Genomic DNA, 144179 nt, shown 5'->3' with positions numbered 1-144179 from the left:
TCTACACAAATTTCGCTCCAAATAAGTTTTATATATACAAAATTCATGTCACCAAATTTTGTAAGGATCGGTCCATAATTAGTCATAGCTCCCATATAGACCCGCTTCCGAAAATCACTTTAACGTGCATAAATCGCTTAAAAATGTTGGTATACACACAAAATTCAACATAATTAACTTTAATATAGACATAAATCACACGACCTAATTTTATGGCGATCGGTTCATAATTGGTCATAGCCCCCATATAAGGCCCACTTCCGAAAATCACTCAAAAATATAAATTATTGAAATTTTAACAGAAAAATGTTTTTGCGTTTTTACTTAGTGTAGGGTATTATATGGTCGGGCTTGACCGACCATACTTTCTTACTTGTTTTTGTATTTAAAGTTCAACCCAGGGCACACTTAGAAAGGTGACTGCGATGAAACAGCTGATTATTTTTTTTATTTAGTTTGAATTGTCAATTCACTTGTGGTTGTTGTGGCGAAAAATACAACAAACCCAAAAGCAAAAACAACAACAGGCAACTTTGACAGTTCACCTACTTTTTAACAAAAACAAAGTACCTGTTGTTTTTGTATTGTTGTAGTGATGCAGTCACCTTTCTAAGTGTGCCCTGGTTCAACCAATAATGAAAATTGTATATTCAATATTGTCAAATTCAAAACTCAAAATTCAATAGAAAATATCATAAAATTTTGTTTTTGAGCAAATGAATACTTGATTCAATTATGAAATAATTGGAACCAGTTCAATATGTGATAAATATTTGAATTGAAACGGTTTAAGAAATAGTTTTTTCTGTGTTATGTAGAATCCATTTAAGCATAAGCCAGGCCGAGAATTTTCAAATCTATTCTGCTAAGTCTTACAGTCCAGTCAGTCTCTACTCGTTTTTCCTGAAAGCAACATGCTGGGAAATGAACGGGTGATTGTTTGGCTAACAGGGCGAACAGTCATGCGACTTTCATGGGACCTTATATATGGGTCCATTAATTTGAGTAGATGAGAATCCCCAAAAGTTGATATCGTTGAAACAGGATGTTTTTCTTCATATGAAGCCTGAAAATATTCTGCTGAAGTTTAGGGCTACGCAAAAAACCTTTGAGTAATCTCACTGATAATAATAGTAGGCATTGTAATTATTTCATCCTAACAATTCCTCTAATTCTACTACAGCCATTAATTAATTTTGATACCGTGCTATAAGCCAATATTTCCCAGGATTTGCTCTCTTAATACATCTCTAATAAATATATCTGGTGTTTGATTGTCTAACCCAAGAACACCTTAATAATTACCATGCTACTAAAGACCAGGGAATAAAGATGAACAAATTTGTGAAAAGAATTGTGGAAATTAGTCTTAAGTTGTGTTACCAGCACTCCATCGCACTGTGGTTCCAAATCAAATATAGAATTGGTATCTCCGATTCCAAAAAAAATCCTTAAAAGATCAATATAAACTTTTTTCAAGTTGCAGTAGGGTCTAGATATAAATATAAAAAATATTAATAAAAAATTAAAAAAAATACGTTTTCATGTCTTTCTGAAACTAAATTTTTAAAAAGATCTGTATTTACTATATTTCAAGTTACAGTAGGGTCTAGATATATAAAAATCAATAATAAATAATGAAATATTTCTAAAAATTCCATTCCGTAAAAATTAAAAAAAAGTATTTCGGCGGGTGCTGGCGGCTACAATTTTTTTACAAATACATTCCCCAGAAGTTTCTTTAAATGATGTATATAGTCATTGGAGGGCTTCGATGGTCTTTTTTTTGGCATGCTATATAACATTCTTAGAAAAAAAAATATCAGTATATTTGAGAACCAAGTTTAAAGGACTATAACAGGAGAATGGAGAGGCCCATAAATATAAGATATACAATTAATAAAAGCCTATATCAATGTTTATCTATGTTTTGAAGTATGAATTTCTATATGGTAAAACCATTGAGATATATCTAATTTAGTAAAGCAGTAAAATATTAAAAAAAAATTAACGAAAATATGATTCAAAATTTGTTGAACTTCTGGAGCTTCTATCGAGAAAACGAAATGTCCAATTGAAAAACCCATTCGTATTGGAGGAGAGCAGATTGTCAGCTTCCGAAAAAACTTAGTTTTTTCAAATTCTGAAGATACAGATTTTCATAATTTTGTCCACCTAGATTTTGATTTGGAACCACAGTGCATTGTGACCTGATATTATTCACTATTGATTTACAGTCTAAAACTGCATTCATTCCGAAAATAATTGTAGGAATTATTCATTAAAATGAAGTTAGAAATAAACGTAAGAAACAATATGTTTCTGTAGCTCTTCGTAAAGGAAAACAATTAAAATTTCCAATTATATTTAAACCTTAAAAGCATATGACATTTAGATTCCCTTTATCATATATTTAATACATTTTTTTTATCAAGCGTTCATCAGTGTGCGTTTTAATAGGCTTCACTAATTTATTAAAATGTTATTACCAGAAAAATTAATATTTCTTTCATTACCCTTTTCAAACATAATTCAATTAACAGCACACACTTATAAAATAATATTTTCAATAACTTCCCTTAAAATTCGAATACCAAGGTGTCCTATACAGGACACACCAGCTTAAATAATGATTGCATGCAATGACAGCATTAAATACTCTGCTGCTCTTCATTTGCCAATACTTCAGCAACTTTGAAAAAGCATAAATGTTAAACATGAAGAGAGTGAATAAATTGATATTAAATAAAAATTAAATGAAAAGAAATTACGTCCGCACAAAAAAGGACAAGAAAAGTAAAGGTACCAATAATAACAATTTCCAAATACTCGTAAAACAAAAGCAAAGAAAAACATAAAACAGAAAATAATAAAACAAATTTAAGGCGTGTAATTTATTTTAAGGAAGTTAATAAAACATTAACATGACTAATCAACCAAAGAAACAACAACAACTGTCTTAACAACCAGCCAGCCAGCCAGCTAGTCTATGAGCTAACGTGCAAAGGAACTTGAAAAGGGTGTAACTACAAATGACCATTACAAATTTTACTGCCTTCCTTCGCACTCAGAATACAAACTCCTTGGAAGACGTTACTTAGTTAGTTAGTTAAAACCCGTGGCAAAGCAAAGAAATGAACAAAAATTATTGCCTTAAAAAAACACATTTTGGCAATAAAAATTCAACAACTTAATAGTCTTAAACAGGAATCTAAATGTTCCAAAAACCAAAATTGGAATGAAAAGAACCCAACCAGCAGCAACAACAATAAAAAAACTTTAACTCTATTTGGGTTTGGCACACAGCCCATTACAATAAATAACAATGCAAGTATAAAGGAGAAGACGAGGAGGCAAAAGATGCTGTAGATGAAGACAAATACAAAGACGAGGAGAAGACTAGAAGGAGACACACAGCTCACAGAAGTTTAATGAAAGAAAAGCTACAGGAAGTCAAAATGCAACTTGATCTCTCCACACAACTCAATTCTAGTCAACTCCAATTTTTGTTTCATCTTTTATTTTTTGGATTTTTGTTTTCAAAACATTTTGAATACTCTGTTAAGAAGTGAAGCGTTTCCTAGAGAGAGCGTTCTGAATCGATAGAAACAAATAGTGGTCGGACTGGGCAAAACTTCCCAACAACTTCATTCAAAATAGTTTTTAACAGGTATTGCAACATGTGACCAAGCGTTGTCATGTTGGAATATTACGGTTTCATGTATGTTCGTTTTTCATCCAATGTACTGTAGTTCCAAATCAAAATCTAAGTGGACAAAATTATTTGGCGCTGTTAGAAAAAAAATGTTTAAAAGATCAATAAAAAACTTTTTTTCAAGTTACAGTAGGGTATTTACTATATTTCAAGTTACAGTATATAATAATCAATAATAAATAAAGAAATATTTCTAAAAATTCCATTCCGTAAAAATTAAAAAAAAAGTATTTCGGCGGGTGTTGGCTGCTACAGTTTTTTTGCAAAGACATTCACCAGAAGTTTCTTTAAATGATGTAGTCATTGGAGGGGCTTCGGCGGTCTTTTTTTTAGGCATGCTATATAACATTCTTAGAAAAAAAATATATCAGTATATTTGAGACCCAAGTTTAAAGGACTATAACAGGAAAATGGAGAGACCCATAAATATAAAATAAACACTTAATAAATGCTTATATCAATGTTTATCTATGTTTTGAAGTATGAATTTCTATATGGTAAAACAATTGAGATATTTCTAATTTAGTAAAGCAGTAAAATATTACAAAAAAAATAACAAAAATATGATTCAAAATTTGTTGAACTTCCGGTGCTTCTGTCGAGAAAACGAAATGTCCAATTGAAAAACCTTACTTTTTCCAAATTCTGAAGATACCGATTTTCATAATTTTGTCCACCTAGATTTTGATTGGGTACCACAGTGCAATGTTCGTTTCAAACGAATCAGTTGCGTTTGGCAGAGTTTCCATGTGATGCTCATAATAGATATGACCCTTTTGTTCTGACGAAATACAGAGTATTACCTTAGTGCCATGGATATTTGGCTTAGGTGTCGATTCGGCTGGTTGGCCGGGCTTCACATATGATCTCTAACGCTTCGGGTATAACGTAATGGATCCATTTACCATCGCAAGTAAAGATTCGGTGCAAAAACGATTTGCTTTTATAGCGTTCAAGCTTCATTTCGGACATGCAAGGTCTCTCGGCTTCAATTCGCATGGTACCCAATTTCCGTGCTGCTGTCAAACATTTTGAAATTGCTGTTTGAGTAGCTCCCAATGATTTTGCAAGCTCTTGTTGAGTTTTACAACAATCTTCATGAAGTAATGGTCTTCAAAATTTTTTTGGCTGGCTTGTCTGCCATATCAAAATCAGCAGTTCTGAACCGCACAAACTATTTCTCTCACGTTGAAACCGATGTAACACATTCACCATAAGCTTTGGTAAGCAATCGGTGTGCTTCAGCGGCACTATTCATCAAAATAAAGAAGTAAAGCAAAACTTCCCGCATATGACGCTTTGTTGGCAGAGAATTCGACATGGCAAATTTTGGTTTTCTAGGTCTCCTCGTATTTTTGTTGATTTAAACGTCAGATGAACATTTTATTCTAAAATTTGTTTGATTGGATCGATTTTGCTCATTTTTAAACCCAAGTATTTCTGGTCAACAATTAATATTTTTGGGAAGATTCATCCCCTAGACCATCCCTCTAGGCCCTATAGTTATAATGTTATTATCGGAAATGGATCTTATGTGGGAGTTATGGACAGTTCATTTTATCTTCTAAGACCAGCACTCAGGCGATGACCCCTCTTCATGCAAAGCATTGTGTTGGAACTAGGAAAATAGGTTATGTGAGGGAGGAAAGAGTAAGTAATGCTCGTGGTCATTCGATTTGAACTTTCCTACATTGAAAATTGCAGGAAACACTTCAGCTTGAAGTTTGTTCCACATACGTACAGTACGGCTAAAGAATGAATTTTCCCTGTAGTGTGTTGTATGGTACTGACCAATCAACAACAAAGGGATGTGTTCTTGATGAAAAACGAGTTCCCTAATTTCATCAGAACACATTCAATGAGGAAATAGCGATAGAACAGTGAAACGCAGCACACATTGCGACGGTGTTCCAGTGAATCAATAAATATAGATACTCTACTGTAACCAATAGTCACCTTCGCGCTCTCTATTACGCGGTCGAAATGCTCCAAAATAGACTTTGAAGCACCGGCCAATACATGGGAGTTGTATTCTATTTTCGGTCGGATATAGGTGGTGTTAATAGGGAGGAGATCAGATGGAGTGAAGTAATTTCTTCTCAGTTTTACAAATCCGAGACACTTGAATGCTTTTTTCGACACTTGAAAAATATGTTTTGACCAGCGAACATCACATTTTATTCTCATTCCCATAACTTCAAGAGCGTCTGAGTCCACAATATTTACATCATCCTGATGTGTCGTTCGCTTCTGTGTCAACATGCAACACTGAGTCTTGCGAGCGTTAAAAGCGACCCTATTCGCATGAGTTCAGAGTTCGTCAGAAGGTCCCCCGATTAAGGAAATCATTCATGTGTTGCCTCATTGCCCCAATCTCCGAAAGGCTTGGTCTGTAATTGAATGAATATGAATGGCAAACATTGCAGTCACCTGCAAAAGAATAGATAAGTGTGGAAGTTTAACGTAGAAGGTCGTTTAGAAAAATAAGGAATATATTAGGAGAAAGAACAGAGCCTTGCGGTACATCTGAATTTATCTTGAACTAATTCGATGAGATCCCATCAATAACAACTCGTATGGTGCGATCTCTGAGAAAGCTCGATATAAATCGAGAGAAGTTAATACATACCACACTCTATCGAACGCCTTGGAAATATCTAGAGCCACCAAAGCGGTGAATGTAGCGACACAATTTTTCTGATAGGAAGGCTAGCAAGTCTTCTGTAGAGCGTGGTCGTTAAGTAAATTGTTGGACTCCAAATATTTAACCGGAAAGAAGTTTAACACACTTTCCATAACTATTGCTATTGAACGGTAATTTTCCTTTTAATTAATTGGTGTGACATTAGCAATCTGCCAACATTAGAGTGTCCCTTAGAATTAAATTTTTTGAAATGTTGTAATGGTACCCGCTGAAAACTTTCGTAATGACCTAAAATACCACCAAGTCTAGTATTTACAATAACAGCACAATAATAGTAAGGAAATTGGGCTCATTCGCCAAAAAATGGCCAAAAAATTAATTTTGACATACTTTTTTCACATTTCTATTCCCTATTGTGTTATAAATAAATCCCCATATGATCAAAAAATTCTGAAATTTGTTTAATAAAATTTTTAAAAATTTGAAATTGGAGTTTTGAAACTACGATTAAAAAAAATATTTTTTTTTGTTATACCTGTGAATAAGTTAACTGTATCCTATGAAGATAAAAACTCATATACAAGTAAATATGGATATATTTGAAGTAAGAATAAACTTCTGTTTTAATATTTCTCAAAATATGTTAATTTTGTTCCTATATTTCTTGTATATATAGTGGCCTGAGATACGTTAATGGCCTGGCGATTTTTTAATAACTTTAACATTTTTTAACCAACTTTTGTCTTTTATATCTCATTGGAACGACAATTACGTATACATTTCGATTATTTTAAATTAAATTGCAAAAGTAATTACTCAATAGCATAATTTAAAAAAATACTGAAAAAAATGCATTTTTTCCCCTTCAAAATTAAATCGAAAGTTGCCCATCTTAGAACAAGCCAAAAATGTTTTTTGGTGGTATTTTAGGTCATTACGAAAGTTTTCAGCGGGTACCGCACAGTGCTTAGTTTTCATATTGGCAATGGACAAAAATAGAAGGAGTTATTGCTGACGAATAAAAATTAGTAGAATATTACCTTTTGGTAAGATTAAGAAAAAATATAATTCTTGAAAAAATCCGTGCAAGGACACGGGTACCTCCCATATATCCTGAACATATAATTTTGAATAAAATTCACAGTTAAACTCCTAACATTTTAAAATTTGGTTATAATCATTTTAATAAAGTTATTGTTGATTGTGAAAATTTTTATTACAATCGCAGCAAGGATTCGGGTGGCTGCCTACATCCTTTTCCTTAAAAAACCTATAAACCTGAATAAAATTATTAATTTTCAGAAATTATTGTTCTCTTATAATATTAGATGCAAAATTATGAAAATTTCATCGGAAGGATATTCATAATTCCAAGACATCAAGATTTCAATATCCTGTATAATATCTAATTTTTTTTAAAAAATTCGTAAAAATCGTTTTTTATTTTGGTACCAAGAATTAATTAAGTTATTAACATTTCAATTCAAGCAAGGATTTACATAACTTCCATATATCCTTTTTTTAAAAAAATAGTGAAATATTGTATATATTTTCTAAATTTGGAAGGACGGATGGACGGACATTTGCAAATGTTGATAGCCTTATGGTTCAGCTGTAATATTAGAAACTGGATGTTGGATTATACTTTAAGTGTTCATAATATCAGCAGAAGCTCATATTACTATCTCAACCTAAGGATATTTGGGTTATATTCAATTATTGAGTTACTTACATTTACGGTAAAAATGTATTATTTATGGGTGCCATCAAAAACAATTTTTTTTAACGTTCTAGACAAAACGGACAAATAATGATTTCACATTATAATAAATAAGAGATAGGCATTAGATAAAATTAAAGAAAAATTAAAATTGATTAACATGTTTTTTTTTAAATTAAATCAAACTTTGTCATTTTTTTTTTGATTTCAGCAAAAAAACATACAACATCAAGAACCAAATAAAGACTTATTAATACACTTCATTCCATTAAACTACTTTTGTTAAATAACGCAATATTTCTTAATTATTCAAAAGAAAAAAACGGTATTATTTTGTAAAAAACCAAAAATCTGGAGCTATTTCCCCAACCCATCAAATTGAAAATTTACGAAATGGTAATTTATACATTTAAACAAAAACAAAATTTTAATAGTTTTCATACGAAAGGACAACTAATGATTACATTTTCTTATAGATAATACTTAAGGCTATTCTATAGTAAAACATAATCAAAATAGATTAACATATATTTTACTAATATTCCAACAAAGTTTTAGAATTTCAGGATTACAAAAAAAAACAATTAAGAAAGTATGGTCGGTCAAGCCCGACCATATAATACCCTACACCAAGTAAATGAGTAAAAATATTTTTCTTTTAAAATATCAATAATTTATATTCATGAGTGATTTTCGGAAGTGGGCCTTATATGGGAGCTATGAACAATTATGGACCGATCACCTTGAAATTAGGTCGTGTGATTTATGTCTATGTTGAATTTTGTGTGTATACCAACATTTTTAAGCGATTTATGCACGTTAAAGTGATTTTCGGAAGCGGGTCTATATGGGAGCTATGACTAATTATGGACCGATCGTAACAAAATTTGGTGACATGAATTTTGTATATATAAAACTAATTTGTAGCGAAATTTGTGTAGATACATGGATAAATTAAACATTTATGATCGATAAAGTCCAATTTCGAGGGGACTTTGTATGGGGGCAAGGTGAAATAATGGACCGATTTCAGCCAGTTTCAATAGGCTTGGTCCTTGGGCCGAAAAAAGTAATATGTACCAAATTTGATCGAAATATCTTCAAAATTGCGACCTGTACTCTGCGCACAAGGTTTACATGGACAGCCAGCCAGCCAACCAGACGGACGGACGGACATCGTTTAATCGACTCAGAAAGTGATTCTAAGTCGATCGGTATACTTTAAGGTGGGTGTTAGACTAATATTTTTGGGCGTTATAAACATCTGCACAAACGCATAATACCCTCCCCACTATGGTGGTGTAGGGTATAAAAATGTTAATTATTAAACCTTTTACTGTTAAACCTTTTTTGACAAAAACTGTAATTTTCCATAATTCCACATTCATATTCTTTCATTTGCAGCCAATCGCGAGTTTATATCTATTAAAACGAACTTTTAACAATTATTTTAGTTAACCATAAAAAAAATATATTTTTCTCCATAAAATTTATGTTGAAAATGTACTAACTTTAGTGACGACAAAAAGAGATATTTTTAAAAAAAGTATTTTCATTAACATCAAAGAAATGATCTTGTTTTTGATTTTTGTCCATTGAACAAAGGCACTGTGTACCGTTTCAACATTTCAAAAAATTTAATTCTAAGGGACACTCTAACAAACATACAGGAAATACGCCAGCATTGGTATGAAATTCTGAAAAGTTTAGCTAATGGAATAGCTAACGTCGAAGAGCACTGCTTCAAGACCAGCGCTGCTATGCCATCTGGCCCAGGAGACTTATTTTATATGGGAGCTATGAGCAATTATGGACCCCTCGTCATGAAATTAGGTCAGGATTTATTGTCTATATGAAACTTATTTCTGTTGCTCGTTAAAGTGATTTTCGGAAGTATGTCTTATATGGGAACTATAAGTATTATGGACGGATTTCAGCGAGTTTCAATAGGCTTCGTCCTTGGGCTAACGCAAAAGATTGGCAAGGATATCCAGCTAGACGGACGGAATGACATCGTCTAAGAAAGTAATTCTGAGTCGATCGGCAAACTTTAAGGTGGGTGTTAGACTAATACCACTAATACCTTTCTACAGGCCACGGTACATTTACCCAAAACTCGGTAGTAGCTAAATTTGTTCAACAAATTGTTTCCGTTTCCGTATAACTTGGAATTTTAAATGGCCTGGATTCTAATTCAAATAGTTCTTTCTTTGATTACATCATCTTCATGAACGTGCAGGCTAGTATTCGCGTTGCGATATGTTGAACTGTATAATCAAAGTCATTTATATAGGACTGGTGCAAATTTCAGATACCTAGCGTTTTTTTGGTTCAACTGTCTACAAAGTGAAATATTTGGATTCTGCCCTTACTGAAATATTTCACTGGTATGCATCATGATCTTGTTGATGTCACATTCGACAATAAATAAAGTAATTCGGAAAGTATCACCGCTAGCGACGAAAGTTTAACTGTTCCGTAAAGTTTCGTTTCAAAACTATCCAATTCTAACACTTTAAATTCTCACAGTGTTCATATTCATCATGTATACATGAATTTATCTCCAAGTATCTGTAAGTGTGTTGGCACATGTATTCGAAAGAAAATGAAAAGATTTAAAATAAAATGAATGACTACACAGTGACTACTAAATGAAATGAATGCAATAATAAAAAAAATACTGAATGCATTTGCTAAAGCCACAATACTACTTTCAGAAAAAAACAAAGAAAAACGAATATTATGTTCCTCACAGATGAATCTCTATGCAGGAATAGAAAACAAAAAGAAATAAATGTTGATGAAAAAAAAAACAAAAAAAGAAATAGAAATCTAAAAACAAAATCACAAAATGCATTTATATTTCTAAAACACATACAAATAGTTAGATGGTAACACAAACAAATAAATTCTAGCAACTAAGTATGGAATAGCAATAGGAATAGGAAAAGAAGTAGAAGTAGAAGTGTAGTATGTAATGAAGAAGATATAAAACTGGAACATTTGCCACATCCCCAAGACACTTGCAGATGCATTGCACTGCATCTGCAATGCGCAGTATAATTTATGTTACAAATATTTACCGAGATTTATGACAGGATTTTCTTACTTCATTCATTCATTCTTCTTCATCTTCTCCGTTCATTTATTGTTCTACTTCACATCTTCTGGTAGGAAAAAACGGAAGCAAGAACAAAATGCAAAAGTAAGTATTCTAGCACAGGATGTTAGAATATTTGTTTTATAAACTACTAACTCCAAATGTGCTTCATATATTTTTGGTACGCTACAGTAAGTCTTTTGGAGTAATAAGCTACACAATAATTAACTAATGGATCATAGCTCCCCCTAATTGTTCATAGCTGTTTTAAAAGTTCCTTACTTTTTACCTTCCAGCGTTTCCTTCAGTGTAGCCATATATTAATAACATAAACCCGATTAAATCATGCAACTTAATTATTCTCTTTAGTTTATTTTAAGTTTAAATATTAGGATGCCTCTTGTTTGTCACTTTTTGGAGTTTCGATGTTCCCAAAAATCAAATACTGAAAATATATAACCTTTATACATACATATACATTTCTTTACAAATTTCGAGATTTGCATTATTTTCAAAAAAAATTTAACAATTAAATTTTGACAAAACAAAAATTTCAATTAAAAACAGGTTTTATATTCCATTTATATATAGAGAAATATACATAGAGCGGAAACTAGAAAAAAACTCAAGAAAAAAATTACTCAAAAAATCATTCACATAGCTTTTGATACTAATACATGCTCAACTGAGTTAGGTTTTTGAGAGTTTAAAATGCGGGATTTTTTAAAATGTTTAGATTTTATTGTGAAACATTTGTACAATATAAATTTATTCAAAATATTGGCCATTGTTAGCTATGACCTTTTCAGCTGCTCATAATAGATCGGATACTATTGCTCCCATCAAATACAGACAATTACCTAAGAGCATAGTCTCGCAAAAAGAGGCATTAAATTTGTGTACATGTATGGGTAAAAGCAACTGATTGAAATATTTGTATTTTTACTCTCTTTTGTTTACAATCGGGTTGTGTACGTCTAAATTTACGAAAATTTTCGTATTCTGGAGAATACTAGCGAGGAACACTGCCTTAGAGCTACGGATATTTGGCTTTGGTCTCGATTCGGCTGGTTGGCCGGCCTTGGGTCTATTTGTCATCGCAAGTAATGATTCGGTGCATTTATGTAGTTTTTCCAAAAAAAAATTTTTCTTTAAGCTTTGGAGGAGTTTTTTTCGTATCTTAGTCTGATTTGAATGAAATTTAACAAGGGCAAAAAAGAAGTGTTTTCGAGTTTAAATGTTGAATTTGGAGCGCATGGGTCCACCAGGGGTGCGGCCAGGGTTTCCCAAAGTAGGACACCTCGGGTATGTTCAATTTTTAAAACGATCCTATTTCTTTGTCTGTGTTCCGTTTCAAATGTAGTATCTCCTTATCGAATACTATAGTCTACTTTTCAAAAATGTATGTAGTATATAACTTTTGACAAGGTATATAACTATTGACAAAAAATGCATGGAATACTTTTTTGAAAAATATGACAAAAAATGTTTTTAATTGAATTTTTGCATAGATACAAATTTTTCAAATAAAAATACATTTTTGATTTATTAATAGTTTTTAATGAAATTTCACAGTTATGTACATATAATTTTCTGTTTAAAATAGAAAAAAAAAATTGAAATTTATTATCAGCAATCCCGCAGTTACCAAAAAAGTGTTGAAAAATCCCAAAAATGTGAATTTTAGGGTTCCTTCGACATGTAAAATTTTTAAACACGTGCAATTTTTTTGTTTCCTATCCTATTTCAAAGGCGTTATAGGCATTTTAAAATTAAAATTTTAAAATTTTGCCTTGGTCCGCTTTTTTTAAAATATAGCTCGGACTTTTGAACCGAATGAACCCGAATTTGTTTGTTGCTTAGACAACTACATACAAAAGATTTCAGAGCAATATCAATTTCGGATCCAAAAATAAACGATTTTCAATTTAAATATTCAAGAAATAGTTGATTTTTGCTGTTTCTTGGGCGAAAAGGTGACTTAACTCTTTTTTAATTAAAAAAAGCTTTCTTTAAGAAGATATAACAATTTTATGTTTATCTGAAAGATATCTTTAAGGAGAATATTTTGATGTAAAAAACATGTCCTATTCTTCCAATATGTCTTTGGGCCACAGGTTCCAAAATCCCAAAGCTGGGATCAGAAAATAAAAAGCAGCTTTGGAAACCCTGATGTGTTCCCTATTTATCGACAAAGTATTTTCCTAGCCCCGAAGAAAATGTGGACCCTATAGGCAAAATTGTAAAAAATACCATTTTTGGGATTTTTGCTCCAATTTTTAGGAATTGCGGCATTCCCTTTGACCTTTTGACTAGACTTGCCAACCGTCCAGTTTTCGTCGGGACAGACCAGTTTTAGAGTCGAATGTCCCGTATCCCGGCGATACTCTGAACGGGACGCAATTTGTCCCGTTAAAACAACATAACATTTTCATCAATTACCACAAAAAAATATGAAAAAAATCGAAAATTTAAAATCGTATAGTAAAGGAGAAGAAAATGTTTCCAAAATAATTGATAAATTTGTTGCCTGTGATCAAGATTCGGAAGTACAGAAAGACGAGCAAATCAAATTTTGTTGCATAATAAAAAGTAATATTTATTCATCAGGAGCTCCACAAACCTTCCTCCCTTTTTACATACTCCATGCTAAATGTGTTTTGGAATAAATGTAAAAAATATGGCCATTTACATGTTCCAACTTTGGAGACGTGTAGCTTTTTATAGGGAAGATATAACTGTTAGCAAGTTGGTTTTATAGTATTCGAAATTTTATCGTAAATAATGATGATATTTAAAAAAAAAATCGAACCATCGCACTGTGGGAGAAATCAACAATTTAGTGGCGCAAAATAAAAAAAAAACTTTCGCATATTTGATTTATTGTTATGTAGTTTCAATCTATAGTTGTTGCTGTACTTAAAAATATTTAAGATTTATTAATAACTTCAGTGGTTTGGTATTGACAACTATTTAAATGTAAAAATTTTTTTTTTTGAAATTTTTTTGATGAAGAATTGGTTTCAAAGTTGTTATTAAACTGGATAGTACAAGGTTTTCTTTAAGTTGTATTTTTACTTTTTTTTATGTAGATGGAATATGAGGCTTGGTAAATCAGAAAAATAAAAATATATTTCCCGCTATTTGTGATAATCAATGGCCATATTCTTATAGAATTTTATTTTTTTTACTTTTTGAATTTTCGGAAGGTTGCCAGTTACTAATGCAGTCCTAATTTTTCTACCAATATCAAGGCCATATTACAGACTACATATGGTAAAAAATTTAGCTGCAAAAAAGTGCGAGGTGAATTTATATAATTTTTTTAAGAAATTATTATCGTTGGGACGATGTAAAATCTCGTACTAAATTTGTTCCTTATTTTTTTTAAGATTGTATATAAGAAGTGTTATTGGTAATTACCAGGGAAACCGGAAATATGCTCTAAAAAAAGCGTTTTAGGCGCTTTAAATATGCAGTAAAAACTTTAAAATATGCTCTTAAAATTTAAAAAATATGCTGTTAAAAAAACAAACTTTTACATAATTTTTAACCAAAAAAAATTTACTTAAATTTTCAAATAAAAATCGTTGTCTATTGGATCTGAAAACATTTTTAAATATAGAAAATGTTCTTTCGACATCAACTGATGTTACAGGAGCAAATTTAAAAGACAATATTTCTTTAACACTTAGAACGGTTAAGTTTGAATTAGAACTAAAATTTGATATTTAGATGGAGCTATTATTAAAATAGTGCTTATTTTATATTAAAACAAGTAAGAGAGCTATATTCGGCTGTGCTGAATCTTATATACCCTTCACCTAATTATACTTCAAAATAAAAAAATTTAAATATTTTTAGGTGAACAAAAATTTTTTTTCAGTTTTTTCATTTTTTGGATAAAAAAATTTTTCAAATTGTTATTTTAAATTTAAAAAAAAAAATTTCTGTTTTTTAAATTTTTTTTTGGGGAAAAGCCATCTATTTTTCAATTTTGAATTTTAAACAAAGGAAGTAAAAACCTGCAACACAACAGCGAAAAATAAGTAAGACAAAATTTGTTTTTGATAAACTCAGAATATGCTATTAAACAGTAAAATATGCTCTAAAAACGCAAAATATGACATAAATATGCTCTTAAAACAAATATATGCAAAAATATGTATTTAAGGGTAAAATATGCAAAAATATGCACTAACAAATCGATGCCAAAATTCTTAAATAGTTCTGAAACGTGTAAATATCTTATCCATGTGCACATTAGACTCACCAGAAAAAACATGCATTTGCATATTTTGGTTTCCCTGGTAATTACATTATATAAAAATGAAATTTATGTAATTCTAACTACTTACAAGTTGCTAAAAACAAATGCCCATATACCAAATTTGACTTAAAATTATGAGTCCTTTTAAATATGGTAGTGCTTTATTTAGATTAAAAATATAACATTTGCGTATTTCGCCTTTTATCCAATTAAAAAATACTGAAATATCATTGGATAAAAGACGAAATGCGCAAAATAGGACTTGATTTTAGACCTATCGTTTCTTGTTTTTTTTTTCGTCAAAAAAATCGACCCACCGTAATGTATATACTTTATTGTTATTTGTTCTTATATAATGTACTCATGCAAGTATTTTAAGCTTTTTGGTGTCTAATAAAAATTAATTGCTAAATAAAAAATTTTCTTTCAATTGTAAAGACATAATTATGTATGTACGTTTCTTTCTTATAATTTTCGGGATTTTAGATTTCCCGAACCCCGGGATTTTCAAAAATCAGTCCCGATTAGCATCTCTAGTTTCATCTGCAAGCTATAAAAAAGTGGAATCGTTATCGAAAGATGTTAGGCAACTTTTGTTGGATCCATTACTTCCTAGTGATTCATCAGACTCTGAAGTCGACTAATTTAAATAAATTTTAAAAATCTCATAATAAAAATTCACAAAATTGTAAGAAATGTTAGCTAGCTTATTTACTCTTTATTTCATTGTTTAATTATAACTAAATTATTTATAATAATGAAATAAAATCATTTCATAACTAATAATTGTTATTCGTTTTTAAAAATAAACTTATTAAAAAACTAAAAAAAGTTTAATTTTATATGAATATTTCGACCTATGCCGGCAATAGGGTAAATGTCCAAAATCTATAGATTTAAATAGTTACTTGCTATAAATAAAATTACTTATATAATTTAAATTTTTTGAAAGATATATTAAAATAATTTCTTACAATTGAAAATAGTATAGAATTTCTTCCGAGGTAGTGTAGTTTAGCAGCCTCTCCCGCTCATTCTACTGAAGTAGCAGTACCCATTTTGCATTACTTTATTAGCTTACCTCCTTGGCTGCAATATATAAAAATGAAATTAATTTGGCCAAGCGTTTAGAAGATACGAATTTAGTTCCACTAAATTAGGGTTTTCTCCCACTGTGCATCGTAGGTCCAACATACCTAAAAAACTAAAAAAAAGATTGAGCAAAATTAAAAAAGATAAACCTAAATAACTCTTGACATAAAAGTGATAACCTATACGTGTATGAATGTTTTTGCTCATTCGAATCATAAAGACTTAATATTTTTTTTTACAACCGAATCTATTATTCAACTCAATCTCCAACAAACCGAAACATTCAAATTTTAATCGATGAATAAGTTTTAGGATTTTCATTATCTTTAAAAAAATCAAATATTTTTTATTGTATACTCACTTTTGGTGCTCACGGTATCTCCACAAATTTCGATCCAAATAAGTTTTATAATATAGAATTTTTTCTATATTTGTCGGACGGTGTTTTCGGTCGTGTGATTTATGTCTATATGAAAGTTATTTATGTTGAATTTTGTGTGTATACCAAAATTTAACTCACTATTTTTAAAAAAAAAAATTATTGGAAATCTAAAAGGATAAAAATTTTAAAGGACATTTTTTACATCTTTTGATCCTTACAGGATAAAATAAAAACGAAATATTTTACAACTCTTCTTGATCATTTGACACCAAATTTGACATAGTAGGATGATCAGAAGTATTTTAAAACATTTTCAAAATGTACACCTCTGAAAATTTTAAGTCCTTTTAACCCTCCGTTAGTCGCAACTGATCTGGTTGATACAGGCAAAAAAAAATAATTGTAAATTTTTTTAAACACCATACATTTTAAGCTATTTTTTGATAAGAATATATTTTTACTGCAATTTTTCTTTTATCACTCTTTTAAAAACCTTGAATTTAATATTGTTTTTACGTTTTCGAAATATAAAGTGAAGAGATTATTTTCAAACGCTCCTTTTTTTATTGATATCAATTTGATACATTGCGACTAGTCTCGATTGAAAATGATTGCGACTAACGGAGGGTTAAAAGGAAACTGGATCATGAAATGAAAAACTGAAAACGCAGTTTTTCTCCATTTAATTTATTGTTTCAGACGTATATCATCCGGTTCGTGTCTAATATTGAGTGTCGTACGGTGAAATACTTAGATATGAATAAATTTGCTATAATTTTCAGCATGTGGTTAGATAGAAGTTAGCTGAGAACAATTTTATACCTTGGGAGTATCAAAAGTCAAAAAAGTGGAAAATAATGGTCACCCTATTAAACATAAACTATTCCTGTCTAAGCGACATTTATCTTTCATTGCCTAACACAGAGACTTTGCCGATTCTATACTTCTATCTTTTTTTAAATTTTTCTGTCTACTAACTTTTTTTATGTATTTCATTTATGCAACAAAATCTATTCGTTTGTTTGTAATCAACAAAACATTTTAACAATAAGTTTTTAGTTTTTTTTTATTCTATAGGTTTTGCAATTCCATTATTTAAATAATAAAAGTCGGTAGAAAATGATTTGCATTCTTGTTCCTGCAGCAAAAAGGAAAAAAGAAAAGAAAGATTGTTTATAAAATAAAACACAGATAGATAGAAGTTTAAATGAATTTATTTGCATTTTGTATTTGTTTTTACGTGCTCGGTTTTATGCTGGTTCTGTGTTGATTAAATGCCTGCCTGCCTGCTTGACTGTCTGGCCGTATAATTGGGAGCGGGTTAAAAAACTAGCTAGAAGGAGTAAGAAATGCGTTGGCGGGATATAAAATGGTTTATAATTAATTTCAAAAGAATGTTTGATGTCAATTCTTGAATATTTAAGTACTATGTAGGTATATTCCTCAATGTAGGAGTAGAAAAGCAGTTTATATGTTTTAGAGATTCAACAGGAGCTGCCTTGTACAGTAACTACACCATTTCCAATTGTATTGCAGACATTTCTAACTGAATTTCAAAATATTCAAATTATATTTCAGAAATTTCCACTTGAATTTCAAAATTTTTCATATGTATTGAAAAATTTTGAAATCAAAATTTAAATTTCTGAAATATAATTGGAATATTATGAAATTCTGAAATATAATTGGAATATTTTGATTTGAAAATGGTATAGTTGAAGCTTTATTAATTGTTAGCTTTAGTTTTTAAACTTAATTAAAGGCTTTCGATGAAATATTTAATTACTACTACTAAAATTCGAATAAATTAAGGACTTCCAGGTATTTTTTGTAAAAAACAACATGCATACAAACCAGTATTTTTTATAGACAAAAATACTGTAAAACCCCAGCAATATATTGAAATAATATTAATCCCATTTTAATATCTTTCATTTAATTACTGTGAAGTCAAACTATCTAAAAATTCACATTTCCTTGAATTATGAAAATGAAGCTGCTTAAAGTTGGCATTCTTTTAACGATTCGGAAATTAAATTTTATTAATCTCTTATTGAAAGCATATTTTCTTAACCAAGAACTTCATTACTTTTTCTTTATTTTACAGTTGCAGTATGGGCACAACTTCACAGCGCTACCAACACCAGCAGCACCACCACAACCTTTGCCAGTATCAGCAGCAATTCACAAATATCCCACAACAACAGCAATCGACAACGACGTAGCACAGGAAGCAGTAGCTCCAACAATATTGCATCGGTTAGTGAGAACAACAGTGTGTTGTATTTAACACCATCCCAGCCATCTATACCACATTTTGTGAACGCTTCTTTTATAATCTTTTGCAATACGAAACAAAGAACGATTGCAACAACAGCACCATCACCATCATCAGAATCGGCAGATACAATTGCAACCTCATCATCGTCTTCGTCGTCTTCATCATCAAATACAGTACAAAAAGATATTGAGACTAAATGGAAAGATCCCAGTGGTGCAGTGCGTGAGAACACCAAAGGCCGGGTGCATGTGGAGAAAAGAGGTGGTAAGTTTAATTGTTTTTGGTTTCTTAGTGTATTGATCTCTTTAAAACAAATTATTCGAAGTAAATGTCATGAATAATTGCTAAGATTTGTGCTAGATATTTTAAAACTTACTTTAAATGTTTATTTATAACGAATACCAATTTAATCGTTTAACACTGCATCGAATAATCGCTGAAAACATTTTTGTTTATTTATTAATATATTTTTTTTAAATCCTATGAAAATTAATTCATTGAAAATTTTAAGTTTTTGCAACGAATAAAAAATAATCGATTAAATATTATTCATTTATATTTAATCGATTATTTTTTATTCGCTAGAAGTGTAGCCTAAAAATCATAAAATTTACTGTAACTATGAGAAATATTAAAAAGTCTGCAAAATATAATATTTTTGAAACGAATAAAAATTAATAAAATTCTGTAAATGAATAAAATATGAATCGGTTTTAATATTCCATATTTTTTATTTAAAAATAGGAAATAATTGCTCAAATTCCTATCAAATATTGCAGTGAAAAAATAGGATATTTTACCCAACTTAGATAAAGTTTGTACTTAATGTTTTTCGTAACGAATAAAAACTAAGTCGAATAATTGATAACGAATAATCGATTAAAATTAGCTCCAAAATAACTAAAGCAGCTTCAAGTCATTAAAATAATAAAAAATATTAAAAAAAAGATTTTTGTAACGAATAAAATTTTATTCGAATAATTAAAAACGAATAATCGGTGAAATACAATAAACAAATTGCCAAAAAATGAAGTATAAAACTTGCAATAATGCCAATTTTTTGTAATGAATAATATTTTAAAATTTTTTTTTAAAATACTTATGAAATTTTTTTAACGGATAAAATTTTATTCGAATAATAAGTTAACGTAAAGTATCTAAATTTATTTTATATCGAATAATCGGTAATATAAAATTTGTAAAGTTTATCCTAAAAATCATTATACTTACTTTAAGTTATAAAAATAATGAAATTTCTTTAAAAAAATGTGTAACGAATAATAAAATATTTCTATATTTGTTAAGGAATAATTTCAGAATTTTTAAAATAAACTGAAATTCATGTAAATAAAAATATCAAACAACAGAATGTTATTTTTTAAACGAATAAACATAGTCGATTAATTAGTTAACGAATGATCGAAAAATTCAGGCTTTTAAAACTATTTAGTACATAATTGTAAAAACTCAGATCTAAAATGATTTTCTTTTTTTATACAAATAAAAAATTATTCGTTTTGAAATAACAAAAACAGTTTTAATAATTAAAATAATGAAAAATATAAAATTAAACAAGATTTTTGTAGCGAATAAAATATTATTCGAATAACTAAAACGAAGAATCGGCTAAATATTTTAAAGTTATCTTAAAAATCATAAAACTTACTTTAAATGAAAGAAATGAAATCTGAATTTTTAACGAATAATTAGTGGAATAAGTAGGATTTGAGGTTTTTAAAACTATTTAATATTTGTATAAACACAATAAATTAGCAATTCAGATCGAAAAAGAAAAAATTCTATATGATTAAAAAATTATTCGAATAATTTAGAACGATTAATCGGTGATATTTATGATTTAAAACTACAGAAACTGCATAAAGTTACAAAAATAATGAAAAAGTGTAATTAAAAACTAATTTTGTAGAGAAAAAAAATAAAAGTTTGTATTTAAAACTAGTAATTATTCAAATAAAAGGAAAGGAATCTTCACAAATTTTAATTTAAAATATAAAAAAATTGCCGTTTATTTGAACGAATAGAAATTTATTCGAATATTTATTAACGAATTATTGCGAATATTTTTATGGAATTTTTTAAAATTAATTGCAGGTCTTTTAAATAAAACTATCTGATTTTTTTAAGGAATAAACAATTATTCGAATTATTTATTAAATTTAATATTTTTATATAAGGAGTGTGTGCGAAAGGAATGGTGCTTACGTTTATCGTAATAAAATCTAAGCTAATAAGTGAATTGTTTTAAATTTATTAAGTTATTAACAACAGCTATAATACGAGTAATTAACAAATTTCTAAGGTTTAATTTGTTGTTTTTATAAATTTTTGTAAATCAGTAGCTTTCTTTTATAGTTTTTTTACTTTGTCCTAATGGCCTTAGAATTTTTATATTCTTTATATTTATCTTCTGTCTCAGTATCTTGATAATTTGTCAGGATATTCTCTGGAAGTTGTATTTCCTAATCCCAGAGATCTATTTATTTTTGTAAAAAATTGATAACCAATTCTTCAGCCTTTTTACCTTTTCAAGATATACTTTCCTCCTTTTATATTTGTCAACTCAAAATACAATATATCTGGACACACCCTTGATTGTCTAGTAATTTTCATAAAATCGGAAATCATTTTTGTACTTTTTACCAATTTTCCATTTTTGGAAAAAAGTATGCAATTCTGCAAAATGGTAGGAGTGACAAATGTAAAATCTTAATCTGTACCAATTTCGGTTGTTTGTAAACAAAGTAAGAAACATAAACGCACTCATACATTTTTTTTCGTGTACATTCCTCACTTTGAATAAGCACATCAGATATTACCTATTCCTATTCCCCTACGATTAACAAAATATACGAATAATTGAGAACGAAAAAGTCATAAATAAACCCTGTTCCTAATTACAAGAATTATGAAAACTGTGCAATAACGTAAAATTTTTACAACGAATAAAAAAATATTCGAATACTTGCAACATTTTTTATGAAAAACAGAGATAATTAGATAAAATTAATTTGGAATACAAATATTTTAAATAAATATCTGATATTTTTGAACGAATATAAATTTATTCGAATAATTTGTTAACAAATAATCGCCAAATTTATTTGAAATTATTTAATAAGCAAATTAGATAAAACATTCAATTTGCTACTACGAATAAAAAATTATTCGAATCATTGAGAACGAATAATCGCTGACATTTATGAATAAAAACTTCAAAAATAAAAAAATAAAACCAGATTTTGGAAGCGAATAAAATTTTATTCGAATAATTTCAAAACGCATAATTGTAATTCACCAATTATGCGTTTTGAAATTATTGTTATAAAAATATATAAATTATAGTGTAAAAATATATAAAATATTAGAATTATAAAGAAAAATATTATAAAGAAAAAAACAATTTTCTATAAAACTACAAATTATATGAATAAAAAGTATGAAATCGCTAGAATTTTTATATAAAATTAAAAAAATCTAGTTTTAATGGCTGAATAACATGATATAGAATATTTGCATTTCCTTTTAATTGCCAATACTTTTATCAAACTTTTCAAAAGAAAATCAATGAAAATCGACCATCTTTTGTAACGAATAAGAAATAATCTAGTGAATGTAATCGATTATTCGCTAAAATTGTATACTAAAAATCATAAAACTGGCTCCAAACTGAAGAATAAATAATATGCAAAATTTCGCAAATTTTTTCGAGCGAATAAAAAATTATTCGATTAATTACGAATCCAATAACCAACAAATTTAGTTTTTAAAACTATTAAATATATCTATTTCAAAAAGAAACTAAGATCAAAATTATAATTTTTTTCAGCGAATAAAAAAATTATCGAGTATAAAATCATAAAATAAAAAATTATTCGAATAATCATCAAATTTAATTTGTGTACATATAAACTTTCAAAAACCAACCAGACACAAATGAAAATTTTTTGTAGCGAATACAAAAAAAAATATTCGAATAATTGAGAACGAATATTCAATCGGTAATGTTTTAGGTACCTTAGTCAGCAACTCAGAATATTTATTAACGAATTTATTTACTAAAAAGAAAATTAGATCGACAATTTTATTTAAAGCTGAGAATTAAAAATGATTCGAATAATTGAGAGCGAATAATTGGTATAGTTTCAGCTTCTAAAATACAAAATCTAATCTAAAAAAAATTATTCGAATAATTTCATGTATAATCGATTAAAAAAAATAATTGTGTTTAAAATAAATTAAATCTTGTTGTCAAGTCATTGCGGTTTGTTCCAATCGTTTTTATTTAAATTTTCGTTACAATCTTTTTAAGAATATATAGTTTTTAGATCGAACTACAATTAAACATTGTTGTCTTTCTAAAATATTTAAAATTATTTATATTGAACGTAAAGTGCTTTAGTACCTGATGAAATAAATCTGAAATGACGTAAGCATCAAATACATTATTCCTTCCATTCATCTTCAGACATTTTAATTTATTTCTTTTGTAAATAGTTTTAAAATCTTGCAGAAAATACATTTTGTTGGATTTATTCTTCTTTTATAGAAATGTCACAATACAAATTAATATTTCAAAATGCTTTTATTTCTTGTGCATTTGCAGGATCGTTGGCATTATTCTTTGAACACATTGCACTGGAGGACAAGGGCAATTGGACATGTGAAGTTAATTCGAAGGATATAAAAGAACGAATATCCTTTGAGTTATTAGTGTATCGTATGTATTTCAACTATACTATATACATATGTATACAATTTCAACTGTGTAGACAATTTCTCACAGAATTTGTAGATTTTATTTTGATTTTTTCTTTTTTTCTTTTACATTTTAGTTCATGTTGTTTTTTATTGTTTTTTCTGGTCAAATTCAGCTCATTTTTCTTTTGAAACTATAATGAAATCGTATGATGTTTCCAAGTTTTATGTTGTTGTTGTTGTTTTGGTTTATTATTTCTGGTCAAAATCCTAATCCTGTTGTCAATTTACGCTTGGCTTTTTGTTGCTCCACTGGTTGTTGTTATGTAATAGAGAGAGAGACACACAATCCTTTTATTTATCCAGCCAACCAACCGACCAAACAACCAGTCAGCCAACCAACCAAGCAACCATCCATCCAAACTAGTCATCCATTATTTTTCTAAAAGATACAAGTTCTGTTGCAACTTTCACCCAAACACTCACAGTATGTTTTATTTTTATTTGTATTTTTTTTTAATTTTCTCTTTCGTTTTGTTCTAAATTCTTGTTTATTTCTATTGTCCGTTTGACTGCTGTCCTGTCACATTGTGTAAATATATTTCCGCATCCTTTTGTAGAGAAAATATCCTTTGACAAAACGGAACTGGTGCAGTCAGCTAGAGAAGGTCGTGATGCCACTGTTTATTGTTTGGTGAAAGGTGATCCACCACCTGCCATTTCATGGCTCTTCAATGGAGAGTCCATAACAAGTAAGTGTCATAGTTTTTGCTGTTGTTTGTTTTTGTTATTGTGTTATCACTTTTTGTTTTGTTGTTATTGCTGTTGTTTCAGCTGTTGTTAAGAAAACAATATGGTTTGGTTTGTCTATTGTTTAGAAGCTGTTAAGTGATTACCGTAGTTGATTTTGGCACACATGATACATTATTAAATTAGATATAGAAAAATATGTTGTACTTATCTTGGTGTTTAATTTAGTTTAATGGGTGAAGGAGCCAATGTGAAGGGTCTTCAAATAGGGACTTCCGAACTTTGACAGTTGATATCGGCCATATTGTTGAAGCTACATCTGTCGAACTGGCTGTCATTTTTATTCAGTGACGGATATAGTATTCAACAACACGTGGAAAAGATCTCATTTCTGGATGAATGTCAACAAACAAAATTGTCGAATTTGGGACGATACCAATGTGATCAAAAAGAGTCCAAAGCATACCAAAAAATCCAATGGATTTTGTGCTGGCGGCGTTATCGGTCCATATGTTTTTGAGAACGTATTGGCCAGGCCATCACCGTCAACGGCGAGGGCTATAAGTCGAGAATACCAACTTATTTTTTCCTGATTTAGATGATATGGACACCAACGACATGTGTTTTCAAAAGGACGATGATACATGGTACACAGTTCATGTCACATTAGAAATTTTGCAAGAGCGATATGAGGGCATGTTCACCTCACGTGAAGGTGATGTGATCGTGCTATTTGACATCATTAGACATTTTCTTGTGGGGTTTTCTTAAGTCGTAGGTCTATGCGAATAAAATTGGACATTGTTTTTCCAATTTGGTTATCCCATCCAAAAAATAAGATTTGTCAAGGTCATTAAAATAGGCATTTGATGACCGATTCACCCAGAAAAAAAACACTATTTTGACAGCTGTTTGGTCTCTAGTGTGTTGTTGTGGATCCACGTTTCGTCTACGGTTACGAAACGGCACAAATACCCGTCCATACTGTGATTAAACAAACCCTAACACGCCTGCCAAGTTGTTACAAGATTGCACTAATGCAATCGATTGTGATCAAACGAGGCACCCCACTTGAGGAAAACTTTCTCATATCCAAGTATGTATTGGGTATAGAGACCTAAACTGGGCGTCCAGAACGTTCGGCATCTTACGTAATTGTACGGCACCGAAATTCAGTAACCCACTTTTTACCATTGAAATTGATAGTGCAGAGTTCTCATAGTATTCATCAAGCTTAGCCTTGGTTTGAGTGATGGTTACTCCCACAAAAAATAATGCTTAATGAGCAGACGAAATTCACTTTTTCCATTTTCTCTTCAAGTCACAAGGTAATCTGCTATCAATGGCTGTCGAAAACAAACTTAATGACGCAACTTGTTCAAAATTTATCTCGGCTTCGTAAAGCCAATTAAGGTTCACTCATCACGTCCACAGATGAATAGTATGCAACTGCATCTCCAACAACACTGAGCTAAATATCAATATTACTATTTCAGTAATGTCTTATATTATTACCAATAAAATCGCTCAAGAACAACCAAAGTCCAGGTAGAGACAATATATTTCCAGAGCTTTTAAAGGCAGGTCCCAAAATGAGCGCACAACTTATTTTTCTAAGACATCTGGATGTCAAGGAGCATCTCTGACGAGCTTAAAAAAGGTATTATTGTAAAGATACCCAAGAAAGGCCATTTAAAAATTTTAACAACTGGAGGGGAAACACATTATGCTGAACAAATACATAGTACATGTTCTAAACAAGAGTATATCGGACGCATAAATGTCGGGACTAAGAAAACAAGAGGCTGGATTTTGCCTTAACAAGTCATATGTTGATCAAATTAACTCGCTAAGAGTACCTGTGTACTTTATATTTATAAACTTTGGGAAGTCATTTAATAGCTTGTTTATTGGAACGCCCTTGAATGGTAAGGCGTTTCAGCTTGACAAGCTTTTGCACGTACTAGAAAAAATTGTCAAGTCGCCATCATCTAATTTCTCCTTCTTCTTCAAGTTGCCGAATTTTACACGATGACATGCTTAGACGTAATATTGAGGTTGACACTGGCATTCCTCACAGATGTGTGATATTTTCACTGATATTCAATGTCGTGCTAGATGTAGTGACGCGTCATGAAATGTCGAGGGAACCGAGGAATGGGCTGGTTATTGCACGAAAGGTTAGAGGACATTGAATGCGCAGATGACATATGCCTGCTCTCTCATAGAAATACTGGTATGACGGATATGACCGAGAAATTAAAGCGACTTACGTATCAGAAAATGCTGGACCGAAAATCAATATAAATATAACGAAGGTTATGAGAATTAATTCAGAAAATTTAAATGTCTTTTTAATAATCAATGTAATATTAGAATAAGTTAAAACTTTCTGTCATCTTGGAGTTACAATAAATGATTGATCTATTGCAGACGGTCTGCATAACGTCTTCAACATCACTCCTCAGGGGAGTAGTAGGAGAGGTCGACCAGCTTACACATGGCGAAGAAAAATTTACAGCGAGCTAAAGAAGATGCGTAAATGCTGGAATGAAGTAAAATGTATAGTGATGGACAAATCTGAATGAATGAAGTTTATTGAGGCCCAATCCTCCTTATATGATCGTAGGGAATATATATCAATTTCCGTTAGTTATTTGAAGGCTTTCGAAAGTCGAAATTAACAGGCAGACGTATACATCTAGCTATATTAATTAATCTATCTATAATGACCCATAATACATGTATATATTGAACTCCACCAAAGAACTCAGAAAAAATACAAGATTTTGATCTTGGTTCTTCCGATTTTTACAATATTCGGTAAACATGAATTCTTTGGAGTCCTTAGGACATTTCCAATTTTATTTATTTTAATTTCAAAAACCTATCTATTTTATTCACGATCCAGAGGGAGTGAAATAGGAATTGCCCACCCCAAAACCGAAAAGTTTTTATATAAAAAAGGAAAAAAAAGAAAAATGTAGATTTCAGTGAGAGAAGTTAAGTTTAAAATATTAAAATACATATATTTTAATTTACAATATTTAGTAAAGTTTCAAACATACTATTGAACCAAAATGTTTAATTTCAACTGAATTTATTAACCATCATGTGGAATATTACTGCATCTAATTCATGTGAATTTATTGCATAACTCGTAGCAATACGATTAAAGAAAAAAATCGAATTTCTTTAAACATTTATTTTCTAATATGTCATTTATATTTTTATCCCTAATACAAATCCCCTACTTATTGTAATATTTATGTATAGTACATACAATAAGTATATTTTTCATATATTTTTTTCTAATATTTTATATATTTTTTTGATTGATTTACAGTTTCTAACAACACAAAATATCGACCCATGTCAAATGGTCTTTATATCAAGAATGTAACGCAAGCAGATGCTGGTGAATACACATGTCGTGCAATGCGTATCACATCGACTTTTGCTGATTCTGATCAGATAACGATACTACTGAGAATACAACGTAAGTAGAAATATAAACAAAGTGCATACTTTGTAATATAAATATATACAGTTGTTAACAAAAGTAAAATCAACAAAAATTAAAAATGTTTAACTTGTATGTAGTTTAGATTAATTATGTTATAAGAATTTGCGAAATACTTACGCAGATAAAACAGATTCAATGTGGCAACCGATTTTTTTGTGCTAATACAATGATTCAATTGTACGAGTATATATCGATATTTGTCGGTTGTTGCAACAGAATATCTGTTGATAGAGAAGAAACAATAACGTTTATCATCAAAAACATTGCAGACACAACCACAAAATTCGGTCATTAAGACTAAATCATTCTATCGTTAACAAATTTATGATTGAATCAGCACCGAGTCAAGGTATCATATGATCTAAAATCTGTATTCTCTCTTATTAAATAAAAATCGTAAAACTGCCTAAATCTGATTGTGAGTTATAGCTATTAAGTGTTTGTCAACTTTTACCATTGAGTATACTTTGCATCTGCAGCCATTGACAAAAGACAATAGCTGCAACAAAAACAACATCTGAAGTTCTGTTCAGTAAATAAAGCACACGTCTATTAGAATGGCTCAAACAAATTTAATTTTAGATGTTCCCAACCATAGTGTATATTGAAACAGAATTTCTAAATACATATTGTTGCTTTTTTACCTTTTAAAAATGGTGGTTTATTTAATTTAAATAAACCGTATTCATTTAATTGCATATAAAAGCGGCCAGTGGTATACAAATTTGTAACAAATCTTTATTTAGTCAAATCTATACAGTTTAAACAGTCACTCACAATAATACAGTTGCTGTTAACTTTAACAGCGCCTACTGTTAGAGACACTGACTCCTCAGCAACTCACTGTAACTATTTATATACACAGTGCTATATTCTAGTAGTTTCATGAATTATCTTCAACAATGATATCCTAAAGCTTTTAAAGCTGCTTTACAGTTGATGTTGTCATACTTATAAACAATGTTAATAACAATATGTTGTCAACATTGTTTATAAGTAGAAGCTCATGGAAATATAAGCTTTTACTTAAGTTTCTCACATTTTGAAGTTTTTTGAAACACGCAAAGACATCGTTTTTTTGAGTAAATGAAATTGAAGCCATCCTAATGTATATATGCGTTGATGGCACATGCATTTATTGGCGTATATGTGAGTTACACAAAGTGTATATCCATAAGGGTGCAACTTATTTTGCACTTTTTTGATTTTGTTTCCATTATTCTCTCATTATTTGTGTCGCACAGACCCGAAAAGCTGGCCAAAAATATTTAAAGTGTTTTTGAATTAAAAGTTTGAGTTTTTTATAGTTTTAGGTTTTATTCAATGATTTCGCCTAGCCCCTATACAAATTTTCCCTCGAAATTGTACTTATATACTCATAAAAATGTTAATTATCATGATTGCTACATGATAAAATTTATCAATTAATCAGTTTTGTTGAAATAGGACCACATTTGACCATAGATCCCATATAAGGACCCTTTCAGAAAATCACTTTTATGTTTATAATCCATAATTGACCCTACCCCCGGAATAAAAACTCTTTTTAATTTTTGAAGAAATTGTTTCATTGTTTTGAGTTAGAAGTGAAGTGATTGATAAAATAGAATAAAAAAGTATTCTAAAAAAATCACTAAAAATAATGGCACAAACTTGCACAATTCTTTTTTCTTGCTTCTAAAAATAGACATCACATTTTGTGTGGTTATAAGAGGGAGGATCAAAAAGACACAAAAAAATTAGATTTGTAGAGGTCATCAAAAAATATACTTTTTGTGAGATTATTTCATCTTTGGAGTCAATTCTCTTAACGGCGAGATATTTCTTCAGGTTTGGGAAAGACATAGTTACTCACGCCTAAATCCGTGGAATAGGGTGGAAGCGGGAGTATTTCATAGCCTAATTCATGGATTTTTGCCAAGAAAACTGCACATGTATGCGTCCGATTGTGAGCAAACGTAGCAGCCTTCTTAAGGGAAGCTTTATCATGCCCATGTGATAATTAACTTATTGAGGTTGGGTGGTCACTTTACTAACCACATTTTCTATAGTCTTTAAAATACAGTTTATTGTCATCTATTGCCATTTTGCTAAATAACTCATTCGTATAAAAAAGACTTTTTTATAAATATCTCTTTTTGTCGTAACTAGAGGTCGCTAAAGTTAGTACATTTCAACATAAATTGTATAGAGAAAAATATATTTTTTTATGGTTAACTTAAATCATTGTTAAAAGTTCGTTTTAAAAGATATAAACTCGCGATTGGCTGCAAATGAAAGAATATGAATGTGGAATTATGGAAAATTTCTTTTTTTTTGTCAAAAAAGGTTTAACAGTTTAATCTGCGCAGTTTTTAATAATTAAAATTTTTTTTTGTTGTAAGCCTGAAATTCTAAAATTTTGTTGGAATATTAGTAAAATATATGTTAATCTATTTTGATTGTGTTTTACTATAAAATAGCCTTAAGTATTATCTATAAGAAAATGTAATCATTAGTTGCCCTTTCGTATGAAAACTATTAAAATTTTGTTTTTGTTTAAATGTATAAATTATCATTTCGTAAATTTTCAATTTGATGGTTTGGGGAAATAGATCCAGATTTTTGATTTTCTATAAAATAATACCGTTTTTTCTTTTAAATAAATAAGAAATATTGCGTTATTTAACAAAAGTAGTTTAATGGAATAAAGTGTATTAATAGGTCTTTATTTGGTTCTTGATGTTGTATATTTTTTTGCTGAAATCAAAAAAAATTCGAAAGTTTAATTTAATTTTGAAAAAAAAACATGTTAATCAATTTTAATTTTTCTTCAATTTTATCTAATGCCTATCTCTTATTTATTATAATGTGAAATCATTATTTGTCCGTTTTGACTAGAACTTAAAAAAAAAATTGTTTTTGATGGCACCCATAAATTATAAATTTTTACCGTAAATGTAAGTAACTCAATAATTGAATATAACCTACATATCCTTAGGTTGAGATAGTAATATGAGCTTCTGCAGATATTAGGAACACTTAAAGTATAATCCAACATCCAGTTTCTAATATTACAGCTGAACCATAAGGCTATCAACATTTGAAAATGTCCGTCCGTCCTTCCGAATTTAGAAAATATATACAATATTTCAGTATTTTTTTTTTAAAAAAAGGATATATGGCAGTTATGTAAATCCTTGTTAGAATTGAAATGTTAATAACTAAATTAATCTAATATTATAAGAGAACAATATTTTCTGAAAATTAATAATTTTATTCAGGTTTATAGTTCTAAATGACAGTAGCAGTTCAGTTCAAAAAGTCGCGGACTTATGGACCCACCATCGTAACAATATTTGTACAACACTTTTACTACAGAAAATAGCTGTTGATTAAGTCTTTCAGATGAAAAAAATCCAATAAAAAAAGGTTATCCGTTTTTCGTTAAATGTTCAGCATTTGGTTTTTAGATGACGACGAAAATTTTAGTCCAGGGAAAATCAAAGAAGGTTTAAAATAACGACCACCCTAATACACATACATGGAAAATGTGTGTTTATGTTAGAGCTTTAACTTATACAAGGATTTCCTTCAAACACACATTCAATCACACTGTTACAACGAAGAGTGTTTGATGTTTGAGTGGCCTCTTCTTTTGTTTTGTTGAATGTGTGGAAAACTTGTTGTTGTCGTTATTTTCTAATCCAATGCATCGTGTAACCAATATAGATTTATTTACAGTCTATGTTTTGGATATAGGAACAGTAGCGACATTACTGATATATTCTTCTTATAACCAAGTTATGAAGAAGATATTAGCTCAGGAGTTTATTTAATAATCGGCATTCATTAACACCAGGTGCTGAACGCGATCGGATATTTCGATGTCCAGAACTCGGTAGTTAGAGAAACTCAAAATTGTGAATAAAAGGGACCACATTTTTAATTAGTATTATTCTTTCAATGCAAACATATATATTTAAATCTATTTTGTAATGGATTTGAATACAAGAAAAATTGTATTGATTTAATAAGGAATTAATTATATAAAGAATGAATTCACAAAGGAATTAATTCAATATATTTGATGTACAGAGGAATTAACCTTATAATGAATTCAGTAACGAAATTTATAACTTTATAATATTTGCAACAAATACTGTACCTACTTAAACATCTAACAAAACTTACACACTGTGCACTTGTGTATCTTGTTAGTCAACGTTACTTCTAGTCTATTTAACATTCAACAGAAGGGGATTTTATCTATGTTACGAGTGTACAAAACGACTGAAGACAATTGACAATAAATAGAGCAAAGTAAGGTAATTGAAAAGTCTGTTAAATTATCTAATAATCTATGTGGGGAGATATTAAATAATGAGAAATTATTATTTCTGCGAATATTTAATAGTCTTTAACCATAAGCAGAAGCAATGTTGGAAATATAACAAAACAATGTTCTTCGAAATAACTGGAAAAATAATTGCAATCAAAGGTATAGTAGTTAATTAAGGTCAAAATGAGATTGATCTATATAATGTTTATATTTCTCTCAATGTCCAGCAGGCTACCGACTATAGTTTTTACTAAGTTCCCAACTAAATTTACGAAAACTTTGAACTGTGGAATTCTAACCTTGGGAAATATAGCAGAGTATTAAAGTAGTTCAAACTGAATTATGTAATTCTGAATGTCTTTATAAATTTGTCAACCAGAAAGTCAGAAATAAGACACAACTAAAGCTTAGGGTTAATTTCGTTTTTATTAAGAATTTGGATAGGAAGTCTTCATTAATTACATTTATTTAGCTCTAGGCATATTTCATTACCATACGCATATTTCAACTATAAGCGTTCTTCAGTGGGTGCGCATGTTAAATTTTTGGGGTACTTTAAAATAAAATTCTTAATAAATGCGAAATTAACTCTAAGCTCTTTTTTTGTTGTGTCTTATTTCTGACTTTCTGGTTGAATTTTCCGTTTTGGTGTATTCAGGGACTTATAGTAAAATTTCACGGACAATATTTTTGCGGAACATTTTAACCCCTTAAATCCCTGTTTTAATGGAGTTTGTTACTCTTTTTTAAAATAAGGACAAAAAAGACCCTGAGGAGTTAGAGGTTTAACATACTCTACAAAAATGTTCTCCGTAACATTTTGCATACATTTGCTGAATACATTTTATACCTAAAATGTTCTTTAAAATAAAATTCTTAATAAATGCGAAATTAACCCTCGGCTCTCTTTTTTGTTATGTCTTATTTCTGACTTTCTGGTTGAATTTTCCGTTTTGGTGTATTTACGGACTTATAGTCAAATTTTACGGATAATATTTTTGCGGAACATTTTAACCCCTTAAATTCCTGTTGTAATGGTGTTTTTTGCTCATTTTTAAAAGAAGGATAAAAAAGACCCATGCCTTGAGGATTTAGAGGGTTAACATATTCTACAAAAATATTCTCCGTAACATTTTACATAACTTTGCTGAACACATTTTATACCTAAAATGTAAGGATCACATGGTTTCTTATGACGATTAACAATAAGAATGTGCCAGAGTTGGGAAACTTTAACCCCCCCTCAAATGAAATTCAGATGTATACTTTTTTTATCTCCTCTATCAAAATTTATTGGTCGGACCTCGTAATTTTTTTGGTGTTGTATAGTGTAATTAATCCGAAACAATTTTTAAATGGTATCTGAGATTTTTTTATATTTCAACTCATATTGGTTCAATGTTCCTTTTTATTCGCTAATGTGAAAATCTAGCATGATTTACTTAAATGAATCATTGCTTGAATTACTTCTTTCTAATGTAGTTTTTGGCTAGGTCAATAAGTCCGTGACTTATTCTTAAAGGAATAGACCAAAAAAATCAATAATTGTATGTCTTGAGTTACAAAACATTTTTTTGATATCCCTTTTGATACTAACCGACTAAAAAGCTATTCAAGGAAATGACATAAGCTTTCTTTTGAGAAAAAAGGACCCATTTTTTTACACATTTTTTTTCGAAAGATTGAGGAAATAGCTATCTAAACCTGTTTGGCCAAAATGTCAAATTTTGAGAGAGTTCTTGAACGATCTTGATGAAAAATTGTGTCTGAATTACTATCCAATTGGACTAACCTTGGTGCAAATTTCATCCCAATCGGAAGACATCGATTTAAAAACTTGGTTCACTTGACAAGAAATCCCCCATATATATACATAAATTGAAACCTAATTTTATAACGAAAATCAAACATTGATATCAATATAAAATTTAACTCAAATAAATGTTATATAGTTACACAGAAATCATGCTTCAAAATTTGTTGATGGTCGGTCTATAAATAGTCATAAGTAGCTCCTAAATAGCGCCCACTTCAAAAAAACACTTAAAAAGAAATAAATCTTTTCGCGTTTATAATTATGATACAACATTTTGTAGAGATGAGTTTAATCCTCTAACCGGCCAATTTTATTTCGAGGTAAAATAATATACCAGGTTATTGTTTGAAAAAAAAAGAAATACGTTGGAATAAAAACAAACAAAAGACAAGTGCACGTTCTTGTTTATCACAATAAGTAAATGGTTTGTCTCTTTACTCATATGTACCGTTATAACGGGAAAAATAACCAAATAATGCAGCATTACATACATTTAACATACCCGCCTAAAGGCAGCCTTGCCGGTTAGAGGGTTAATGAAATCTAAAATCGTACTAGAATATTTTAAGGAAACCGATATATATCAAAATTATAATTGGACATAGATTCCACTTGAGCATACACTTCCCACTTTAAACTGTTACGATTGATCGATAACAAAGGAAAGAATTATTGCTAAAATATTTTCAAACAATCGCCTGTCTGAAACTAATTTTATTTTCTATAAATATTTTTATAGATTCTATTAATGTTTTTGTTTGATTTTTATTTTAATACAACACTTCGGATAAGACAACAACACAAGCAAATAAATAGATGTGTTTGTTGTTATCATGTGCATCTTACTCACATTTGGTAAGTTCGTTTGCATGCGTGTTTTTAACATGAGTTGATATAATTCTCATTTGGTTAAAAATATTTTTAAATAAGTAGTTTTGTTTTTGTCAAAGACTTTACAAGAATTGTATGATGTATGATAAACATCTAAAAACATTAAATACTGTTTTAGATGTTTATTTATTATTGTTTTCTTTTCTTAGCTTTTCCTTCTTAATTTTCTTATTTGTAATTTTTTTTCTTTATTTTCCTATTTCTATTTTCTTTTTTTTCTGATATTATTATTTAAAAAAAAAAATTGTATTGATTCTATACCAATTTAGCTTAAAAATAATTTTTTGGACCAGACAAATATATATATAAAAACTATTTTTAATTTGAATTTTTTTTAACACTTAACTTTTTAAATTTCTTGGAAAATATAGCTACTTTGATACAAAACTTCAAATATAATGTGCAACCACTAAATGTTATCCAATTTTGATAAAATTTTAAGGATTTGGATGTTTGATGACAGAGAACTACAAAATGGGCCACCCTACTAAACACTTGAATACGCACATTATTAATTAATCAAAATAATTCTACTCTTGAAATTTTTATAATTTATTTATAATTACACTGTCCAACAAATTGAGACTTTTTGATTGGAACAGAATAGCGACGCTATAATTCTGAAAGTGTATGTTGAGTAGATTATTTTTGTAGAATAAACTTATAGTCCAGCGGGTCTGAATTTTTTTTTACAGTGGGTCAGAATTTTAACTTTTTGATCGAAGGGAGCATTATACTAACTGAAAAAAATGTTGTAAGTTAATCTCTGAGAGAATTCTTATTGTCAGAGTTATATTGTGGAATTTTATGAGGATTATTTTTGTTGAAGTTCCTAACCCTCTAGCTCCTCTCTTTAGGGGTCAATTTGGCCCTTTTTTTGAGATAATCAAAAAAAGTCCTTTCAAAAAGAACATTTAAGGATTAAAATATTTTACAAACATTTTTGCCGGAAAATTTCAGTTGGTTTACCAAAGAATAAGTTTATTCTACAAAAATTATCTACTCAACACGCCCTTTCAGAATTAAAGGGTTGCTGTTCTGTTCCAATCAAAATGTCTCAATTTGTTGGACAGTGTTATTATAGTTTATTTATTGAATTTATTATGATATGTAAAGGGTATTTTTTTAAACCCGATAGAACTTACAAAAGGTTTAACTGTCATACTGCTGTCACTTTTTGACATTTGACATACTCCAGCAAATTATCATGAATAGATTAACGCTTGAACAACGGTACCAAATTATCCAAATTTACAACATTGTTCATGTTATTCGTGACATACAGCCAGCAATGATCGAAAAGGTGGCTTAAAATTGGACGTTAAGAATGCGCTTCGTCAAGAACAGTAGCGGTAGCTATATGCCAGAAATCATTTTCAAATTTTTATTAAAATTAACTTTTTTGTGTTATTTTTTAAATAGGGCTTAAAAATATATTAAATAATTTCAATGGAATTATACTAAGAGTACTTATATGTACCACACATTCAATTTGCAATATATTGAAAGTCTTAATCCTTAATAGGCGATCTACTGTATTTATATACATTTACAAACATATTATGAAATTTAAATACAAGTATTATTATTATTAAATATCTCTATCCAACCTGCTCAGTATTAGTTAGTTTGTAACATTTACCCAATACATGCAGTTGCAACAGATATTTCATTCATTCATTTATATATGGATGGATGTATGTGCTACAAGCTTTATCAATCACTTAAAGCTTTTCAGATTTTATTTCAAAATGATTTTATTTATTTATTTGTGCTGGTACGATTTGTAGAGCCACTCGAGTTGTAGCAATTGCAACTATAAATTGTCTGCATGTTTGAATTTATTTTAGGATTTTTTTATTTTCAATTTTATGAAATACTTTTTTTTCGAGTACGTTGTAAATTTAAGCTGTAACAAGATTTAAATTGAAATTATTTCAAAATACACACAGAGCTATAGTTGGATAGGTAGCAGCTTTAACAGATACCTTAAAATTGAAAAAAAAGTTAATTAAAATTTCAGTAAGTTGAAAATACAGTGCAATACAATATGAATTTTTGTGTTTTGGGCAATAACAAGTTTAATGTTGTGTCATCTGCATTTTATCGTTTTAATTGTATTTAAATACAACCAGTGATTCATTTAATTGCATTTCCGTTTCATATCAATTCCCCCACCTTGCCTTTGTTCTTCGGTCTTTTCCATAATAACTTTATCTTTCAACTTTATGAAACAACAATTGTTTGGATACTTTTGTTTTTTTACCTCTGCGGCATTAAGCGAGTTGCCAGAATAATATTGGACTTTGTAACTAAAAAAATTAAATATTGACAAAATTCCAATTTTAACAAGTAAGAAAGTATAGTTAGTCATATAATTCCAAATAATATCCAACACAGAGTAAATGGGAAAAAATATTTTTCTTTTAAAATTTCAATAACAAATTTTCTTGGGGGATTTTCGGAAATGGGAAATGTCTTCTTTATAAGTTTTTACTTATATTTTCGGCTTACTTAGATTTAATTCAAGCGAATTTTTTAACTTAAAATTAAAAGCAAATTTACTCAGTTTCTCTTGTTATAAAGCATTATTAATTCCTAACTTAAAAATGCGGAATTTTTTAAAAAAAAATTTTTTTGAAACATTTATACAATTTAAATTCATTCAACGTATTGGTCATTATTAGATATGACCTTTTCCCATCTTCCTATCTATCTGACAACATATAGATTCCGAGGCAAAAGAACAGCTCATCTTTTGAGGCCAAGAACGAATCAAGCCAAACTCTGTTCAAAGTGATGAGAACCAAAGAGATAGCGTTCTGCATCGATCGAAACAAATATTAGTCGGACGGGACAAGGCCAGGACTATAAGCCGGGTGAGACAAAACAAAACCACTACATTCTAAATAGATTTTAATAGCTATTGCAATATGTGGTCGAGCATTGTCGTGATGGAATATTAAGGTTTGATGTCTGACCGCATATTTTGGGCGTCTTTCGGACAATGCTGGCTTCAAACGAATCAGTTGCGTTCGGTGCAGATTCCCTGTGATGATCTGGTTAAATTTCAGCAGCTCATGAAAGATAGGACACTTTTGTTCCCACCAAATACAAAGCATTACTTTAGCGCCATGGATATTTGCCTTTGGTGACAATTCGTCTAGTTGGCCTGGCTTCACATACAATCTCTTACACAGAGAAAACAGATTCGTGATAGCAATCGAATTTGTTGCCAATCGAATGATTCTACCTTAGTGGCAGAATTTTATAATTTTGTCTACAAAATTTTAGAACGAGTAACAAAAATTCGGTTGCTTCAACCGAAATTCTTCTTTATCAACTGGCTTTCTGTGATAGAATCGAAAAATTCTATGCGTGCAACAAATTCGGTTGCTACTACGAATCTGTTTTCTTCGGGTTATCGTAATGTATCCATTTTTCATCGCAAATAATGATTCGGTTTTTCTTTTATAGCGTTCAAGCATCATTTCGCATATACAAAATTGTCTTTCAAGGTCTGCACAGTGGGGCAGAACTAAAATTTTTTGGAAATAAATCTGGCATTTCTAAACGGCTACTTCGATCGAGATAAAATTTGACGTTAGCGTAGCCAAGGAATATTTGAGTTTAAGCTATTAAAATGGGCCTTACAAATGCTCCAGGGGCGGCGCTATAGAGGCTCAAAGTAGGGTACCTCCGACATGTAAAATTTTTAATCGATTTTACTATTTTTTTACACTAAAACAAAGAATTTTTGTTAAAATAGTATGATCAAGACCACAGTTGTATGATGTGTTGTATTATTTACTCTGCTGAGGTGTTCGGAATGGGGATTAGTCGTGGACCCTCACAGTATCACATCTGTAGGTTATCTCTTTTAGTTCAAGAGATATTTAGGTTTAATTCTTTTTTTAAATTTAGCTCGATCTTTTTTTTTGTATTTTATATATGATGGGCGTATATTTGCGATAAAATTCTAAAAAAAACAAACCCGATAACAATTAACTCTTCCGTATAAAAAGTTACACGCATCCAAAGTTGTCTCCATATTTTTTCTTTTATAGAAAACTAAGTTTATTCGGGACTATATACATTTTTTTATGACCTGGAAAGAGAACTTAATGCAAATATATATAAAGTAAAATTTGACTCAGTTAAGCGCACATTGTCTCCCCCAGACCTATCCAAACTTGGCCAATTTTGAAACAAAATTTTAGGTTTGAGTAAAAGACTTTTCATATTTGTATAGCTCTATGTTGTTTATATACATACAAAACGTTTTTACTTTCACGCTGTAAATAACGTCAAAGTGGGCACTTCTCTAAAAAAATCAGTTTTTGAAACACATTTTCCCCGTTTTAGGAATTTTGGTGTTTGAAAACATACATATCAACAATATTGATGCCATTGACTGAAGAACATTTATTTCTATATTACTTCCAATTTTTATTGTGATATCTGTATCCGTTAAAATTTTACATTAATTCAAATTTTATATTTTTCTTGATGAAAAGTCACCATATTAAAATCTCTTTAGTTTTTAAGGTAAATGACGTCCGAAAAAACAAAAAATTAATTCATTTCACTAAAATGTCAATCTTCAAGTCATAAAGTTTCCACCGATATCAAAAACTTTTATAAAAAGTTTATATTTACTCTTCACAAGCTCCACAAACCTTGCCCACTTTCAAAATTTGTTTCATATCTTGCATCAAGCCGGTCTTTCGTGATCAAGATTGGGTAACATGATGGGCCCGGATCATACTAATAATTATTTGCCAATTCTACGTTATTGCAGTGCAATACAGATCTATACACTCGAAACTTACTTTTTTAACAAAAAATCTTTGTTTTAGCGTCAATAAAAATTAACATTTTTAAGGTGCAAATTGATTTTTGTGAGTTATTTAGAGTGCCTAGATGTGTTCGGATTGCATAGATATGTTCACAAGAGTTATTCAGATTTACCGTAGTTACAACTTTGCCAAATAATGTTAGTGAAAAATTAGGAGTCCCTGGAAATTATTCTAAAAACTGTGAAAAAAAAATTTTCTTCTTATATTTTTTCAAAAAAAGTGCACGAAAAAGCTATTTTTGGGGAAAAAGTTTTAAAAAGATTTGTCTTGTGGTCTCTTAGCTATATTATTGCAATATAAAGTTAAGCGGTATCACCAAGTCTAAATAAGCTGTTGGCCAAAATCTGATGACACCATTTTTTGAAAAAAAATTGGTCACCAAAATGCACAAACGGTGTATAGGGTTTTACTACCCTTTAGTAGTAGAATCGAACCTATACTGTCATGATCGTGTGTTTTTCCAAAAGTCTTCATTTGTTGCATAGTGTTATGGATCCAAAAATAAATGATTTTCAATTTATTCAAAAAATAGTGGAAATCTGGTGTTTTTTGGGTAAATTTTTTTTGGAATTTGACACATTTTTTTTTTTATCAAAATTTCAAATTTGAGCAATATGTTAATAAATTTCAAAGCAGGGATCAGAAAACTGAAAACGGATTTGGAAACCTTGATGTGTTCTTTATTTATCTTCAAAGTATTTTCCAAGCTCCGAAGGAAATGTGGACCCTATGGTCGAAATTGTAAAAAATACCACTTTCGGGATTTTCGCTCCAATTTTTAGGAATTGCGTTATTCCGTTTGAAATTTTTACAAGTTTTTTTCACTTTATTATTTAGAATGACAAATTAAAAAAAAAACATATTTGCTTTTTCCCTTTTTTAAGACTTAAATCATAAATTCCATAAAAGAACACAGGGAAAACACTCGTTTCTGACCTTGGGTATTCCGATTTTGAGCATACTCCTTGGAAAGCTTTGGAAATTTAAATTTTTATTGTTGTAAATTTAAAATAATCGCGATATTATTCAACAAATTTAAATCGCGAATTAACTCGAGAGTTTTTTGAAATTAAAAAAAAAATAAATAAAACTAATTTTCACAAAAATGGAAATGTCCAAATAACTCTAAAGAATATGTGTGTACAGAATATCATACAAATCGAAAGGTCCAGATTCAACTTTTTATGATGATATATAGTAATATTGTCTAAAGATTCGATATTACAAGACTTTTTCTCCCACATCTGGCCACACTCTATGCAACATACAAAAATTTACATTTTGCCAGTATCTTCACCAAACAAAGATTATCTGTCGGCATATTTAATGCACATACAAAAACATACTTACTTGCTTACTTCCCTGTTTAAAAACTTTCGTTCGACCCTTCTAAATGTCCAACAAAGTAAATTGCTTTAGCCAAAAACTCAAAATAAAACAAAACCCCATATTTTTTTCGGCACTAGATGTATGTACTTGTGAAACTTGAAGAAGATACATAAATTATGCATGCCGAAAACTAAATGAATACAAAATTACTGTCATTTTAAAAGAAACAACAAAAAAATCTGTAAGAAAACTTAAACCAAATTGTTTTAAAATGCCCACAAGGAAAGAACTTCATTAAAATGCACTTTGTAAATTAAACACAACAATAGAGACAGAGTGAGAGCAGGAGAGAGTGAAAGAGAATTACTAAACATGCAAATAAAATAAAAACTAAAGACTAAAAGAAAATGAAGCAGATGACATGAACAAAGATGATGAGAATGAAGGAGTAAATATTTAAAAATGGTGGTGGCAGTAGTAACAATATCTCACATAATAAATGAAAAAAAAAACAAAGTTAAATAACTTTATAAACCCAGTGACACAGTAAAATGAAATACTGAGCAACAAAAGAAAAATTGAAATGAAAAAAAACAGAATGAAAAACTCTATACAATAAGAATTACATAAACGGACGGACAGACAGACACCCCTACATTTTAAAAGAAATAAAACGGAAAAACAAAAGTGAGTCTATGTGAATGTGTGTTTATGTAAATTTTAAAAATGTTCTATATATGACAACGGATGGATGGATGGATGGATGGATGGATGGATGGAAGGACGGATAGGCAACCAGACATACGGAAATAACTGCAGCCAGACAAACATACTGGCTGAATGACAGCAGTACAACAGTATACATTGTTGTTGCATGCAACAACTGCTTGCAAGTTGCAACAATGGAATGTAAAACAAGTGAAGTGAAATTAAAATCCAGTAAATGTAAATTTTATAAAGTCATTGCAATTGTAATAATATTTACACCATTTCTAAAACGTTTAGTAAAGAGTCATTTACTCATTTGTATTCACAATCACTTTTATGTCAGCTTTAGAGATTTGAAATAGGAAAAAAATAACTGTAAGGCATCATAATCTTACAGCAGTATTAGATTTTGATTTGACATATTCTAGCTCTTAATTAATATTGCTGAATTTTTATACTAATATGAATTGAAAACACCAAATTTCATTCAAAATTCACTGTTAAACATTTGTGAAGTAATCTTTATTGAAATATGAAAAATCTTAAATACCCTTTTCTTATGATAAATATTTATTATTATTAAAATGTTAAATAAAAATTAATGTTAAATGTTAATAAAAATTAAACTACTAAACCTACAGTTTTATTTTTTTTTTATTTAATTAAAAAATATTATTTTTATAGTTCTAATAAATAGTGATGAACTTATGAACCTTTTCCGGAAACCCTTAAATTAAGGTTTTTATAGTGCTTTCTGTCACTTTGTTCAAACAGTTAGTCCATCTCCGTTTAAAATCTGCCACAATTTTAGATACCTATTTTGTGCTCTTCAATTATCTTTTAACAAGAGCCCAAAATCTCTCCACTGGCCTCAGCTCCAGGCAGTTTGGAGGAATTGCCCTTCTTATTATTCATTATTGTTCTTGTACCACTCTTGCAAATGGCCCGCAAGAAGGCTAGAGAATCGTACATAGAAAGCGAATTGATTTATGCCTACGCCAGAACTGGCCGTTTAGCCGACTTGGAGGAGTTTATTTCCGGACCCAACCATGCTGACATACAAAAGATTGGCGATAGATGTTTCAACGATGGCATGTATGATGCCGCCAAATTGCTGTACAACAATGTCAGTAACTTTGCCCGCTTAGCCATTACTTTGGTGTATCTCAAGGAATTCCAAGGAGCTGTAGACTCTGCCCGCAAGGCCAATTCCACACGCACCTGGAAGGAGGTGTGCTTCGCCTGTGTAGATGCTGAGGAATTCCGTTTGGCTCAAATGTGCGGCCTACAGGATGTCAAATCAGGCCAAAAATAAATGGACACATTAATAAATCTTATGAATGGAAGCATCCTCTTTTGTAAACATTCCTTAATGTTAGTTTCGGTATTTATAGGGCCTTTTGTAACAAATGTTTGGCTTTTTTGCCGCAACAGCATATTGCTTGCCATATTAAGAATTTTTTGGGAAAATTTTCTGCTTTTGGGTCCTAAACTTTTCTACAACATTCCCTCGAGTATCAACAACTTCAAAAAATGTTTCATAACATACGTTTTTCATTGTGCAGCAGGTATAATTTGTTCTTATAAAATTTGACTTCAATTTCTGTGCTGTATCTTTGGCTTCTACATTTTTAGCAGAGGCTTTAACTTTTCGTATCAAATAGTCCGAGTACTGACTGAGCTAATCGGACTGCTTTCCTAAAGGATTTGTTGGGAGCTCGTTTGAAAATGCTTTCATTTATTGGCTTTAGAAACATCATGTGGGCCATTCCTTCCACCTGAACCAGGGTTTCTTCCGATACTGTTTAATAACATTGGAATCAGTTTGATTACAGATCTTTGATTGGTTGGCCAACTTTTTGTAGGATCAAGTTCTGTGACACAGTGTAATTGATCAGATATTATTTCTACCAAAATTGCCTTATTTGTAAATAATTAGGAATAGCTGTACTGGTTATTATTTGTACAAAATGTTCAGCATGATCTTGTACTTGCTATAAAACACAAATTATATTAAAATTTTACATTTTGCTAAAAATATTGTCCATTTACACCGCGCTAAATCTTGTGGTACTTTGTTCTTTAAACACTTCACCATAAGTAGTAAGTTCTATATAAGTTTGTAAGTTATACAATTTTAATTTTTTCATATACATTCTGGATCCTTATAGATAAATAAATCTGTTCCTATGTTGGCTGACATCAACGTTCATAAGTCTACATATATTTTAAATACTGCGGACCTGGATCAATGTATTAGATATATGTTCGAAAATAATTCTTTTGAAATCAGCAAAATCGGAGGGTATATAATATTCTGTGCTGCCGAATACAGCACTCCCACTTGTTTAAAGTAATTTGCTGTTATTTTGGTGTTAATAACATTACAATTTTTTGGTAATCCATGCGTATGATTAATATGTGATACATATAACAAGTATACTAGAGTGTCCCTTAGAATTACATTTTTTGAAATGTTGAAACGGTACCCGCTGAAATCTTTCGTAATGACCTAAAATACCACCAAACAAATTTTTAGCTTGTTCTAAGAAGGGCAACCCGTGCCGACTTTCGATTTAGTTTTGAGGTGCATTTACAAGGGGAAAAATGCATTTTTTCAGTTTTTTGTAAAATGTTTGCCATTAAATAATTACTTTTGCAATTTAATTTAAAATAATCGAAATGTGTACGTAATTGTCGTTCTAATAAGATATAAATGACAAAAATTCGATAAAAAATGTTAAAGTTATTAAAAAATCGCCAGGCCATTAACGTGTCTCATGCCACTAGAACAAGAAATGTAGGAACAAAATTAACATATTTTGAGAAATATAAAAACAAAAGTTTATTCTTACTTAAAATATATCCATATTTACTTTTATATGAGTTTTTATCTTCATAGAATACACTACAACATAATAGGAAATAAAAATGTGAAAAAGTATGTCAATACCTCCTATAGTTTTTCCATACCTGCGATATAAATTTTACGATTTTCGAGAAAAATGTTATATATTATTGGGCTGATTTTGATGAAACTTAAGAAAAATATAAATGAAGTCTAGGATTTGCAATAACAGCACAAAAATGGAAATTAAGAGCACTAGGGGTCAAAATTTTCGTGATTTTAAAAGTTCTGGGTCATTTTGACCCCAAGTGTTCTTTCCATTTTTGTGCTGTTTTCAGGGGGTACCGTTTCAACATTTCAAAAAATTTAATTCTAAAGGACACGCTAAAGTACACTTTTATACTCATACGATATGCTCAAGTTGAGAAAAGAAAACCGAAATCTTATATATAAATATGCCACACGTTTTTTTGTGGTACTCTTTTAAGTATGTTATTGTCCACCAATATTCATGAAACATATATGTTTCAAAGATTATTTACTGTAGATATGTACAATATAAAAAATTCGTTAAACAAATTTTCAATAAAAGTGGTAAAAAGCGTTTCAAAAGTGGTCGAGCGTCGACCACCAGGCGATTCTAGTTTAAATAACAAAGTACGTTTTAACCTTTTCAAAACGTTGGTTTATTTCCTTTAAATAAACCGGATACTTTTGATTGCAAATAAAAACCGTTTAGTGGTTTAAAAATTGTAACAACTCTTTATTTATTTAAAATGTAAAACAACCACAGAATTAAATAGTCACTCAATGTTCGCATTTATAAATTCGCAGAAATACAGACACACTTTATAATGTACACGAATTCACTTTAAAAATACAGTACACTTTAAGGCACTCAGTTGATGTCTATGACGACTGCAACCTCTGCCACTATTTATAACACTGCCATCTGCCCAGTATGCAAAATGATTCGAAGTTATATCGAAAATGAATCATTTTTTCGTAAAATTTTATCGATATCGACTTCGATATAATGTCGAGAATGTCCGTGTTTTCCTAAGTAGAGTGCAGAGCGATAAAGAGTCGAAAATCGTTTATTATTCTGATTCTAATTTTTAACGATATACTATACCACTATCGGTATTAAAAATGTTCTAAAATGATTCGATTTCGATTAAATATATGAACAATTTCGTATACTTTATACCATCGAGCAATTTCTTCTTGAAATAATGCATATTCAATACCTTTATTATTATCCAATAATGTTGCGTTAGATGTGTTTTCATTTTCAAATGCAATAAACTCTGCATATATTTCTGATGTTTGCTGATTTTGAAGATTCGAATTATCAAAAACAACATCAATAATTGGCTGCGCTTTTCTTTTAAGACGTCTTCGATTCATTTTTCGTGTTAAACTATATTTTTATGAATATGTTATTGATAGGATAAGAAATAAAATTTTATTTTCTCACAAATTGACAAAAGAATAATATGTATGTATATGAATTTGTCAATTTGTGAAAAAATAAAATTTGACATTAAAAAAAAAATCGAACATTATTCGCCATTTCTATAAAATATTAAAATACGATATTCTAAAAAATGTAGATTGGATAGAGCATCATAATAAATTCATATTTTCGACTTTAATTCGAAATAAGTTCGATAAAAAGAACTGAGTCGAAATGTTGCATACTGGGTGCACTCTAGATTACTCTTTAACTGTCAAAGCTCGTATATTCTAGAGCTTTCTAATACATACGCCATTTGTGGTGTACTTTCTACAATGTTCTTTAACTGAATATTCGAATTCGCATATACGGTCGAAGCAAACAGCGTTGCCATACTTAAGATCAATGGTCAACTGAAAGCTTTTATTCAATGTTAATAATGCCCACAGATAAGTTACTGTTTAGGCACTGCTATTTGAAAGCATTACGCAACTTTTAAATCAGCCGTTAAAATCGTTATATTTGAATTCAAGTACATTTTCGTAACAGTATTTATAAAAATAACTTTGTAATATAACGTGGTCTCACACATTTATAAAAAGACTTATATGTTAATTTTTAACTGTGTGCTACATTTACATTATTGTATGTTACTTTATTTTGCATTTTAGATGGCGTTACAGAGTGGGGGAACTGTAAAAAAGTGGAAATAAATCTGTAACTTCTTAACGAATATCCCGATTTTAATAAAATTTCCTATGGCTATAGAGGAGGTATTGATAAGTTTTTAAGCCACAATGTCCACAATGCATTTGAAAAATAAAATTTAATTTTTCTTACCTACCTTAGTCTGCTTTTTTGCTAATACGGGATCCAATTCTTTCCTGGTTTTCTTGAAATATAATTTTTGAATTACTTAATAACAAATTTACTAATAATCGTAATAATGAACTGTTTAAAAATCTTTACTGAGTCAAAAGTTATATACATTCAAACTTAAAAAAAATTATTTATTTATTTGATATTAAAAAATATAAACATAAAATTAATCTTATATATAAATAGGCCACACGTTTATATTAAATATTTTTGCGTATACTCAAAGTAACTGTATAATTTTGACCACCAGGCGATCCTAGTATATATAAATAGCACTGGCTGCCAAGGCTATCGGCTAGTTAAAAAAATAAAAAAAATCGTTTTTTCGCCATTTTTTTTTTCTTCGAAAAAAGTACTTACATTAATTTTAAATTATACAGAAAATCACAAAAACATAAATAATGTGTTTATAACAAAAAAAATCATTTTTAACCATTTATAGTGATGAATTTATAAAATGGTTATAACTAACCATTTTTATAAGATATATTTTATTTTGGTTATCGTAACCAATTAAATTAAGAAATATTTTTTTTTGGTTATAAGTAACCATTATATCAACCAAAAATATTTTTTAGTTTCAAATAACCATTATAACAAACAAAAAGTTTTTTTGGTTAGAAATAACCATTACAACAAATTTATTATTTGTTTTTGGTTATCATCCCAGCGGGAAAAAGATGCAGTAAAGCGGCCTTCCTAAAGGCCTTCTTTTGCAGACACAAGGACTTCTAGCCGCATTGCAAAATCATTTCAGTTTTACACGGCGTGTCATTGCGAGCCAAGGCCTTGCACACTCGCTGCTGTTAGAGGGCTGAGAGAAGGCCTACTTAGGAAGGGCTACTAGAAGGCCTACTTTGCAAGGGCTTCTAGAAGGCCTAATTGGGAAGAGCTATTAGAAGGTCTACTTTGGAAGGGCTATTCGCAGGGTTGCTATATGGTCTTATGCCTGTACAAAAACCTGTTATTACTGATATAATGAAAGGCCTGTAGGGGAATTCCTAGAATGGTAGGACTACTGCAAAGCCTGCAAAGTCTTATGGAAGGACTACATGAGAGGCCTAATAAAGTGCCTAAAAGAGAAAAACAGCATTAGAATAAGGCATCAAAGGACGGCCTATGCATTTTCAAGTTTTATAGAACGTCTACAATGGAAGAACTATTTAAAGTCTTATTAGAAGATCTAAAATAAAAATAAGAATTAAAATGAAGTTGTTTGTTTAATTTTTTGAAGCATGATAATTTCTGATTACATACTTAAAAACAACAAAAATAAATAAGAAGCCACATCAAGCAATTTATTGTTGTAAATTTTGTAAAGAGAGTTAATCAAAGAGATGCAGAGTATTTTATTTTTTGATGTAGACTATTTTTATTTAACCACTTGTTATTAGAAGCCCAGTATGCAAAATGATTCGAAGTTGTATCGAAAGTGAATCATTTTTTCGTAAAATTTTATCGATATCGACTTCGATATAATGTCGATAATGTGCGTGTTTTCCTAAGTAGAGTGCAGAGCGATAAAGAGTCGAAAATCGTTTATTATTCTGATTCTAATTTTTATCGATATACTATACCTTTTTCGGTATTAGAAATGTTCTAAAATGATTCGATTTCGATTAAATATATGAACAATTTCGTATACTTTATACCATCGAGCAATTTCTTCTTGAAATAATGCATATGCAATACCTTTATTATTATCCAATAATGTTGCGTTAGATGTGTTTTCATATTCAAATGCAATAAACTCTGCACATATTTCTGATGTTTGCTGATTTTGAAGATTCGAATTGTCAAAAACAACATCAATAATTGGCTGCGCTTTTCTTTTAAGACGTCTTCGATCCATTTTTCGTGTTAAACTATATTTTTATGAATATGTTATTGATAGGATAATAAATAAAATTTTATTTTCTCACAAATTGACAAAAGAATAATATGTATGTATATAAATTTGTGAAAAAATAAAATTTGACATTAAAAAAAAACTCGAACATTATTCACCATTTCTAAAAAATATTAAAATACGATATTCTAAAAAATGAAGATTGGATAGAGCATCATAATAAATTCATATTTTCGATTTTAATTCGAAATAAGTTCGATAAAAAGAACTGACTCGAAATGTTGCATACTGGGAGGTGATTCATAGGCCTTCTTGAACACTTTCTAAGAGCAGGCAGTGTGGAATGAGTATCGGATTTTTTAGAATGTGTAAGTATGCCTTTTAGAAGGCCTACAATCTGAAGTCCTATCATTTTTTCCCGCTGGGATGTATGAAATCTATATATGGGGCATTTCATGTCAAGTGAACCAACTTTTGAAATCGATGTCTTCCGATCGGGATGAAATTTGCACCAAGGTTAGCTCTATTGGATAGTAACTCAGACACAATTTTTCAACAACATCGGTCGAGAACTCTCTGAGTTATAGGGGGTAAAATTTTGACAATTTGGTCAAACAGGGGTTTTTTCTTATCCATGTAACTTATTACCTATTGTTCTTAGCAAAATGTGTCCCAAATAGTATAGATAGCTATTTCTTCGATCTTTCGAAAAAAAATATTTAAAAAAAAAAATAAAAAATTTTTAATATTTTTTTTCCGAAATCAAAAACTTTTTTGACTTTTTTTTAAAATGCGTCCTTTTTTTTTTTTTTTTTTTTTTTCTTAAAATAAAGTTTAGATATTTTCCTTGAACACCTACTTGGTCGCTTAGTGGGATGCGAGTGGGATATCTATCAAAATAAATATTTTGTAACTCAAAACATAAAATTTTTGACTTTTTTTGCAAAATCAAAAACTTTGTTGACTTTTTTTTTTCAAAATGGACCCTTTTTTAATATTTTTTTTTAGGTCAAACAAAAGCTTAGATATTATCCTTGAAGACCCTTTTGGTCGCTTAGTGGGATGCGAGTGGGATATCTATCAAAATAAATATTTTTTAACTCAAGACTTACAATTTTTGACTTTTTTTTTTAATTTTTAAAAAAATGGGCCCTATATATATATAAAAATGGATGTTTGTATGTATGTGGGTATGTTCCGAATGAACTCAACAACGACTGGACAGATTTTGATGAAATTTTCAGGGTATCTTCAGAAAATCCCAGCGGTTAACACTATAAGGTCAGATTTTTGGTATTCGGTCTGTGGGCGGAGGGGTGTGTAAAAATCAAATTTTTACATTATACCGTTAATATATATAAAAATTGATGTTTGTATGTATGTTAGAGTGTCTCAAAAATTTTTTTTTTGAAATTTCGGAACGCATACCCTCTAATTTTTTTATATATATAAAACTATAGTTAAATATGAAATTTTTTTTTTTTTTCTTGGACCAGCACTCAGGGGATGACCCCTACTCATGCAAAGCATTGTGTTGGAACTAGGAAAATAGGTTATGGGTGGGAGGATAGAGGGAGTAGTGTTTGTGGACTTTAGATTTGAATTTTCCTATATTGAAAGTGACAGGAAAGACTTCAGGAGGAAGATTATTCCACATACGGACAGTACGGCTAAAGAACGAATTTTCTCTGTAATGTGTTGTGCGATCCACTGTCCAGTCGACAACGAATTGGTGAGCCCTTGCCGAAGAACGTGTGTTGCGTAAAAAACTACGGGTTTCGGGAACAAGTTCCCTAATTTCTGCAGAGCCCATACCATTGTAGTATCGGTAGAACAGTGAAACACAACCCACATTGCGACGATGTTCCAGTGAGTCAATAGAGCTGGATACCCTACTGTCACCGGTAAGCACAACAACTGCTGAACCGATTTGTATTACGTTAAAACTAAAAATTCAAGAAAATATCTCTCCACAAATGTATAATAATAAATAAAACAATCGACAATATATTAAAAACAATTATTTGACTCATACTACAATAATTAAGCAGTGGTGTAGTCAGCACAACAGTTGACTAGCAGCCGGAAGGTTGTTAGTTCAAACTGCAGCCACGAACTTCCATTTTTTGTAAATATGTACATAATTCTAAACAAATAACTCTTTAAAAGAATATATGTAGATGATTACTTTTGGGACTTCTCGAACAAAAACAAGTACTTTATTTAATTGTCAAATTCCCCTTATTTTTCGGCTTATTCAATATTTATGAATTAATTTTTTATTATTATAACCAAAAAAAATATTTTTTTTTGTAATGGTTATTTCTAACCAAACAATTTTTTTGGTTGATATAATGGTTACTTATAACCAAAAAAAAATATTTCTTACTTTAATTGGTTACGATAACCAAAATAATATATATGCAATGATAATCGTTAAAAATTCCCAATATTAAATAAAAGGAATTTCCTCGTAACCTTTTTATCTGAAATAAAAAAATAACAGTTATATTCCGTCCCTGGTTTATATTTTTCTGAAAAATAATATTTCAGGAAATATTATGAAAGTAAAATAATGTCAAAATTCGTATTATTGCGTGGTCCAGAGCCTTCCGAAGTAGACCTATTTTTTATGTAAATTTAAAATTATACAATATTTACTCTAACTGCATAGTTGCTTTCAAAAAATTAAGTCATGTTATGTATGTCCCGATATGTTCCTCAATATCGTGCAATGGATGCCTTCAATATATCCAAAAATCTAAAAATCCCAATTTTGGGAGTTTTGAAAAGTTTTTGGGGAATTGTGAAATTAATAATTTACAAATATGTATGTTTTTCACTTTTAGATTTACATCGAAAGTTTCTATATAAGTATAAAATTTCATTAAAAACGATTAATAAACAAAACATTTATTTCATTTTAAAAATTTAATTTTTCCAAAAAATCATTTTTAATTCCAATATTTTTGAAAAAACTCTGCTTTAATTTTTTGAATTCTTAAAAACGTTGTACATTCTTTAAAAGAAGACATATTCTCCTACAAGTTGATATATAATATGTACCTATATCATTTCTTTTCCGCTTTTTTGTGCGCTATGTGTTTAAAATTTGCAAAATATATTTTTGTTCAAACAAGATTTTGAAATAAAGAAATTTCTAGATCAGATCTATTTCAATAATACCAAGTTGTGTTCTATATTGTAAAAATTTAAGCCATTATTTAAAAAATTAAATTGGAAACATACGCTTTTAGCAGCATTAGTTTAAATGTGTACAGAATGTATAAATGTATGTACAATAAAAAAGCAACTTGTTACCAGAAATAGTGTTATAGAAATGAAGTCTATTACTTTTAATTGTTTAGTCACAGAACAATGCAAACAATAAGAAGTAAAAGGAATTGCACTTGTTCATCTCTTCCCCAAAGCTGAAATAATACAAAAATAAAGTACATTTAAACTCCGATAATTTCTTTACGAAAATAATGCTTTATTTTTCTATTTCAACTCATCACATCTTTTTGCATTTCTTTCTCATTCCAGATAAGCCGCATTGGTTTGATAACGATACGTCATTGATACAATATGCCTACATTGGTGGCAGTGTCAACATCTCTTGCGATGCCATGGGTGAGCCACCACCATCGTTTACTTGGTTGCACGACAGTCGTGCAATAACGGGAAAGAACTATCGTTTATTTTATGCCGATTACGGTTCGACTCTACAAATACACGTATTGAATTCCTCGCATCTGGGTGATTACAAGTGTAAAGTGGCCAATCCATTGGGCATGTTGGAACGTGTTATTAAACTAAAGAAGGGCCAGAAACCAGCAGGAATTTCATACTTTCAAGTGAGACGCGTATTTACGGATGGCTTTGATTTGGACATACGTTCGGTGAAACCGTCTAACATTGATGACAACATGCATACGCTGGGCTATCGTGTCGAGTACATGAGCGAACAGGAATTCAAATACAGTGCTGGTAATTGGAGTTATGCTAAGCGAAAAGATTTCCTATTTCATAGAGGTAAATATCTACATACATACATGCAGACATACATATGTATGAGCAATTCAACTTGAAATTTGAAAAGGGATATAGAGTTTTGAGGGAAAGAAAATTGTATTAGTTTGTGAGTGCGTGTGTAAAATATTGAGAAATATTTATGCACTTGGTCAAGTGCGTGGAAATTGAAAAGGAAAGCCAGTTGAGATTTGTGGGCAAACAATTAGTGGGAAAATAACTAAGCTCACAAATAGGAAATAACCAAGATACTGGCATTTGTGTGCAACCAATAAGAATGTAGTTTAAGGGCTTGACATGGTTTTTTTTTCTTTGAAATATTGCTGATTTATTGAAATGAGATTAAGGTTTGGAATAAAACTAGCAGGTTTAACTATTTTAAGGTGGTGGGTCACATATGAAATATAATAAATTAATTTTCTTTAATTTTCTAGGAAAATTTAATTACTAAAATAAAATATCCCATGAGTCTCTTTAGTAGACTCCAAACTAATCCATAATTTTATTATCCCCCTAATTAAATATTTTATTATACTCATAATTTTGTATCTTTTCTCTTTCCCCCCCCCCCTACAGATGGTCGCCGTTTTGTGGTTACAAATCTAAAATCCAACACAACTTACTTGATGCATGCTGCTACACGCAACTTGGCCGGCTTAAGTGATTGGAGTTCAGTGAAAATATTCCACACGCTCGTAAATTATGCCAGTCATACGGTTACACTGCTGACACATCATGTCTTAATTATAATCACTTTAGGTTTTATAGTCAACTCATCCTTGAAGCATTTCTAATTTTCATTTCCGTTGCTTTCAAAGTAAATAAAATTTTCGTTTAATATTTAATTTATTTATTTATGTGGTTGTTGCCTTTTTATGTTTAACAAATTTTAGTACGAAACAAATAGAGAGATAAATAAATAAAAAAAACAATGAATTATATAAAGATGAGAAATATTTAAAGCTTAGCTTTTTATTAAACAAAAATTATACAAATTCAAAATATACGTATAAAGTGTTTTTTTCATTTAAATATTAGAAAAATGTTTGCATTTACTTGGTTAAAATATATATGTATGTTGTTTAATTTGTTGAGTTTATTTTAGCTAATTAGTTTATTTATGTATTATGTATTAATTTCAAAGTACCTGCTTTAGATATGATTTTAAAAAGGACATAAGAAATGATTAATATATTATTCTTGATTTACAGTGAAAATACACTTGAAGTACACACAAATTTCTAAAACACCCAAAAATAAACAGTTTTCTGCACTAATGTCTGCAACAAATATTGGAAATCAATGTTATATTTTATTTGGTCAATCGTTTGTTATTTTGGAAACTAACATTTAAAATTTAAAGTCAAAATAAAAAACTAATGCATTTTTTAAAGCCTTTGTCTTTAATAAACAATGATGAAATTAACATTCAACTTTTCAAGGATATTGAAGAGCCCCTTTTAAATACTTGTTATGTACTGTGACGACAAAAGTCGTAGACTCGTTTTTGCCACCATTAAATATTATTTTATATATATTTTATTTTATGTTTAGTTTTAATCTGATTATTTTATTTGTTTTATGTATTTAAATTTAACGGTTTCATTTATATGAGTACGCCATCTGTTGGTAAATAATAGAGTCAATTTAATATCACTACCCCAAAATACAGCCATGCAGAATGTAATAAAAGTACCATAGTACGATCGTTACCAACGATGGTTGTAGTCACTTAGTTGTCCGACACGGGTATAAAAGAAGGCACACTGTGAAATTGAAGTCAGTCTGCCAGCAGGAGGCCAAGCGGTAAGAACCACTCGACGTTAGCGACGAGTAGTACTAACTAATTGGTTAGCTTTAAAAGGCAACTAGTGGGAAACCAGTGGTACATCCAGAGGTTATACCTCTACCTTGTAACACTCTTGTCCGACACTTACGACGTTAGCGACGTGGTGTAAACAAGTCCCAATAGAGGCATTTTAAGACTAATTGGCTATTCTAATAGGCACTAGTGGGAAACCAGTGGTACATCCAGAGGTTATACCTCTACTTTGTAACACTCTTGTCCGACACCTACGACGTTAGCGACGTGGTGTAGGCAAGTCCCAATAGTAGCTTATTGATCTAGCTCACCAGGGTACAACTAATTGGCTATTCTAAGAGGCACTAGTGGGAAACCAGTGGTACATCCAGAGGTTATACCTCTATCTTGTGACACTCTTGTCCGACACCTACGACGTTAGCGACGTGGTGTAAGCAAGTCCCAATAGTCGCTTGTTACTTTAGCCCAACAGCGTCGTCGCCAGCAGATTTTATCTCAGCACGACTGACTAGTTGCTACCTTGCTTCCCGTGGCTCCACTCAGACAGTTGGCGTTACTCTAGATTGAGTTTTTGTGTTATTTGTAAAATTAAAATAAAGTGATACGTATTATAACGTTTAAGAGAACTACGTCTTTTATTCTCTTTACTGAGACGACATAGGAGAACTTTGTGGTTTCTCTTCAATCAAGACAACAATACGACCCTGGACTCCGCTGAGACTACCCCGGCAACCAGCGGAAAAACGTGTCGTTACAGTACCTAACATAGTATGAATACTTTTTACCGGGATATGGGAAAATCCAAAAACCATGGGTGAAGCGCTCAATATAGGGGTATTAAATTAATATCTCGTCAGTTTCTTATCCGATCGGCAGCATACATTCAGAGCTTAGCTCGGGTTTTATGTCTACTTTTCTTTTTTTAACTTTATCGGAACAACGAATCTGCTACTTCTTAATGGGCAACATGTATGAAATATGAATGACTGACTCAAAACGAATCCACGAGAGAAGAGTGTATAAACAATACTGGGAAAAATGTTCATTTACTTTAATGACATTCAGATCGTTCATCAAAATCCGTGTGGCTTTACAAAATCCGCTCGTTTGTGATGATGTTTCCACAATAGTACTATTGTAAATACTTTTCCATCTATCATTCTCATGTAGATCTTTCAACCTCGGTATGGATGTTTCCTTCTGACAAATAATTCTTATTAGTCCGAATTGCACTTGCAATGGCACAATGCAAACCGTAAACATACGATCATCGATCATATTCTTATCAGGATCACTATATCTTTGTCGGTTGGTGCCATCGCATCCTCATTATAACTACTTTTTCAAGATTTCTATTGGTACTGACATTTTGAAATAAGCTCTGAAATGCCACTTCAGCAGACAAATCAGTCACCAATAATACACAATAGCACCTTTGCTTAGATAGTCTCAAAACGTCATAGCTTGGAAAAATCTTGGCACTTCGAGTTTTGGCCTGCATTAATATGTATGAGTGTTTAGTGTAACCTCCATCAATATAAAGAGCCAAGGATTCTTTTGGAGGCTCTCAGATTAAATACTTTTTTATTTTTTGCTGCTATGACTTCATTTGAATCCAACATTGAAATAACCTTGGATGTAGTTATTTTTCCAGTCTTGTAAAGACTAGAACGAGTTAGCTCGCTACGCGATAATTCCTTTATTCTCGAAGAAACTTTATGGACCTGACTTTTTACAGTACTGGAAACTCCTTTACCTATCGTCCAACTTGTGTATTAGTTGTTGGAGCAATTAACTCAAGGACTTCTTCTAACCATTTGAGCCTCATTATACCATAAAAAAAGAAGTCACTTTACATTCACAAGAAATAGTACAAACAAAATAAATAAGTTAAGATTTGAACCGGACAGTTTTGGACAATAAAAGATCTGCTCTACAAAATTTCACTAAAGGATATTGAACGGAAGACACATCGAAAGCTATATTGTTATTTTCGTTTTTACAAGCGAATTGGTTTTGGCAATCGAATTGAATTTGGTTAGTTCAATGAACTATTTCATAATCCCAAGTAATTTTCATCTATTTCGTTCAATGACACCAAACCAAAAAGAAAATTAATTCATATAGTAGAACTGTAAATATCACTGAAACCAACCGGAACTTTTAAAAAATCTTAATACCGATGATTTTTTCTCTTCGCTAATAATTAGGGTATTCAATCGATTAAACGATTAATTTTGGTCGGTTAACTGTTCGAATAATTCTAAATTAACGATTTTTAAATAACAAATAAACCGATTAATTTGTGTCGATTAACCGATTAACGGTTAATTTCTTATTTTTTTCACTTTAACATATTTTTTTGTAATTCAAATACAAATGTCCAAGTAAAATTACATATTTTTCGAACATTCATGAAACAAGTTTAGTGAGTATAACAACTGACATTTAATTTACATGTATTTGTCGGAGGAGGACATGATAATAGCCCAGACTGGAGACATTACTGAAACGAGTATTTTATCAGAACTTATCGAAATTATTAAAAGTATTCAAAACCTAAAAAAAGTCCAAGAAAGGTTTCCAATGGTATTATGGAGGATTTTATATGCTTAGAAAAAACTAAAAAAGATCGGAGATATTGGATATTCTTTATCACGCCTTATTTTCGATTTCTCCAACATCTACCATCAGCGAGAGAGTTTTTTCCAAGTCTAGTTTTATTAAAACTAAAGACAAATTATTTATTTTTTGGTTGAATTGTTATGTTTTGTTTTTTGTTTATGTTTTTGTTCTTTTAATTAATAAAATACTTAAACAAGTACACAAAATTCGTGGTTTTATTTTCAGTTAAAAATTAAAATATAAAATATTCGGTTAATCGAATAATTAAAAATTAACGGATTATTAACCGATTAAATCTAAACCACGATTAATTATTTGCTCGATTAGCCGATTATACCAGAAACCCGATTAATTGAATACCCTACTAATAATATAATTTACTAATTCAGTTATGTAGATTTGAGACGCTGAAAAGTACTCCAGAGACTTCAACTTCATCGTTTCGTTTTGAATTTCCATAAGTAAATTCAATGTTTCTGTCCTACTTTCAGTAAAATTAACATCTTGTTTCGTTAGGAATCTACTTGTTCCGGAATATATAAATAGTACTTTCCGTATACGTGATGATTTCGCTGTACTTTATTAATCTCCTCAGAAATGCCTTTATCCCTACTAGTTTCGTTCGAAAAGGTTTTTCAAGAGCTTCACTAAAAAGTTTATTTTTTAACTTCTTAATCTTGGATTCCACCATGGTTACTGGAACTTCCCAACGCGAAGCTTACAAAGCGTACCTTAATGACTTAAATAGAAAATCTTTCTATTCATCTCCGGTGCTGGTATGTTCTCCTAGGATTTCAAGTGTAAGCTGTAACGTAAAAACCATTATCGCAGAACGAGCATTCGAGTGATTTTCCTACCAGCGTAATATCAATGATCTTTTCCCTGATCTTAGTTAAAAATGTTGGTCTATGAGATCGTCATCGTAAAGTCACCTACCACGGTTGATCAGGCAAATATTGATATCTTTTCTGAACAAAATTCAGCTTCTATCTTTACCTTCGTGAGTTGAAGAAAGAAGCATACTTGGATTAAGGCTATGTTGCTTATTCGGAGTGGTTCAGATTAATCTCAGTCCGCTTGGATTCTTCACTGAAAGATGTCACCTTGTTAGGAACGTAGGATACGAAGGGATTCTGAACCAATTTTGATCCACAGATCTTTGCTTTCTACTTTGTCCTCGTTCGATATCCCAGTCCTCTATCCCAAGACTCTTATTTTGACGCTTTATACGTATACATACATTCTTTTGTACGAAAAGGAACATTACCCAGAAGAACGAGTTTTATACTCGCATTGGTCCAGAATTCGGTCACTTATTGGAAGCGGATTTTATGAAAGCATATGGCTTTCTTGTTAACGCATTCGATAATATTGTTGCTCCTTAACCATTTGAGGACATCGAATACCATATAGGAATCAACTGCCCTCACAGTTGATTCCTATTCCTCTATGGTTCGTCAACTAACAGCAGAGAATTTTTTACTCCAAAACCAAAAACTCTGTCTGTAATTATTTTACCCTCAGGTTGGCTATGACATATGATGACCACTTGTAGCTCAGAGTATAATGCTTGTTGACGGTTTCAGTCGATCGACAACTGCATTTTACCTCACCTTTGCGTTTAATTCTGGATGTGTTTGCTGGACCTTTGATAACTGTTGTAGACAGACATCTTATGTGTTATTTTGCCAGTCATTGTCATTTCATATTGTTCATCATCCTTCTTTGGTTCTTATATAGCCCCCTTGGATGCAGATGGACGTACATCAAGAGCCTACGATTTGTTGATCGTGTTCGGCCCAGTTCTGGGGGTCAATTCAGGTTCTGTGAAACGGAGAAATTAAAAAAACTTTTCATTTTCATAAGAACTTTTCATATTATCATTTCACAATTACACAAATTGCGATTCCCGTTCTTCAATTTGTTTTCTTCAACTTTTTCTTTTCATATGAAAACATTTGAATTTATTTATCATTTTCTCACTAAACGAGAATCAGAAACTCTATGAAAATATGAAAAAAACTTTTCATTTCTCCGCTTCATAGAACCAGAATCGACCCCCTGGTATAATTGTGTTCACATGACTGCTTGCTTAAATAATTTTGTTATAGATATCAAGGACTCCGCACCTTCATCGTTAAACAGGAAAGAGCGCTAGACCTGCCAGCCTTTTCCGCTCGTCCTGTGTTTTTGTGTCCGCGTTCACCATAAGCAGGTCATTTACCACAGGGAACAGGTAATAGAGGGTGCGGTTATGTTAAATAGGAGACCGACATAAATGTATAGGCAAAGGCTGAGTAGCTACGATTAAAATAGGGAGCTACTGATTTATGGATGTGATCACTGCGAGGTAAACGAAATAGAGGGTCTTTTAATTCACAACCACTTTTAACATGGAGAACAGACGCTATGGGGTATTGAATGAATGGTTGTTAGTTTACATCTTTAGGATGTGTAAAGATGCTGACATGACAAATATTATTCGTTTTCAAAAACAATGGAATAAATATCACTTTTTTATGAATTGTCATTTTAAAAGAATTTGAAACAATTCTTATGAACAAATTTAAATAATTTTAATTTTACCTGCTTTAGTGTTCTTATATTTTATGTATAAAATATTGTAGAACAAATTTCTGATAAAAATTTACCAGTAGTTAAAACTCATAAATTAAAATCGCATAAAAAAAATCATAAAATTTATTTAAATATTTTTTTTTCTATTTTGTACCACTGTACATATATCTATTTGTTCTCACCACTCGCGACAAATATGATGCAAATCAACATATGTTAGTAACTAGTTACTTCTTAAGCATTTGTAGTTCGCGCCTGTTTTTATTAAGCAATTTGACTAATGCTTTTGCTAAAAATATATAAGAACCGTATTAGCTTGAACACGTTCTTTATTACAAGTCTTAATTAGATTACGCTAATAGCTTAAAATAAAAGTACAGACAGCGTGTTTTTACAAAATTTCACAAATCACAGAATTATTACAATTTCAAAATAAAATCAAAGTTGCTAATCCAAATAAATTTGGTTTATATCCTATAAACATACATAAATATTTTTCAATATAATCCTTGGTGCCACATCCCTACGGGTAAATTCTTTTATACATTAAATTTAATATTTAGCTAATACAATACAGATTTGGCACCAAATTTAGAATTTGAGTATTGTCTATTGGACTCTTTATAACCTCCAGATCAACTATTTTTAAACCTGCCAGATAAAGTTTATTGTTCTAATCTATGGCCTAATCTATTTTGGAACAATCTCAATATTCTTTAACATCAAGTTCATCAACGGTCCATAAGAAAATCCGAACATCGCTCTGAAATTGGCTAACACAGTATCTGAAGACATTTTCCAGTCACCATACCACAAATCCAATAAAAATATTCAATACAACACGAAGATAGTTTAAAATTTAAGGATGTACAACTAGTCTTCATCTAATTTGCTCTCAATTATTATTTAACGAAACTACACAAACTACAGCATCAGATTGAGTAATTTTTCTTAACCTCGTTTAATTAATTTGAAGGAGGATTAGTAAAAGCAGTAAAAAAGGGATTCCTACAGGGGACATTACCAAATGTTGCTAACACCCTTTGAAACATGTTGCTAAAATCTTTTTGATAAATTTGTTTTTTTTGTTTAAGTAATGCAGAATATGTAAAAGAAGAATTACAAAAATTGCGATTCAATCACAACAACAATCAAATTTATAATTGTCTCCCTTCAACGTATTATCTAGGCATTGCTGAATGGCCATTCAACGATGGATTCATTACGACAAATGTAAGTGTCATCTCATTAATTTATATATTTTGTAGTTAGTTAATTATCACTACCAACTTTGTGAGCATATCAAAAATTAATAGAAACAAATATTTTTAATAAATTAATGTTAACAATGATAAAAATAAATAATTATAAAATGTGCTAAAGTGAAAATTTATATTTTAAATAATAATACCTACCAATAGTTATGAATTTGGAATGTATAAAATAAAATAGATCAATTATAAATTTGTGTTTGAAGTGAAGTGAAGAAGAAGAAAAAAATAAGAAAAATAATAATATAAAAAAAAAGAAAATTATCAAAAAATTTATGAAAAAGCAACAAAGAGAAAAATAATAATTAAAATTTATTAATATTTATAAATATAGTTTTTAAAGTGAGTTTTTTTAAAGTCAATATTTATGGAATATAATTGCCTAATAGCTGCGTTTTATAAAGTTCAGTGAGTTTCTTAAATTTCAATTATTAAATTAATCTAACCCCTTCACATATTTACTTCTTAAATTTCCACGCCTCTGTTCTTTTTTATTTCTTTTATTCTCAATAACTGACCTACATTAAATTGACCTAATTTTGATTCTGCTTTCCTCACATTCGTTCTTTCAATACAGGGTAAAAAGATCAATTTGATAATGTATATAATTTTTTTCTTAACAATATTCTTTTTAATTTCTAATTAAAAATATATATATATTTAAAAACAAAACTAAATTTATTTAAATTTAATTTAAACTTCAATCTATATTGTTGTTATTTTTTTTATACCTATATACGAGTAAACCTAAAATAAAATCACACCAATGAATTATAAATGTAATTTACTAAGTAAAAATTATTTGAAGATTGTTATTATTAATAGATAAACTGTAAAAATTAAAATCTTTCTTTAATGAAATGGTTCCAATTGATTTTCATAATAAACTTAATATCATGAATTGCTAAAATTTCAAGTTTTTGATTCTTTCGGCAAAACCAGCTAAGTAGCGATACCACTATGTTAGGGATCATCAGCAAAACTTATTTTGGTATAGTAGTAGATGATCAAGGTAGGGATGGGCATATTGTTGCATTTACCAGCTATTGGCAACAGGAATTTTAGATGCTATAATACCTCAATTTCATTTCAAATTTCGTGTTTCTCAAAAATTTAATTTAATATTGCTAACTACGTATAATTTTGTTTAAAGACTGTTCATTTTTTTGTTTAATTCGCATGCATTAAAATAGTTATTATTATGTGGGTTTTTTTTCATCTTGCGTTAAGTTCATGGACCCTACCCGATAGCGACGAGCCAGAGCCGGAAAAGAAAAGCATGCGAGAACTTAACCAACTAATTTTTGAAAAGAATACATTTCTTTTGGTTATATGCTACATAGATAATAATATTTTTGGCGCCCAACGTGGGGCCCACACTGAGCAAATCATTTTTTTTATTAACACCTAACTTTTAGCGACAGTGGGTCTCCAAAAAAAAAAAATCTGGTATTAAAATAGCCCAAACAAATCTCTCAAAATCTTTAAAGGTTAATTTTAAATACATACATATAATTTGGAAATCATTTATTTGAAATACATTTTTTGAATAATGACCAATATTTAAATTAATTTTCCTTTTTTCTTCTGTGTATCTATTCGGGGTTTTCAATCTTTTGATTGGAAGCTTAAGGCTGAAGTAGTTTGGCCTTATGCCATCAAAAGAAAACCATCATTATTCTTCTTTACTTTGAATTGGAACTTTGATTTCGTTACCTCAAAATGAATCAAAGCCATTAGATAAATTTTTAAATTTACTTCTGTACTAATCTTATTCACGTCTCGAGAGATTTTCAATTTCAAAACTGATATATTTTTAATTTTAGCATCTAAATCTAATTTATCGCTACTTAGTTCGAATTTAATTGCCGGTAAGAATCAAAACACATCATTACATTTCGTATTTATACATTTATATATATAAATTCATTTAAATTATATCATTCAAATCAAAAAAAAAAATCGTAAATATAGCACGTAAACGTTTTTCTAAAAAGAATTTCATGTTAGTTTTAGAAAATAAAGCTTTTATTTTTTTTATTTCAAGAAAATTAAATTTTCTATGTCGACAATTTTAATTTAACCTACGTTTTCCCATACATTTTCTATTTGATTTGTTTAAAACCTTGAAGTACGTTCATCCGAGTTGTATTTCTTTTGTCTTACGTGATTTTTATTGAATAATTATACTTTGTCATTAAAATTGGTGAAAGGAAAATGTCGGTAAGACGAAGTACGGAACATTTGGCTGTAACGCCTTCGCCAGCTTCACCAAATGTTCCACCTCAAGCACCTCCTCCAGACAATTTAGATATTTGTGGAATTTGCAAAAATTATATATCGTCAAAAGTAAATTCCACAAAAACGATTTGCAATCACGTTTTTCACAAAACATGTTTTTCTAAATCGACCAAACTAAAGTCAACGTGCCCAACATGTAATACTCAAATTAAATTGCCCAAATTTTCAAAGCCTGGGACAGCTTCAACAGCCACTATGATAACAAGAAATCAATCTAGTCACCAGAATGTTGACATAAATAAATCAGCAAATGATTCAGTCTCTAGAAACGTACATACAACCCTTAATACTACGCAATCCTCAGATTCGTCACCTGACGGTCAAAGGCATATGATACGTAACTTGGTTACCGCTGCAGTAGGGGCCCAGCAGGCCGAAATGTTAGTGTCGTTAAATGATCAGCTGACTCAGTTGGTACAAAACAGCATAGAAGCTGGATTTCGTAGACTCAGCATAGGAAATAATAACCAAACTAACACTCCAGCCGTGGCAACAACACATAATCATATGGAATATCCAGAAGATATTCATTGTCAAGCACAAACTTTAGATCAACTATTGGGGCTTCCACCCTCTGTTTCTGCTAACAATAACAATGAAGGTGAAGTAAGGTTTCAGACAAACCCTACTTCCAATTTGTCAAGGGTGAACTCTGGTTTTTCAACTGATCTGGCAATTCGTCCTGACAAAATTAGCCAGATAATAAGTAACTGGCGTTTGAAATTTGCTGGAAATTCGTCAAGCCTTTCTGTTGAATCATTTCTGTATAGAATTGAAGCTCTTACAAATCAGACCTTGGGAGGTAACTTTGAGTTATTATGCCGGAATGCTTCTGTGCTATTTGATGGTAAAGCCAGTGACTGGTTCTGGCGTTACCATAAGTCGGTACACGAGATTAGATGGCCAGACCTTTGTTTATCACTTCGCCGACAGTTTAAGGACACTAGGACTGATATGGATTATAGGGAACTCATACGCGATAGAAAACAAAAACCCGGTGAGAGTTTTGATGCTTTCTATGATTCCATATTGGAACTAGTTGACCATCTTGAACAACCAATAGCTGAGTTGTCTATGATTGAGATTTTAAGGCGAAACCTTTTGCCTGAAATCCAACATGAAATATTGAATTTACAGATATTTTCCGTCGCGCACTTGAGAGATGTTTGTAGGAAAAGAGAATTTTTCCTACACGATATTAGGAAGAGAAATTCTGCTCAAAGGCCTTTAGTTTTTCCGAAGAAAGTGTCAGAATTATATGATGGAGACTATGAGGAAGTTGATACTAGGGACGATATGGATATTTCTGAATTAGGACTGAATTGTTGGAACTGCAGGAAAATAGGGCATAGATATCAGGAGTGTCTGTCTGAAAGAAATATTTTTTGTTATGGATGCGGTACAGCAAACGTATATAAACCCACATGTCCAAAGTGTAACCCTTCAAAAAACTCCTCATCGAGTGCACAACCAAGTGCACGCAGACAGATACTAGTGAAGAAAACAGACCGTTCCACAAGCACCGACTAAATTATGCGTCTTACGATGCATATTCTAACGATAACAACCACAATTTTAAAAATAATAATGAACGCAAACTTAAACCAATTATCCCATTTCATATACGCATGACTAATTATAAAAAGATCCGTTCAAGAATATTTAATTCTGAACTAAGTAAAAAGTCTAGTAGATCAACTAAGCGAATGAGGGATTATTGGGCCCAAATTAAAAGGAAACGAAAAGATATTGTAGATAGTATTTTTGAAAAAGATAATGATTTGCGTCCATATGCAGAAGTAAGTCTTTTTGGAGAAAAATTGAGTGGTTTGTTGGATACGGGTGCAGCTATATCATGTATTGGAGGATGTTTGGCAAAAAGTTTTATAGAATCCGGAAAACCTTACAAGAAGATACTTTCGAAAGTTTGTACGGCCGATGGCAACCCACAAAACGTTGTTGGTTTTATTAAAACTAAAATAGTTTTCAAATCTATTGAGAAACCGATTAATTTATATATTATACCCAGCCTAGCACAACCTCTATATTTAGGTATTGATTTCTGGCGCAATTTTAACCTTTTACCACCCAATTTCTTTCAACAAATGCCAATTGCAACTATTAATAGTCCAGACATAGTATTAGAAGAATGTAAGCTAGGCGAGAGCGACAAGCAAAAGCTGATCCAAGTTGTTAACTTATTTCCCTCTTTTTCGAAAGAAGGACTTGGTAAGACCAATTTAGTGAACCATGTTATAGATGTAGGTGCGGCAAAACCCATAAAGCAGCGACATTATCCGGTATCCCCAGCAATAGAAAAACTTATGTACGAGGAAGTAGACCGTATGCTTAAATTAGGGGTGATTGAAGAATCTAATAGTGCTTGGAGCTCGCCATGTGTCTTAGTTAGGAAACCCGGGAAAAATCGCCTTTGTTTGGATAGTAGAAAGGTCAATGAAGTAACGGTGAAGGATGCATATCCCTTACCTAACATCGATGGTATTCTAAGCAGACTTCCAAAGGCAAGGTTTATTACGAGCTTGGATCTTAAAGATGCCTTTTGGCAAATCCCTTTAGATCCAAAATCAAGGGACAAAACAGCATTTACAGTGCCCGGACGGCCTTTATATCAATATAAAGTAATGCCGTTTGGTCTCTGTAATGCACCCCAAACTATGTCCCGATTGATGGATAAAGTAATACCTGCCAATTTACGCAACGAAGTCTTTATATACCTTGATGATCTGCTTCTCATTTCAGATAGTTTTAGTAGACATTTGGACGTACTAACAATCGTTGCTGGACGATTACGGGACACAGGTCTGACTATTAATGTAGGAAAAAGTAAATTTTGTATGGAGGAAGTTAAGTATTTAGGCCATATAATAGGTAAGGGAATCATTCGAACTGATCCAGAAAAAATTTCGGCCATTCTCGATTATCCTATACCACAATCAGTTAAGGAAATCAGGCGGTTTCTTGGTATGACGGGGTGGTATAGAAAATTTATAGGGAATTACGCTTCATTAACAACCCCATTAACTGACTTGCTTAAAAATAAAAGAAAGATTATCTGGAACGACGAGGCAAATTCATCATTTGAAAAGTTAAAGTGTCTACTTAGCTCAGCACCTGTTTTGCATAGTCCGGATTTTGAAAAGCCATTTTATATCCACTGTGACGCAAGCAAAACAGGCATAGGAAGTGTATTGGTCCAGTTAAATGCGGAGGGTGATGAAGTTCCTGTGGCATTTATGTCAAAGAAACTCAACAAAGCCCAACGCAATTACTCAGTGACCGAACAGGAATGCTTAGCAGCTGTGCTAAGTGTTAAAAAATTTCGGCCTTATATCGAAGGACATGAGTTTACGATAGTGACAGATCACGCGTCACTAAAGTGGCTCATGTCCCAAACAGATTTGAGCTCAAGATTAGCGAGGTGGGCACTAAAACTGCAAGGTTTCGTATTCAAAATTCAACACAGAAAAGGGTCCCTTAACGTCGTTCCAGATGCACTTTCCCGCACAACTCTTGAAAATCCTATCATTACTTCTCCCGAAGACGAACCCGATTTAATAGTTAGCAGTCTGTCCGAAGATGGCGGCGTTTTTATTGACTTACAGTCGAAATATTTTGAAACGGATGAATACCAAGCACTGTCTATAAATATAAGTGAAAATCAATCTAAGTTTCCGGACATGAAGGTTCTAGATGGTTACGTTTATAAACGGACAGAACATGCAACCGGCGAACAGCTACACGACGATCTTTGCTGGAAGTTATGGGTGCCTAGGGAGCTTACTAAGGACATTTTATGCATGGCCCATAATAACCCCTTATCGGCTCATTGTGGTATAAATAAAACCATTGAGCGTATTAGAAAATACTATTTTTGGCCTGGTTTGGTAAACAGTGTTAGAGATTACATAAACGCGTGTGAAATATGCAAATCTACGAAACATCCAAATTTTGTACTTCGTCCGCCCATGGGTCAGCCAGCCATGACACAACGTTTATTTCAGAAATTGTATGTGGATTTTTTAGGTCCATACCCCCGATCAAGAAGCGGACACATAGGAATTTTCGTCGTTCTAGACCATTTTTCCAAATTTCCATTTTTAAAACCAGTAAAAAAGTTAACTGCAGACGTGATTTGTAAATATTTAGAGGAAGACATTTTCCATATATTTGGTGTGCCAGAGACGATTGTATCTGACAACGGCGTTCAGTTTAAATCAAAAATCTTTAAACAAATGTTAGACCATTATAAAATTTTTCACACCCTAACAGCTGTTCACTCCCCTCAGGCAAATGCCTCGGAGCGTATAAATCGTTCTGTCATTGCGGCCATAAGGGCTTATGTTAATCCAGATCAACGAAATTGGGATGAAGTACTGAGTAATATCGCTTGTGCTCTTCGTTCAAGTATACACACATCCATAGGTGTTGAACCATACTATTTAACTTTTGGTCAGAATATGGTTACTAATGGACTCACATATTCATTACTAAGGAAACTTGGTATTTTGGAAGATAGGTCAGTTAGTTTTTCCAGGGAAGATTCAATGGACATTATTAGGAAGAGGGCAACAGAGCTTATGGAGAAACAATTTCAGCGGAATGAAAGAAAATATAATTTACGCACTAGAAAGGCAAACTTTAAAGAAGGTCAAGAAGTATATAGACGCAATTTTAAACAATCAAATTTTGAAAAGGGCTATAATGCCAAACTAGATAATGTTTTTGTAAAGGCTAGAATTAGAAAGAAAATTGGTAATTGCAATTATGATTTAGAGGATTTGAGTGGCAAATATGTGGGGAAATATCATGCAAAGGATATAAAACCTGGCTAAGATTGTTGTCAGCTGGATCAAATTTTTGTGTTTATTTGCCTAAACCCCATAATTTGATCTTGTTTGGGGGACTGTGTAAAGATGCTGACATGACAAATATTATTCGTTTTCAAAAACAATGGAATAAATATCACTTTTTTATGAATTGTCATTTTAAAAGAATTTGAAACAATTCTTATGAACAAATTTAAATAATTTTAATTTTACCTGCTTTAGTGTTCTTATATTTTATGTATAAAATATTGTAGAACAAATTTCTGATAAAAATTTACCAGTAGTTAAAACTCATAAATTAAAATCGCATAAAAAAAATCATAAAATTTATTTAAATATTTTTTTTTCTATTTTGTACCACTGTACATATATCTATTTGTTCTCACCACTCGCGACAAATATGATGCAAATCAACATATGTTAGTAACTAGTTACTTCTTAAGCATTTGTAGTTCGCGCCTGTTTTTATTAAGCAATTTGACTAATGCTTTTGCTAAAAATATATAAGAACCGTATTAGCTTGAACACGTTCTTTATTACAAGTCTTAATTAGATTACGCTAATAGCTTAAAATAAAAGTACAGACAGCGTGTTTTTACAAAATTTCACAAATCACAGAATTATTACAATTTCAAAATAAAATCAAAGTTGCTAATCCAAATAAATTTGGTTTATATCCTATAAACATACATAAATATTTTTCAATATAATCCTTGGTGCCACATCCCTACGGGTAAATTCTTTTATACATTAAATTTAATATTTAGCTAATACAATCCAAATATCACTACAGATTTGGCACCAAATTTAGAATTTGAGTATTGTCTATTGGACTCTTTATAACCTCCAGATCAACTATTTTTAAACCTGCCAGATAAAGTTTATTGTTCTAATCTATGGCCTAATCTATTTTGGAACAATCTCAATATTCTTTAACATCAAGTTCATCAACGGTCCATAAGAAAATCCGAACATCGCTCTGAAATTGGCTAACACAGTATCTGAAGACATTTTCCAGTCACCATACCACAAATCCAATAAAAATATTCAATACAACACGAAGATAGTTTAAAATTTAAGGATGTACAACTAGTCTTCATCTAATTTGCTCTCAATTATTATTTAACGAAACTACACAAACTACAGCATCAGATTGAGTAATTTTTCTTAACCTCGTTTAATTAATTTGAAGGAGGATTAGTAAAAGCAGTAAAAAAGGGATTCCTACAGGGGACATTACCAAATGTTGCTAACACCCTTTGAAACATGTTGCTAAAATCTTTTTGATAAATTTGTTTTTTTTGTTTAAGTAATGCAGAATATGTAAAAGAAGAATTACAAAAATTGCGATTCAATCACAACAACAATCAAATTTATAATTGTCTCCCTTCAACGTATTATCTAGGCATTGCTGAATGGCCATTCAACGATGGATTCATTACGACAAATGTAAGTGTCATCTCATTAATTTATATATTTTGTAGTTAGTTAATTATCACTACCAACTTTGTGAGCATATCAAAAATTAATAGAAACAAATATTTTTAATAAATTAATGTTAACAATGATAAAAATAAATAATTATAAAATGTGCTAAAGTGAAAATTTATATTTTAAATAATAATACCTACCAATAGTTATGAATTTGGAATGTATAAAATAAAATAGATCAATTATAAATTTGTGTTTGAAGTGAAGTGAAGAAGAAGAAAAAAATAAGAAAAATAATAATATAAAAAAAAAGAAAATTATCAAAAAATTTATGAAAAAGCAACAAAGAGAAAAATAATAATTAAAATTTATTAATATTTATAAATATAGTTTTTAAAGTGAGTTTTTTTAAAGTCAATATTTATGGAATATAATTGCCTAATAGCTGCGTTTTATAAAGTTCAGTGAGTTTCTTAAATTTCAATTATTAAATTAATCTAACCCCTTCACATATTTACTTCTTAAATTTCCACGCCTCTGTTCTTTTTTATTTCTTTTATTCTCAATAACTGACCTACATTAAATTGACCTAATTTTGATTCTGCTTTCCTCACATTCGTTCTTTCAATACAGGGTAAAAAGATCAATTTGATAATGTATATAATTTTTTTCTTAACAATATTCTTTTTAATTTCTAATTAAAAATATATATATATTTAAAAACAAAACTAAATTTATTTAAATTTAATTTAAACTTCAATCTATATTGTTGTTATTTTTTTTATACCTATATACGAGTAAACCTAAAATAAAATCACACCAATGAATTATAAATGTAATTTACTAAGTAAAAATTATTTGAAGATTGTTATTATTAATAGATAAACTGTAAAAATTAAAATCTTTCTTTAATGAAATGGTTCCAATTGATTTTCATAATAAACTTAATATCATGAATTGCTAAAATTTCAAGTTTTTGATTCTTTCGGCAAAACCAGCTAAGTAGCGATACCACTATGTTAGGGATCATCAGCAAAACTTATTTTGGTATAGTAGTAGATGATCAAGGTAGGGATGGGCATATTGTTGCATTTACCAGCTATTGGCAACAGGAATTTTAGATGCTATAATACCTCAATTTCATTTCAAATTTCGTGTTTCTCAAAAATTTAATTTAATATTGCTAACTACGTATAATTTTGTTTAAAGACTGTTCATTTTTTTGTTTAATTCGCATGCATTAAAATAGTTATTATTATGTGGGTTTTTTTTCATCTTGCGTTAAGTTCATGGACCCTACCCGATAGCGACGAGCCAGAGCCGGAAAAGAAAAGCATGCGAGAACTTAACCAACTAATTTTTGAAAAGAATACATTTCTTTTGGTTATATGCTACAGATGCTTAAGCCCATCATTGTTCCCAAGCTTTTAGTGACCGAAGCAAATTCAAAATGATTTTTTCAAAACAACTCAAAATTCGGTTGATTTGTCAAATCTTTTTATAATTTTGTTAATTCCCAAAAAACAACTCAAAATTCGGTTGATTTGTCAAATCTTTTTATAATTTTGTTAATTCCCATCATATACTTAAACAGATTTATGACTATAAAGCAGATTTATGACTAATGATTAAAGGTTAAAATTGACTCTTAGATTTTAAATAAAAGTTCAAGTCATATCTTATTTCGACTATTTTTTTATTTCTGTTACTTCTATTCCTCTTAGTTTTAATTCTGTGATAAATATTTAAAGTCAATATGTTCTCTATAGAACAATGATTTCCATCTTAGATTATTTTCTAAACCAAGAAAGCAATGATTTAACTTATAAATCTCATAAACAGTTTCATTATGGAATTTTTATTTTATAAAACTAATTTTGTATGGACATTTTGTTTTATAAATCTTTAATAAAATACACATTTTATTAAAAATAAGAGCTTATTATTTAAAAAAAATATATGTATGTATATTTCTTTTGCTAAAATGTTTCTATTTATTCTATACTTTAAATCTGCATTTCTTAAATAAAAAACTAAAATTCTTAAAAAATAAAAACCTAAAACAAAGAAACGAATTTTTTACTATATCAATGTTGTTTAGACACGAAAATTAAATAACACAAGAACAAATTAAATAAATTTTTGCTTGTAATTAAGATGAAAGCAAAATTCTAATTGAATTATATAATAACAAATTAACATAATTATAAAAAAAAGGTAAAACTAATATTAATGAAACAAATTTTTACAATTTTTAGCCAAACATGTTTATTGGTTTTTGATATTTTTTTATGTTTTTGATGGTTTTTTTTTAAATTATTCCACTGAGAATAAGTATGTCCAAAACAAATATTTGAAAATATAAAGTAAATAAATGTTTATTAATAAGCAAAACACAAAATAATAGTTATAATTATAATAATAATGAAAATGAAAATAAATAAATTAGTTTAATTGAATAAAAATAAATAAGAATAATTATAATAATGAAAAATGACTAAAAATAAATCTGACACGCTGTAAGTATATGTGTGTTGTAATTAAAATTTAAATTTACATTTAAGTATATTAAATATTTATAAAAAAAACAACAATGCAGATAAAAAAATCGACACACACAAAATTTGAAATAAATGGTAATTAATTCAAATAATTAAATGTGTAAGTACTTAGTACTAAATATTATTTATGTACAATTTTATTCATATTACATGGGGCGTATGATGAATTTTAAATATTTTGGTAATAATCATACGCACTGATTATTTTTGTAAGTGTCAAGTAAGTAGAGTATTGTTATCGGGTTATTCGAAAAGACAGAATTTTCTTAAAAACCGTTTTCGAATACGGATTTAGCTAATGAAACCGGCTTGTCGATTTACTAGAAAATATAAAATATTCGAAACCTGTCGGATTTAAAAAAAACAATTATGAAAGTATGGTCGCTCAAGTCCGACCATATAATACCCTTCGCTAGGCAATCATCATAAAATAAGGTCACAAGACTTTCGTATATATAAAACATTATTTATTTATGTAGATACCTTTTATAAATTAAACATTTTTTTTATATGGGTCATTCAAAGAAACTTTGTCAAAAATTAATTTCAAGCGACCGGATTTCAAAAATGTTATTTTTCCAAAATACTCAAGAATCGCAGCAAATTTTGAGTGCCAGCAGATGGCACTTATGTTCATTTTTTTTTTTGACTTTATCTCCTTTTTTCAAATATTTAAATTTCTCATAATAAAATCCTCGAACTATGGTTCCTGGTATGAAATCTATCCACAAATTTATAGAGGTAAAATATTTGGTCAATGTGAATGTAACTTAAAATAATTACATTTTCTGTATTTAAATTCATTATGAAGCTTTTTTCAAATTTGCACAACAAAAATTCCATAAATGTATTTAAGTTAACCGTTGTAATGTAATCCTTTAATATCCTAGCAAAATTCAAAAAAGCTTTTCCAAACAATAAAGTGAGAATTCAGTGAATAATATTTCATGCATTTAGCAGTGTTAATTTAGTGTAAATGTCCTTTTTTAGTCATAATGTAAGTCTAGTCATAGTCTAGTCATAGTCTAGTCATAGTCTAGTCATAGTCTAGTCATAGTCTAGTCATAGTCTAGTCATAGTCTAGTCATAGTCTAGTCATAGTCTAGTCATAGTCTAGTCATAGTCTAGTCATAGTCTAGTCATAGTCTAGTCATAGTCTAGTCATAGTCTAGTCATAGTCTAGTCATAGTCTAGTCATAGTCTAGTCATAGTCTAGTCATAGTCTAGTCATAGTCTAGTCATAGTCTAGTCATAGTCTAGTCATAGTCTAGTCATAGTCTAGTCATAGTCTAGTCATAGTCTAGTCATAGTCTAGTCATAGTCTAGTCATAGTCTAGTCATAGTCTAGTCATAGTCTAGTCATAGTCTAGTCATAGTCTAGTCATAGTCTAGTCATAGTCTAGTCATAGTCTAGTCATAGTCTAGTCATAGTCTAGTCATAGTCTAGTCATAGTCTAGTCATAGTCTAGTCATAGTCTAGTCATAGTCTAGTCATAGTCTAGTCATAGTCTAGTCATAGTCTAGTCATAGTCTAGTCATAGTCTAGTCATAGTCTAGTCATAGTCTAGTCATAGTCTAGTCATAGTCTAGTCATAGTCTAGTCATAGTCTAGTCATAGTCTAGTCATAGTCTAGTCATAGTCTAGTCATAGTCTAGTCATAGTCTAGTCATAGTCTAGTCATAGTCTAGTCATAGTCTAGTCATAGTCTAGTCATAGTCTAGTCATAGTCTAGTCATAGTCTAGTCATAGTCTAGTCATAGTCTAGTCATAGTCTAGTCATAGTCTAGTCATAGTCATAGTCTAGTCATAGTCTAGTCATAGTCTAGTCATAGTCTAGTCATAGTCTAGTCAAGTCATAGTCTAGTCATAGTCTAGTCATAGTCTAGTCATAGTCTAGTCTAGTCATAGTCTAGTCATAGTCTAGTCATAGTCTAGTCATAGTCTAGTCTAGTCATAGTCTAGTCATAGTCTAGTCATAGTCTAGTCATAGTCTAGTCATAGTCTAGTCATAGTCTAGTCATAGTCTAGTCATAGCCTAGTCATAGTCTAGTCATAGTCTAGTCATAGCCTAGTCATAGTCTAGTCATAGTCTAGTCATAGTCTAGTCATAGCCTAGTCATAGTCTAGTCATAGTCTAGTCATAGCCTAGTCATAGTCTAGTCATAGTCTAGTCATAGTCTAGTCATAGTCTAGTCATAGTCTAGTCATAGCCTAGTCATAGTCTAGTCATAGTCTAGTCATAGTCTAGTCATAGTCTAGTCATAGTCTAGTCATAGTCTAGTCATAGTCTAGTCATAGTCTAGTCATAGTCTAGTCATAGTCTAGTCATAGTCTAGTCATAGTCTAGTCATAGTCTAGTCATAGTCTAGTCATAGTCTAGTCATAGTCTAGTCATAGTCTAGTCATAGTCTAGTCATAGTCTAGTCATAGTCTAGTCATAGTCTAGTCATAGTCTAGTCATAGTCTAGTCATAGTCTAGTCATAGTCTAGTCATAGTCTAGTCATAGTCTAGTCATAGTCTAGTCATAGTCTAGTCATAGTCTAGTCATAGTCTAGTCATAGTCTAGTCATAGTCTAGTCATAGTCTAGTCATAGTCTAGTCATAGTCTAGTCATAGTCTAGTCATAGTCTAGTCATAGTCTAGTCATAGTCTAGTCATAGTCTAGTCATAGTCTAGTCATAGTCTAGTCATAGTCTAGTCATAGTCTAGTCATAGTCTAGTCATAGTCTAGTCATAGTCTAGTCATAGTCTAGTCATAGTCTAGTCATAGTCTAGTCATAGTCTAGTCATAGTCTAGTCATAGTCTAGTCATAGTCTAGTCATAGTCTAGTCATAGTCTAGTCATAGTCTAGTCATAGTCTAGTCATAGTCTAGTCATAGTCTAGTCATAGTCTAGTCATAGTCTAGTCATAGTCTAGTCATAGTCTAGTCATAGTCTAGTCATAGTCTAGTCATAGTCTAGTCATAGTCTAGTCATAGTCTAGTCATAGTCTAGTCATAGTCTAGTCATAGTCTAGTCATAGTCTAGTCATAGTCTAGTCATAGTCTAGTCATAGTCTAGTCATAGTCTAGTCATAGTCTAGTCATAGTCTAGTCATAGTCTAGTCATAGTCTAGTCATAGTCTAGTCATAGTCTAGTCATAGTCTAGTCATAGTCTAGTCATAGTCTAGTCATAGTCTAGTCATAGTCTAGTCATAGTCTAGTCATAGTCTAGTCATAGTCTAGTCATAGTCTAGTCATAGTCTAGTCATAGTCTAGTCATAGTCTAGTCATAGTCTAGTCATAGTCTAGTCATAGTCTAGTCATAGTCTAGTCATAGTCTAGTCATAGTCTAGTCATAGTCTAGTCATAGTCTAGTCATAGTCTAGTCATAGTCTAGTCATAGTCTAGTCATAGTCTAGTCATAGTCTAGTCATAGTCTAGTCATAGTCTAGTCATAGTCTAGTCATAGTCTAGTCATAGTCTAGTCATAGTCTAGTCATAGTCTAGTCATAGTCTAGTCATAGTCTAGTCATAGTCTAGTCATAGTCTAGTCATAGTCTAGTCATAGTCTAGTCATAGTCTAGTCATAGTCTAGTCATAGTCTAGTCATAGTCTAGTCATAGTCTAGTCATAGTCTAGTCATAGTCTAGTCATAGTCTAGTCATAGTCTAGTCATAGTCTAGTCATAGTCTAGTCATAGTCTAGTCATAGTCTAGTCATAGTCTAGTCATAGTCTAGTCATAGTCTAGTCATAGTCTAGTCATAGTCTAGTCATAGTCTAGTCATAGTCTAGTCATAGTCTAGTCATAGTCTAGTCATAGTCTAGTCATAGTCTAGTCATAGTCTAGTCATAGTCTAGTCATAGTCTAGTCATAGTCTAGTCATAGTCTAGTCATAGTCTAGTCATAGTCTAGTCATAGTCTAGTCATAGTCTAGTCATAGTCTAGTCATAGTCTAGTCATAGTCTAGTCATAGTCTAGTCATAGTCTAGTCATAGTCTAGTCATAGTCTAGTCATAGTCTAGTCATAGTCTAGTCATAGTCTAGTCATAGTCTAGTCATAGTCTAGTCATAGTCTAGTCATAGTCTAGTCATAGTCTAGTCATAGTCTAGTCATAGTCTAGTCATAGTCTAGTCATAGTCTAGTCATAGTCTAGTCATAGTCTAGTCATAGTCTAGTCATAGTCTAGTCATAGTCTAGTCATAGTCTAGTCATAGTCTAGTCATAGTCTAGTCATAGTCTAGTCATAGTCTAGTCATAGTCTAGTCATAGTCTAGTCATAGTCTAGTCATAGTCTAGTCATAGTCTAGTCATAGTCTAGTCATAGTCTAGTCATAGTCTAGTCATAGTCTAGTCATAGTCTAGTCATAGTCTAGTCATAGTCTAGTCATAGTCTAGTCATAGTCTAGTCATAGTCTAGTCATAGTCTAGTCATAGTCTAGTCATAGTCTAGTCATAGTCTAGTCATAGTCTAGTCATAGTCTAGTCATAGTCTAGTCATAGTCTAGTCATAGTCTAGTCATAGTCTAGTCATAGTCTAGTCATAGTCTAGTCATAGTCTAGTCATAGTCTAGTCATAGTCTAGTCATAGTCTAGTCATAGTCTAGTCATAGTCTAGTCATAGTCTAGTCATAGTCTAGTCATAGTCTAGTCATAGTCTAGTCATAGTCTAGTCATAGTCTAGTCATAGTCTAGTCATAGTCTAGTCATAGTCTAGTCATAGTCTAGTCATAGTCTAGTCATAGTCTAGTCATAGTCTAGTCATAGTCTAGTCATAGTCTAGTCATAGTCTAGTCATAGTCTAGTCATAGTCTAGTCATAGTCTAGTCATAGTCTAGTCATAGTCTAGTCATAGTCTAGTCATAGTCTAGTCATAGTCTAGTCATAGTCTAGTCATAGTCTAGTCATAGTCTAGTCATAGTCTAGTCATAGTCTAGTCATAGTCTAGTCATAGTCTAGTCATAGTCTAGTCATAGTCTAGTCATAGTCTAGTCATAGTCTAGTCATAGTCTAGTCATAGTCTAGTCATAGTCTAGTCATAGTCTAGTCATAGTCTAGTCATAGTCTAGTCATAGTCTAGTCATAGTCTAGTCATAGTCTAGTCATAGTCTAGTCATAGTCTAGTCATAGTCTAGTCATAGTCTAGTCATAGTCTAGTCATAGTCTAGTCATAGTCTAGTCATAGTCTAGTCATAGTCTAGTCATAGTCTAGTCATAGTCTAGTCATAGTCTAGTCATAGTCTAGTCATAGTCTAGTCATAGTCTAGTCATAGTCTAGTCATAGTCTAGTCATAGTCTAGTCATAGTCTAGTCATAGTCTAGTCATAGTCTAGTCATAGTCTAGTCATAGTCTAGTCATAGTCTAGTCATAGTCTAGTCATAGTCTAGTCATAGTCTAGTCATAGTCTAGTCATAGTCTAGTCATAGTCTAGTCATAGTCTAGTCATTTAAATAATTATTTAAAATTAAAAATATGACTGAATGTTTAGGTATGTAAATTATATGTTTATGTATGTAAATTATTTAAAATACCTTTAACACGTATAATTTACACGATTCAACTTTAACATCAATTTAAGTGCCACACATTTAATGTATTACATATTCCTGGAAATTGTTAAAATTCAAGTTCGCTAGGCAACATTTTATTTAGCTAATATTTACATTGTTTTGTATTTCTATGGAAATCGGCTATAAAGTGTCAAATTTAAATAAATGATTAATTATGTTGACGGTTGAAAAACGTTCAAATTGGCTCGAATTCGCTATTAACAAAAATTATTTCAAACAGAATTGTAATGAAGAATTAGATAGTAACATTAAAGGGAATTCTTTGAAATCTACTTTACATTCAAATTAAATAAAAACAATGAGTAAGAGTTTCAAAAGAAAAATAGATTAAGTTGTATATTAATTGAAATTATCTGTAAGTAATTGAGTAGTGCACAATGGGACATCATCAATATATTTTGAAAAAAGCTGTGTGATCCAAATTTATAAGTTATACAAAATAAGTTATTTTTTGGCCAATTTTCAACTCCATTAGGATTCCTGTAGCTCTCGCTGTATACCAAGAGGATGGTTACATTTTACATTCTCGGAAGGCTTGGATCCTTCTCTATAGTATATAATTATATTGGATCCTTCTCTATATTATGTAATTATATTTGTTTGCAATATGCATCTTACAATTGAATTAAACGTGTTCTTCGTACACCATGTCGTATAATTAATTAATAATTAATTGTTTTTATTATGTAAACGCATGAGAATGCCATTTTCTACATATTTCCAACATTCTTTTGTTAAAAAATTAAATCACCTGACTTACAACGGTTGAAATAAATTTACAATGTTCATAACGCTTACATAAATATAAAATAAATTGTTTAAAACGAAGTTAAATGCAACAGTAATACGATGAAGAATTATTTCAGTTTTCCGCCAAAAGTCATAAATGCCATAATGAAACAACAGCAACAACAAAACAACTACAAATAAAATAAAAAAAATGAAACTATTAAGTTGACGCAAAAGAATTTATGGAATAAAAACTGAAGCTCATGCTGCTGCTCAGTGATGGGATGTGTGACACAATTGCACCATTTTTGGCATTACTACACTTTAAAACGGCAACTGGGCATGGTTGATACAGTTTTGGTACTTTTTATACTATAAACAAAGATCACCCTGGCCAGCCAAAAAAGTTTGAAGACCAAGAATTGTCGGCATTACTCCATGAAGATTGTTGTAAAACTCAACACTCATGCTGCAATTTAATAACGTTTGCGAGCAGCAGGTTTGATCCAAAACCAAGGAAATTGGATACCATACGAATTGATGACGAGAGACCTTGAAAGAGAATTTTGTATTGAATAAATGCTTTCAGTTGACCATTGATCGTAAGTATGGCAACGCTGTTTGCTGCGACCGTATATTCGAATTCGAATATTCAGTTAATGAACATTGTAGAAAGTACACCAAAGATGGTGTATGTATTAGAAAGCTCTAGAATATACGAGCTTTGACAGTTAAAGAGCAATCTAGAGTGCAGATGGCAGTGTTATAAATAGTGGCAGAGGTTGCAGTCGTTAGTGAGTTTATCAGAGACGCTTTTCGAATAAACTTCAACTGAGTGCCTTAAAGTGTGCTGTATTTTTCAAGTGGTTATTTTACATTTTAAATAAATAAAGAGTTGTTACAATTTTTAAACCACTAAACGGCTTTTATTTGCAATCAAAAGTATACGGTTTATTTTAAGGAAATAAACCAACGTTTTGAAAAGGTTAAAACGTAACAGTATGTTTGAAATGCTGCTTGAACGATATAAAAGATAATAATTTTTGCACCGAATCATTACGTGCGATGAAAAATAGATCCATTGCGATAACACGAAGCGTAAGAGATCGTATTTTAGGCCCGGACAACCAGACGAATCGACACCAAAGCCAAATATCCATGTCGCTAAGGTAATTCTCTGTATTTGGTGGTAACAAAAGGGTCTTATCTAGCGAACCTCTACCCAACGCAACTGATTCGTTTGTGACAGAAAAGCCCTCAGAATATGCGGTGAGATATGAAACCGAAATATTCCATCATGAAAACTCTAGCCCACATGTTACAATATCTGTGAAAAACTATTTAGAAAGAAGTGGGGGGCAGTTTTGCCTCACCCTTTTTATAGTCCAGATCGTGCCCCGTCCGACTACCATTTGTCTCGATCGATGCAGAACGCTCCCTCTGGAATACGCTTCACTTTGGGAAAAGGTCATAGCTAACAATGGGCAATACTTTGAATAAATTTGAAAAAAAATAAATGCGAAAAATTATTCGAATACGAATAAAAATATAATATTGGCACTATTGGTACCCTTTTGTCACATTTTAGACATCAAATTGGCACTAAATAAAAATATAAAAATCCCATCACTGCTACTGCTACTATGAAAACCAACACCCAAAGCGAAATACGAAATGTTTAAAAAAAAAGAAAGAGAAAGCAAAAAAAAAAAAATCTGCAAACATAAAATAATCATTAAAAATATTTTCAAGAAGCAACAAAACACACAGAAAAAAAGGGAAACAGTTTTATAAATCAGCCAAAAAGAAAATTATGAATACTTAACAACAACAACAACTACAAAAACAGCAACATAATTTCAAAATAAATTTTACAACTAAAATAGAAAAATAATAAAAAAAAAACCAAAACCCTAAAGGAAACCGACACACATTAAAGCGAATCCTCTACAATCATTTCAATGGTTCCATAGCCATTCAACAAATACACAGACACAATAACATTATTACTCGCCAAAGAAACCGTTTCAAGGAAAGGGAAAACAGTTAAAGCATATTTAAAAAAAGCATCAAACACAAACAAACAAAAAAACACCAACTGATTACAACAAGCAATTTATGGCAGGATGAAAAACATTATGTTTTGCCACGCTTTCAACATTAATAAATCAACACGCATTTAAAAGTTACAAATAAAACAGCAACACTACACAAAAAAAAACAGTTAAAAGGATTTAAATGTTTGAGCTTTTTGAACAAGAACATTTCACCTAACTACTCCAGCACCTTTGAGTCATATATTTACGTAGGTACTTAGTTATTTCCGCAGGGCATCACAGATCCTCAAATGAATTAATTAATTAACAATTAATTATTTACACCTTTTAATATTTTTTTCTAAATTTTTTATAAACGAACGATTTAAAGAAAAAATGTCCCAAATATGAATTGCACAAATAAAAACACTTTTTTGCTTTCTTGTGTTTATGAGTTATTACAATCCAGCAGTTAAGCAATTTGTCATTAAATTGGAGACATTCAATTTATATATTTTGTAGTGCAGAGAGAAATCAATTGGTTAAATTGTGTGTCTTGAGTTGCAAAACATTTATTTTGATAGATATCCAACTCGCATCCCACTAAGCGTCCAATAAGCTCTTCAAGGAAAAGACCTAAAGAGCTTTATTTTGAGAAAAGAAGGGCCCATTTTGAAAAAAAGTCAAAAAAGTTTTTGATTTTGCAAATAATGTCAAACATTTTTATTTATTTTTCTCGAAAGATTCAAGAAATAGCAATCTAAACTATTAGGGACAAATTTTGCTAAGAAAACTAGGTAATATGTTACATCGTTGAGAGAAAAAATCTGTTTGGTCAAAATGTAAAATTTTTTCAGAAATTTCTTGACAGATCTTGTTGAAAAATTGTGTCTGAATTACTATCCAATAGGACTAATCTAGGTACAAATTTCATTCCGATCGGAAGACTTTGGATTTAAAAGTTTGTCATGAAATCCCCCATATACAATATATTTCCCCGTACTTCCCTTTAGGAACATAGGTTTTCCATCTTTGAATTTTTTATTTTAAAATAATTAAGTTTTCATTGATTTTGTTTTGACTTTTTGTTTTTTGATTTTTAAAACAAATTTAATTGGATTTTAATTTTTTAAATAAACACATCCACATTGGTGACCCCCGACAAAAATTTAATTGTTTAAAAATGGCAACTTCTGAAGAATTGGGATCTGCCTCATCATTAATTCCAACCGAAGTATCTCGAGTTACTGTTCGCGTACCTCCTTTTTGGCGTCAAAATCCTAAACTTTGGTTTCGACAACTGGAATCTCAATTTGTAACCTCCGGTATTACGTCAGACACAACAAAATACCACACATTGGTTGGATCTATAGAGAGCAACATCCTAAATCATGTTAGTCATATCGTTGAAGCGCCCCCAGCAGAAAACAAATATGAAACTCTTAAATGTTCCCTGTTAAATGAATTTATTGAATCCGAAGAGAAAAGACTTCGTCAACTTTTGGAAAACATAAGTGTTGGCGATAAAAAACCATCCGCACTTTTACGAGAAATGCGTGCATTAGCTTCGGGCAAAGTTTCTGAAGATTTACTCAAGACATTGTGGATTCAACGTCTTCCAAATACAACAAAGGCAATATTATCGGTTAGCAATGATACAATCGATAAATTGTGCTTAATAGCTGATAAAATTCATGACCAGTCTGACCCCACAATCAACGCTGTTTCTGTAAATAATGATGAACGAATCTCAAACCTAGAAAATACAATTCAAGAAATATTTTCCAATATAGATGCTCTATCAATTGATAATCACCGTCGAAATAGAAGTTCTTCAAGGAATTTGTCAAGAAATCGAACTCGTTCTCCATCCGAAAAATCATTTTGTTGGTATCATCATAAATTTAGGTATCGAGCGACCAAATGTCGCTCACCATGTTCCTATAAATTATCGGAAAACAACTAGGCACTTTTCCTACGGTGACGGGTGAAGTTAGCCAACATATAAGTCGCCTGTTCATTCAAGACAATTGATACTGGTGCTGACATATCAGTATTTCCCGCCACAGATGAAGAAAAATCAAAAACCCCAAATACATTTGTCCTTTATGCTGCCAACAACACAAAAATTAGAACATATGGTAAGAAAATAATCAACTGCAAAATTGGTCTACGACGAAGAGTCCTTATGGAATTCGTAGATGTCACAATACCTAGCAATAAACATGCAGTAACTCATCACATTGAAACAACTGGATCGCAGGTGTATGCAAAAACGCGTAGATTATTTCCAGAAAAATTTAAAATTGCCAAACAAGAATTTGAATATATGCTCAATCTAGGTATTTGCTGACCATCTAAAAGCTCGTGGCCAAGCCCTCTTCATATGGTGCCGAAAGGAAACGATATGTGGCGACCCTGTTACAGGGCTCTTAACAAAATAACAGTTCCCGACCGTTACCCCGTTCCACATATCCAAGATTTTGCATATATGCTTGCCGGTAAGAAAATATTTTCTAAAATTGACTTGGTTAAGGCGTATTTTCAGATACCCGTTGGGGAGAGTGATATTCCTAAAACAGCCATCATAACTCCATTCGGGTTATTTGAATTCACTCGAATGACATTCGGTCTCTGTAATGCTGCCCAAACATTCCAGCGTTTCATCTACGAAGTGTTACGTGGTCTTGATTTCTGTTTTTCATATATCGATTTCTTTATTTATTATTGAATTTTATATATCTAGACCCTACTGTAACTTGAAATATAGTAAATACAGATCTTTTTAAAAATTTACTTTCAGAAACACATGAAAACGTATTTTTTAAAATTTTTTATTAATGAGTTTTATATGTATATCTAGACCCTACTGTAACTTTATATTGATCTTTTAAACATTCTTTTTTTGGAATCGGAGATACCAATTCTATATAAAAAGAGCAAAAAATTATTTTGTCCACCTAGATTTTGATTTGGAACCACAGAGCGCTAGTAAACATAACATGGGAGACAATACTACACCCTGCGGTGTACCCCTAGTAACCCGTCTTCAAATCCTGTCATACCCCGAAAATATTCAACTCACTAACGACTCCCTTATTGCCTCTATCCTAATGTAATTAAAGGCTCCCTCTATATCTAATAACGCAGCTAAAGTATATTCTCTATGCTCTAAACCGTGCTCAATGCAACCCACAACCTCATGCAGCACACTCTCCACAGACTTAGCCTTGAGGTAGGCGTGCTGAGCGTTGCTAATGAGAAACTTCATGATGTAGTGTATAAAAATTCACCAAAACAAGCAATTTATTAATTTTAATGCCAAATTTTAAATACGGTTATTCGAGTGATTAAAATCGGGTAAGCTGGTTGATTAACCGAAAAGCAAAATTTGAAGTTAACCGGCTCAAAAAAGCTGAAAATGCAATGAAAACCCGGTTTTTATTTAACCGGGTTATAACGATACATAAATTGTCGAAAAACTGTACTTATTGGCCAAAAAATTACAAAATTATTCACCGACAACAAATTATACATATTTATTATACCCCACACAACCAAAGTAGGGAGGGTGTATTACTTAAGTGCTGTATTATTACAACACCCAACGATCGACTCACAATCACTTTCTGAATTGATTAAACGATGACCGTTCGTTCGCCTGGCTGGCATGCTTTTCGTGTAAATCTTGAGCGCAAAGTACAGGTCCCAATTTTGAAGATATTTCGATTATATTTGGCTCATACTTTTTTTTTGATTAAAATGAAGCCTACTAGAACTGGATCAAGTCAGTCCTTTATTTTACAAATGTCCTCCCGAAATAGAATTTTTGATATAAATGTACACAGAAAAAAATTACGACAAATCAATTGTCATATTAATTACCATTTTCGTCAATACAATTATTTTTTTAATTGAAAAGGCACCAACAACCAATTTTGTATAAATATTTTTGTTACATAAAATTGTTAACACTCAACAATATGTTTTAACAACGAGTTTGTCAAATTAAACAAAAAATTTGTTAATAGTCAACAGTAAAATTTTAACAATAGAGTTTGTAACATTGAATAATTATATTGTTACTAGTTAATTATAGATTTTTCTTATATTAATTAAAAATGCATTTGATAGTTTAAATTGATGTTTTTATTATTATAAACAAATTTACAATTTATTATAATAATGACATATGTACATTAGGGTGGCCCCGTTTGTATGGAGAAAAAATAAGGTATCGATGTTCCCGCCTAAAATGAAAATTTGATTCATTCTAAGACTACGTTTTGAAATCTTTTCGTCCTGGGGTCAATATTTGGCGAGCTGGATCAAAGGATAAAAAGGTCCTTTTTTGAGGTTTTTTACATTTTTTCCATATTTCTTCCAAAGGAAGTATATGTAAATTTGGTATCATATGAAAGGTCTTTGAGAGACGCATTCAATTAGTTAAAAGAAATTTAAAAAAAAAAATTTTAATTAAAAAAATTTAAAAATTTTCGACAAAATTTTAGTTTTTTTTAATTTTTTCATAGAATTTATTCAAATACATAGATGAAATTTCTTGATCATAAACATCATGTAATTTCACCGAAATGGTTTTTCTCGTTTTTTAAAATTCAATCCAGTTCAATGTTTATTCAAATCTGTTTAAACCTAATTTCATCCCTATCTGACAATCTCTGTACTCAATTCATAGTATATGTATGGGCATCAAAATAACTCAAATTTTATAAGCTTTCCATCGATGTATAAATTCTTATACTTTTCTTTTGTTACACTGCGAATATTTAAATTTAAGCTAAAACATTTGCTATACATAACGCTATAATAATTATTTTAATGTTATTCCTTTGGAATGTTGTTGTTAATTTTAAGTAACATGTGAAAAACTGCTTAACAGATAGGGATGAAATTGGGTTTAAACAAATTTGAATAAACATTGAACTGGACTGAATTTTAAAAAACGAGAAAAACCATTTCGGTGAAATTACATGATGTTTATGATCAAGAAATTTCATCTATGTATTTGAATAAATTCTATGAAAAAATTAAAGAAAACTAAAATTTTGTCGAAAATTTTTAAAATTTTTTAATTAAAGATTTTTTTTTTAAATTTCTTTTAACCAATTGAATGCGTCTCTCAAAGACCTTTCATATGATACCAAATTTACATATACTTCCTTTGGAAGAAATATGGAAAAAATGTAAAAAACTTAAAAAAAGGACCTTTTTATCCTTCGATCCAGCTCGCCAAATATTGACCCCAGGACGAAAAAAATTCAAAACGTAGTCTTAGAATGAATCAAATTTTCATTTTAGGTGGGAACATCCGCAACTTAAATTTTGGGGCCACCCTAATGTACATATATAAATTTAAAATATAAAGTTAAAGCTTGTTATGTCCATTATCTCACCTTTTGACCTGGTACAAAGTACAGGTCAGTATCACGTTCCACGAACGGTTATACAGATTGTTCCTCTAGTATTGTTCTTAAATGCGTTCCTTCTAGTGTTTATAAAAAACCGACTTTTTAAAAAACCGGTTTGTCGGTTAACCGAAAATTTGGCTTTTTTAGAAAACCGGTTTTTCGGTTAACCGACATCGAAAAAACCGGTTAAACCGGTTAACCGTCATATATATGTAGAAAACATAAAATGTCCAATAAATTATATACAGCTTTAAAATTTGTAGTTTTTAGTAGTCAGGAATGGTTAATATTAAATAACTATAAATATACAAAAGTGCTAAGTCCATTTTATTTTGTAAAAATTTCAAAATTATTATCTCAGTCAAATGGAATTGAGTGTAAATATGTTACTAAATATATAATATACTTGTTTTAATTATTGGTTTATTCATTAAATTTTTCTGATATGGAACAGAAAATGTAGCAAGTCCCAAAAAAGGACCTATAAGATGCAAACGCACTTTTTCTTAGCTGTGATTATTTGTCATTATAAATCATACCAAATAATTAATAAAACTCCATTATCAGATTTCAGAATATTTGAAATTATGGATTTTGGAACGTTGTTATTTCTGAAAAGGAATTTGTACACTAAGCGAAATGAATAATAAAATAAAATTTTAAGAACAAAACACACTAATGAAGTCAAATTGATTGAAAGAAGGTATGCACATCAAATTCAACTTGACGTTTGGTAAAATCATCATGCTTAACTTCTAGAATTCTGCGGAATTTAATTTTTATAGTTTGATTATGTGGAATTTATTCTGAAAAAGTTTTTAAATAAACTCATCGTCCTCTACTATTTAGAATCATTGTAATTCTTAAAAATATCAATCTAAATAGGTTTATATTGTAAATCACCAGTTTAGGTTTCAAATCAGACCAATAATGTTTGTACAATGAATATAAAAAATGCACAAAACCTAAATTTTAAAAACCGGTTAACCGAGTGATAAAAACCGGATAAACCGGTTAACCGAAAATCAACATTTTAAATTAACCGGTTCGCAAAAAAACCGAGATTTCGAAGAAAAACCGGTTTTTCGGTTAACCGGTTAACCGGTTTATAAACACTAGTTCCTTCTACATTGGAAGAGTCCACTAAAAAAAAAAGTTTTCTATATAAAATCGATGTCCATTTTTTTCTATTGCAGTATTATATTTACATATTCAACTTACCATCTGGAATATACCAATTTCTTTATAATCCGCGAAAGAAAACATACATATTTATACCCTACACCACCATAGTGGGGAGGGTATAATGCGTTTGTGCAGATGTTTGTAACGCCAAAAATATTGGTCTAACATCCACCTTAAAGTATACCGATCGACTTAGAATCACTTTCTGAGTCGATTAAACGATGTCCGTCCGTCCGTCCGTCTGGTCGGCTGGGTGGCTGTCCATGTAAACCTTGTGCGCAGAGTACAGGTCGCAATTTTGAAGATATTTCGATGAAATTTGTACATATTATTTTTTCGGCTCAAGGACCAAGCCTATTGAAACTGTCTGAAATTGGTCCATTATTTCACCTAGCCCCCATACAAATGTCCTCCCGAAATTGGACTTTATCGGTCATAAATGTTTAATTTATACATGTTTCTCCACAAATTCCGCTCTAAATAAGTTTTATATACACAAAATTCATGTCACCAAATTTTGTTACGATCGGTCCATAATTAGTCATAGCTCCCATATAGACCCGCTTCCGAAAATCGCTTAAAAATGTTGGTATACTCACAAAATTCAACATAGTAAACTTTAATATAGACATAAATCACACGACCTAATTTCATGGTGATCGATCCATAATCGGTCATAGCCCCCATATAAGGCCCACTTCCGAAAATCACTCAAAAATATAAATTATTGAAATTTTAAAAGAAAAAATGTTTTAACTCTTTTACTTAGTGTAGGGTATTATATGGTCGGGCTTGACCGACCATACTTCCTTACTTGTTTTTATGATACAACAAAATGTTTAAATTTTTCTTCAATTTTTATTTTCTTGACACATTTATTTTTGTTACTTTCAATATAATATTCCTATTGAATTTTAACAACTGAAATTGTTAATAAATATCTAAAAGAAATTGCTGATATGAGTATTAAAAAAACATATTAAATTATAAAATTATTGAAAAATAAAATCATATTTCAAAAAAAAATTTTCAATTGCTTAATAACTGTTACCATTTTTTTCTGTGTAATATTTATATAGGTAACCAAAAAATAACTTTTTATATAGGTATCCATATAAGGCCCACTTCCGAAATTATTGATATTTTAAAAGAAAATTTGTTTGCTCATTTACTCAGTGTAGGGTATAATTTAATCTGGCATGACCGACCATAATTTCTTACTTTTTTTTAGTTAAGAATAGATTTATTTTTACTTTTACGGATTTTGTTAAAAATGTTATCATAAGAGCAACAAAATGTAATGAAACTTCTACAGAACTACTAATTTAGATTTTTAATAGTATTCCTCGTATTCTCGTCTCGAAGGTTTGTGGAAAACTTCCCTCGCAGTAAATACATATATCTCCTACTAATCCATACTCTTAGATTGAATTACCTGGCCATTCATCAATTCCACACTTGTAATACTATATATTGTAGAGTTAGGTAGCTACGTAAATGATTTATTTCCATAATTATTTAGGATGGTATGGCGCAAGAGTAGTTAATTATTTGCAAACCCTGCAGCCTTTATCTTATTTTTTTAATACATATTTGCATGTGTTACCTTTCACCTCATTCATATTTTGTTTTATTATTATTTTATTGCAAAAACCCTTTAACAATTTATATTTAACAAGAATGTGTGAGAGTTGTTTGGTTTTGTAGCAATCGTTAATGGTTTTGTGTGTATCTGTGTATTCACACATCCGACTATAACTTTTAAATAACTATTCAAAAACAATCCTTTGAAGCGGTTTAAAAGTGCAAAAAATAAGAGAGAGAAGAAGAAACAGGATTAAAACATTATTTGCAAATGTTTGTGCAGGTTCAAAATGTGTATTCGGTTTATAAACTTTATCAACAAATAATAAAAAAAACAACAATAATAATAAAAACATAAAAACAACAATTGAGAAAAACTTTTACGCGAATGTGAAAGAGCAGCTACATATCCATATATAAATGTATATATGTAGTACATATATACGTAACTATGTAATTATATTTATATAATATACAATGTAGTAGCAAAGTTGCACTGCTCATTTTCATATTTTTGTCAGATTAAGTAAGTGACTGACTTAAACTCATTTTGTAATAAAACTCTGAAAACCACCTTCCACTTATGTATACGATAGTCGAACATATAAACACACACTGCCACAAAAGCCTTCATTTATCCATACGAAAGCATTTACTTTGTCACATCCTTAAAAACTATTTAATGACAAGACATTTAACTGAGCGGCGGATTAACATTAAATATTTTTCATTAAAGTGGCCATACTGTGTAAATGTCAGTTTTAAATATAATTAAATATTTCATGTGCATATCTATCTATTTAACCATCTATATGGCCACCGCTGATGTTCTTGTCGTCCAATTTTCGAGCATTACTGGCCCTACGTCACGAATAACACGATCAATGATGGACTCAAAGTTGTCAATTGTTCCTCGTTTATCAGCATAAACCAATGTCTTCACATGTCCCCACAGGAAATAATCGAGAGTTGTCAAATCGCAAGACCATGGATGCCAATTGACAGATCCATTTATCGACATCATGCTATTGCCAAATTTTGATTTCAATTAATCGATGGTAGCGGTCGCCGCACGGTGGCTCATATTTCAATTTCATCGGCCAAAATTCCAACTTTTTGTTAACTCCGATTTCAAAACTTTTAATGCCATTCAATAGTAAACACATTGAAACTAAGGTAGCCAAAAAATTAGATAAAAATATTGTCAATTGTGTGCGTGGCATGCTCTTAAAGTCAAATATTTTATGTCATTTTATAAAAATGTGATTTTTGTAAATTTTATCAGAAGTAAATTATCATTACTCGCAAAGTATTATAGATAATTGGATGATTTTTCTTTTGTTATGTTGGTAGGATAATAGTCTTTAAGAGCTGATATGATTTGTCATTGTACCATTTACACCTGATGTGTTATTAATTTTTTTCTCAGGTACTATATTTTAGCCAAATTTGGATTTCAGTGAAGTAAAAGTGCTTAGGGTCAAAAGGGGTTAACCAAATTTTACAACCAGGAGAAAGTCCAAAGTGTCTTCTTTAAGCCTATATATACTTGTTGACCTGTTTTGACCTGTTTGTTGAACACTTTTTTCATTTGAATGAAATTACTCCCAAATTTTTGTTTTATTTTTATTTTCTTTGTTCATATGACTGGCGCAAAGTACAAGTCGCAATTTTGAAGATATTGCGATAAAATTTGGTACATAAATTTTTCGGCCCGAGGACGAAGTCTATTGAAAATTACTGAAATCGGTCCACTATTTCACCTAGCACCCATACAAATGTTCTCCCGAAGTTATACTTTATCGGTCGTAAATGGTTAATTTATATATGTATGTATCTACACAAATTTTGCTCCAAATAATTTTTATATAAACTGAATTAATGTCACCTAATTTTATGATGATCGGTCCATTATTAGTCATAGCTCCCATATAAGACCCGCTTCCGAAAATCACTTTAACGAGCATAAATCATTTAAAAATGTTGGTATAAACTTAAAATTCAATAGAAATAACATTCATATAGACGTAAATCACACGACCTAATTTCATGGCGATCGGTCCATTATTAGTCATAGCTCCCATATAAGACCCGCTTCCGAAAATCACTTTAACGAGCATAAATCATTTAAAAATGTTGGTATAAACTAGGGTATTCATTCGACTAATGATCGTTCGATTAATCGAATAATTTCTTACGAATAATTATTCGAACAATTTAAAAATGGCCATTTTCGAATAACGAATAATTCGAACAATTTTATGTAGAATAATCGAATAAAACGAATAAATGTTCATATATATTTAAATTTATTAAATTTCTTAAAATTTTTCATAATTTCAAATTTAAATAAGTAAAAATGACTCACAAAAATTGTATTGTTTTTTAAATTCGACAAATAACTAAAGACAAAGGGACTTTCGATCACTGTAGATGAGTGTTCCGATAGCTCCTTCTATAAATATATAAATATTACTGCAAGAAGTTACAATTCTAAAAACAAATCCTTCAAATTTTTTAACTTAGGACTTGAACCAATGAAAATAAAAGGTACGGAATAAAGTAATCGAATGCTGAACACAAATATTGCAAACTAACGTTTTGCTGCAAGAAAAGCATGGAGTTCGTCTTATACATGATTTTGAACATCGTTGAACATCTTTGTCTAATATGGTAATAAACTTTTTGCGTAAATGCTTCAATCTTGGACTGCCTGACTTCAAATTAGCCACGTTCACTGACAATGATATCAAACTTTGGACAGATTTGTGTAATTCCCTAAGACAATTTGATTAAGCAAAGATTCTTGAGGGTATAATACAATTTGTTATAAATAATTTAGATGAATTGAATAAAAAATTCCAAAACGAAACTATAGGGTTTGCTTGTCAATTGTTTTGTAGATTGTTCGGGAGTTAATCTGATCAGAATATTGTTGATGAAAATTTAATGTTGGACTTTGTTTTCGAATGTTTTTTAACATTATCAATACTTGAATTGTTAACATAACGTTATTTTTTGCTTTTCTTTAACAATAAAATATTAATAAACCGACATCAAAACTTCATTCTTTACTTTTTTAAAAAAAATTAAATTATTCGAATAATTCGATTAATTTTAAACGTGTGATCGAATTATTCGAACAAGTTAAAATCTCTTAATCGAATTATTCGTTTTATTCGAACAAGAGAAAAATCGAATAATTCGAATACCCTAGTATAAACACAAAATTCAATAGAAATAACTTCCATATAGACATAAATCACACGACCTAATTTCATGGCGATAGGTCCATAATTAGTCATAGCTCCCATATAAGACCCGCTTTCGAAAATCATTCACGAAAATAAATTATAATGTAGGGTATTATATAGTCGAGCTTGGCCGAACATATTTCCTTACTTGTTTTTATCTGCTGATAACTTTTTTAATAAGTACAGCTGATTCAAAAAACCAAAAATTTGCATTTTCATACTAAATGCTATACAAAAATTAAAAGTTCAACTTTAACCTTAAATTGCGCAACAACTGCTAAACCGATTTTAATGAAATTTAAACTTGGAGAAAAATTCAAGATGTTATCTGTCCACCAAAAAAAAATTTCTAAAATATCTCTATTGGTTCAAAAGTTACAGAGTTTTGGCCGATGGAAAACGAAAATGAGCCACTGTGCGCCGTATATCGTAGAGTCATCCTGTTGAAACCACATCTAGACTAGATCAATGCCATTCATTTATTCAAACAAAATATAATTGAACATGGGGCGGAAACGATCTCCATTGATCGTAAAGCGATATCCGGCTTAATTTTTGAAGAAATAAGGACCGATGATGTTAAACCACACCTAACAGTGCGTTTTTCTGGATGTAATGGAGTCTGTAGGATATGTTGTGTATTGGTCTCACTCCAAGCCTCATCGCTGAATTCAATTTTGCGATAAAACAAACATCTATAAGATGCGCGAATCGATTTCAAAGTAAATTTGGATAATTTGGTACCATTATTCAAGCGTAAACCTATTCATGATGATTTGCCAAGCAGTAAGTTCTATCGGGCTTAAAAAACACCCTTTATTTTGCCAACCCATGTATCGTTTAAACCAATAAAAAGATTAATATGTACATTTTAAATCGTGTTATTTACTTATCAATTTCATGCAAATTCGAACCCTATGGGTAACCCCTAAAAGGAAAATACGTTTTATTAAACTTTACTAAACAAATTTTGATATTGAGTGTATGACTTCAAAAAAAAGATTTTTTAAATTTTTAGCTTTGATTTGGAAACATTTGTACAATATAAATGTATACCTGACCTTTTCCCATCTTTCTGAACCAAAAGAACTGCTCATCTTTTGAGGCCACAAACGCATCAAGCCAATATCGGATTCTCTGTTCCAAAGTGAATCGTATCCCAGGGAGACAGTTCTGCTTCGATCAAAACAAATAGTAGTCGGACAGGGCACGGTCTGGACTATAAAGTGGGTAACTCAAAACTTCCCAACCACTTTATTATTATATTTTGGGTGTTTTTCGGCCAATGCTCGCTTCAAATGAATCAGTTGAGTTCGGTACAGTTACCCTATGATGGTGTGGCCATTCAAATACCTTAGCACCAAAGCCAAATATCCAGGCTTTGGTGTCGATTCGGCTAGTTGGCCGGGCTTCACATACGATCTTTCAGCGATCAAGCATCATTTCGGGCATGTAAAATCGTCTTTCAAGGTCTGTCGGCTTCAATTCGTATGGTACACAATTCCCCTACTTTTGGATGAATCCTGTTGCTGGCAAAAGTTTAGAATTTGCTTTTTGAATAGCTCCCAATGATTTTGCAAGCTCTTGCTGAGTTTGACAACAATCTTCATGGAGAAATGCCTCCAATTATCTAGGTCTTCAAACTATTTTGGCTGGCCTGAGCGATCTTTGTATTCCGTGTCAAAATTGCCATTTCTAAACCGCACAACCGAGCTCTAGCACATTTAAACCGAAGCGTTGCTGAGCAATCGGTATGCTTCAATAGGACTTTTTCACATTAAAGAAGTAATGTAAAACTTCCTGCATATCACGCTTTGTTGGCACAAAATTCAACATTTTCAAAGCAAAAGGAACTTTGTTGTTTGCACTATAACTTTCAATAACTAAGTGGGTATAAACGACAGTTATAAGAACTGTGTTCAAAAGATACGCCATTGTTTCTATGAATTTAGTTGAAACTGGAGTAGGAAGTTGTAGATTGAGGCAAATCCAGGAAACAGTTTGGTACTTTTTTAAAACAGATTTGAGTCGTTTGACAAAATCTAGAACTTTTAATTTTCAAACTTGTCGGGGGGTTTATGCTGCCGATTGATCTTTAATCAAATACACCACTTTCGATTATCATTTGAATTTTATTATACGGTTAAATATCGAAAGGTCAAAATGTTTGTCAGCATGATGAATTAAAACATTTAAAGCAGGGAAAAGTTAATTTTGAACACAGGTTGAAATTAAAACATGGTTAGATACCAAACTAATTGGATAACGGCATTTCATTGGTAACGGTTTTTGCTGTTATTGCGGTAGAATTATTTATAAAATAACGGTGTTTTAGCGGCAACGGTAGTTGCAGTATACTTTTTTTTTCATTTAACATATTTGACGTAAAGTTAGCTTTTCAAACAGTACAAATTCATTATACATCCTCTTAGAAATTTTTTAGATAACTTAAAAAGAATAAAAGTACTTTTTACCAAAACATAGCGAAAAATCGCCTTTTTAAAATGGTTTAAATTCAAATGCATGTAACTTTTATTCAGTCATTATTTTTAAACACTTCTTTCTTTATTTGATATATACATCTGTTGTTAATCCTACAAAAGAAAAATTGAGAAAATCGGGAAATATTTGGAACCGCGGTCATCAATTAACTGGAGTAGGTTGGGTAAAAATTTTGAAAATTTAATTTTCAAATGCGAATATCTCCTAAACTATAAGAGATAATTGATAGCGACGAAGTTTTATGTAGTGCTCGGCAAGAAGATTCTATATGTGTAATTTTTTGGAAATCGGAACACAAACGAAGAAATAGGATAATTTTTAAAATTGAACATACCCGAGATGTCCTACTTTGAGGACCCCTGGCCCAGCTCATGGTGGGCTCATAAGGTCCAAGTTCAAAACTTAAACTCGACTACACTTCCTCTTTGCACTTATGAAATTTCATTCAAATCCGACTAAGGGTTTAGAAGTTACAGATTTATTTCCATCTTTTTTTTCTCATACCACTGTGCAACGGTAATTCATAGTTCAAGAGCTTATGTCGTTTTCTTCCTATATGCATATATCCAAAGCCGAATTCTTTATTAATAAGCTTCTTTCGAAAAATATGGCAGAAAACTGGAACACTATTTTTACAGAGCCTTAAATATTTGACTGACCTAGATTAAAACTTCCAACATATGGTAACCATTGCACATTTAATACAAATAACCATATTTGCATAAATGTATATGGTTTTCTTAAAAATTAAACGTGCTTAAAAAGTCCTTCACAAGCACACACGTACATGTCTGTATGCATATGATTTGCTTAGAGTGCAAAAGGACTAAGTCCAATTTGACAAATTTGAAGGGATAAACAAACAGCTAAAAGGTATCTATTTAAAAAAAAACATATTGGTTCTCATAAAATTTAATTTTATTGAGATTACAATTATACAAATTTTAATGCAGCATATATTATTTAAAAAAGTTTTTGATTTTGAATATGACGGCATAAAACCGAAATAACTATAAAAGTTGTTTGTGCCAACAGTGTATTTTTTGTTATTCTATAGTTTGATATTAAAAATTTAATTATCATGAAATGCGGGCTTAGTGTATTTGCACTCTAAGCATATGATTTTTACGTACAGATCGCTCATTTGCATGAAAACAGTCATAACTTCATAAATCTATATATATATATATAAATGAAATGGTCCATGTATGTAATGGCATCACATGAGAATGGCTGGAGCGATTTGGCTGATTCATTTTTATTCGATTCGAAATTTTCAGGAGGTGGTTTGTAAAGAAAAAAAATTCCAAAAATTTTGTTTTTTAATCCAGCCAACTGTAATAAAAAAAGCTCCCTAAAGTATGCAGTAAAAATTTAGATATTTTATTTGCAATTAAATAAGAACAGGCAGGTGTGAGTTGGAGAAACTTGAAGAACTAACATTAGTAAATGCTACCGGGCGAAGCCGGGGCAACTAGTTTAATATATAATTCAATTGGATGAATCAGTAAATCTATAATATCTTGATTTACTGTTATACATATTTTTTAAATCAACCAGTTTGGATAACTTCACCTTGATTTGTATAAATAAGTTTTCCATCTTATTTGTAACATACTTGCTCTCTGCAGCGCTACTTTCCGCTACAGAAATATGATTTTTATACTTTTATTATGCGTTTGTGCAGATGTGTGTAACGCCCAAAAATATTAGTCTAACACCCACCTTAAAGTATACCGATCGACTTAGAATCACTTTCTGAGTAGATTAAACGATGTCCGTCCGTCTGGCTGGCTGTCCATGTAAACTTTGTGCGCAGCGTACAGGTCGCAATTTTGAAGATATTTATATAAAATTTGGTACATATAATTTTTTCGGCCCAAGGACGAAGTCTATTGAAACTGGCTGAAATCGGTCCATTATTTCACCTAGCCCCCATACAAATGTCCCCCGAAATTGGACTTTATCGGTCATAAATGTTTAATTTATACATGTATCTACACAAAATTCGCTCCAAATAAGTTTTATATATACAAAATTCATGTCACCAAATTTTGTTACGAGCGGTCCATAATTAGTCATAGCTCCCATATAGACCCGCTTCCGAAAATCACTTTAACGTGCATAAATCGCTTAAAAATGCTGGTATACTCACAAAATTCAACATAGTAAACTTTAATATAAACATAAATCACACGACCTAATTTCATGGTGATCGGTCCATAATTGGTCACAGCCCCCATATAAGGCCCACTTCCGAAAATCACTCAAAAATATAAATTATAGAAATTTTTAAAGAAAAATGTTTTTGCTCTTTTACTTAGTGTAGGGTATTATATGGTCGGGCTTGACCGACCATACTTTCTTACTTATTATATGGTGAATTCCAACTTGAAAACCGTTTTCGTTCATCATTTATTCCCTTATACTACTGCTTCTAAGATGCGAATATTTCTAAGTGCATGAAGATGTTTTTTCTTAAATTTTGCGATAAAAAGCTCAATTTTCACTGCACGCAGAGAAAAAATATAGTTGGGCATGGTTACTGTAACCATTTCAATATTGTTACAAGTTTTTAACTATATTATAGTCACACTAACCATTTACATGATTGTGGTAACCATAATATGGTTAACTTACGATTCACATGATTGTCTCAACCATATATATGGTTACAGTAAACATATATATGTTTGTGACAACCATTTATATGATGAAGGACTTATCATATTATGGTGCTCTCGGCTTAAGGCTTATCATAAACTGAGAACAACATATTATGATAAAGTTATTCATCATAAATATGGTTGCCATAAACATATATTTGTTTACCACAATCATGTAAATGGTTACTGTGACTATAATATTGTTAAAAATCTTGTAACACTATATAAATGGTTACAGTAACCATTCCCAATTATATTTTTTCTCTGCGTGTGGGAACGTTTTATATACTTATTTGATGACTTGGATTCAAACTTGTTATTTATTAAAGAGTCTTAGGCCGGGTAACTTATCAATATTTTAAATAGAGTTAAGGCTTAATCAATGTTTAACCTTCGCTTTACCAATACCCACCCTTCTTCGTTTTTATTATAATTTGTTTAATTTTGTTTCGATTTAAATGAAATTAAGTCTCACTGAACTAATTTTAGAGTTCTGTAGAATTTAATAAAAACATTTTAAACTTTTTATAAGGTTTTTTTAAAATTTTGATCGTCGCATATATATATAGAACTCAAAAAAAAACTTTTGGTAAAGCGAAGGTTAAATATATTTTTTGTATGGAAAAAATTTAGTTAAACATTGATTAAGCCTTAACTATGGTTAAAATTTTGATAAGTTACCCGGCCTTAAGTTTCTAAGTTTTAAATCTTGTTTTTAAATTATAACATTCCAGTCTACCAAAGTTATTTTACTCCAATAGCAAACATTTGGGTAGACAAACTTTCTTATCTTAATGAATTTATTTGAGTTATAACGTTATCCCAGCAAATTAGCTATGTCTACATGTAACCATACATTCTGTTAGTTTAAGACCTTAAACTGACATCCTCAATCATGCGTCATGTCAGTTAATTTATCAAAACAGATAAAAACAAGAGAAACTGCACCAAAAACAGAAAAAAAATTAAAGTAAACGCAGAAAATGAAAACAACAACAACAAAAACAAAAATAAAGAACATTTAATGGAAATGCCATAAGTGATGGACAGAATTTACAAAAAACAGGCGCAACATTGAATTAAAAAATTCCCAAAATTGATTCATTCATCTGCTTAAGAATGCAAGTACAAGTTTAATCCCAGGTCAGCGTAAATGATGTAACATGGAAAGCGAAAACATTAAATAAACATCATGGGTAAGTATTTTGAAAATATAACATTAGACCGGTTTGATAAACATTAAAAATAGCAATCGCTTTTTGGATACCGATAGTAATAGGTTGACTCCACGTAACTAACATTTTGTTACAAACATGAGATAATATAGCCAAATGATTCAGATATAAAGATATGAGTTGATATCATTATCTCATCATGGTAAACTAATGTATTTTCTTTTTAATTTAGTACCTCATACAAAACTTTTCGAAATTGTATCATATAATCAATTCAAGTCAGTGATCGGCACTCATAGCCACCAAAGGCTATGTCAACAATCATATTCAGTATCTAGTCAGATTACAACAGAGAAAGCAATGGAATAACTGGTATTTTATAATTCATATTCCATGTACTCTTTCAACCTTAATTTTTAGTGGTCTCCTTTCGTGAGCCGGTCTAATGTTCATACAAGTTAAATACAACTTGCACGATTCGGGTCTATCGTAGTTTGTTGTAATCTGCTCAAGTATTTGTATGTTGTGAGTATTTTTGATATGTCTGTATTTGTGAATAAATGCATATGCACTAGGGTGGCCCTTTTATTGGACTTATTCGATTTTCGGTGCTTTTAAGGTATAAAATGGTTATCTATTATCAAAAACGAAATGCTGAAAATGCTTACTAGTACATTAAATTTAAAATTTCGAATTTTTGGTCAAAGTAGCAATATTTGCACAAAAAATTTAATGTTAAAAAAAATTAGGTGGAAAAATTTTTTACAGTTTTTTGCGATTTGAATTTGGAGATGACGCACAGTGCTTTGTTTTCATATAGGCAATGGACAAAAATAGAAGGAGTTATTGCAGACGAATAAAAATTAGTAGAATATTACCTTTTGGTAAGATTAAGAAAAAATATAATTCTTGAAAAAATCCGTGCAAGGACACTGGTACCTCCCATATATCCTGAACATATAATTTTGAATAAAATTCACAGTTATACTCCTAACATTTTAAAATTTGGTTATAATAATTTCAATAAAGCTATTGTTGTTTGTGAAAATTTTTATTACAATCGCAGCAAGGATTCGGGTGGCTGCCATACATCATTTGCCTTAAAAAACCTATAAACCTGAAAAAAATTATTAATTTTCAGAAATTATTGTTCTCTTATAATATCAGATTAATTTATTTATTAACATTTCAATTCTAGCAAGAATTTACATAACTGCCATATATCCTTTTTTTAAAAAAATTATTGAAATATTGTATATATTTTCTAAATTCGGAAGGACGCCTTATGGTTCAGCTGTAATATTAGAAACTGGATGTTGGATTATACTTTAAGTGTACACAATACCTGCAGAAGCTCATATTACTATCTCAACCTAAGGATATGTAGGTTATATTCAATTATTGAGTTACTTACATTTACATTTTGATTTATGCGTGCCATCAAAAACACATTTGTTTTAAAGATCTAGTCAAAACGAACAAATAATGATTTCACTTTATAATAAATAAGAGATAGGCATTAGATAAAATTAAAGAAAAATTAAAATTGATTAATATGTTTTTTTTTCAAAATTAAATCAAACTTTGGATTTTTTTTGATTTCAGCAAAAAAAACATACAACATCAAGAACCAAATAAAGAACTATTAATACACTTTATGCCACTAAACTACTCTTGTTAAATAACGCAATATTTCTTAGTTATTTAAAAGAAATAACGGTATTATTTTATAAAAAACCAAAAATCTGGAACCATCAAATTGAAAATTTACAAAATGGTAATTTATACATTTAAACAAAAACAAAATTTTAATAGTTTTCATACGTATGGACAATTAATGATTACATTTTCTTATAGATAATACTTAAGGCTATTCTATAGTAAAACATAATCAAAATAGATTAACATATATTTTACTAATATTCCAACAAAGTTTTAGAATTTCAGGCTTACAATAAAAAAAAAATGTTAATTATTAAAAATTGCGCAGATTAAACTCTTAAACCTTTTTTGACAAAAACAGTAATTTTCCTTAATTCCACATTCATATTCTTTCATTTGCAGCCAATTGCGAGTTTATATCTTTTAAAACGAACTTTTAACAATGATTTAAGTTAACCATAAAAAAATATATTTTTCTCCATAAAATGTATGTTGAAAATGTACTAACTTTAGCGACCTCTAGTGACGACAAAAAGAGATATTTATAAAAAAGTCGAATGAGTTATTTAGTTGTCTATTGAAAAATATAAATTTCATTAACATCAAAGACATGATCATGTTTTTGATTTTTGTCCATTGAACAAAGCAATGTGTGACGTTTTTTTGATATTATGTATATGTTCACAATATATTTATGACAAGGGCTACAACTTTGCCTCGGAGAGTAAATCAAAATTCCGAACTGTTTGCAAGATTTGAGACTGATTTCTCAGGCTTTGCAAAAATGGCCGAAATACCCAATTTAGCGGCGTTTTGTGAATAACTTTAAAAACATAAAAAATTGTGAATGAATTTTTTATTTTTGTTTTAATTTATATATGGGGGATTTCATGTCAAGTGAACCAACTTTTGAAATCGATGTCTTCCGATCGGGATGAAATTTGCACCAAGGTTAGCTCTATTGGATAGTAACTCAGACACAATTTTTCAACAACATCGGTCGAGAACTCTCTGAGTTATAGGGGGTAAAATTTTGACAATTTGGTCAAACAGGGGTTTTTTCTTATCCATGTAACTTATTACCTATTGTTCTTAGCAAAATGTGTTCCAAATAGTATAGATAGCTATTTCTTCGATCTTTCGAAAAAAAATATTTAAAAAAAAAAATAAAAAATTTTTAATATTTTTTTTCCGAAATCAAAAACTTTTTTGACTTTTTTTTAAAATACGCTATTTTTTTTTATTTTTTTTTTTTCTTAAAATAAAGTTTAGATATTTTCCTTGAACACCTACTTGGTCGCTTAGTGGGATGCGAGTGGGATATCTATCAAAATAAATATTTTGTAACTCAAAACATAAAATTTTTGACTTTTTTTGCAAAATCAAAAACTTTGTTGACTTTTTTTTTTCAAAATGGACCCTTTTTTAATCTTTTTTTTTAGGTCAAACAAAAGCTTAGATATTATCCTTGAAGAGCCTTTTGGTCGCTTAGTGGGATGCGAGTGGGATATCTATCAAAATAAATATTTTTTAACTCAAGACTTACAATTTTTGACTTTTTTTTTTGCAAATACGATTTTTTTTTCCAAATGGGCCCTTTTTTTAAAATTTTTTTTGTAGTCAAAAGAAAGCTTAGGTCCATTCCTTTAAGATATTTTTAGTCCCTTAGTGGGATGCGAGTAGGATATCTATCAAAATAAATATTTTGTAACGCAAGACATACAATTTTTTAATTTTTTTTTGCAAAATCAAAATTTTTTTCCAATATGGGCCCTTTTTTAATTTTTTTTTTTTGCTCAAAAGAAAGCCTAGGTCCATTCCTTTAAGATATTTTTAGTCCCTTAGTGGGATGCGAGTGGGATATCTATCAAAATAAATATTTTGTAACGCAAGACATACAATTTTTTAATTTTTTTTTGCAAAATCGAAATTTTTTTCCAATATGGGACTTTTTTTTAAAAATTTGTTTTGCTCAAAAGAAAGCTTAGGTCTTTTCCTTTAAGACCTATTTTGTCACTTAGGAAGATGTAAGAGGATATCTATTAAAATAAAAATGTTGTAACTCAAGACATTCAATTATTGACTTTTTTTTTGCAAATTCGAATTTTTTTTCAAAATGGGCCCTTTTTTAAAAATTTTTTTTTAGTCAAAAGAAAGCTTAGGTCCATTCCTTTAAGATATTTTAGGTCCCTTAGTGGGATACGAGTGGGATATCTATCAAAATAAATATTTTGTAACTCAAGATATACAATTTTTGATTTTTTGGCAAAATCAAAAACTTTTTTGACTTTTTTTTAAAATGGGCCCTTTTTGTAATTTTTTTTTTTGCTATAAAGAAAGCTTAGGCCTATTCCTTTAAGATGGTTTTGATCGCTTAGTGGGATGCGAGTGGGATATATATCAAAATAAATGTTTTGTAACTCAAGACATACAATTTTTGTGTTAAAACATTTATTTTGATAGATATCCCACTCGCATCCCACTAAGGGACTAAAAATATCTTAAAGGAATGGACCTAGGCTTTCTTTTGAGCAAAAAAAAAAATTAAAAAAGGGCCCATATTGGAAAAAAATTTTGATTTTGCAAAAAAAAAATTAAAAAATTGTATGTCTTGCGTTACAAAATATTTATTTTGATAGATATCCCACTCGCATCCCACTAAGGGACTAAAAATATCTTAAAGGAATGGACCTAAGCTTTCTTTTCACTACAAAAAAAATTTTAAAAAAAGGGCCCATTTGGAAAAAAAATCGTATTTGCAAAAAAAAAAGTCAAAAATTGTAAGTCTTGAGTTAAAAAATATTTATTTTGATAGATATCCCACTCGCATCCCACTAAGCGACCAAAAGGGTCTTCAAGGATAATATCTAAGCTTTTGTTTGACCTAAAAAAAAAGATTAAAAAAGGGTCCATTTTGAAAAAAAAAGTCAACAAAGTTTTTGATTTTGCAAAAAAAGTCAAAAATTTTATGTTTTGAGTTACAAAATATTTATTTTGATAGATATCCCACTCGCATCCCACTAAGCGACCAAGTAGGTGTTCAAGGAAAATATCTAAACTTTATTTTAAGAAAAAAAAAAAATAAAAAAAAATAGCGTATTTTAAAAAAAAGTCAAAAAAGTTTTTGATTTCGGAAAAAAAATATTAAAAATTTTTTATTTTTTTTTTTAAATATTTTTTTTCGAAAGATCGAAGAAATAGCTATCTATACTATTTGGAACACATTTTGCTAAGAACAATAGGTAATAAGTTACATGGATAAGAAAAAACCCCTGTTTGACCAAATTGTCAAAATTTTACCCCCTATAACTCAGAGAGTTCTCGACCGATGTTGTTGAAAAATTGTGTCTGAGTTACTATCCAATAGAGCTAACCTTGGTGCAAATTTCATCCCGATCGGAAGACATCGATTTCAAAAGTTGGTTCACTTGACATGAAATCCCCCATATATTTAAATATAATCAATTCATTAAATTTTAAAATTTGTTTGTTTTTTTAAGTATATGGGTACTTCCATATATAACCAAGCAACAAAATATACATTGTGGACTTGACCCTCTCCAATCTTGACGAAATTCGGTATAAAAATTGTATTTTACATGATTAAGACAAATACAAACTTTTGGATTACTGGACCAAATTGTTCCAGAGATACCAGGTCCTGAAAAGTGAAAAAATCTTCAAAATCTTACCCGCCGTGTGGGCGGTGGGCGTGACCGATTCTATTGAAACTCGGCATGCGATCTTTGTTTGTTTCAGAAAATGTACGAACCAAATTTCTAGACTTTTGCTTAGATAGGACATATTTTATGCGAAAAAATCGATTTGGATTGCATGGGCGGTATGCGGTGGGCATGGCGAATTTTAATAAAACATAGCATGCGTTCTTCCTTTGTTTCAGAAAATGTATGTACCAAATTTCTAGACTTTTTCTTGGATAGGAAAAATTTTATGCGAAAAAATCGATTTGGATTGTATGGGCAGTGGGCGATGGGCGTGAAAGATTTTGATGAAATTTAATTTTTTTCTTAATTTAGTCCACATAATTCTCGGTGCCAAAATTTAATGGTCTACGACCGCTCCTTATAATTTTTGCACAAAAATTTATGAAGCCATATTAAAAAAAGGGTGCATTTACACTCTGCCATTTTAATTAAAAAACTCATAAGTTACCAAAAGCTTGCAGCCTATATTTGAACTTGACATAGATAACAACCCATTTAAACAAACTTTGAAAACAGTTAACCGAATCCGATCGAATCCACCCTACTTTTATTCCACACAAAATTGGATTTCATATCTAAAAACCCTTTCACAAAGGACATTTTCATTTTCCACTGTTAAGAACTAAAACATAAAATCACAGATCACAAACTAATTATTTTTGTTTAATACATACCCTTTAATTAAAATGTAATCGCAAATCTTATTAAAAAATTATATATATAAAAATAGTTACTGCACTTGCTGAAACATGTGTTAAGAACAAAACAAAAAAGAAAACAGGAAAAATTCCGTTGAGGTGTAAATTTTCCAAAAAATAAAAAAAGTTTGCCGAATTCTGAATTTTTAAATTTTGGGTATTTCGGCCACAGTGCGTGGCCCCAAATCTTTAGGGGCCCATAAAAAAGTGCATGACTTTGGGCAAAACTGGGAGACACGGGTCTTTTATCACGTAGTGGTGTCCGTATATGGTTATTTCTTTTCGTGTTGCACTGTGATATTTAACAGAGCGAGTTTTGATACGACTTTTTTTTAATTTTTATGAAAATCAAAATTTCGGGAGAATGAATCCGAATTCTAGGAAAACGGGAGAATATGGGCGGATGGAACTTGGTGCAATTTATATATAAGGTTTTCTGCTATGATAATCAAGGGTCATTATAATTAACAGAGCGAATTTTGATAAACATTTTTTAAGTTTTTCGAAATTACAATTTTAGCTATTATTGGGAGGATGGGAGAGGATGGGTGGATGTAACTTGCTGGAATTTATAGTTGATTATCTATAAATTCCGGCAAATTCAATCTGCCCATGTTCGTTATTATTATTATATAACGACACCGTATCCTTGAATTCCAATAACATCCATCCGCCCATCTTATCCTGTTTCCATGAAATTTGGATTCGTTCAAGAAAATTAAAATTCGAAAAAAAATTAATTTTTGTATCAAAACTCGCACTGTTGAAGGTTATGACCTCAGATTACGATAGAAAAACACATTATATATAAATTGCACCAAGTTCCATCCGTCCATATTCTTCTGTTTTCCTAGAATTCGGATTCATCCTCCAGAGATTATTAAATTTTGATTTTCATAAAAATTTAAAAACTCGTATCAAAACTCGCTCTGTTTTATATTATAACGGCTGATTATCATAGTTGGATAGCTTATCTATAAATTCCAGCATGTTCCATCCGCCCATCTTCTCCCGTTATCCAGGAATTTAGATTCATCCTCCCAAGAAATTTTAATTTCCGAAAAATTTAAATTATTGTATTAAAACCCGCACTGTTACCTATCTATGAATTCTGGCTAGATCCAACCGTCCATATTTAAATTTTCTGAGAGATGTTAAGTTTTCTCTAATTAATGGATAGGGGATTTTTTCAAAAAAAAATATATAACTTCTGACTATTCAAAAATTCATGGAATACTTTTTTGAAAAATGTGACAAAAATGCTTTTAATTAAGGCCCTAATTTTGTAAATCACGTCACCAAAGTGATATTTATATGGAAAACAAAATTTCAAAAATTTTAAAAATTTGTTTTTGTTTTATATACAAAATTTTCAAATTATGAAAGGCAAACCAACGCTTGAATATTGGTGCGTTTGTTCTGTTAAGAATTTGTATATAAAACAATAACAAATTTTTAAAATTTTGTTTTTGCTTTCCATATAAATATCACTTTGTGACGTGATTTACAAAATTAGGGCCTACGTTTTTGCAAGGACACAAATTATTGAAATTAAATTTTTATTTATAAATATTTTCTAATGAAATCTTTCAGTTTTATAGATTTTTCTCTTGAAAATGAAAAAATAAAAACTAATTTTGAAATTTGTTATCAGGAAACCCGCAATTTTTTAGTTTTTTGGCTATAACATCCATAACAGGGTCGAGGTTATCGGAATCTTTAGAAAATAATTAGGAATATATTGGGCCATCTAAAATGGGTTGTTACTATATTTTGATATCGACCATGCGATTTGAGAATTTTTGCACTAAATTTGAATTTAGCATAAAAAATTGGCATTTTTGGATAGAGCTGGTCCATTCGGTATTAAAATTATTTTTTTTTTCATTTAAAATATTTGATATAAAGCTAGCTTATCAAAAGAAATAAATTTCTTATACATTTTCTTAGAATTTTTTTATATAACTTAAAAAGAAAAAATACTTTTATCCGAAAAATTTAGCAAAAATTCGCTTTTTTAAATTTAAAGCAGAATAATCTTTATTTGTATTTGACACCTACATTTGTTGTTAGTCGAGAAATATTTGGACCCGCTGTTATAAAAAAAAACTGAAGTAGCATGATAAAAATGTTGAAAATTTAATTTTCAAATGCGAGTATCTCCTAAGTTTTAATAGATAATTGTAAAATAACTGTCTTTTAGGTTTTGTAATTACATATAGAAAATATAAAAAAGCGCAAAATAAGGGCCACCCTAATATGTACGCTTCTGTTAGCCTGTGTGTTTTGGCAAATTAATTTCTGTTTATTTCAATAATAATGGCAGATTTTCATTAAAAACCACCAGTCTTTTACAAGTATATAGGTTTAATATGAAACATTAATATGTAATGCTTGAAAGTAAATGAAAAGTAACCGAACTACACTACATTCAGAGGTTCGAAAGATGCTTTAAGCTTTTATTGATTATCAATATCAAATAAAATTTGAAATCTTAATGATTCCCTTCAAATATTCACAACGAATTAATATTGATTGAATTCATTCCTTTGGGAACTCATTATCCGTTTTAGTGAATTAAGCTCAAATTGAATTTATTAACTTAAAGCTCTGACTACTATGTCATTATATAAATATGGTTAAAGATGTCAGTAGCTATACAACTGTCGACCTTATGGAGATATTTTTTATTGAATGTGATCAGAAAGGATTGAAGAGTTGGCGTATTTTAACTGGGTCACCAGGAATATTTTTGCCTACTTTTCTTTTTAGCTACGAACGGAAGGAATGAAATGTGAACAACCTAAATTTCAGTTAGTAATTTTACATATGAAAAACTGAAATTCAGTTTAAATTTCATGCTGGCTTTTAAGTGGGAAAGCTGCAGTATTTATTTACAATTTACTCATGAGTCTGTTGTGTTTTATTGTCATGTATTTTGACAGGCTTTGTTTTTTTTCACCCTCTTTCATTCTCTGTCTCTATCTGGCTGGTATAATGAATTTTATGCAGGATACTGCCAACCACTTGTGGTAAATTATTTCTCATTAAAGGATACTTAAATATTTATTAATTAAATTGAAAAACAAAATACACGTAAATAAAGTGTGTGTTATTAAGCCCGATAGAACTTACGAAAGGTTTAACTGTCAAACGAACTGTCATACTGTTATCACCTTTTGTCATTTATGATCAGTATGCTCTCGCAAATCATCAGAAATAAATTGACGCTTGAACAAAGCTAACAAATTATCCAAATTTACTTTGAAAGTAAACTTGTGTTTAGAGATGGGGCTTGTTAATAAAGAAAATTGGAGTGAGACTTACAGGCTCAATTACATCCAGATAAATGCACCGTTTAGTGCTGTTTACACACTGGTGGCATCATCGGACCTTATTTCATCAAAAATGAAGCCGGAGATCTCGTTACGATCAATGACTTTTTGTTTAAAAATATGGATGACATTGATCCGGGAGAGATGTGGCTTCATACGGTAACCGCAACCATTGGTCAGTAATGTTAAAATTGGACAGCTGCTTCGGCCATAATCCCATGTATTGATATTTCGAATTTCAAGTTCTACTGGGCTTAAAAAACACCTTTTATATGCATGATTGGACATGCACTTACGTAAATATAAAAAAGGAAAATCTTAACAAAAGGTAAATTGGTTTATCAACATAAACAAACACTAATTAATAAATAACACTACATATTTACTTGTATAATTACAAGTGTACAAAGCGAATCACTTTAATTTATCTCTCTGATTAAGGGGTTAATGGTAGGGATTCGTATATTATCTACAAACAAAGAAATTTTAATACTCCAATCACCGAGTCTTTCTAAGCTTTAAAAATAACTGTTCTTATCTAAATGCTTTCGCTTTTCATGTTCCTCACCAGGCTGTATCGTCCAGTATTAACCAATTTCGTATTTAATAATTGTTTAATTATATACATTTTACTAGAAACCATCTACGCCAGTTATTATTGAAAACAAAAAACCTAATTTATAATATGAAACATTAAATGGCTGTGAAGTATTCACTTATTATAAATAAGTCATTAATTATCCATTACAAATGTGATTAATGAATTAAACAAACAAAAACAATTAACTGATTTTATAAATATTTTATTGTTATTAATTTGTTATCAGCTTAAGTTACATTTTCATGTTCATTTTTTTTTAATTTGTTCTATTATAATTTGCAATTTATTGTTATGATATTTGACAAATGTCAACATTTTAAATGTTTCAATACAATTTAAATATAATATGAAGTTTATTTGTTTTAAAAAAACAAGTAAGAAAGTATGGTCGGTCAAGCCCGACCATATAATACCCTACACCAAGTAAATGAGTAAAAATATTTTTCTTTTAAAATATCAATAATTTATATTCATGAGTGATTTTCGGAAGTGGGCCTTATATGGGACCTATGACCAATTATGGACCGATCACCTTGAAATTAGGTCGTGTGATTTATGTCTATATTAAATTTAACTATGTTGAATTTTGTGTGTATACCAACATTTTTAAGCGATTTATGCACGTTAAAGTGATTTTCGGAAGCGGGTCTATATGGGAGCTATGACTAATTATGGACCGATCGTAACACAATTTGGTGACATGAATTTTGTATATATAAAACTTATTTGGAGCGAAATTTGTGTAGATACATAGATAAATTAAACATTTATGACCGATAAAGTCCAATTTCGAGGGGACTTTGTATGGGGGCTAGGTGAAATAATGGACCGATTTCAGCCAGTTTCAATAGGCTTGGTCCTTGGGCCAAAAAAGTAATATGTACCAAATTTGATCGAAATATCTTCAAAATTGCGACCTGTACTCTGCGCACAAGGTTTACATGGACAGCCAGCCAGCCAGCCAGCCAGCCAACCAGACGGACGGACGGACGGACGGACGGACGGACATCGTTTAATCGACTCAGAAAGTGATTCCAAGTCGATCGGTATACTTTAAGGTGGGTGTTAGACTAATATTTTTGGGCGTTACAAACATCTGCACAAACGCATAATACCCTCCCCACTATGGTGGTGTAGGGTATAAAAAACATAAAATTAACCTAAATAGAAATATTACACGCTCTTACTAAAATATCAGAATTAATTATGAAGTTAGTGAAATGTTGTACAGTGGGGAGTCGAATTTTTATACCCTATACCACCATAGTTGGGGAGGGTAAATTTTCTGTTTGTTTTGGATTTTGAAGCCATTAATTAGACTAATGGAAATGATGAGATATACATACATACTAGTGTGTCCCAAAAACCATTTTTTGTTAGGGGTCAAGCATATTTTGAACGCTTATAGGGTAAAGTATTTTTGAGATTTTTTTTCAGATTTTTCGGAAGAGGTTTAGAGGTCGCTCAAGTCTAGTTTTTGCCAAAAAAAACATTTTAAAAGAAGAATGTCCAAGCTTTATTTTTGTATGCAAAAACTATTAGCTTTTCCAATGAATTCTTAATTATACATAGTGGGGAAGGTATAATGCGGTTGTGCAGATGTTTGTAACGCCCAAAAATATTAGTCTAACCCACCTTAAAGTATACTGATCGACTAAGAATCACTTTCTGAGTCAATTAAACGATGTCCGTCCGTCTGGCTGGTAGGCTGGCTGGCTGTCCATGTAAACCTTGTGCGCAGAGTACAGGTCGCAATTTTGAAGATATTTCGATCAAATTTAGTACATATTATTTATTCGGCCCAAGGACTAAGCCTATTGAAAGTGGCTGAAATCGGTCCATTATTTCACCTAGCCCCCATACAAATGTCCTTCCGAAATTGGACTTTATCGGTCATAAGTGTTTAATTTATATATGTATATCCACAAATTCCGCTCCAAATAAGTTTTATATACACAAAATTCATGTCACCAAATTTTGTTACAATCGGTCCATAATTAGTCATAGCTTCCATATATACCCGCTTCCGAAATCACTTTAACGTGCATAAATCTCTTAAAAATGTCGGTACATACACCAAATTCAACATAAATAACTTTCATACAGACATAAATCGCACGACCTAATTTCATGGTGATCGGTCCATAATTGGGCATAGCTCTTATATAAGGCCCACTTCTGAAAATCACTCAAAAATATAAATTATTGAAATTTTTAAAGAAAATAGTTTTTGCTCTTTTACTTAGTGTAGGGTATTATATGGTCGGGCTTGACCGACCATACTTTCTTACTTGTTTATCTATAAATTTTGTAAAAAAAACGCTTTATAACTTTATAACAAAGCAGTTTGAAAGATGAATTAATTTAGGGACAACAATTTTCTTTTAAAATGTACCAACCTTTTTAAGAGGTTTGTGCTAGTTAAAATGATTTTCGAAAGTGTGCTTTATATGGGAGCTATGACTAAGTATGGACCGATCGTTATGGAATTTGACATGATTTTTGTATATATATTATTAAGAGATTTATGCTAGTTAAAGTGATTTTCGGAAGTGGGCCTATATGGCAACTATGACTAATTGTGGACCGATCATCACAAAATTTGGTGAGGCGAGTTCGGCTTACATGAAACTTATCTGTTCTGAATTTGGTTTGCATATCTATATTAAGGTGTCTCTTAATAAACTAAAATCATCCTGAAAATGTTTTAGGTAAATTAAGTGCTAATTAAGGGTTAATTTCCGTTTTTGTGCTGTTATTATAAATACTAGACTCCATGCTATATTTTTCATAAGTTTCATCAAAATCGGCCCAAAAATAAATAACATTTCTTTATCTTTAAATTATAAATTCTAAATATTGAAAAATTTGACCTTTGACATTCACGATTTAAGGTTTAACGTCTTCCAATTTTAGTAAAACTTTCAGAGTATATTTAGAATTATGTGGACTATAATATTCTGAATAGGTTTTATTTAAAATTCATAACAGTAAGGAAATAGAGCTCATTCGCTAAAAATGTCCAAATAATTGGTTTTTCCAAAACTAACTGTTATTAAATTTTTTGAGACTGAAAAAGTTAGGCATAAATCAATGAATAATTTTTACGTTTTCAAATAAGAGTTATTCATAATAAATATTTTTTTTCGTTGCTCATAACTTTTATTTTCGATTTATATTTTTTTACGTTGCCTAATAAAACTTATATACAAGTAAATATGGATATATTTTAAGTAAAAGTGAGCTTTTATTTTAATATTTCTCAAAATATGTTAATTTTGTTCCTACATTTCTTGTTCTATTTTTTAATAACTTTAAAATTTTTTAACCAATTTTTGTTTTTTTAGCACGACAATTACGTTCACATTTAGATTTTTTTAAATTAAATTGCAAAAGTAATTATTTAATGGCAAAAATTTTAAAAAACTCAAAAAATTACATTTTTTCCCCTTGTAAATGGACCTCAAAACTTCAGAGGGCTTGCTGGATTATTTTTTTTTTTACCAATTTTCACAAAATCTTTCTTTGAGGAGTTTTATTTTTCCCGTCAGAAAATAAAATTTTATGTAAATTGACACCTAAAGCTTGCCGCTGCAGTGTCAGATTTGTGTAATCTAGAGGGACTAAAGTCTGAATTTTAAAAAACGGGTAAAGATAATTCAATGATTTTTGAAACACAGATTTGATTTGATTACATTTTTGGAGAAAAAACTGAGGTGGGCGTGGCAATGTATAGATATCCAAACCAAATTCAGCACAAATAAGTTTTATATAAGCCGAACTCGCCCACCAAATCATACTAAATTTATAGGATGAATTCTCATTTTATTTCATTTATATCAATAGTATCATATTTTGCCTTTAGGCTAATTCTATAATGTCAATCATACGATTTTATATTAGTTTTTATAATATTCAGTTTAGTTTATTTCATAAATTTAAATAATTGACTTTAATGTATCTATAACAATTCCTTTAAATCATAAAATAAACACATAATGAAGAAATTAACTCAAACAAAATTATAATTCATTCAATCATGTAAAAAATATAACAAGCAAAAAAACTAAATAAATAAAAAAATCCGAAGTAAACTTTGCACATAATAAAAATAAACATAAACAAATAAATAAACAAAATATAATAAATAAATAAACAAATGTATAAAAATAAAACCTCACTTCCTGTGTCAGTTACATTTCAAATACAGATCCACATCCGTTTCCGCTTCATCAAGTGTCAAGTAAAATATTGTATTAAATTCATTTAACAAAATATTACAAATACACAGACACACACATATATTTTAAAAAAAAACACAAACAAATACATACATTTACAAATTCTATCCGTCACTTTCGCACCCTGTCATAGAGACCCATTTACACTCTCAAACATCAAACTTCAAACCATCAAACATCAATAAATGGTATTTAAATTCTATTGAGTTTGTATTTGTTGTTTTTGTTCATTCAAAAACTTTACCATTAAATTCATGGCACAGAATCTCTAGGATTTTCAGCCTGTCAACTTCAATTTCAATAATTTTTTTTTCACTTTTTTTTACGTCTACTTCGTAAAGGTTTTTGTAATTTTTTACATCATTTTATTTGTCAAACTTTTGAATTGGGTAAACTAAGTAAGTAAGTAATGTTCAGCAGAGTTTTTTGATAAGTAGTTTTAAATATTGAGAGGAAACAAAAATGTTCGACAAGTCATCGAACCTTATCCTTTCCAACTTTAACTTTCCCATGATAATTGGATCTTCGTTCCGGCACGACCCAAGTCTTACCCGGCAATAGATTGTAAACTCAGCAATCGCCAGGGAAGAACAAAAATATAGTTGGCAAATGTAATCTTTACATCCTTCTCTTAAAAAATTGCAATACAAATAGGTGGTAAAATCGAGTTATGCTTATATCTTAATCTCTATATCCAATTGTGGTCCGTTTTTCACGTTAAATATCAATCTAATTTGAAATGCCTATAACTAGGAAATTATAAGAGATAAATAGCACACGCAAGCATGTTTTTTCAAGATCTAGCCGAGCGTTTTCCAAAAATATAAAATTCTTTGAAATTGGATGGGAAAAAAATGACACGTGTTTAAAAATTTTACGTGTCGAAGGTGCCTTACTTTGAGCCCCCATAGCCCTAGAGCATTTGAAGGGCCCATTTTAATAACTTAAACTCGAATACTCCTTGGCTACGCCCAATTCAAATTTTATCCCGCTCGGAAATTTTAGCCGTTTAGAAATGCCAGATTTATTTCCAAATAAATCAGACAAGATAAAGTTGTCTGAGCAAAAGTACTAACAATTTTGTCATAACGAAGCAATAATACTAATAAATGGAGACTATACCTGATAATTTTTTATCTTCACAACCATTTTGACGTTTATCATGATTAAAATTTATCAGGTATAGACAGGGGGTAATGTATATACGCATGTAATCAATTTAGTGGCTTCGCTATCTACAACGATCCAGAATATATACTTTATGGGGTTGCAAATGAAAAATGTGGAAATTGCAAATGGAATGACAAACATATAGCTTCATGTATATCGTGTGTAAAAGTACTAAGTCGCGAAAAATCTTATGGTAGTAATAGCTTTGGGTCGTTCGTTAAAAGAGTAAAGAATGATTTTAGTTCCTCAATTCCGATTCTTTTAAAGAATGACCAAACATTCACTGATCCGGTTGATAAAGCTAACCTTTTAGTAACTCTCACTTGCCGGATAGTGATCAACCACTGCCCGAACCAAAAATAGAGCTCGTGCTGTTAAATGGGTTTTTATCGGATCTCAAAGTAAATATATCTCCTGAGGCAGATGTCATACCAGCGCTGGTCTTGAAGCAGTGCTGTTCGACATTAGTTCGTCCATTAGCTACCGTTCCGCCGTATTTCCTGTATGTTGGAACTTCCAACTTGGAAGGTTCCTAATGTAACTCCAAATCCTACAAAGAAAGAGGCTAATAACCCATCTAATAGTAATTTGTTCTGCTTTTTACAAAGTTATAGATCTTGTTAAATATTTGGAGTCCAAAAATTTACTAAACAACCGGCAGTATGGCTTTCGTAGAGGACGCTCTACGGGAGGCTTGCTAGCCTTTCTATAGGGGAAATGGTGTCATTCCATTCACCATTTTAGCGAAAGTAAAGTAGTGACTCCAGATGTTTCCAAGGTGTTCGAAAGAGTGTGATGCTCTTCTATCAAAACTTATTGCTTCTCTCGATTTATATCGAGTTTTCTCAAAGATCGCAATATACGAGTTGTTATATATAAGGAGTGAGATCGAAAAAATCTTAACATATATACATAAATGTTAATAAAAAAGAAACCACAAAGCCTACAGTTTTTATTTTTAGATTTCATTTAAATTATTATTAAAACTTACAAAAAATATTATTTTTATAGTTCTAAGCAATAGTAATGAATTTATGAACCTTTTCTGTCACAATGTTCGAAGAGGTAGTCCATTTCCGTTTCAAATCTAATACACTTTTGGACACTTTTTTGTGCTCAATATCTCTCCACTGGCTTTAGCTCCCGGCAGTTTGGAGGATTTGCCTCTCTTGCTACAAATACCACATTATTGTTCTTGTACCACTCAAGACCTTGCTAGTGACAGGATGCCAAATCAGGCATTCCGAAGTCTTATGAATGGAAGCATCCTCTTTTGTAAACATTCCTTGATATAAATTTCGGTTTTTATACAGCACTTTGTAACAAATGTATGTCTTCTTTTGCCGCAACTGCACATTGCTTGCCAGCCAAGAACTTTTTGTGAAAATTGCCTCGAGCATCAGCAACATAAAAATATTGAACTGGAAGCATTCATTATGCACCAGGTATATTTTTGTATTAAATTTTACTTCAATTTCCGTATTCTATCTTTGGCCTCTTAATTTTTAGCAGTGTACAGGAACTTTTTGAGCCTTGTATGTGTTTAAATCAGCATTGGCTTTAGTTAGTATGGTTAGTACTGAGCTAAACGGATTGCTTTCCTACCGGATGTGTTGGGAGCTTTCTATTTATTGGCTTTAGAACCTGAAACAGGTTTTCTATCAACGGATAAGTTCTCCCGATATTGTTTAATAATATTGAAATCAGTTTGATGACAGACCTTTGATTGACCAACTTTTTGTACGACCAAGTTGGGTTTTGTTGAAAATATTTAATAATTCTAGTATGCACTTTTTCAGATTAACAACAAATGAATGAAATTGGCATTAAACATAATAACTGACATGATTTAGAAAGGTAACTTGATGAAGAACAAAATATCAAATAATACTTGGGTTAAAAGTTTTAAGGAAAAACGTGTGTTAAGGTTTTTTTCGATTTCAGTCCTAATAATATTAAACGTGTTTAAAATAAATTCAGGTACCACAAAGGGAACGATCATTGGACCCAAATGAGCTGTACGAGACAAAGGTTTTGGACGGCTGCCTGATTACCTAACCTAAGCTAAGATAAAACAAGTAAGAAAGTATGTTCGGTCAAGCCCGACCATATTAAACCCTACACTAAGTAAATGAGCAAAAACATTTTTCTTTTAAAATATCAATAATTTATATTCGTGAGTGATTTTGGGAAGTGGGCCTTATATGGGAGCTATGACCAATTATGGACCGATCACCATGAAATTAGATCGTGTGATTTATGTCTCTATGAAAGTTATTTATGTTGAATTTTGTGTGTATACCAACATTTTTAAGAGATTTATGCACGTTAAAGTGATTTTCGGAAGCGAGTCTATATATGGGAGCTATGACAAATTATGGACCGATCGTAACAAAATTTGGTGACATGAATTTTGTATATATAAAATCTATTTGTGGCGAAATTTGTGGAGATACATATATAAATTAAATATTTATAACCGATAAAGTCCAATTTCGGGAGGACATTTGTATGGGGGCTAGGTGAAATAATGAACCGATTTCAGCTAATTTCAATAGGCTTGGTCCTTGGGTCGAAAAAATAATATGTACCAAATTTTATCGGAATATCTTCAAAATTGCGACCTGTACTTTGCGCACAAGGTTTACATGGACAGACAACAAGCCAGACGGACGGACCGACATCTTTTAATCGACTCCGAAAGTTATTCTAAGTCGATCGGTATACTTTAAGGTGGGTGTTCGACTAATATTTTTGGGCGTTATAAAAATCTGCACAAACGCATAATAACCTCCCCACTATGGTGGTGTGGGTATTATTTTTCTTAACGACCTTCTACGTTAAATTTCCAACCCTATCTATTCTTTTGAGGATGACAGCAACATTTGCCATTCATATTCATTCAGTTATAGACTAAGCCTGTCGGAGATTGGGAAAATGAAACAAAACATTAATGATTCCCTTAATCGGTACATTGTGGAAATCTCTAATGGGGTGGTGAGAATGTTCTGGGCATGGTTTAAATACATTTTCATGGTGTCGAAAGAAGCATTCAAGAGTTTCGGTTTTCTGAAGCGATGTAGCAATTACTTCACTCCATCTGATATCATCACTATTTACACCATCTATATCCGACTGAAAATGGAATACAACCTCCATGAATGGGCCGGTGCTTAAAAGTCAATTATTCAGCTTTTCCCTCGCGTATAGGAGAGGACGACAGTAGGCTATCCAACTCCATTGATATGCTGGAGCACCAATGCAATACGTGCTGCATTTAACTGTTCTATCGCTACTACAATCGATAACATTAAGGAAATTGTCCCTGATACCCGCAGATTTTTATGAGAAACACAATTTTCATCAATCCCACACGCCTTTGTGGCCTATTGGCCAGTGGGCCGCATAACACCGTACAGGGAAAATTTGTTATCTAGCCTTACTTCTCGTATGTGGAAAAAATTTCCCGGTGAAGTCTTTCCTGTTACTTTCAATGTAGAAAAGTTCAAATCGAATGTCCATAAATTCTACTCCCGCTTTCCTCCCTCCCATAACGCATTTTCATAGTTCCAACTCAGTGCTTTGCATGGGTAGGAGTCATCCCCTGAGTACTGGTCTAAAGTACCGCCTATTGTATTTGACATTTTACATCTCTACACACGATATTTATAAAGCTTAACTGCTGCTCTATAAATATTTCAATATTTTAAACAATTCTAAGAAGAATTTATAATAATTTCATGTTGTTACCCAATAGTGTATTATTTGTTACGTAATTATGAACGTATCTATTGTATTTATGTTAATTTTTTTATAAATTTAAAATTATGTGGGCCATGTGTTTTTTTATTATTCTTTTTATTTTCCGCAGTTGAATGTATTCTTTTGTATTTAATATCATTTTTGCCTTTTTTAAATGTTGGCATTTAAAATCGCATTAATTTGTATTTTTTATGTTTTTTTTTCTACATTTTTCTGGGTTTTTTGTTTTTAACCAAAATAGCGTAATTTGTTGTCCGGTTTTATTATGGTTTGTTGATTTTGAATTTTCAATTAATTTCCGTCTGTTTTTTATGTTTCAGTTTGTAGTTGCTGTTGTTGTCGTTTTATTTTTAATTTTCCTGGTTGCTTTTTTGTCATGCTGCATTAAAAAATATACAATATTTGTAAGTTTGGATGTATATGAGTGTGCAGGACGAATGTATTTGTCAGTTGGTGTAACAGGAAACAAAATTATGGGCATTAAAATCGTTTATACTACATTCGAAATATGTTCACATTTACTCTTAACTATAGGCGAATAAGCAAAAATTTGCCATTGTTTAAAAAACAGTGGAAAAGAAATGAATAACACTTTTTTAGAGGCAGTTGTTAAGTGGCAACGGATTAAGTATTTACACTTGAGAGAAAACATTAAACAAAAACAACCAATTCTAATGGGTTCAGTTGTAAGTTATATTAAGTTAATTAATTAATTGAATTTGAAAGAAAAAATATTTTTACTTTGAAATGGAAAAATCTAAATTTAAAATTTACTCTTAATTAAGTAGTATTTTTGTGGTAGAAATACCTTGTTGATCCAGATCAACAACCATAGCACTGGCGCTTCTATTTAAAACCGCGAAAATACTCACGAAAATTATATAGATAGTCTTGAAGTTTCTCAATTCAGGAACCCACCCAAGGAGGTTTCAAAAGAGGATTAACTATTTTGAATCAATGGAGCTGTCTAGATATGTTGTGCAAGCTCTTCTAAAGTTTCGAGTCGATCTTCCTTTACTTCTACAAAGATGTAGGCAAGCAGGTTCCAGAACCGGTTGACCTTGTTCCGACTTCACTTTATCGAATATCATGCAACGATATCCAATCCATTTTTAAACTGGTGGATAATTTCTGTGATCTACTTGAGATAGATTCCTCCTGTACTGTAATATGATGACGTCAACATTTTTATTATTACATTTATTTTTCGTTTATATTAAAATTCAACTGATTTGAAGGCCTATTGCGGCGAATTAGAATTAAGGAAAAGCTTCTGAAAAACAGTAAAACAAGATTCCTTTAATTCTCACTACCCCGACTAAGTGGTGTTGAACTAACACTATCGGATAGCGCAAAATACTTGGGTGTTATTCTGGATAGTAAACTATCCTGGCAAGCCAATACCCTAGCAAGGACATCCAATATTCCAGATAATATTGATTATTTCTCTTCCAGGGCCTTCCTATCGAGAAACTTCGGATTCTCAATTTCGTAAAACATGAAATTAATGGATGGACTTTCATATGATACAACGAGTCTCTCTATCTATACTAGGAAGGGAGATCGAATTGGCGGAGGTGTCTACATTCAGGAATATGGAATTAGTTATAACAGGATATCAAGCAGGGATATTCGTATATATACTGATACAATGGGCTATGATACATGGGAATGATGATCAACCACATGAGAATAAACTAAAGTGTCATTAAAGACCTTCTTCAATCCGATTAAAACTCCATTTCTTGCTGGTATTATTAACAGAGGACCTGAAACATAACGCAATCCACATTATGTCCGGAATTTTCGGATCGATACGGCATACCTTAAGTAATTTTATATTCCGGAACCATGAAACAAACATTCCCCAGACAGCCGGTTCTACGCAACGGAATAACCCGAATGTTTTTGGGCAAAGGTTCAAAAATGTAGGGTCAACTCAGCAACAAGAATCACACAAATTTTAATTTCGTGAACAAAATCCAGGACTACGGTTCCGCACGGTTTTGAAGAACCGACAGCACCACATGTTAACCCAATTGTTTGATATCTTTCCCTGGATCTGAACACTAGAGACCAATATCACGAGGTTTAAGGTATATCTAAATTTCACCAGGACACAGCATTTCCATAGACTATCATTCCGACACACAGTGGGATTAATCGAAAAAATTGTTAATAAATCTGGGTCTGGTTTCAAAATGAACGAATCGTAGAGGAGGTAAATTCATGACCATTCTATTAGAATACAAGGAGTCAAAAACGTTAGGAAATGCTTTCTGCATGATACTTGCACAAACATGGACTGATATCAATGACTGAAACCTTATTATAAAGCAAGTGGGAAAGTAAAGCAACTCCTGGTAAATTCACTAAGCTAAGTTTAAAAGATATTTAAGTATAATTTTGGAAATTTTATTTTTGGATATTATAGCTAAAAACTAAAAATTCCATTTTTAGGATTTTTAAAAACTTTTTTGGGTACTGCGAGATTCCTGATAACAAATTTTAAAATATGTTTTTACTTTTGCATTTTAAATAGAAAAATCTATATAATTGTAAAATTTCATTAAAATATATTCATAAATGAAAATTTAATTGCAATTTGAAAAATTTGTATTTTCACAAAAACTCAATAAGAACATTTTATGTACATATATCATATTTTTCAAAAAAGTATTCCATGAATGAATTTTGTAATTGTCAAATGTTATATATATATTTGAAACGTAGACAAAATCCTCTATCCATTTATATACATATAACATGTCTATCATATGTTTTTTACGTGGCAAACTTAAAATGATTTTCTTTTATGGCGTTCAAGCATCATTTCAAACATCAAAATCGTCTTTCAAGGTCTCTCGGCTTCAATTCCCTGCTTTTGTATGGATCCTGCTGCTGGCAAATATTTTGAAATTGCTGCTTGAGTAGCTCCCAATTATTTTGCAAGCTCTTTTTGAGTTTGACAACAATCCAATTCTTGGTCTTCAAACCGTTTTGGTAATATTTGTTTTCCGTGTCAAAATCACTCCCGCAAGTTGAAATCCATGAAACACATTCATCATAACCTTCGGTAAGAAATCGGTGTGCTTCAGCTTTTTTAAATTAAAGAAGTAAAGCAAAACTTCCCGCATATGACGCTTTGTTGATACAAAATTCGACATTTTCGAAGCAGAATCAAACTTTGTTGTTTTCACTATTAAGTTAATTAGCTAAGTGAGAATAAATAAAAATAAGTTATTAATAAAAACAAGTAAGAGAGCTATATTAGGCTGTGCCGAATTTTATATGCCCATCACCAAATTATACTTCAAAATAAAAATTTTAAATAAACAAAATTTATTTTTTTTTAGTTTTTTAATTTTTTGGGAAAAAATTTTTCGAATTTTTTTTTAAATTTTAAAAAATTGTTTTTTTTTAATTTTTTTTTTTAATATTTAGCGAAAAAAAATTTTGGTAAAAAAATAGGGTTAAAAAATATTTTCTTCCGATTTTGACCCATTGTAGGTTCAACTTACTATGGTTTTATATACGTCATTGCAAAGGTCTTTGAAATATCTATCATTAGTTATCCATATTGTCTATATTAATGACTTAGTAATCCAGATATAGGTCAAAAATACATAAGTCAAAAATCGAAGTAGTCCTGGTTTTTTCCTCATATCTCAGCCATTTGTGGACTGATTATGCTGATTTTAAATAGCAAACTTCTCGAAAGCATGTCTGATAGAATTATTGAAGATTTGGATCCCGAAGATATCTGGGGTTGTCAGAAAATTGAGTTCAACAGACAGGCAGACGGACATGGCTTAATCGACTCCGCTATCTATAAGGATCCAGATACAAGGTGGCGCAAAAGTAATCCTCCTATCAAAAAATGCTATAAATTTTGCGATTGGCCCCTAATGTCAGTTCTGTTTTGACATTTGTGTAGTAAACACATGCGAAATACACGTTAATAAACAATATTACGCTACACTGCTCCAGAACGCGAAATATTGCTGACTATTTATTTCACCAATAATCGGTCGGTTTTTTCATCAAAAATAATCATGAGTGGTGAGGCCCATTTCCAACTTAGCGGGTACGTAAATAAGCAAAATTTACGCATCTGGGGCACTGAAAATCCGCGCGTAACCCACGAAGAGCCATTACACCCACTCAAAGTCACTGTATGGTGTGCTGTTTTCGCTGGAGGAGTCATCGGACCTTTTTTCTTCGAAGACGTCGCGGGCCAAACGGTTACTGTGAATGGTGAGCGCTACAGAGCAATCATCAACGAGTTCCTTTTGTCGCAACTTGATGAATTTGGATTGGAAAACATGTGGTTCCAACAGGACGGTGCAACGGCACACACTGCACGTGCCACAACCGATATGCTGAAGTATGCATTTCCCGGGCGCCTAATCTCCCGTTTTGGCGATTTGCACTGGCTTGCAAGATCGCCTGATTTGACCGACTTCTTTTTGTGGGGCTTTTTGAAGTCGCGGGTTTATGTCAACAAGCCTCAGACTCTTGCAGCTCTTAAAGACAATATCCGTCAAGAATGTGAGGACCTACGCCGGAAGTTTTGGCCAAAGTGATGGAAAATGCCATAAAAAGGGCTCAAATGACAATCAACTGTGGCGGCGCCCATTTACATGACATCATATTCTCGACTTGATGTAAAAAAAATTAAAAGACCAAATAAAAATAATCCACAAGAAGAATCAAAGTTTTTATTTTTTTTTAATTACAGCCAAAAAAACATCGGAAGTTTACTTTTGCGCCACCTTGTACTTTATAGGGTCGGGAATGAAAAATGTAGAAATTACAAACGGAATGACAAACTTATATGTATATACCCTTCTCACGACGGTGAATGGTATTAAAAGTACGGCTTTCAAGAGACAAACAAATACCAAAAAGTGGTAAAAACTGGAAAATACATTTTATCCAAAATTATTAAGTAAAGTTTGATAAAATTTTAAACATTTGTTGCTCTAGTAATACAAAAATGAACTAACAGGTTGTTCTTTGGAACTCGAGTGCGAAGGGTTAGATTGGGCCAAATCAGGGAAAACAGTTTGGTAATACATTTGAGTTTGTTGATAAAAGGTGAAAGGGGAAAGAGGAATGGAAAAGGGCACATTTATTCGTTCTTATTCGTTATGTACAGAAATGTAAAAAAATGAAAAGCAAATACTTCACTGTGTGAACACGAATGCAGTTTCAAAAGAGAATTTAAAAATATTTTGCAGCAAATATTGAACAGTATGGACCGAGACATACGCTTCTGAATGAAGTAAGACATAAGGGTGCTTAAAGGTATTAAGAGACGATAAAGACAGAACATATAGTACTTTTTCGTTCATCTAATGGTACTTTTCAGGTACTTTACTTCTAGGATAACGCTAATATGGGTCCCTGGCCATGATGGAAATCAGGGTAATTTCATAGCAGACGAACTGGCCTAAAGGGGTGCCTTGATGAATGATGATGAGATCGACCCCTTTTCTGGTATCTCACTTGTTAAATGCAAGATGGCTGTTCAGCAGATACTTTATGAATCTGCACAAAGCAGGTGGACCAATGAGTCTACCTGTGTTATAACGAGGTCTACTTGGCCTGTATATGATGCCAGCAGGACGAATCTACTTATGGAATTTCGTCGTGCGCAAATAATGCTAATTGTCTCCTTCATTACGGGACACTGTATAATTGGGACACATGCTAGGAGATTGGGCCTACAGTATAATGACTACTGTAGAAGCTGTCACAATGAAGAAGAAGATGAGACGGTGTCACACCTATTCTGCCAATGTCCAGCTCTGATAAACCTGAGGGAACGCATCCTTGGATTACCCTTCCTTTCATGCTTAGATGAGCTATCAAGGATGAGTCTTAGACGAATCTACTCTTTCGTCAGAGAATCTGGTTGGTTTAGCCTAGAAACAACTGACGTATAATTAATACCAAGCTGTTTACCCCTTGGAGTAAACGGGATCAGTTTTGAATGGACCCAAGTGAGCTGCTTGAAGAGTGGCTACCCATGGAACCTAACCTAACCTAATGGTACTTTTTGAGTTCTCTATAATAATTGAACTAGAAACAAGAGAATCACTGTGCATTCCCAACTTATACCCTACATGTGAACAGGGTCCTCAGGACACCCTACCTTCCAGTAGATTTATGGTTACATCCTGTTGAAGTAGCATATATTCTTGTTCTCCATCTCTATGCAGAACCCCCATATTAAATTATTGTATGAATCGGCATGCCGTTGCAACAACTAAAACAAAAGCTTTTAGAAATTGTAGCTTAAATCACATTAAAATTTAATTTTATTTTATAGGTTTCATAAAAAAAACTGACCACCCTAATACGTATTTGTTAGTTAATGTGTATATTTATGTATATGTGTATGCCATCGTTCGTGTGAGTAAATATTTATGTCTGTTGTGGTTTTAGTTTAAAAATGTAATAAAAAAAATTAAATACTTTTATGTTGTGCATTTGTTTGCTTTATTTTTTAATATTTATGCATTTTTTTATAATCAATAGCTTTTTATTTGAAAATATGCAATATTTTTTTCTCTGAAAAATTTAATGCATTTCAAAAAGATTTTTCCAAATGAAAACACCAATTGTTTGTCCATGCAGCGTATTAACGGAGATAACAACAAATAATTGCAACACTGCGTCAGCAGCAGCACAACATTTATTCAAATGTGCAAAAAATAAAAATTAGTTTTTATCATTTTTTATTTATTTGCAAATGATATGGTTTTTTAAAACCATTTTTGGATAATCATTGGGAATCATTGTGTTGAATAAATTTTGAAAACTAAAGCAGAATTGAATTAGAAATTAAAGTGGAAAAAAAGATTTTTGGTGTAACAATATAAAAGTTATTTGATTATAACTTAGTTTGGCTATCGTTACCGCAAAAATACCATTATCGATATAATCCATAAATAATTTGAAATTATAAAAATACAAATTTTTGTTACATATCGAAATATTGGTACACGCAGAGAAAAACTATAATTGGGCATGGTTACTGTAACCATTTAAATAGTGTCACAAGATTTTTAACAATATTATAGTTACAGTAACCATTTACATGATTGTGGTAACCATAATATGGTTAATTTACGGTATATTTGTTTACTGTAACCATATATATGGTTGATACAATCATGTGAATCGTAAATTAACCATATTATGGTTACCACAATCATATAAAATGGTTACTGTCACTATAATATAGTTAAAAAACTTGTAACAATATTGAAATGGTTACAGTAACCATGTCCAATTATATTTTTTCTCTGCGTGTAGTAGAACCAAAAATATCCTGGGTCCTCATAAGATTCTAAGACGATCTTGCTATGTCCGTCCGTCTGCCTGTCTGTTGAAACCCCGATAGGAGTCAGCTTGCTAAAATCTACAGGATTTAAAATGTAATAAAATACCTTGTCCACTTATTTATAAATATTGTAAATTTTATTAATTATTCAGGATAAAATTACCATTATCATTAAAATACCGTTATCGCTTAAGCACCGTTACCGAAACATTCCAAATTAACGTTACAGTTACCTTTTAACCGTTTTGAATCGGCAGCCAAACTTGATTACAACACATGTAATCTTAGGGGCAGAATTTTTGTTGACTTTACATCTGATTATAAATTTCAGAGACGAATGAGTTTACCATAAATAAATGAGAGATTACATCTACTTACTGATTGCAGACATTGCAAAAATTTCAATGCATTCCATGTTAAATCTTTAAAATACAAGATAAATCTTATAATAAACAAAATAATTCAATCACTATACAAATAAACTTTACTCCTATTTACTCCTTCAATTTAATAAACATGTTATTTTTAAAACTTAAATTCCTTTAATACAAAATGTATAAAAAAAAAATACAAAATAAAAGAAAAATAATATAAACGTGTGTGAACTTGGGAATATGTTTCACCTAAAAACACATCAAAACATAATAAATTTCTACGATCCTTTTGTTTTCCTGCAGTCTCGTAGTTTTTCGCTAAATATTTAAAAAGCTGCACAAGAGCAGCAACATCAATGGTCAAACAACCAGACAAACAAATGAATGTCCAGTGGCGTTAATAACTCATGTATGCATGTACTATGTACTCCAGTATTCCAGCAGTATTTTGAAAACTGAAATGTAGTTAAAACAGAAAACAAACATTGAAAAATTCCAACACTAAAACAGACAAAAACAACTAATGTTCAAATACACCCGCAACCAAAAAAAAGAAAATAACACCTACCGCCCAGTTCGACATGTGTGAAAGCACCCAGTACATTTCCGAAGAGGTTGGTCACATGACTGACCGAAAATTCATCAATTGTGGGGTCATTTAGCACTTTAATGTGCCCATGTTATCAATTGTGGGTAGAAAGTGTACTTGATTGCTCCCACAAGTAAAGGTTTTTAAATGCAAATGGTTACTTTATTATCCCTTTGTATTGCAGATAGGAGTCAGTTAGTAAATTTGTGTGATAGAGTAAACTTTTGATTTTTATACCCTTCGCCATGAATTGCAAGGGAATATATTAGGTTGTCTTTCCACTTGAAATTTCTATATTTTTCATTTGCGACCCCACAAAGTATATATATTCTGGATCGTTATAGATATCGGAGTCGATATAGTCATGTCTGTCTGTCTTACTTACATAGATGATCAATATATACATGATTAATACATCAATATATCCTCTATAGACCCGGTTCGGTTGTTATTTAAAATCGAGAAAATCGGCTCACAAATGGCTGATATATAATACCAGGACAACCTAGATTTTTGGCCTATTTTTTATCTATATCTGGATTACTAAATCATTAATTAATTCCAATGACCTTTGCATCAAAATCGGGAAAAATATTTTTTAACCAAAAAAGATTTTCATCACTTTATAATTTAAGAAAAAACATTTTTTAAAACAATCCAAAAAAAAACAGAAAAATTAAAAAAGTTTTTTTACTAACTTCAGCCACTTGTTAAAGTGTTAGGTAATTCGCTAGCGAAGTAACCAATAGTGATCCGTATATACACGAAGAGAAAAAAACATGATTCGGCATGGTTACGGCACCATACTGTGATCTTTGTAGCAATATACTGTTGGCCTACATAAATAATTGTTATATTAATTTAATTTCATCGCAATTATAAAGTAGAGTACGATGGTTCACAGAAACATAATTATTTTTTAAACAACTAAAGAATGATTTACAACCATTTAAATCTACAAATAACCATTAAATATTCTACTTATCAACAATGTTGATAACACTTTGTTGTGGACATTGTTTGTAAACATGACTTTTAAAGCTACTAATATTAACATTAAAGTTGCTAAAAGCTCTAGGTGATCATTGTGGAAATAGAATATTCTAGTTTTGTCCATTAAAAAAATCACTATGTATATAAATAGTAACACCGAGTTGCATAGCAGTCAGTGTATCGTAGACGCTGTTAGATTTAACATCAACTGTATTTCCAGTGTATTCTTATAAATTATAAGGCGTGTGTTTTAAAAGAGAGTGACTATTTAAATTGTTTTTTTTTTTAATTTAAATAAATAAATAAAGAGTTGTTATAATTTTGTATTGCAATTAAAAGAATACGTTTTAAAAGGTATAAACGTAACAATATGTTTACTTTTAATAATATATTGTGGTCATCATTTGTAACATGCTTTTAATGATAATATGATTACTATGGATCAAAATATGATGTCGTTGGTGTTATGATAACATATATGTGGGATTGGAGTCTGATCACTCTACTAGATCTGGCAGACCTTATTAATTTTAATTGTTATTTGAATTAACTGACCAATATTGACGACTATGAGAGGGAAAGTGATTACGCTATGACATATTACACGGACGAACTTTCTAGAATGTTTTATAATCGGACGAGTGACGAGTATGGTTTGGATAGACAGACAATTTTAATATAGGGGAGAGTTGTCCAGCAGCATCCAAAGTGAAAAGTTGTATTTAAGTTGCAAAGTTGTATTAATGTGAAAAGTCGAATTAAAGTTGTTTTCCTATATTACTTTATACTATTTTAATTAATAATATTCCTAGATTTAAGTGTATTAAATGAATAATTTTATAATAAACTATTAAATAAAACAATTAGTGTTTTATTGAAGTCAACCAACTTCTGGGTAAATTAATCCCACATACATATATTTTACGATACTAATAATGATTATAATATGTTTGAGATGCAATCATAAATCTTATCATTCTCTTAGATTATGTTTATCACAACCATGTTTTTTCTTTGCGTGTATATATGCTTTATACAGAGACTATTGAATACGGTGACTACTTAGGATTTGTAAAACAGCCTGTTTTTATAAAATTGACGAATTTCTAAACGAACGATTCGTCGACAAAAATTATGTTTTCATTTGTTTTTTATATCAACATTTCAAATGTTCAAAGAAATTCGTTTGAAAATTATAAAATTCTTTTAATAAAGTTAAAAACAGAATTTCTTTCGTTATTGTGACGAAATTAATGAACAAAAAGTTTTATAAAAACTCCTGTGAAGTAACTAGTGTTGATTCCATTTCTCAAGTCTATTGTAGTTCAATATCCATCCCGGGTACTACAGGGTTAAATACTCAGAAATTCACATTTAAAACTAATATATTTCTTACACAAACATACATAACAATATGGACTAGGGAAACAGTGTGATTCCGAGAAAAATATTTTTCGAAAATATTTTTGAACACAAAAATCTTTCAAAATATACTGCATAAAAATCAAGGATCGGAAAACATTTTTTTTTTGGTTTGTAACAAAATTATTTATCATTTGAGTTACTTATATATTTAAAAAAAAAACTATGAGGTTTTTAAGTTGTATGTTTTAAAATACAGTTATTTCACTAAAACGGAGTGATCGAGATAAACTAAAAGTATTTCGATACTATGTGTACTCCAACAAAACAGAATTGCTTAATTTTTTTCGCGGAAATTTATAGTTGTGGGAATTTAGGGAATTTAATAATAACTGTAAACTGATTAAGACATTGAAATACCATAAAATAGGCTTGTAATAGAAAATGTTATAAAAGTTGCAAAACTAATTAATATATTAATAAAATTTAAACAAAAATCGATGAGTTTCTTTATCTTTTGACTGATGCTGACCTAACCAGGTACCAGGTCCCTTTCGGATCCTTACAGGTCCCTTTCGGTTCCTTGCAGGTCCTCCACAAAGTTAAAATTTTGTAAATACCTTCCTGAAGTCCTTATTTTCAATATTGAATAAAAAAAACGATTTAAAGCCTTGGTTCCCAAGGAGTTAACTACCTTTTGTTACAAAATAAAAGATTTTATATTATAAAATTACAAGCAAAAGTAAATTTTTTTTTTAATGTAAACAAAACCCAAAAAAAAAATTTCAATTTCTTGAAAACAATTGATGTAAAAGAAAGTATGGTCGGTCAAGCCCGGCCATGTAATACCCTACATTAAGTAAATGAGCAAAAATATTTTCTTTTAAAATTTATTTTCGTGAATGATTTTCGGAAGAAACATTTATTTTATTAATTTGTTTTAATTTTAATATAAAAATCAAATGAAAATAATGGAAATGTAAAACAATTGAATGCTTAATATTATAGTTTTTAACTTACAATTAATTTACATCACTAGCTGTTTTAGTTCCAATTTTATGTTGGTTTATTTAACTTGAACTCCAATTTATTATTAATCATACACAGGTGCTTTAAATTTAAATATATTAACATTTCTTGGTACTAATTAAAAAAATTTTGTTTTATAAATTAATTATTACTAGGTAAAGATTGTTAACATATAAAATAAAATTATGAAAATTAATTAATTTTATTAAATATTAAAAAAATAAAATTAAAAACAATATTATTTTTTTATTTTAATAAGACAAATTAGTTCTTCGATAAAGTTAAATACTGAAGATACTTGAAGCTACTTTTTAGTCCTTTGTAACTCAATATCTATAATATTTTGAAATAAATAACAAATTATTTATTATAACCTCCAAATTAATAATAATCATACGTCCTGTTATATCAAACTTAAACATTACCTTTATAAATTTATTATTCAGACAAATTATAGATGCATTTTGTCATATGTATGTTTAATTTATAATGTAGCATATTAAAATTCCCCTTTCAGCATAAGTTTTCCAAAATTTATTCACCACACTGTGCCAGCAATCCAAAAACAGAGCGTGTAAAACTGTTAAACTATAAAAAAAAGAATGGTGCAAAAACCCATAAGTTTTTTTTAACAAACAGGTAAAATACACACAAAACCAACTCTTAAATTTAAAGCCACTATGATGGAAGTAGAAAAACTCATACCTTCAGCTTCTAAATCAATGACAAATTGAGGGCATAGAAAACGATTTATGGTCCCCAGTAATAGTATTTAGTTTTAAATAAATGATACAAAAAAAAAACATAACAAACTCGTGAATAAACTATAAAAATCGATCATCATAAAATAGGTAAATATGTCTGTATGTATGAATAAATAAATGAAAATATTTATACAAAGTTCTAGTTTCTTTTTTTTCATTTTTGGATGCCAAGCAATTTAAAAGCAATTGAAGACTGTGAAAAATCTTTCAATATTTCTCTTCCTATTTTTCCTGTAAACACTATGCGTTTCAGGGAAATCTGTTTATTTCTTTTTTCTGTTCATCCTTTTATTGTATTACTTTTTCTTTTCTTAAAAGTAAATGCACCTTTATATTACTTTAGTACAAGTAGTAGCAGTAGTAATATGAGTACGAGTGTTGTAGTTCTCGTGCTGCTGCTGCTGCTATTGGAGTAAGTAGATGCTGGTGTAACCAGCTTGAAATTGTGTTCATGTTCATAACTCAAAGCTGTCAACAAAGCTGTTGCGAGGTATAGACAAGAGCAACAAAAAAAATGGCAACTTCTTTTGTTCGTACAAAACCGTACCTAGGTTTTGTACGAGGGTTTATGGGGTAAATGTGGCCTAAATTAATTGACCAATTAAATGTCATTTCTAATTTATTTATTTAATTGCTTAAAATTGTTCTTACTCTGTTAGTTATTATTGTTCAAACTTTGTACAATTTCCTAAAACATATGTACATGTACATTTGCTGCATTTTGTCGTTTTGTAATTTATTTTTTGTCACTGCATTGCCGACTCGGTATTACCAAATATGCAAGAAAACTACAAGGTTAAGTAGGAAAAAATCGTTTAAAAAAAATCTAAAAATAGTATTTTTATATTTTTGCTTCCAGAGAGAGCGTACTGCATCGATCGAAGCAAAAAACAGTCGGACGGGGCAAGGCCTGGACTATAATGCGGGTTAGGTAAAACTTCCCAACTTCTTCTTTGAAAGTAGTTTTTAACAGGTATTGCAACATATGGTCTCGCGTTATCATTATGGAATACTACGTTTTCATGCCTGGCCTCAGATTCTGTTCCCTGTGATGGTCTATCCTGATTTCAGCAGCTCATAATAATGATATTAATGTCAACGTTTTGTGGATATAGAAAAAATGGAGGGAAATAAATCTGTAACTTCTAAACGATTAGTCGAATTTCAATAAAATTTTACAGACGTAAAGAAAAAGTGTTGTCGAGTTTAAGTTTTGAGATTGGACCTCATGGGTCTACCAGGGGTGCGTCCAGGGGTCCCCAAAGTAATGTTATATTTTTAAAACGATTTTATTTCTTCGTTTGAGTTCCGATTTCAAAAAACTTACATATAAAGAATCTCCTTGTCGTAGCTATCAAGTATCTCTTATAGCTTAGGAGATATTCGTTTTTTAAAATTAAATTTTTACCCACCCTACTCCAGTTTTTTGATAATAGCGGGTCCAAATATTTCCCAATTTTCTCCATTTTTATTTTATTGGACTAACAACAAATGTATATGTTAAACAGAAAAATAATTTTTTAAAAATGATGACCGACTTCAAAGTTACATATATGCATTTTAATTTAAAAAATTTAAAAAAGGCGATTTTTCTATAGTTTTTTTTTGGAAAAAAGTACTTTTCTTCTTTTTAAGTTATCTAAAATTTCTAAGAAGATGTATAAGGAATTTATATTTCTGTAAAGCTAACTTTACATAAAATATTTTATCTGAAAAAAAAGTTGAACATTTTTGATACCGAGAGAACCAGGTCCATCCAAATAATGCAAAATATGTAAATTTGGAAAATATTCAACTTTAGGCAAAAAAATCTCAAATCGCATAGTCGATATTAAAATATAGTAACCCATTTTAGATGGCCAAATATGTGCTTAATTATTTTGTAAAGGGTTCCGATGACTACACCCTTGGTGTAGATATTATAACCAAAAAACTTAAATATCCCATTTTTGGGAATTTTCAAAACTGTTTTGGAAATTGCAGGATTCTTGATTACAAATTTAAAAACTTGTTTTTATTTTTCCATTTTCAATAGAAAAATCTATATAACTTTAAATTTTCATTAAAAAATATTCATAAAAAAAAATTTTAATTTCAATATGAAAATTTTGTACTTTCGAAAAAAACTCAATAAAAAACATTTTTTATCATGTATTCCATGAATTTTTTAATTGTCAAAAGATATATACATATATATATATATATATATATATATATATATTTGAAAAATAGACAAAATCCCCTATACATTGATATATAATATGTCTACTAGGGTTCCTAATTTCCCGGACTTTTTTCTTTCCCGGGAGGAAATTAAGAAATCGTTTCATTTCCGGGAATTTTTTAAAAGAAATATAAAATAACTATATTTTGTTGTACAATGTTGATCCAGCCTTTATAAGGTGTTCTAATTTAATAATGGCATTTTATCGGTATTGTCACAGTCGTAGTTTTAATCAGTATAAAATCAATAAATTCTTTGTTTAATTAAAAAAATTAAGAATTTATGTTAAATCTATAAAACATACGTAGTTAGAGACTATTGTCTAGTCTATCAGGGTGCCCTGAAATTGAAACAATTCAATTACTGCGGGATACATTTCCCCGACGTATATTCTTTAGTTTCAATTTATTACATAATTTTGTGAAAATTAAATTAGAAAAATTCAATATCAAAATTTTGATTTCAATTATAAAATATACATATAAAGCTTTTCACGATTGCCTGGTTATCGGGTTATGTGCTTATTTAGTTACTTCACCAACAACAAAAATTCATTAAAAAATATAACAAACTTTGCCCAACCCATAGTGTTGGAAAATAATACAAATTTACTTCAAATTTATTTGAATTTATAATGATTTATTTAATTTAAAATGAATATTAATCATACGCCACGGTGAATAGTGGATAACACAGTACAACATTTTGCAGCTCATTGCTTTGGGACTCAATTCTGACAACTGCACGTGAAAGTAGCCCCAAAAATAAGAACTTCTGCATCATTAGTTTTGTCAAGTTGGCTGCCGTAATAATTTAATGGCCATACGAACTTTTTTTGCTCAAGGTGGATTTTTATCACTTTTTCTATATTTTAACACGGTTATATCTCGGTATACCGTACGGAATATCTCTTTTGTGTCTGAAGAAAAGTTGTAGATATTGAACAGGAGAAAAAAAAAGCGGAACATACCTACCCGAAAAAAGTGCATCCAGTGCCTTAAAAATCGCAAAAATGACCATTTTTTACAATTTTTTCCCCATTTTGCACCTTTTTTGCTCAATAACTGGATTACAAATCCACAAATATGCTGTTTTTTTCTTTATAAACTTTATATTGCATGAAAATAAAAATTCCGATTCATATTGCAGCTATTCTTACACAGAAAATATAAGATTTTTATTAGTTATCTATGCATGTAAACAAAATTTAAAATATTTTCAATTATTTTCAATATCCATCCTTGTTGAAGTGGACGCTTGTGGTTCTGATGATCTTGTTTTCTTCGTAGGTTGTTCATATTCATGTTCTGAGTTATCTGCATTATCATCCGAGTTAGACATGATGTTCAAGGGCATGTTTTCTTCAGTGTGTCCACCAATTTCAGTGTCATCTTCATCTTCTTTGCTTTCATCTTTAAACAGCATAACTTTAGAACTCCACCAACAAACCTCCGCAAGCAATGCATCTAATTTTTTGCCTTTGAATCGCTTTTCCATTGGCATGGTCACCTGGTGGAACCTCTCTCCTTGTTCGTCCGATTCCTGAGGTAATTGTGCCAAAAACGTATCAAGGTGGAAATGCATGAAATGTAATTTTAGCGTCATGGATGCATTGATTTTTTCAAAATAATACAGCAACTTGTCCACTCGTGTCTGTATGTCATCTCGCTGTACACGGTTCTTTCCTAAAACTCCTTCGATGACTTGTTTCAATGTCTCCCATGCACATAGGTAGTTATAATGGTTCGAAAGGATATTTGTAAAAGATTCGCTTTTCATTAATTTTCGTATATCCGGTCCATTCAAAATACCTGTTTGAAATAAAAAAATTTAGATATGACAATATTTAAATACAGACAACGATACGTACCTTTTCTAATTTTAGCTTCACTGAGTTTTGGAAAGATGGATTTCAAACAGCCATAGGCGTCCTCAATATTATTGACTACCACTTCAACGAATTTCCCAGCTATTCCTAATTTCATGTGGAGCGATGGCAACAAAATATCATCTACATCCTTTATCAAAGGTTCATTACGTAATTTTAATTGTTTCTCGAGCTCGGGAGTTCTTGCTTTCCAATCTTTACATTGATATTGATTCCCTGCGTATCGCGAATCCCAATTACAAAGGAAGCAGAAGTATTTTGGAAAACCGCCCTTTAATATAATACCTTGTATTATGTTGACAACCTTTAGATCACAACAAATCTTCCATTTGTGTACATTGTATTTGATTTTCTTCAAAATTTCGCCCAATGTTTCATACGTTTCCTTCATAGTTGTGCTGAATCCCAATGGAATGGATGGTTTTTTGTTTGTTTTGTGCAACAGCACAGCCTTCAAACTTGAAACTGAACCGTCGATGAATAAACGCCAGTCGCCAGCGATATAATCCATTCCCATTTTGTTCACTAAACCTGGGATATCATGGCAGTAAGTGAACGTATTTGCTTCGTCAACGGAATAAAATTTCTGAAATTCAGCTTGGCGTTTTCGGTATGATGTTGCGCTGACATTTTGCTCTGTGAGTTTTTTACGCTTCAAAAATGATGTCAAAAATTCTGAATTTGTTTGTGATAGTCCCATCTTAGCCACAATGTAATCCATTTCGATTTGTGTTAGCGGTTGTGGTGCATTATTTTCAATATCGGGTGTCCAATCTGCATCATTCACATTGGTCGGATTGGTGAAAACGGTTTCGGCTTGCACGGACACAGTATCCACAATCGGGGGTTTAGGTGGATCGGCAGCAGCAGCGCGATGTACTGGAAGTGTCGCAGTAAAAGCGGGAATGTATACTTTTGTTTTCAATTTTGTTCTGTTCAATCCATACCCGGAATTTATACATGCGTAGCACCTGGATTCATTATGTCCAGTTACGTCTTGCACCCAAATTACTGGCTTAATAAAAGAAAACTGTACACCTTTTCCATGTACCCAGGTTATAAGGGTATTATAACAACTTTTACACACTGTGTTCGGCGTAAAATTTGCACCACTCAAATCTGTTTCATCAAAATAATGACAATACGCTGTTTTGAATTCCTCAGTAAACAAGTTTTTTCGAACGTGTTTGGCTACTTTTGGAACGATATGACCACAAACGTAACAAAAATTATCCAATTTTGGGCACTTGTTATTTTCCATATTGAAATTTTCAATGTTCTACTGGTTTTAAAACGCAATTCACTCAGAAGAAAAGGTTTGTTTTTTCCACACACAAAATAGTCAAACCAATTGACTGATAAAGAATAGCGTACTTGAGGATTTGTAATCCAGTTATTGAGCAAAAAAGGTGAAAAATGGGGAAAAAATTGTAAAAAATGGTCATTTTTGCGATTTTTAAGGCACTGGATGCACTTTTTTCGGGTAGGTATGTTCCGCTTTTTTTTCTCCTATTCAATATCTACAACTTTGCTTCAGACACAAAAGAGATATTCCGTACAGTATACCGAGATATAACCGTGTTAAAATATAGAAAAATTGATAAAAATCCACCTTGAGCAAAAAAAGTTCGAATGGCCATTAAATTATTACGGCAGCCAACTTGACAAAACTAATGATGCAGAAGTTCATATTTTTGGGGCTACTTTCACATGCAATTGTCAGAATTGAGTCCCAAAATCATGTGTTGTACTGTGTAATATAAGGTGAATGCATATAATAATTGATTTTTGCAGATGTTTGAAATCAACCATAAAACAAGTTCTATCGTAAAGTTCAGATGTCAAGCAATAATTATTTGCAGAAATTATAGTTATTATGCCAACAGTAAGAAGTATTCGAAAATGGCGACAGAACTTTCGACTTTAAAGATTTTGGGGAGTTAAAATTATACCATATTCAAAGGCGTATTTTTAATATTTATAATTATTTTTTAGGATTGTTATACCTTGTTGGAAAGGGTATCTTCTCCAGATTCTATCTTGGTAATGAGTTTTTTATATATTGTTAGCAGATTTGAAATTTATTCATTTAAAATATATAATGTTTTTTGGCTTACCTACGGAACTTTGACTAGGATTTTAACTATTGGCGCCGTTTGCGTCATAGAATTAAAGCAGAATTAAAGTTTAACTTATTATCTAAAAGATATATCAAAACTAGATGCCTTTTAGAGCCTATAAACAAATGGCATGCAAAAATGTTGAGCAACTCAGAAATTTAAAAAAAAAAATTATCAACTTTTTTTGATTTTAGTTGCTTTTCATTGCTTATTTTGCTATGATAGCTTATAAAAATTGATCACTATATATAAATTTAGTTCATAATAAAACATTGTTTTAATTTTTTAAATCGGTTGAAAATTGTATAAGTTATTCAACTTTTCAATAACACCTTTTATAGTATTTCCTCCCCCAGCGCATATGAATAAAAAAAAACAAAAATAATATTTGTATCATCATAATATTAATAGGCAAGTCGATTTCTTTAGACCCCTTTTACGCTCACATTATACATTCGATTTGGGCAAGAAATATACCATTTTAAAGGGATTTATTCACAGAAGTGCAGAATATATATTTTATTGAAATCGGTTCAGTTTTTTAGGAGCTATAAGCGTTTAAATATGTTACTAACACTTATGCAAAAACGTGTACATGTGAACCTTAAGCTAAAAAGTAAACAAAGCAAATCGTGTTTGCCCAATTTGTTGTTGTAAATAAATAAGAGAAACAATTAAACAGTATTGATTTCGCTCTGTTTTAAGTGAGAGTTGTTATTGAAAACAAAGAAGAAGACTTTAGTAATTCAAAGTCAATTAAAAAACTATATTTTGAAGGTGTTTTTTTGTTTTGTTTTCTAATTCCCATATGCATAAAGAATTTTTAAATTTATCAAAGGTTTATAAAACAAAATTTCCATTCAAAATATGTTTTATAAACTTTTGACAAATTTAAAAACTTTTTATGCACATGGGGGTAAATACTTCATACGAATCAATTTCTTATCACGGCATGAAGTTTAATAAAAAATGGGACGTGTTGGAACAAATGGTGAATCACCTCCCATTCAAATTAAATAGTTATTTATAAATATTTTGTGAACTATAATTGAAGATTCTCCAAACTTAGTCTAAATGCCTCATTTATAATTTTGCATAGTTTCGCTGAAATTGTTCGGGATTGGAATAGTGGGCGTGGCCCTATACAAAGTAAATAATTAATTTCGAATATCTGTAGAACTATAATTGTAAAAGTGTTTAAACTTTTTACAAATTAATTCCTTATTACTGAGCGGAGGTTATCTGAATATAGACGGAATTGGATTAGAGGGCGTAGCACCTCCCATACAGAGTAAATACTGATTTCGAATATCTGGGGAACCAAAATGGGAGGGGTCGGAAAAGGAGGTGAGTCACCTTTCATATAAATTAATAATTGCAAGGTTATTCAAACTTTGTCCGCATAGCTCTCTTACCATTTTACAGAGATTGTCTGAAAATGGTCGGGATTGCAGTAGTGGTCATGGCACAATGTAAATAATTAATTTTGAATATCTCGAGAACTATAATTCTAAAAATATTTAAACACCGTATCAATAAATTTATTACCATTCTACGGAGGTTAGCTAAAAACGAATGTATTCCTGATCCCTGTACGAAGTTTAGCTAAGAGTGATCGGCGTAGTAGAAATGACACCTCCCTTATAAAGGAAAGTTAAAGTAAAGCTTGATATGAGTTATTTTTTTACACATAATATTTAAAAATGGGTGGGATCAGAACAGTGGAGTGGTATCTCCCATACCAAATTAGTTAGTTATATTTTGCATGTGTTAATGTCGTACCATTGCACGTAGTTAGGTTGTATCAGAAATCATTCATATGTTTTAATTTTACTAGGGTAGGGGTAGCGAAGTGCACCGGGTTATGCTAGTAATTTTTAATTTACAAGGTAAATTTGTTCGAAATTTTTTCGAAAAAGTTTAATAACTTTTGCAATTGTAAACCGATTTTAACAAGTAATGCCTCATTGTCTATATAAAATTATCTTTAAATTATCAAAGTGCAAAAAATATGTTTTCATAGAAAAACAAGTAAGAAAGTATGGTCGGTCAAGCCCGACCATATAATACCCTACACTAAGTAAAAGAGCAAAAACATTTTTCATTTAAAATTTCAATAATTTATATTTTTGAGTGAGTTTTGGAAGTGGGCCTTATATGGGGGCTATGACCAATTATGGACCGATCACCATGAAATTAGTTCGTTTGATTTGTGTCTATATGAAAGTCTACTATGTTGAATTTTGTGAGTATACCAACATTTTTAAGCGATTTTTGCACGTTAAAGTGATTTTCGGAAGCAGGTCTATATGGGAGCTATGACTAATTATGGACCGATCGTGATAAAATTTGGTAATATGAATTTTGTATATACCCTCCCCACTATGGTGGTGTAAGGTATAAAAATTAAAATAACTATTGTAGAATTTGAAAAATTATGAAAAAAGAAATATAAAAATGCGAAACTTTTTATAAAGACTTACATAATTTCATGAATTATGCAGACATTTTTAAAAGATTAATTCATTGCCTCACCATAATTGTTTAAAATCGGTCGGTGATTAAAAATACATATTAAAGCTTAAAGTCTCCCAGCTATTCAATAAAAAAATCTTACAAAAATCCTTATCCATTCAAAAGTCACAGATTTTTGATCCGAAAATTACCAAAATTTTAATTAAAATTATAATTTTACCAAATTTATGTATTTTTATTGGGACGAAATAACTGTTAGCAAGTTGTTTTTATTTTATTACAGAATATAGCTGATATTCCAAAAAAATTCGACCTTCCGTAGGCAAACACGAAAAAAAAAATCGAGCAAAATAAAAAAAAAAAAATAATAAACCTAAATATCTGTTGAACTAAAAGAGTTAACTTACATATGTTTTTTGGAATATTTTTATTTTAAATTTCAGATCATTCGGAACATAAAATGATTTTTTTTTTGTGTAATTTGTGTAATTTTTCTAATTAACCGTAAAGAGCTTTATTTGCAACTTTGGTATCTTTGGTGACCCCCACTGAAATTTTCTGTCAAAAATTTCCGTAGAATATTTTAATCCTAAAATGTCCTGTTTTAAAGGACTTTTTTTATTTTTTCGAAAGCTATAGGGTTAGGATATTCCACAAAAATTAACCCCATAAAATTCCACGATATAACTCTGTCAATAAGAATTCTCTCAGACATTAACATACAACTTTTTTTCCCTTCAATCAAAAAATAAAAACTTTGACCCACTGTAAAAAAAATTCAGACCAGCTGGACTATAAGTTTATTCTACAAAAATTATATACTCAACATGCTCTTTCAGAATTATAGGGTCGCTATTCTTTTCCAATCAAAAAGTCTCAATTTGTAAACAAAACACCAATTTTCTCAAAAAGGAATTATATTTTTTTTTTTTAAATTTAAATTATGCTCTTAACAAGTGAGACATAATTTTAGCACGTGAAATGTTGAGTGTCATTTTTATATATATTTTTTTTTTTAAATCAAAGTTTTACTAACTTTTAGTCGCCCGAACTATTCGAAATATTTTTTATTAGTTCTTTTTCATAAGTTTTTCAATAAAATCGTATCATAACTATTGTTTTTTACACCTAAACCGGCAACAATCGCCTAAGGCACTCTTCACCTCTTTGCACCTGGTTCCTAAACTTAATTTGCAAATTAGTTTCTGATGGATGTTCTGAGTTTATTGGCTCATGATTACCCTAAAAATCTAGATAAAACTGCAATGAATTCTTAATTTCCTGGCCGTTTACTTTCACGTTTCGGTGAACACAATTAGCAACTTAGATCGTGTAAGTTGTATTGTATTTCATTGGAGTCAAATTTATATGACCACAACCAGACATGCATTGAAGTAGGAAATGCAGCAATGCACCCATTCGAAATCAGAACTGGAAGTTTTACCTTAGTCCTGGTACGACTATCGTATTTAAATCAACTAACTCCGGTTCTGTAATCCTCACACACACACGAGAGACAGACAGGCAGGCAGCCAAAAGAAATCATAGCAAAACGATGGAATAGAATTGAAAGAGAAGTTGGCGTAAAAAGAATATAAATATATTGCAATAAATACGATTAACATCAATTTCACTCAATTGCTTGTAAGTGGAGAATGTTCTGGCTGCTCCAGCTGATGTTGTCGTTGTTGTTATATTCTTATTACTAAACGTTGCTGCTGCTGTAGCACGAAAGACCTTCTCACGTCTGGTAATTGAATGGCTGTCATATTAGAAGACGATAACGTTTAGCTAGAGAAAAAAAAATTAAAATACAAAAAATAAAATAAAATATAATTTAAAAAATATCCTTACTAAACATTTGAAGCGAAAAAGTAACGAGAAATAAATTACCTACGGTGTTTCATAATAATAAAATCATGGAAATATGTTTAACACGAAATGTTAAGGAGTTTCTTTAGTAACTGGCAATGAGTAATAAATAAAACTAAATAAATGGATTGAAACATAAACTAGTTTGTGATTTATGACAGTTTATGCTGTAAAAGTATGATTAATATTTAATTAATTTAATAAATAAATATTAATCATACGCACAGTTTTCAGCAAACTTTAGACAATCTCAATTTCTTTCGTAAATGTTGTATAAGATGGGGGTATATTAATTTGGTCATTCCGTTTGTAACACATCAAACTATTTGTCGCAGACCAACATTTGTTTATATATTCAGGGTCCTCATAATATTTTAAGACGCTATCTATGTCCGTCCGGCTGTCCGTCTGTCTGTCAGTTGAAAATACGATATGACCCAAATGAAAGGAGCTAGTTTACTGAAATTTTTCAGTTCAGTTCATAACTGTTTCAAGTGCCCATCGAAGTCCAAAACTACATATTGAGGGTGGGTATACAAGATTCGGCTTAGACGAATATTACACTCTTACTTGTTTTATTGTGTTATTTTTTGGCAATTAGTTGTTTATTTATTTAAATATAAAAACCCATTAAATTTTCAAATTTTAATGGCATTTTATTTAGCCACACTTAGCAATACAAACTATGTTTATTTATTTACTTATACAATTTGACCCTTTTTTATTTGTATTTTAAATATAAATATGTACTACATATTTAGAAATAAAATAAATAATGCAAATAGCAAAAAAAAAATATACAAAAATATGTGTATAAATAGAACATAAGTGGTTGTAAGTATTCAGTAGGCATATAATAGTAGTATGTACATATAAATATGAATAATACATATTTTATGGCTACACAATAATAGTCATACATATGAATATTCATAGCCACACATTCATTTATGCTCGTACATCAAAATGTATGTTTTCGCCGCTAATCCAATATTATTTTTATGAGACTTTTTAATGGAATTTAGATTTTTTTTGGTCAATTTTAGCTTAATTTTTCATTCTTCTAAATGGACTGCCAACATAAAACAAATATTATGCATATACTATTTGGTTGTGAATGAGTAAGTTTTCATTATGCTTTAACATTTGTTTAATTAAAGTATTTTATGCCATGTAAATAACTAATTTGAAGACCACAATTGAATTAAAGCTGTAAATAAAATTGTCTAGATTAATTACATAAACATGCCAGAATCAGTGTCAAATATTTAACATGTTACTTCGTTTACGTAAATTTTGTGGTTTGAAAAAATATTTAAAAATGGAAATACAAAACAGTTTTTAAATTTTTCGGATTAAAAGTTACCATCACTGCCAAAGAACACTTACTAACTCCACACGCTGGTGCCTAAATAGACCAGAGAATAAATGCTTAATCGCGGTTCTCATGGCTTAAAATCAAACCCGAATGCGAAAATTCTTTCTCAGTTTTTTTCTTTTAGAACTTATTGCAACAGATAAATTCAAAAGGGAACCTTCTAATCCATATATAAAAACATTACAATAAACAATATTGCCAATTCTTAACTGAAAGAGCAATACTGCTCCTGTCAACAGGTATCGTCAGTTGACTCCTGTCAAAATTTGAACAAGATTCGTCATTTAGTTTGTATTTGACAGCCATTGACTGACTTGAGGAGAAATTTGAAAAAGTGAATTACGTCTGCTCATTAAGCATTATTTTTTGCGGAAAAAATTCATCACTCAAATATTGGCAAAGCTTGATAAATACTATGGAAACTCTACACAATAAATTTCAATGATAAAAAAGTGGTTTTCTATATTTTGTTGTGGCCATAGAAGCACGGAAGATGTCGTACGTCGTACCTAGTTGAAACAATTGAAGCTATAGGTATCTCACATGGCTCTTGTTGAAACTATATGGTGTATCATCTATTAATGAGGCGGCTAGACATTCCACAATTGGACTCATCTCGATACCTGGTCACAGAGATTTATCTGAAATTACATCATGCATACTCTCGCAAAGAACGAAGTGCCCCTTTCTTAGAAGCGGACTCTGCATTAACTAGAAGTTCCTTTTTGGACTTGTATGACCTGTAGACTCCATAACAGTTTCGTCTCTATATCACCCACTGCACAGTGGTTTCCCCCATAGGCCAAAAATCAAAAACAATAATGTTTTTTTTCTAAGCTTTATTTCACCAAATTTATTGACAATACTCTAAATTTTATGAATCTATTTTTCAAATTTTGTTGTTTTTTCTGCGAGATTTAATATTTGTGTCCATTGAAAGTGCAGTTATGTTTATATTTCATATATTGTGTTTACATAGTCAGAAAAGAAAACTTAAATTTATCTAAAAAGTTTTTCGCGATATTGTAGCAGAAGTATCCAAAAGCCCTACAAACATTAAATTTTAACTTATTTTCTACCAAATTAAAAATCCCTGAAGAATACTTTTTTGACCTTTTCAAAACACACATTTTTAAAAAACTACTTTTTCACTTAGACCTTTAGTTATTTGGCCCGCATCTGCCCACAACATCTTATACATCAAATTGTAGATTTTATACCCCTCTTTAAATTAAAAAATATTGTGGCCGTGGGTTTTTGCATATTTTCGCATATGAATGTGATTTACATAGACATCCGACGAAAAATAACGAAAAATCGCATTTTGCCAACATACCATTTTTTGAGTACTTTATTCACTTATCGTACAAATTAGAACTAAAAAAAATAGAACAACAGTAAGAACGAAAAGTCAAGTGTTTTGAAGAGAAAACAATATATTCAGCAACGATTTCGGGCGTAAATGGTACTTTTGGTAGATATATATACCAAAAGCTGAAAATTCGAACTATGAGATTTTTCCAAAATGTCGATCTTTCATAAAAAATAACAGGAATAAGGACATTTTGCAAAGATTTGTGGCACATGTTCACCAAGCTATAAATTCTGGATTTGAAACTGATGCCGTAAAGTTTGAGGAATATGCTGTATAGGCAGTCACTACCACCCTCCATCGGTACACAATATTCTGATCCACGGAGTTGAGGTGAATAAGCATGTATTATTGTCAATAGGTGAATTAGCGGATGAAGCAGCTGAAGCGATAAATAAGGATATAATACAGTTTAGATTGCAACATACACGAAAAATATCGTGCATTGCTACA

General features: G+C 30.6%; 3 protein-coding genes across 3 annotated transcripts; all 3 read left to right on the top strand.

Moving 5' to 3' along the window:
- The first annotated feature begins 23773 nt into the window (after positions 1–23773).
- Positions 23774–53981, top strand: LOC135950463 (neural cell adhesion molecule 2). Its single transcript, XM_065500003.1, has 5 exons — positions 23774–23942; positions 24541–24672; positions 28017–28169; positions 52702–53190; positions 53764–53981. The coding sequence occupies exons 1-5, from the start codon at positions 23774–23776 to the stop codon at positions 53979–53981; spliced, it is 1161 nt and encodes a 386-aa protein (XP_065356075.1).
- LOC135952553 (clathrin heavy chain-like) lies at positions 43061–43435 on the top strand. The gene has a single exon (XM_065502554.1). It carries the CDS (start codon positions 43061–43063, stop codon positions 43433–43435), a length of 375 nt encoding a protein of 124 aa, XP_065358626.1.
- A 28145-nt stretch (positions 53982–82126) lies between the features above and the next one.
- Positions 82127–82909, top strand: LOC135950462 (uncharacterized). Its single transcript, XM_065500002.1, has one exon. The coding sequence runs from the start codon at positions 82127–82129 to the stop codon at positions 82907–82909; it is 783 nt and encodes a 260-aa protein (XP_065356074.1).
- The last annotated feature ends 61270 nt before the right edge of the window (positions 82910–144179 follow it).

The sequence above is a fragment of the Calliphora vicina genome, chromosome 2, assembly GCF_958450345.1.
Source record: "Calliphora vicina chromosome 2, idCalVici1.1, whole genome shotgun sequence".
Lineage (NCBI taxonomy): Eukaryota > Metazoa > Arthropoda > Insecta > Diptera > Calliphoridae > Calliphora > Calliphora vicina.
The sequence above is the reverse complement of the archived record's forward strand: the minus strand, read 5'-3'. Positions and strand labels throughout refer to the sequence as shown.

Excerpts from the sequence above, each read along its gene's own strand:
- LOC135952553 (XM_065502554.1), top strand. The coding sequence starts at position 43,061 with ATGGCCCGCAAGAAGGCTAGAGAATCGTACATAGAAAGCGAATTGATT.
- LOC135950463 (XM_065500003.1), top strand. The coding sequence starts at position 23,774 with ATGTCACAATACAAATTAATATTTCAAAATGCTTTTATTTCTTGTGCA. Across the intron at positions 23,943-24,540 it reads CTTTGAGTTATTAGTGTATC|AGAAAATATCCTTTGACAAA; the intron begins GTATGTATTTCA and ends ATCCTTTTGTAG. Across the intron at positions 24,673-28,016 it reads CAATGGAGAGTCCATAACAA|TTTCTAACAACACAAAATAT; the intron begins GTAAGTGTCATA and ends ATTGATTTACAG.
- LOC135950462 (XM_065500002.1), top strand. The coding sequence starts at position 82,127 with ATGGCAACTTCTGAAGAATTGGGATCTGCCTCATCATTAATTCCAACC.